The sequence below is a fragment of the Macaca mulatta genome, chromosome 19, assembly GCF_049350105.2.
Source record: "Macaca mulatta isolate MMU2019108-1 chromosome 19, T2T-MMU8v2.0, whole genome shotgun sequence".
In the NCBI taxonomy this organism is placed as follows: Eukaryota; Metazoa; Chordata; class Mammalia; order Primates; family Cercopithecidae; genus Macaca; species Macaca mulatta.
The window spans coordinates 49957199-50087436 of NC_133424.1; the positions used below are offsets into that span (position 1 = coordinate 49957199).

The following is a 130238-nucleotide window of genomic DNA, read 5'->3' on the forward strand; positions in this document are numbered from 1 at the left end:
TATTATCATTTTATATTTATATTATTTTATAAATTAATATAATTATTATATAATTATAAATTAATAAATATTTTAATATATATACATTATTATTGTTGTACATTATCTATCTATCTATATAGATATAGCTATCTCAAATGTCAGGTCAGGCATATGCCACTGTGCTCAACTTGAATTTTATATCATTTTATTGTATTTTATTCTATTTTTTGGAAACAGGGTCTTGCTCTGTCACCCAGGCTAGAGCGCAGTGGCATGAACACAGCTCATTGCAGCCTCAACTTCGACCTCTTAGGTTCAAGTGATCCTTCTGTCTCCACCTCTTGAGTAGTTGGGACCACAGGTGCTCACCACCATGCCTGGCCAATTTGACAGAGTGACGGAGTCTCACTCTGTCGCCCAGGCTGGAGTGCAGTGGCACTATCTCGGCTCACTGCAAGCTCCGCCTCCCGGGTTCACGCCATTCTCCTGCCTCAGCCTCATGAATAGCTGGAACTATAGGTGCCCGCCACCACACCCTGCTAATTTCTGTATTTTTAGTAAAGACGGGGTTTTACCGTGTTAGCCAGGATGGTCTTGATCTCCTGGCCTTGTGATCCGCCTGCCTCGGCCTCCCAAAGTGCTGGGATTATAGGCATGAGCCACCACCCCTGGCCCATCCAGCAAGTATTTATTGAACTGTGTACCAGGCACTGGTCTAGGCACTCAGGAAGATGCAGCTGTAAACAAAACAGAGATCCCCAACCTCCTGGAGCTGACATTCTAAGGCTGTGCCGTCCAAAATGGTAGCTAGAAACCTCATGTAGCTAGTGCGCACTTGAAATGTGACTAGTCCACACTGTCATGTGATTAAGTGCAAAATGCACAGTAAATTTCAAAGCTTTAGCACGCACACATACAAACATACAAAGGTTTAAATATCTCAGTAACTTTTTAATATGGATACATGTTGAAGTGATAATATTTGGGATACACTGTGTTAAATCAAATATATTATTATTAATGTTAACTTCATTTGTTTTTTTTTGTTTTTGTTTTTTTTTTTTTGAGACGGAGTCTCGCTCTGTCGCCCAGGCTGGAGTGCAGTGGCCGGATCTCAGCTCACTGCAACCTCCGCCCCCCGGGTTCAAACGATTCTCCTGCCTTAGCCTCCCAAGTAGCTGGGATTACAGGTGTGAGCCACCGCGCCCGGCTAAATTTGTATTTTTTTTTTTTTTTTTTTTGAGACAGAGTCTCGCTTAGTCGCCCAGGCTGGTGTGCAATGGCGCGATCTCGGCTCACTGCAAGCTCCGCCTCGCGGGTTCACGCCATTCTCCTGCCTCAGCCTCCCGAGTAGCTGGGACTACAGGCGCCCGCCGCCTTGCCCGGCTAATTTTTTGCATTTTTAGTAGAGATGGGGTTTCACCGTGTTAGCCAGGATGGTCTCGATCTCCTGACCTCGTGATCCGCCCGCCTCGGCCTCCCAAAGTGCTGGGATTACAGGCGTGAGCCACCGCGCCCGGCCTAAATTTGTATTTTTAGTAGAGACGGAGTTTTTCTGTGTTTGTCAGGCTGGTCTCGAACTCCCGACCTCAGGTGATCTGCCGCCTCGGCCTCCCAAAGTGCTGGGTTTATAGGCGTGAGCCACCATGCCCGGCCTCACTTGTTTGTTTTTACATTTTAAAATTGTAGTTACTATGAACAATGAAATAAATAAATACATGGTATGTTAGCGAGTGATACATTCTTTGGGAAAAACCATCAGGACTGGGCATGGTGGCTCGCACCAATAATCTCAGCACTTTGGGAGGCCGAGATGGGAGGATTGCTTGAGATTAGGAGTTTGAGACCAGCCTGGCAACAAAGAGAGACCCCATCTTTATAAAAAATTTTAAAACTTAGACAGGTATGGTGGTAGGTGCCTGTAGTCTCAGCTACTTGGTAGGCACAGGCAGGTGGATTGCTGGAGCCAGGAGGTTAAGGCTGCAGTGAGCTGAGATCATGCCACTGCACTCCAGCCTGGGTGACAGAGAGAGACCTTCTTTCAAAACAAAACAAAACCCCTGTTCCTCAAGCAAGATGCCAGATGTACCTGGGTCAGTCCAGACTCCTGACCCATGTGGTTTAGGAGCAGCAAGGAGGAGGGAGGGGTCCCAGGAAAAGGGAACAGCCTTCCTCTGGGCCTTTGCACTGGCTCATTCTGCTTCCAGAATGCTCTTCCTAATATCCATTCTGCTCCTCCCCTCCCCTCCTTCAGGCCTTTCTGCAGATGTCACCTCAGTGAGGCTTTCTCTGATACCCCTGTCTAAAACTGCAAAGCCTCCTGAGTAGCTGGTACCACAGGAGTACACCACCACGCCCTGCTAATTTTTGTTTATTCTTTTGGTAGAGTTGGGGGGTCCCACTATTTTGCCCAGGCTGGTCTCAAACTCCTGGGCTCAAGCGATCCTCCCACCTTGGCCTCCCAAAATGTTGGGATTACAGGCAGGAACGGAGGGATGTGCGGAGCGGTGTGAAACCCCTAATCGTCATTGGTCCCTGGCACAGTCTCTTCTGCCCATGGCTCCTTAAAGGGCAGGCTGGCCTGTGAGGAGAGGCGGGAGCTGGGTCAGAAAGGCGTCAGGTCTCACCCTCCCTTCTACTCGCAGCCAGATGGGCAGTCACCTGGGCTCTAGGATGATCCTTTCTGTGCAGAGTCCGCCTGCGGTGCCACTGGTGCAGGGAGGCGCGGGCCTCGGAGCTGAGCCCCCGGGGAGCACGGTCTGTTTCGGGCTGGTAGTGGGCAATGTGGTGCAGCGCCCCAAACCACGTGGTCAGGTAGTACCCAGCTGGAGACAGAAAGGGAGGTCAACTCGGCCCTCTAGGCTTCCCTGGTCGCCTCAAATACCCCTACAGTTTGCCTGCCGTTCCTCCTGCTGCGGGGGGAGGCTGTTTGGGATCCCGGAGGTACTGGATCGTTGGGTTCCAGCATTCTGGAGTTAGGGGCTCACCCTCTCCCCGCAGCTCATCTGGATCTAAGAGCTCCATAAGAAACTCCACATCCAGCTGTGTCTCCCCAATATCCGGGCTCCAGATGAGTTCCTCAGTCAGCGCCGGCAGGAAGGCGTCGGCCCCCAAGGGATCTGGGAAAGCCCGAGGAAAGATCCTGAGATGGATGCGGGTGCGCAGACACCTTCCATCTGATCCCCAGGACCGTGAGGGCTGGCTGCTCCTCCACCTTGTCGGGCATGACAACGCCTCCTACCAGAATCCCCAGGACCGCGTAGACGACTCCCACCAGTGCTGCCCCCTCCCTCGAAGTGCGCCTGCATACTCGCTTGCTGTCTGGTTCCCCCAACCCTCAAGGTGCTCCCCACCACGCTAGATGTTGACCCCTCCCTTACCTTGGTTCTCGCCCCGAGCCAGGCCCGTGTAGACATCTCTGCACACCTCCAACAGAAGCGCCACCTTGCGGCGCGGGGCGCAGGCAGCGTGCAGATGTGCAAGGCGCTCGTGGATGCGACTCCGCAAGGCGGGGGCGGGGCTCTGCCCCTCCGGCCCCGCCCCCTGTGCTCCCGGAGGCCCCGCCCCCGCCCGCAGGGCTGTTTGTCGCCGCCGCAGCAGTCGCAGCTCTGGTGCTCGGAGTGTGCGGAGTCGCGTCCACAGGGCCGGCTTCAGGGGCGCCAACACCGCCTGGCACACGGCCATCTCCAGCGCGGGGCCTGCGGGGGGTGGGGGACGGGTGAGCACAGGGCTGCCAAGTTGCCCCACGCCCACCTATGGAATCCACTCACCCTGGCACACCGCCACCCCTGCCTAGCTATGATCCCCCGTGAGTGCAGACATGGGTGTGAACACATGTGGAAGAGTGAGCCTGGGTGTGAACTTGCGCGCACATGTGGGCGATAGAAGGCGTGGGATGTGTAGGAAGGGCATGTGGGTGCAGAGGGAAACGTCTGTGCGCCGATGGAGAGGACGAAGTTGCACACTAGAACCCGTGGGGGCTCCCTTCCCGTCCTCCCATTACCTGGATCCTCGTCCTTCTTGGGGACCCCAGGACCCCTGCTCCCAAAGACAGCCCTGATGTAGGAGTCCTTTGCCAGGTGATCCTGGAGGTCAGTAAGGAGGTGCCGCACATCCTGAAGCAGCTCCGTGGCCGGGTCCCCAGACCCGTGGGGACCCCCAGAATCTGAGGCGATGCGCACCCGAAGGCTTCGGTACTGCCTGGCCACGTAGCTGCTCCGGGCCCTGACCAGAGACTGGATGTGAATGGTGAGCACTTCCTCCGGGCTTTCCTCTTCAGGGTCATCCTCCCTTCCTTCCTCCCTTCCTTCAGGGTCTTCTTCCTCCTCCTCCAGGAGGCTGTCGAGAGCCGGCCCAGGATGGTCCACTTCCGGGCTGAGCGGGCCTTTTACCCAGGAGACCCCGTGAGGTGCAGGGTTCCTGGGGGCTGGAAGTGAGGAGGGGGTTCGGTCCCCTAGAACAGGGCAGCAGCTCCCTCCTCCCTCAGAGGTCCAGGGCCCTGCCCAGCTAACCTGGATCATGTCTCTGCGCAGCCTCTGACTCTGTTTCTTGAGGGGTCTGCTCCCTCCCCCAGCCTCTGTGGGTCTCCAGGTAGAGCTGGTTCACAATGCAAAGCACCTTCCCTGGGGTGTCCTGTTGGACCCTGCCAATCTGCAGAGGATCTGAGGCCAGCAGAAGTGAGAAGGTGTCCTAGGTATTGAAGGGACCAACTCTGGTCCCTTCAAGGCACCAGGAGACTTACTTCCCAGCTTCACTGCTGGAGGTGCTGAGGCTTAGCTCATGGCCCCTCCTCAGTCACACCCAGGAGTCCAAGTCCCCAGTCGCCTTCTCACTTAGACCCAGGAATCCGGTCCCCCTAGTTCCTTCCACCTCCAATCCTCTCCTCTGTTAGGACCTAGGAATACAGGCCCCCATCCCCTCTTCCCTCTGGGACTACAAAGTCCAGACCCCGAGCTCTCTCTAGCCCCCAGTTCTATATTCCCCTCCAACCCAGTAGTCTGGGCCCCAAAGCCCCATTCATTCCCTTGGAGCAAGGAAATTGGCAGGTTGGCTGTGCCCTCTTTAGAGAACCATGCCTCACCTGTGTGTTCATCTCTGGGCCCTAGGGTGGGAGGGGGCAAGAGCAGGCTTCTGGGCAGAATGTCCCTGAGAATAGAGAGGTGGGAGCCCCAGTGTCAGTGGGGTGTCTTAGGGAAGGGTCCCCCTTAGTGCTTCAGATGGGTGACCTGTACCTGCTAGCTGATAGAAAGGCCAGGAGATGGGGTAGGTCTGGCATGCAGAGGTTGGAGGATTCCAGGGACACACCTGGGGTGGGGGAGGAAGAAGAAGAAAGTAAACTTGAGTGGTGGCTGTCTTCTGTCCCCTGGGATGCTCTTGCTCCCCCATTCCTTCAGAATCCCCCCAGGGACCTTCAGAACAGGGAAGCTCCCACTCCTTGGAGTCCCCATCTTTACTCTTGCATACCACTTATGCCACCAACAAGGATTCATTCATTAGACAAACACTTACTGAGCCCTTAGTCATTTCCAGGCACTGGAGATACAGTTATCAAAAGACAGACAAGTTCACTGCCTTCCTGTAGCTTACCTTCTAGTGGGGGGCGGAGGGGGAAAAGGCAGAATATAAATGAGTAAACAGTCGGGGCATGGTGGCTCACGCCTGTAATTCCAACACTTGGGGAAGCCGAGGTGGGCGGATCACCTGAGGTCAGGAGTTTGAGACCAGCCTGGCCAACATGGCGAAACCCCGTCTCTACTAAAAATACAAAAATTAGCCGGGCATGGTGGTGGGCGCCTGTAATCCCAGATACTTGGGAGCCTGAGGCAGGAGAATTGCTTGAACCCGGGAAGTGGAGGTTGAAGTGAGCTGAGATTGAGCCATTACACTCCAGTCTGGGCAACAAAAGTGAGACTCTTATCTCAATAAATAAATAAATAAACAAAATGTTAAAAAATGAGTAAACAAAGTGGATATTGTATTGAGTGCTATGAAGGAAATGGAGTGATTAAAAGTGACCAGGAGGCCAGGTGTGGTGACTCATGCCTGTAATCCCATCACTTTGGGAGGCTGAGGTGGGTGGATCACTTGAGGTCCAGAGTTCAAGACCAGCCTGGCCAACATGGCAAAACCCATCTCTATTAAAAATACAAAAAATCAGGGGGTGGCGGCCTAGGGGAGGGATAGCATTAGGAGAAATGCCTAATGTAGATGACGGGTTGATGGGTGCAGCAAACCACCATGGCACCTGCATACCTATGTAACAAACCTGCACGTTCTGCACATGTATCCCAGAACTTACAGTATGATAAAAAATAAATAAATAAAAATAAAAATAAACAAAAAAATTAGTCGTATGTGGTGGTGTGCACCTGTAATCCCAGCTACTTGGGAGGCTGAGGCATGAGAATTGCTTGAACCTGGGAGGTAGAGGTGGCAATGAGTGGAGATTGGGCCACTGCACTCCAGCCTGAGCGACAGAGTGAGACTCTGTCTAAAAAAAGAAAAAGAAAAAGTGACCAAGGGACCATCTTTTAACTATGATGGTCAAGAAAGGTTACATTTCTGCAGAGGCCTGGAGGATGGAGACTAAACCAGCCCCTTCAGGGAAAGCATCATACAGGAAGAACCCAAGCAGAGGTCCTGAAGCTGGAACACACTTAGCATGCTAAAGACACACAGAGGGCCAGGCGCAGTGGCTCACGCCTGTAATCTCAGCACTTTGGGAGGCTGAGGTGGGCAGATCACAAGGTCAGGAGATTGAGACCACGGTGAAACCATGTCTCTACTAAAAATACAGAAAAAAAAAAAAAAAATTAGCCGGGCGTGGTGGCGGGCGCCTGTAGTCCATGCTACTCAGAAGGCTGAGGCAGGAGAATAGCGTGAACCTGGGAGGTGGAGCTTGCAGTGAGCCGAGATCGCGCCACTGCACTCCAGCCTGGGGGACAGAGCAAGACTCTGTCTCAAAAAAGAAAAAGACACACAGAGGGGAACAGTGTGTCTCGGGTGGAGTGAATAAGGGGTAATAGATGGAGAGACAGGCAGGAACTACATCACACAGCACCTTATAGATCATGACAAGGAGTTTGCATTTGTATCTAAGGGTGTTGCATGTTCTTTGCGGGATTTGGGGCGGGGTGTATAACATCTAATTAATATTGAAAAATACCTTGGGCTCAGAATGGATTGCGGGAAGGAAAGGGAGATAGGATTAGAAATATTCATCAGATATTTTGGAAGCAAAGCTGACAGGTGTTTTTGTTTTGTTTTGTGTTTTGGCAGGGTTTCCCTCTGTTGCCAAGGCTGGAGGGCAGTGGTGTGATCTTGGCTCGTGGCAACCTCCGCCTCCTGGGTTCAAGCTATTCTCGTGCCTCAGCCTCCGAAGTAGCTGGGATTACAGTCGCGCGTCGCCAAGCCTGGCTAATTTTTGTATTTTTTGTAGAGATGGGGGTTTTGCTGTGTTGGCCAGGCTGGTCTCAACATCCTGGCCTCAGGTGATCCACCCGCTTTGACCTCCCAAAGTGTTGGGATTACAAGCGTGAGCCACCGCGCCGATCCAGCTGACAGTTCTTAGTGATCAATTGACTCTGGGCTGGAGACTCAGGGGAGGTGCCTTACCTCTGGCAATCTTCTGGATCTGGTAACTGTTGACTTCTCCTGGTAATAGTCCTGTCCTCAACACCAGGACCTGGCTGGGGTCATGTCCTATGACCAAGAAACTCTGGGGATAGAGATAAAGGCCGGCGTGACAAAGGTGCGCACAGATATCTGTTACTTTTGCCTGACTAGCATCCATTTCCCTTATTTTGGGTTCCACACCCCAAATTTCCTTTAGGGGAACACTTTCCCTACTGTCAGTCCATGTGGATGGGGCTGACTTCCCCCAAGCCCCAAGGGTGGGCCCATGACCTGATCTAGCCAATAGGAGGACGGTGCTCTCGGCCCACTGTTTGGTTCAGAGACGGTCATGTGACTCAAGTTCAGCCAGTGGACATCTTCCACAGGATTTTTTTTTTCTTTTTTCTTTCTGTTTTTGAAACGGAGTCTTGCTCTGTTGCCCAGGCTGGAGTGCAGTGGCACAGTCTCTGCCCACTGCAAACTCCCGCCTCCTGGATTCAAGCGATTCTTCTGCCTCAGCCTCCCAACTAGCCGGGATTACAGCACCTGCCACCATGCCCGGCTAATTTTTGTATTTTTAGCAGAGACAGGGTTTCACCACGTTGGCCAGGCTAGTCTTGAACTCCTGACCTCAAGTGATCCGCCCTCCTCGGCCTCTTATAGTGCTGGGATAATAGGCGTGAGCCACTGCATGCCGGAGCTCTTTTGGAAAGAGTTCATCTGTTACACTGGTATTGCTAAACTGGTGGGAGACAGCTCTGAGCTGGGAAGGGCAATACCCTCCTGAGGAGGAAGCTGTGGTAGCCCCTGTTTGCTGTCCCCTCAAATCTATTCCACATTCGCTGCAGAATTCCTTGTTCATGGCATTAATATACCCAGCCATGAGTATGACTGATATATGGATTATGATTGCTATAGGTGGTGGTTCTTAGCTCTGGCTGTGTACGTCCCAAGAGAGCTGTTAAAAAATATTGCTACAGCCAGGCACGGTGGTTCACGCCTGTAATCCCAGCACTTTGGGAGGCCGAGGCGGGTGGATCATCTGAGGTCGGGAGTTCGAGACCACCCCGGCCAACGTGGTGAATCCCGGTCTCTACTAAAAATACAAAAATTAGCCGGTGTTAATGGTGGGCACCTATAATCCCAGCTACTCGGGAGGCTGAGGCCAGAGAATCGCTTGAACCTGGGAGGCAGAAGTTGCAGTGAGCCAATATCGTGCTGCTGCACTCCAGCCTGGGTGACAGAGGGAGACTCCATCTCAAAAAATAAATAAATACATAAAACATAAATAAAAATTTTAAAAAATATTGCTACCTGGGCCCCATCCTTTTTTTTTTTTTTTTTTTTTTTTAAAATAGAGACAGGGCCTTGCTGTGTTGCCCAGGCTGGTCTTGAACTCCTAGGCTTAAGCGATCCTCCCACCTCAGCCTCCCAAAGTGATGGGATTACAGGCATGAGTCACCGCACCCGGCCAGCCATCTATATTTTCTGAATCAGTTGTGAAAACCTTTATTTTGGCCGGGCACGGTGGCTCACACCTGTAATCCCAGCACTTTGGGAGGCCAAGGTTGGTAGATCACCTGACATCCGGAGTTCAAGACCAGCCTGGCCAATATGGTGAAAACCCATCTCTATTAAAAATACAAAAAATTAGCTGGGCGTTGTGGCAGGTGCCTGTAATCCCAGCTACTCAGGAGGCTAAGGCAGGAGAATCGTTTGAACCCTGGAGGCGGAAGTTACAGTGAGCCGAGATCATGCCATTGCACTCTGGCCTGGGCAACGAGAGTGAAACTCTCAAAATTGAAAAAAAAAAAAAAAGAAAAAAAAAAAGAAAAAAAGAAAACCTTTATTTTTCCTGTAAAATAAACAGATGCAAGTGGTGCCTCCGTGCTTCCGGCCTGGAATGCACACAGGTGCTTGGGCCTGGGGCAGCCCCAGGGCAGGTGTGAGGGAAGTCCAAGAGAATTATAGTTATGCTGGCCTTGATGTCACTGAGCTGCTGATCTAAAGCCAGCAGCCGCCGTTTTGGTTATGTTAGGAAGATAAATTCCTATTTGTTTAAGCCACTGTAGGACAGGTGTTTGTTATTTTCTGTCCCAAATACCCAAAATTCCCCACAGTTGAAAGCAAAGCCAAGAAATGGGATGAAGAGAAATTTCTAAGTGTTCTGAAGTTCAGCATCCAGACCTTCTTGAAACTACATTTTTTTTTTTTTTTTTTAAACAGGGTCTTGCTCCATCACCCAGGCTGGAGTGCAGTGGCATGATCTCAGCTCACTGCAGCCTTGACCTCCTGAGCTCAAATGATCCTCCCACCTCAGCCTCCTGAGTAGGTAGGACTGCAGGCATGAGCCATTACACCTGGCAATGAATAGCCTTTTTGGTTTGCCCAATTTGTGTCGTGTTTGTTGCTAGTAACCAGCAGAGTCCTAATCTAGGGTGTCATGGGGGTCAGGACGGGCCCCCAGCTGTGAGTACTCACCCCCATTGGCCACAGCCCCACGAGGGCCTCCGCATCCTGGATATCCAGCTCTGGCACATGCCATACCCCCGATGTTCTCTGCAGGCGAAGAAGTGGCTCTAGGGTGCTGAGGACCCCTAGAGGGGTCCTGTCTGCTTTTTTCACCTGTGGTGGGACCAGCCTGGGATGGACAGTGTCCAGGGGGTCAGGGGTCAGAGGTGGGCAGTGGGACATTGAGGTGAGGTCAAAGGTATAGGAAGGGGCAGGCCCAGGACAGAGGTTCAGAGATGCGATTCAGGGTTCTGTAGTGAGGGAGGTGTTGGATGGAAAGGGTTTCTAGATGTAGCGGAAGGAGGGCATAGCCTCAGCCCCAGTAGCCCTCACCTCTCCCCCTCTGTGGGGACTTCAGGTGCCTTGTCCTCTGGCTGGGCCATCCTCAGGATGCAGGAAACCAGTGAGTCATGACCTGGCCTCTGGCAGGGAGAAAGGTAAGACTCAGGGAGAAGGCTGCTCCAGCCCCCGGGTCATGTTCAAGGTATTTACAATCAATATGGCAGAGACCCCGACCAGTCAGAATGGACCCCAGAGGCCGCTTGCTGTGGCAGGGGTTAATTCTTTATTTTTGAGACGGAGTCTCACTGTATTGCCCAGGCTGGAGTGCAGTGGCACAATCTCAGCTCACTGTAACCTCTGCCTCCTCGGTTCAAGCGATTCTCGTGCCTCAGCCTCCCGAGTAGTTGGGAATACAGGCGCGCACCACCACGCCTGGGTAATTTTTGTATTTTTTAGTAGAGACAAGGTTTCGCCATGTTACCCCAGCTGGTCTCAAACTCCTGACCTCAAATGATCGCCTCACCTCAGCCACCCAAAGTGCTGAGATTACAGGCGTGAGCCACCACGCCTGGCTGGCAGGGGTTAATTCTTTAGTACTGGATGGTGGGGAATCTGGGGGTCCCAGGAGACAGACCAGTGTGTCTTGTGGTGCGGGGAGACGACTCAAAACAATAGCTCTTTACTAGGTGGTAGGAAATATTTTTAAGATTTTAACAGCCATGGCAGCTGTGTGAATGTGGACCAGCCCTTGGCAAAACCCAGTCAGTGCCTGGAAAAGTTCTTGGCCCACAGTAGGCAGTCCATATATCCGGAAAGGTAGTAACATCCCCTCTTCCTCCCTTCCCACACCATGGAGGGGCCGCTGAATCTCTTCCCCAGTGTTTTATTATGAAAAATTTCAGACATAGAGAAAAGCTGAAAGAAGCATACGGGAAACATCCATATGTCCACTCCTGAGATTCTACCATGAATATTTTACTCATCTTGCTTTATCACACATCTGTTCCTCTATCTCTCCATCCACCCATCAGGCCCCAGCTCCTAACCAGGTACAGAGTCCTATGTAGGTTATCATTTTGGGGTGGCACTTGTCCCTGCAGCAGTCCCAGGAGCAGGAGGCCTGGGTCTGGGGAGGACCCTTCCTTTCTTCCTTCCTTCCTTCCTTCCTTCCTTCCTTCCTTCCTTCCTTCCTTCCTTCCTTCCTTCCTTCCATCCATCCATCCATCCATCCAATATTTATTGAATACAGGCTGGAATTAGGTGCCTGTGCCCTAGAGAGAGGGCGATGAACAGGACAGGCTCCTCCCCTCAGGGCCTGCCATTCTTGTTTGGGACAGGTATAGCGTATGAATAATAAGCAGCTAAACAAATACATTAGCCCATTGACCAGAAGCCCAGGGTGCTATTAGGAGGGAGGGAGGTGGGGGAGGGAGGCGCAGGTGCCCTGCCCAGGCAAGAGCAGGAAGGAGGGGAGGGGAGGGGAGAGGGAGGCAGATGCCTGCTTGGGTACCGTGGCAGGGGAGGAGGCTGTGGGCAGTGCATGGCAGGGGTGGTTCAGGGCAGCTGCCTCATACCAAAGGAAGGCAGCAGGGGCTGAAGATGCCAGATGCTCGGTCCCCGGGGGCCCTACCTGTTCTCGGAGGAGAGGCCTGCAGTAGCAGGAAGTGGAGAGAGGAAGCTGAGCAGGCAGGGGGAAGAGGCGGGGCTGGGGCATCTGAAGTCAACTTTCCTCCCTCTTTCTGGGGCCTCAGGCTTTCCTAGGGCTTAGAGGAAGGGACACTGGCAGGCTGGAAGTCCAGGGGTCAGAGCCATGAGGGGCCCCTGTGAGGACCCTCCTGTCACCCCTCACTCTGGATCCTGGAGACTTTCTGGTTCCTTAGTGGCCCAAGATCTAACCCCCTCCCTTCAGAGATTTCCCTGGGTGCCCACAGAAAGAAACAGGAGGCCAGACCGGATTGTTAGTTGTTTTTGTTTTTAATTTGTCTCCAATAAGCAATGTCTTCTGCTCAGTGTGGGAAGTGGGTCCTATGTGAAGGGGGCCCGCCAGCCACTTTGGGAGCTGAAGGCAGAGCCTCGGGAGCCCTTCCGGCTCAGACTCCCCCTATGCTGGGTGTGGGTTATATTCAGAGGCCCACACCCACACTGGGGTAGGTTAGGTTTGGTTTACTTAGCCACAGGCCCCTGGGGGCAGGAGACAGAGTGGGGGCACGAAGCTCCCTGTCCTGGAAGAGTTAGAAGTTCTGGGGTAGCCCTGGCCCCGGGGGGGGGGGCAGTTAGAGATGAGGGAGGTTACTCCTTAGCCCTGGTGCGGTTAGAGATAGTGGGGCTGGTAGAGATGCCTGTTCAAGCCTTGGTCTCTAGGAGGTGTTAGAGATTTGCTGGGGTTGGGGGGGCAGGGTTGCTGGAACCCCAGTTTTGGGGAGGGAGTGGTAAGATATTGGGGATGTTCTAAGCTCCCCAGATAAGAACTGCCGGTTAAGACGGGGCCAGGCCTGGCTGGGGCTCAGCTGTCCCTGAGGAGCTTGGTGTCGCGTCTGGGAGATGCAGCTGTCACTGTGGTTTCTCCCTCTCTGTTGTCCTGGCCTCGTCCTTGGCAGGTGGCGGGGACTTCCTGGGGGAAGCTGAAGTGCTGGGGTTAGGGGCCTCCGCCCCCGACTGGGCATCTATGCTGGCGTGCTCCCTCCGGACAAGGTCCTCCAGCTCCTTCTGCAGGAGAAAGGTCACAGAAGTCAAAGGTCACTGTGCATCATGGGGTCTGAGGATCCGTGGGGTGGGGAGAGGGTCCAGGGACAGGGCTCAGGACAGGCTGGGGTCGCCCGGCTCCTTACCTTCCATCCGAGGAGCTCAGCAAGGGCCAGGCAGCCCTGGTCGCAGTCACCCAGCCAGGCCACGTCCCTGCGGTGCGGCAGGAGATCAGAGTTCCCAGGCGGGCTCGCCCCTGCCTTCGTGCCCTCCCTCCCACCTCACCCTGTCCCTTCTAGGCTGCCCCCAGCCCCAGGCGGAGCCTCACCTGTAGGCCTTCTTGGAGTCAAAGTCCATGCCTCCTCCGAGGCCCAGGATCATCCCCAGGAAAGGGTCCGACTGCCAGGAAGGGGGTGGGGCAGGGAAGGGAGAGCTAGGAGCACAGACCCTGGAGCCAGGTGGCCTGGGTTTGTATCCTAGCGCTGTGACTTTGGGGATTTTTTTTTTTTTTCTTTGAGACAAAGTTTCGCTCTTGTTGGCCGGGCTGGAGTGCAATGACGCGATCTCGGCTCACTGCAACTTCCAACTCCTGGGTTCAAGTGATTCTCCTGCCTCAGCCTCCTAAGTAGCTTGGATTACAGGTGCCAGCCACCATGCCTGGCTAATTTTTGTATTATTAGTAGAGACGGGGTTTCACCATGTTGGCCAGGCTGGTCTCAAACTCCTGACCTCAGGTGATCCACCCTCCTTGGCCTCCCAAAGTGCTGGGATTACAGGCGTGAGCGATCGCGCCCGGCCAGCTCTGTGATTTTGGTCAAGTGACTTGTCCTCTCTGTGTCTTAGTTTCCTTATCTGTAGATTAGGGTGATCACAAAACCGCAACGGGGCTGTGGCATCAGTGGGTTCACACAGGCTAAGGCTTGGGACAGTGTCTGCCTACAGTGTGTGCTGCTTGCCTGGTGACCCTGCCTATTTCCCCTGAGGGGAACACCCAGGAGGGAGCACCTACCCTAGAGTGAGGCTGCCTGGGAAAAAGAGATCGGAGAGACCCGGAGTGTGGACCCACCCACCACCCCCTGCACTGCCTCCCCTGACCCCCCGCACCTCCTCCCACCTCCTCAGTCCCTGGAAGCCTGGCCTTCCTATCTGGCTTCAGCTGGTTTGAATTGAAATTCTATCACTTGCTCAAAAGGGCGGTGAATGTCTCAGAGGCCTGGAACCCCACCCCTCTGGATTCCAGAGCTCCAGGGTCTGAGCCCAGGAATCCAAAGTGCTGGGGTTCCACAGTGGGGGTTCCCTCTGAGGAAGCTGGTGGGAGGGAAGGGGGAGCCTGTGAGGAGGGAGGCGTGAGGAAGGGCTCTTACCTGGCCAGCTTTCTCCTTGTTGATGAGTAGGCGAGGGGTGGAGAGGGGTGCCCTGGGGGAGGGGGAGCTGAAGGGTCAGGGTCTGTTCTGGCCCTGGGTGCCCAGCCACCCTCCCAGCCACAGCCCCCAACCTACTTGCTGATAAGGGAGGCAAAGGGCTGCACCTGTAAGGAGGTGCCCATGACGAGGAGGAGGTCCACCTTCAGGAAGTCCTGTGGGGAGGGGCGTGAGCTTGGGAGCCTCTGCCCAGGCTTCGCCACCGCTCCCTCCCCCGCCCCCCAGCAGCAAATCTCCCTTCCGCCCCACACAGCTGGGGAGGTTTCCTAAGGCAGGCCCCAGGCTGCCCCATGGGGCCCAGCACAGGTGGAGGCGGTGGTTGGGGATGCGGGGAGGGCAGGGGGCCACTTACTGACTGCATACAGGAGAAGAAACGCGCTGGGAGGCTCTCACCAAAAAAGACGATATCTGAGGCGGAGACGGATGGACGGACAGAGACAGTGACATGGGGAGGCAGAGAGGACAGGTGGGAGCAAGGGCAGACCTGGAGGCTGCGGTGGGAGTTGGGAGCAGTGGGGACCGGCCAAGGGCACAAACCCAATTCTCCCCAGGATGGATCTGGGGCACCGTTCAGAGAGACAGAGGTGGCCAGATGTGTGGGGGTGTGGCCTTTCGGAAGGGGCTGGGGGAGGAGGGGACCCCCACCCAAATCCACCCGGGCAGGTCCCTGGCCCGAGGCTCACCAGGCTTCACCAGGCTCTGACAGTCCTCACACTTGGGCGTCACCTCAGAGAAGATCTTCTCTGGGTGTGGGGAAGGGGAAGAGAGAGAAGGTGGTAAGAGGATCTGGGCTGGAGTCTGGAGGTGCAGCACCCCCATCCCTGTTCCACTGTTAACATGAACACACCTCTGTCACTGTCACTTGGGGTGTGACGGGTGTCTCCTAGGGTGTCCACTCTGCTCAGAAAAGACCTCTCTTTTTTTGTTTTGTTTTTTCTGTTTTGAGACAAGGTCTCACTCTGTTGCCCAGGCTGGAGTGCAGTGGCACGATCATGGCTTACTGTAGACTCGACCTCCCAGCTTCAAGTGAGCCTCCTGCCTCAGCCTCCTGAGTAGCTGGGATTACAGGTGCATGCCAGCACGCCCGGCTAAATTTTGTAGTTGTTGTAGAGACAGGGTTTCGCCATGTTGCCCAGGCTGGTCTCAAACTCCTGGGCTCAAGCAAATCTGCCCACCTTGGCCTCTCAAAGTGCTGCTATTACAGGTGTGAGCCACTGCGCCCGGCCTTATTGGTTTGTTTTTTTGAGACAGGGTCTCGTTCTGTTGCCTAGGCTGGAGTGTGGTGGTGCAATCATGGCTTACTGCACCACCGACCTCCCAGGCCACGTGATCCTTCTGCCTTAGCCTCCCGAGTAGCTGGGCTCACAGGCATGCACCATCACACCTGGCTACATTCTATTTTTTGTAGAGATGGGATCTCCCTATGTTGCCCAGGCTGTTCTCAAACTCCTGGGCTCAAGTGATCCACCCACCTCGACCTCCCAAAGTGTTGGGATTACAGGCATGAGCCACTGTGCCTGGCCTTATTGCTTATTGATTTAGGAAGCTTGAAAGCATTTCTGGCCAGGCGTGGTGGTTCACACCTGTAATCCCAGCACTTTGGGAGGCTGAGGCAGGTGGATCATCTGAGGTCAGGAGTTTGAGACCAGCCTGGTCAACGTGGTGAAACCCTGTCTCTACTAAAAATACAAAAATTATGCAGGGGTTGTGGCACGTGCCTGTAATCCCAGCTATTCGGGAGGCTGAGGCAAGGAGAATTGCTTGAACCCGGGAGGCGGAGATTGCAGTGAGCCAAGGTTGCACCCCTGTGCTCCAGCCTGGGCGACAGAGCAAGACTCCGTCTCAAAAAAACAAAACAAAAACAAACAACAAAACAAAACAAAAAAAGAAAGCATTTCTGTCACTTGCAACCCACTGAATTCTAAGTCATTTGTTCAACTGTTCATTCATTCATTCAGTACCCATTTATAGAGCATTGTTTCAGTGTCAGTAGTTGGTAATTTTTAAAAAAATATTTCTGCATGGACAGCATGATACCGTGGGTGCTGTCTGTGACGCTGCTGTCAATGACACATAATGGGGGTAATGTGAATTGTACACTGCCCCCAGCTGCTTGCAGTTGGGCTATTCAGGAATCCTCAGCCTAGGGGCGCTCAGCTGGCATTTTATCAGAACGGCCACACTCCAGAGGCCCTTCTGCAAATGCTGCAGCTGTCCTTATCTCACAGGGACACCAGAGGCTTTGTTAAATCAGCATAAAGAATGTCAGAAATGGCTTTCCATGAGTGGAATAAGTGACTTCTTGTTTTTTTCTTTTGTCTGTTTGTTTGTTTGAGACAGAGTTTTGCTCTTGTTACCCAAGCTGGAGTGCAATGGTGCAATCTCAGCTCACTGCAACCTCCACCTCCCAGGTTCAAGGGATTCTCCTGCCTCAGCCTCCTGAGTAGCTGGGATTACAGGTGCACACCACCATGCCCGGCTAATTTTTTTGTTTGTTTTTATTTTGTATTTTTAGTAGAAACAGGGTTTTACCATGTTAGCCAGGCTGGTCTTGAACTCCTGACCTCAGGTGATCCGCCCGCCTTGGCCTCCCAAAGTGCTGGGATTACAGGCATGAGCCACCGCTCCTGGCCTACTATCCTCTATTAAAAACAGCTAAAGACAGGAGATCAGTCAGGCAGTTGGGGCTGCAGTGAGCCATGATCACCCCACTGAACTCCCTGCGTGGGGGACAGAGTGAGACTCTGTCTCAAAAACAAACAAACAAACAAACAAAAAACAAAGACTTGAGCGGGACAGAATGGGTGCCCACTGCATGGAGACACTGCTCCTGGTGCTGAGGGGAGGCCTGCCCTTGGGATGGCCTCCAGCCTCACCTTTCATCCAGCTTAGCGGGTATTCGTGCCGGCAGCTGGCACTGACGCAGTGCGACGTGTAGAAGGTGCCGTGGGCCTCCACCAAGTCCTCTTGTTCCAGCCCCGCTATTCGCTCCAGGGTATCTATATTCTAGAGGGAGAGATGAAGGGGAGAGGGGTGAGGAGTGAGCCACCCCTTGTAGGCCAGAAGGTACAGTAGGGAGTTGAGGCCATGAGAAGCAGTGAGGTGGTGGGGACAGGTGGAGAAGGGAGGGAGGAGAAACAAGTGGCAGGGTGTATCTGAAGACGTCTGTTCATCCCAGTGGTGCCACTCAAAGGGTGACAGTCAAGGCTGTTTAAAGGCAGGGGCCAGGCTGGGCGTGGTGGCTCACGGCTGTAATCCCAGCACTTTGGGAGGCTGAGGTGGGAGGATTACTTGAGGCCAGGAGTTCAAGACCTGCCTGAGCAACATAGCAAGACCCCGTCTCTAAACACACACACACACACACACACACACACACACAAAAGCAAAAAAAAAAAAAAAAAAAGGCCCAAACCTAAATATCTATGAGGCCAGGCCCACAGCCACTCCCAGCCCGTGTAGCTTTTATTCTGCAAATTCAGGCCATTTGCTTCAATTTTTCAAAAAAAAAAAAGTTGTTTTATTAGAGCCAGATGCTTTATTGCCATCTGTCATTAATTATTGAAATTAACATAAATTTACAATGTCTGTGTTGTAAATGGAGCCCCCCCTCAGATGTGGCATCCTTGTGCAGTGCGCACCCTGCACAGCTGCATGTGGCAGCTACGGGCAAGCATTAACATAAATGAATCAGGAGGGCTCACTTGTTTTTTTTTTTTTGGAGATGGAGTCTCGCTCTGTCACCCAGGCTGGAGTACAGTGGCACAATCTCGGGTCACTGCAACCTCCGACTCCCAGGTTCAAGAGATTTTCCTGTCTCAGCCTCCCAAGTAGCTGGGATTACAGGCATGTGCCAACATGATCGGCTAATTTTTGTTTTAGTAGAGATGGGGGGTTTCACCATGTTGGCTAGGCTGGTCTCGAACTCCTGACCTTGTGATCTGCCTGCCTCGGCCTCCCAAAGTGCTGGGATTATAGGCATTAGCTACCGCGCCGGCCATGTTTTTATAAAAAACATTATTTGAGACAAGGTCTCACTGTGTTGCCCAGGCTGTAGTGCAGTGATTCAATCATAGCTCCCTGCAGCCTCCAACTCCTGGGCTCAAGCGATCCTCCCGCTGCAGCCTCCACATCTGGCTGATTTTTAAAATTTTCTGTAGAGATGGGGTCTCACTATGTTGCCCAGCCTGGTCTAGGGCTCCTGGGCTCAAGCGAGCCTCCTGCCTCAGCTTCCTAAAGTGCTGGGATTACAGTGTGAGTCACCATGCCTGGCCCTTCCTTGACTTTAATCACTGTCTTCCTCTTTAGTAGCCAGGGTCCTTTCTTACTATGGCCTGTTTCATAGATGGCATATTCACCTGTATTCTTTTCTTTTTTTGGAGGCAGGGTCTTGCTCTGTCACTCGGGCTGGAGTGTAGTGGTCTGATCATGGCTCACTGTAGCCTTCTGTAACCTCCTGGGCTCAAGCTATCCTTCCACCTCAACCCACTGAGTAGTTGGGACTACAGGCAAATGCCACCATGCCCGGCTAATTTTTTATCTTTTTAATTTTTTTTGTAGAGATCGGGGGTGGGGTGGTCTATGTTGCCTGGGCCGGTCTTGAACTGCTGGGCTCAAGTGATCCTCCCACCTCAGCCTCCCAAGCGTCGGGATTATAGGCGCGAGACACTGTGCCCAGCCACCGTTTTCTTTTCTTTTTCTTTTTTATTTTTTCGGATGGAGTTTCACTATTGTTGCCCAGGCTGGAGTACAATGGCGCGATCTCAGCTCACTGCAACCTCTGCCTCCTGGGTTCAAGCAATTCTCCCTGTCTCAGCCTCTCAAGTAGCTGAGATTACAGGCACCCGCCACCATGCCTGGCTATTTTTTTTTTTTTTTTTTTTGAGACAGAGTGTTGCTCTGTTGCCCAGGCTGCAGTGCAGTGGCGTGATTTCGGCTCACTGCAACCTCCGCCTCCCGGGTTCAAGTGATTTTCCTGCCTCAGCCTCCTGAGTAGCTGGGAACACAGGCGCGCGCCACTATGCCCAGCTAATTTTTGTATTTTTAGTAGAGACGGGGTTTCACCATGTTGGCCAGGATGGTCTCGATCTCCTGACCTCATGATCCGCCCGCCTCAGCCTCCCAAAGTTCTAGGATTACAGGCGTGAGCCACCGTGCCCGGCCACTGTTTTCTTTTAAGACAGTGATACTTTCCATATTAAACAGGTGGGAATGTTCTTTTCTGCACAGACATTTGTGTGCCCTCATTTTTCTTAAAACAGCCAGCCCCTTTGGAGCAGCTTTTGTTTGCCTGCGAGGAACGCTGCTAAAGCTGGTGCTGACAGAGGACACCGGCAGAGGTTACGCACAGATGGCTCAAACTGACGGCGTTTCCCAGAGACTCCAGGAAGAACAACGGGAAGGGTTTGTTTCCCTTCAAGGGCAGAATGAATGCTCTGCCTTCTGGGCTCCCTACTAACAACCATCTTATCTCCAAAACCTACAGACAAGAGTCTTTGTCACTGTTCCTACACGCCCTGTAACTTTCCTCCCTTGCCCTCTATTCTAAATCTTGGTTTTGCCTTTGGTACTTGATTCAATCTACCCACTGACTCCCTCACATGTGAGTAAGGAATTTGCAAATAGCTGAACAGTAAGCAAATAACAGCATGGAAGAGAACCACCGAAGTACCTCTGCATTCTGTGTTATTCTTTGACAACACAGTTTTTTTTTTCTTTCTTCTTTTGACAGGATCTTGCTCTACTGTCCAGGCTGAAGTGCAGTAGCTTGATCATAGCTCACTGTAGCCTCGAAAACCTGGGCTCAAGCAATCCTCCCTCAGGCTCCCAAGTAGCTGGGACTACAGGTGTGCACCACCATGCCTATTTTTTTTTTTTTGAGATGGAGTCTCACTCTGTTGCCCAGGCTGGAGTGCAGTGGCACAATCTTGGCTCACTGCAACCTCTGCCTCCCAGAGGTTGATTCTCAAGTCATTCTCCTGCCTCAGCCTCCCAAGTAGCTGGGATTACAGGTGTCCACCACCATGCCTGGCTAATTTTTTTTGTATTTTTAGTAGACATGGAGTTTCACCATGTTGGCCAGGTTGGTTTCGAACTCCTGACCTCACGTGATCGGCCTGCCTCAGCCTCCCACAGTGCTGGGATTACAGGTGTGAGCCACCATGCCTGGCCCATGCCTGGCTGATTTTTAAATATTTTTTGTAGAGATGGGATCTCGCTGTGTTGCCCAGGCTTGATTTTTATTTACTTTTATTTTTAATTATTATTATTATTTTTTGAGACAGGGTCTCCTTCTGTCACCTAGGCTGGCATGCAGTGGTGCGATCTTGGCTCACTGCAACCTCCACCTAACAGGCTCAAGTGATTCTCCTGCCTTAGCCTCCCAAGTAGCTGAGATTATAGGTGCCCGCCACCATGCCCAGCTATTTTTGTATTTTTCGTAGAGATGGGGTTTCACCATGCTGGCCAGGCTGGTCTTGAACTCCTGACCTCAGGTGATCTGCCCGCCTTGGCCTCCCAAAGTGCTGGGATTACAGGTGTGAGCCACTGCACCCAGTCCAGGCTTGATTTTTAAACCTTAGCTTATTTTTTGTCTTGAAGCATTGTGCCGCCAACAGAAAAACCATCACTGGCAGGGTGGCCCCAGGCCTAATGGTGCATGGGTGCAGATGGAAGGTGGCACTTCCTCTGGGTGAATGTGGCCGCCCCATATCAAGGCACACAGCTCGGCTCATGGCCCTGGGCTGGCTGATGCCCTGGTGGGTCCAGCCTTCTACAGGACACCCAACCCACGAGCTGCCATTCACAACTTCCTGAGTACATTCTCTGTATAGTTATAAAAATAAGTATGTTCCTCTCAAACAATGCTTTCTTTTCTCTTTTTTTTTTTCTTCTAACTGAATTATCTTTTTTTTTTTTTTTTTTTTTTGAGACGGAGTCTCGGTCTGACACCCAGGCTGGAGTGCAGTGGTGCCATCTCGGCTCACTGCAACCTCCGCCTCCCAGATTCCAGTGATTCTCCTGCCTCAGCCTCCTCAGTAGCTGGGATTACAGGCGTGCACCACCACACCCGGCTAATTTTTGTATTTTTAGTAGAGACAGGGTTTCACCATGTTGGTCAGGCTGGTCTTGAACTCCTGACTTTGTGATTCGCCCACCTCAGCCTTCCAGAGTGCTGGGATTATAGGTGTGAGCCACTGCACCCGGCCTCACTGAACTATCTTTAAGCTGAGAAGAGTAAAGTGGTGGTGAGGCGGGCTGGGGTACCCTATCCAGCTGTGACATTTATATTTAAACCTGAAAACGAAAGTGAAGTCCCTACAATAGAATCAGACTAAGCTTTTAAAAAGTATGAAGAGGGCCAGGCGCAGTGGCTTACGCCTGTAATCCCAGTACTTTAGGAGGCTGAGGTGCATGGATCACCTGAGGTCAGGAGTTCGAGACCAGCCTGGCCAACATGGTGAAACCCTGTACTAAAATTAGCCAGGTGTGGTGGCGGGCACCTGTAACTACTTGAGAGGCTGAGGCAGGAGAATCGCCTGAATCTAGGAGGCAGAGGTTGCAGTGAGCGGAGATTGCACCATTGCGAGGCTCTATCTCAAAAAAAAAAAACCCAAAAACAAACAAAAAAAAAGCACGAAGCTGCGATATGGATGTGAGATGGAAAGTCTTCCAGATAAGGTTAAGTTTAAAAAAAAAAAAAAAAGCCAAATACAGAACCTCTTGTATAGTATAAATATCATGAATATAATTTATTTATTTATTTATTTATTGAGACAGGGTCTCACTCTGTCACCCAGGCTGGAGTGCAATGGCACAAACTCGGTTCACAGCAACCTCTGCATCCTGGGTTCAAGCGATTCTCATGTCTCAGCCTCCCACGTAGCTGGGACCACAGGTGCGCACCACCATGCCCAGCTAATATTTGTATTTTCTTGTAGAGACGGGGTTTCACCATGTTGGCCAGGTAGGTCTCGAATTCCTGACCTCAAGTGATCCGCCCACCTTGGCCTCCCAAAGTGCTGGGACCACAGGCGTGAGCCACTGCGCCTGGCCTAAATATCATGTATATAATTTAAAAGAACTATAAGCCTTTTTGCTGTGGACACTACAGCAACTTGAGTGACAAGACAACTATCCAAATGTTTGAATGGATACTTGTATCTTAAGAGAAAATAGCATCCTACATAGCTTCAAAAGTGCTGCATCCTCACAATTCAAAAAGGAGCAAAGACAGTGTGTTCCCCAAAACTGGGTCAGTAACAAAAAGTGGCTAAGGTTGAAGAACAGGGTGACAAGTTTGAATAAAATGCTTTCATGAGACATGAGAGTGCAACATTTTTTTCCACCTTTATATTGCATACAATATTCCTTTTTTTTTTCTTTTGAGACAGGGTCTCACTCTGTTGCCCAGGCTAGAGGGCAGTGGTGCGATCTCGGCTCACTGCAACCTCCGCCTCCTGGGTTCAAGCGATTCTCCTGCCTCAGCCTCCTGAGTAGCTGGGATTGCAGGCACGTGCCACCACGCCCAGCTAGTTTTTGTATTTTTAGTAGAGATGGGGTTTTGCCATGTTGGCCAAGTTGGTCTCGAACTCCTGACCTCACGCGATCCACCTGCCTTGGCGTCCCAAAGTGCTGGGATTACACATGTGTGCCACCACACCCGGCCCATTTTTTTTTTTAAACAGGATCACTCTGTGTCACACAGGCTGAAATGCAGTGGTGTGACCACAGTTCACTGCAGCCTCGAACTCCCAGACTTCAGCAATCATCCTACCTCAGCCTCCCAAGTAGCTGGAACTACAGGTGTTTTTCACCATGTCCAACTAACTTATATTTTTGGTAGAGACAGGATATCACCATGTTGCCCAGGATGGTCTCAAACTCTTGAGCTCAAAAGATCTGTGTGCCTTGACTTCCCAAAGTGCTGGGATTACAGACATGAGCCACCTTGCCCAGCCAGCAATATGCCATTTTCAATATGTATGTGTAGTTAAATCCATACATTAAATATCACAAGTAGCGGAGAGATGCCTGGGTACTTCACGTTGACCCCAGAACATAGCTATGTTGGTTTTGGTGTGACAATGGCTCACTGTTGAAGCACCATCACTGTTAAGGGCATGGGTTTTTCTTCTGACAGACTTGGACAGTGACCACGGTGAGCATCCTGCCAGAGTACTTCTTCCCAGGCCTAAGTTTCTCATCCTGTCTGGTGAGTTTAATCATCATCTCACAAATTAGCAACAAACTCACACAGGAACAGAGCTGGGATCTTTCTGCTCACCGAGTGGATGGTGACCCTGCATGAACGCACAACCTTTTTGTGCCCCAGTTTCATCCTCTGTCCAGACTCCTGAGTCCAGCTCTCTCCTTGGTCAACCAGGCCTCTCAGCCTCCACAAGACAATTCCTCATGCACCCCCAGCACCATTCCCTGCCCCATTCCCCCATCTCAGAACAAAGCAGCCGGCACCAGGCTGCGAGCTCTCAGGTGGTCCTGGGCTCTTTCTCTCACGGCCACGGCCCCTCTATCCGGAAGTCCTATTGTTCCATCTTCAAAACAGATTCATAACCTGACCACTTCTCCCCACGGTGATGGCCCCTGCCCTGGTCCAGCCTCCACCCTCTCCTGCTTGGACCGTCGTGGCTGCTTCTTGTCTGGTCTCTGTAGCTCCCTCCTCACTGCCCCCATAGTCTGTCCCCAACACGGCCAGAGGAGCCTGGGAATGCCTGAGTCAGGTCACATCCCTCCCGTGCTCAGAACCCACCCGTGGCCCCATCTCACTCAGCGTAAAGGCCAAGTCCCTCCCTGTGGCCTGCAAACGCCCTGTAGGATCCATCTTTGTCACCTCCCTGACCTTGGCTCCTCCAATCTCCCCTGCAGTCTCCTCATCGTTCACTCACATCCTGCTTCTTGGGATTCTCTGAACTAGCCAAATACAGGCTCAAAACTAGTGGAAAACAGGTTCGTAACTAGCGGAATACAGGCTCCCTTCAGCACCTGTGCACTGACCATCCCTTTCCCGGAACACACTCTTCCCCCGAGGTGCTCTCCCTCTCTTCCTACAGGTCTTTGCTTAAATGTCACCTTCTCAGAAAGGCCTCCCCTGACCAAGACACCTGTTTAAATGTCTGAATGGATACTTGTGTCTTGAGAGAAAATAGCATCCTACATAGCTTCAAAAGTGCTGCATCCTCACAATTCAAAAAGGAGCAAAGACATTGTGCTCCTGAAAACTGGATCAGTGACAAAAGTGGCTGAGGTTGAAGAACGGTGTGACATGTTTGAATAAAATGGTTTCATGAGGCCGGGGGCGGTGGCTCACGCCTGTAACCCCAGCACTTTGGGAGGCCAAAGTGGGCAGATCACGAGGTCAAGAGATCGAGACCATCCTGGCCAACATGGTGAAAGTCCGTCTCTACTAAAAATATAAAAAATTAGCCGGGCATGGTGGCGGGCGCCTGTAATCCCAGCTACTTGGGAGGCTGAGGCAGGAGAATTGCTTGAACCCAGGAGGCAGAGGTTGCAGTGAGCCAAGATCGCGCCATTGCACTCCAACCTGGTCAACAAGAGCGAAACTCTGTCTCAAAAAAAAAAAAGGTTTCATGAAATATGAGAGTGGAACATTTTTTTCCACCTTTATATAATATATTGGTTTTTGTTTTGTTTTGTTTTGTTTTGTTTGAGATGGAGCCTTGCTCTGCCACCCCAGATGGAGTACTGGAGTGCAGTGGTGCGACCTCGGCTCACTGCAGCCTCTGCCTCCCAGGTTCAAGTGAACGTTGTGCCTCAGCCTCCCGAGTAGCTGTGATTACAGGCGCGCCACCACACCCAGCTAATTTTTGTATTTTTAGTAGAGACGGGTTTCGTCATGTTGTCCGGGCTGATCTTGAACTCCTGACGTTGACTTCGACCTCCCAAAGTGCTGGGATTACAGACGTGAGCCACCGTGCCTGGCCTTTATATAATAGTTTGTATGCAATATGTCATTTGTGTTTCTTTTTTTGAGATGGAGCCTCTCTGTCACCCAGGCTGGAGTGCAGTGGTGCAATCTTGGCTCACTGCAACCTCCACCTCCCAGGTTCAAGCAGCTCTCATGCCTCAGCCTCCCGAGTAACTAGGAGTACAGGCACATGCCACCACGCCTGGCTAATTTTTGTATTTTTAGTAGAGAAGGGGTTTACATCAGCACCCCCTTTCCCAAACACATACACTGTTTCTGACTCCCCTTCCAGCCTAACTGTGTTCCAGGGTCCCACGGCCATCTTATATACTCGGTATGTGGCGTCTCCATCTCGTCCATCATCTCCCTCCCTGCAACAGGGAATCAACTCAGTGAACATTTACTTTGACACAAGCTGACAAACAAGGGCCAGCAGGGTCTTGGGGTGGGTGTCATGACATCAACCACAGAAAGCACTTGGCTTCGAGTGAGCTGTTATCATATCTGAGCCACGTCCTGGAATAATGGTGACTCTCTGGGAAGAAGGTTTATTCTGAGCCCGGAGTCTCCCTATGTTGCCCAGGCTGGTCCTGAACTCCTGGGCTCAAGCGATCTCCCACCTTGCCCTCCCCGAGTGCTGGGATCACAGGACTCCTCCTCTTGGAAGAAGGAGGCCTCCCCTGCCCTCTGCCTCCCAGCAGCCCCAGGCGGGAACACCTGGCCCACCTGAGAACTCTGAATCTAAAGCGAGTTGTTCCTCCCTCTGGTGGTAGCTTTCGGGGCTGCAGGTGCCGAACTGCCAGGTGCAGGGAGAAACACTAGAACACTTATTTATGTTCAATGTTACCCCTCTGGTTTTTTTTTGAGATGGAGTCTCGCTCTGTCACCCAGGCTGGAATGCAGTGGCACAATCTCGACTCACTACAACCTCCGCCTCCCGGGTTCAAGCGATTCTCCTGCTTCAGCCTCCCGAGTAGCTGGGGTTACAGGCGCCACCACGCCCGGCTAATTTTTGTATTTTTAATAGAGACGAGATTTCATGATGTTGGACAGGCTGGTCTCGAACTCCTGACCTCGTGATCTGCCCACCTCAGCGTCCCAAAGTGCTGGGATTACAGGTGTGAGCCACTGTGTCCAGCCACCTGTTTTGTAATTCAGGGTTCTGAGGTGTGATCTAGAGCTTGAATGAATACTGTTGTAGTGCATCATGTAATTTCTATACATATTCATAAAACAGGTAGAGGCAGCAACATTTTGTTGTTGTTTTGATTTGTTTTTTGTTTCTTTCAAACCAGGTCTCCCTGGCTACAGTACAGTGGCACCATCGCGGCTCACTGTAGTCTTGACTTCCTGAACTCAAGCAGTCCCTCCACCTTAGCCTCCTGAGTAGATGGCACTACAAACACACACTACCCTGCCCAGCTAATTTTGGTATTTCTTGTAGAGACAGGGTCTCCCTATGTTGCCCAGGCTGGTCCCGAACTCCTAGGCTCAAGTGATCTCTCGCTTTGGCCTCCCAAAGTGCTGGGATTACAGGTGTGAGCCACTGTGCCCAGCCCATCAAGATTTTTTTACTGTTAGGGTTTGTGAGACTCTCCAACAATGTGAGCCATCCTTGCTTGAATGCCCCAGGGAGAGGCCCTCGGCTAAGCACCTGACATGTCCGAGCCATGTTTATAATTGGGCAAAGCACAAAAAAAGTATAAAAAGGTGTCCCTTCCTTAAGGCAGACATCTACTTGTTGGACGCCTGTCATAGTGTATGGATTTTCTTAGATGAAGTCACTTTGGAAACACCCTCATAACCAGTGTGAAATCTGGGGTGCCTATAGTGCACACAGAGTCCCTTCAGCCATGGGCTCCTTTCACATCACACACGGGATGGCCCTGAGAGGAGGTCACTGCCACTTCACTGCAGACCTGAGAGGGCAAACCGTGTTTGACAGAAGGGGAAACTGAGGCAGAGAAGACCTGACTCACTGCAGGTCATGCAGCAAGGACGCAGTAGGCCAAGCCCTGGCCCTGCATTGCTGGAGTCCCTGCCTGAGCTCTTGGGCACGCAGCTCTGCTCCTCCGCTGAGGACACCATGCCTGTTCCACCCGCCCATCCTCTTCCCAGGATGCTCGCATCCGCCTACCTGCGTGTAGCAGCGCAGGAGCAGCCCCTTGTCCTTCAGCAGGCGCATAAAGTAGTGACAGATGGTCGGCTGCAGGGAAGAACGACAGCACTGCTGATCATTGCAGGGAACAGCCACAGGCCACTACCATGCGCCAGGAACTGTTCTAGGCACTGCGACTGTCTTACCCCCAGGGAATAAGCAAAGCAGCCGTGTTGGGGAGAGACCACCACTATCCCCAGATCACAGATGAGGAAACTGAAGGACAGGGAAGGGGACTGTGTCGCCAAAGTCACATGGTGGGTAAGCTGCAAAGCTGCGATTCGCACCCAGGCAGCCTGGCTGCAGGGTCCCGGGCTCTCCACCGCATCATGGGTGCAGCTAAGCCTCGCAGCAGCCCTCTTCAGACAGTACCATCAGCTTCGCTTCACAGGAGGCAAATCGGAGGCTCAAGGTCGTAAGATGAAGACATGAGGAACCAGGACACGAATGCAGGCAGTCTGGGCCCAGCACCCATGTACTTAATGGCTACATAATATTTGTCTGCAGGGCCCTGGGGGCGCTTCCCATGCGTGCCCTCCCCCAACCTTTCCTGTTTTGCCCCCTGCAAAAAAAAGATCTCACCTTGAACTGCCCAGGATAGAGCTCCTTGGCGAGGGCGAAGAAGGGTTCCGGATGTTTCTGTAGGAGAGACAGCCAGAGGGCCAGATGCCCCAGGTAGGACGAGGGTTGGAGCCAGGTGACCCCCATCCCACCCCTCACAGACGCCCCTTCCTGGGGGAACACAAACCTTGAAATAGCTGATCTCGAAGATGGCCTCTGGGTAGGGAAGATGGTACTTCTCTAGGTTGTCATAGAGGCCAGTGGATGGAGAGCGAAAGTCGGGAATGCCCGCAGCTGGGAGAGGGGGGTCAGGGAGCAGTTGGTCTATACCCTACTAACTCTCCCAGGACAGGCCTCAGACAGGGCTCCTCCCCAGCCCTTGGGAGGGACTCCCCAATTCCTGGGGGTGGTTGCTGGGGAGTAGGGTTACTTACATGTGGAGATTCCAGCACCCACCAAACAGATGACTCTGCGACCTGGAGGAGAGGAACTTATGCACCATATGACACTGTTTGCTCAGTCCCTATAATAGCACCACCCATCACGGCCCCTGACACCGTTTACTCCATGCCAGGCCCTGGGGCAAGCATCTCAGATGCATGATGGGCCTTCCAATCATCTAGAGAGGGATGGTGTTAACATCCCCATTCTATAAACGAGCAAACTGGGGCTCAGATAGGGGAAGAAGTCACACAATGGACTGCGGAAGAGCCAGCCAGAGGATAAAGAATCCAGTGTTTGGCTGGGTGCGGTGGTTCATGCCTGTAATCCCAGAACTTTGGGAGGCTGAGGTAGGCGGGTCACCTGAGGTCAGGAGTTTGAGAGCAGCCTGGCCAACATGGCGAAAACCCGTCTCTACTGAAAATACAAAATTAGCTGGGAGTGGTGGCACGTGCCTGTAATCCCAGCTACTTGGGAGGCTGAGGCAGGAGAATCACTTGAACCCAGGAGGTGGAGGTTGCAGTGAGCCAAGATCATGCCATTGCACTCCAGCCTGGGTGACAGAGCAAGACTCCATCTCAAAAAAAGGGGGGAAAAAAAAGAATCCACTGTTGGAAATTATACCAACTTAGACTTGAGAAAAGGCCACTTGAGGATAAGAGCCCAGGGCTAAACAGAAATAGCTGGTGGCTGGTGATTAGCCACCAGGCCATAGTACTCTGGCATCTGCCCATCAGCTGATAGACAGGCACAAGTGTGACATGCTGTGGGTCAGATGCCTCTGGGATACCCTGTCCAAGGGAGTACAGCAAAGGTGAACAGAGCACAAAGCCTGCCACAGCTTCAGCCCTGAGCTTTAACTCTGAGATGCCATCGGGCCAGGCCTGGTTGAATCCAGTGGTGGCTATATATGGTCTGGATTCAGGGGACCTGGGGTCAAATCCTGCCTCTGCCACTTGGCAGCTGTTTGACCCTGCACTGAGTCACTACCTTTTTGTGCCTCCGTTTCCTCCTGTGTCCAGATCACTTCCATAATGGTCTTATGGGTATAATGTGAAGATCAAATAATAGGACACTTGTAAAGTGCTGAGCCCAGTGCCTGGCAAATAGTGAAGGCTCAATTAAGTAGTTAAAAAGAAATTTTTAGGGCTGGGCCTGGTGGCTCACACCTGTAATCCCAGCACTTTGGGAGGCCGAAGGGGGTCAGATCACCTGAGGTCAGAAGTTCAAGACCAGCCTGGCCAATATGCTGAAACCCTGCCTCTACTAAAAGTACAAAAATTAGCTGGGCGTGGTGGCAGGCGCCTGTAGTCCCAGCTACTTGGGAGACTAAAGCAGGAGAATTGCTTGAACCTGGGAGGCGAAGGTTGCAGTGGGTCAAGATAGCGCCACTGCATTCCAGCCTGGGCAACAGAGTGAGACTCCGTCTCAAAAAAATAAATACATAAATAAATAAAGCTTTAGAGCGGTTAGGTGAGGGTTGGAGCCTCACCTTTATATTTTTGCAGAGAAGGGGTCTTGCTTGTTGCCCCAGCTGGTCTTGACCTCCTGGCCTCAAGCGATCTTCCTGCTTTCTACCTCCCCAAATGCTGGGATTATAGGCCTGAACCACCACGCCCAGCCTCAATTAATTGTTATTGTTCATTACTATCTCCTCATGGGCACCCTCATGAGCCAATTACCCCAGAATCCAGGAGCAGGAGGACACAAGGAACAAATGCTTTGTAGCCACTGCCTGTGTTGTCTTTGGGGCCTGCCCATGCTAAAAGATGGCTGCAGACAGCTGCTTGCCTGCCGCAGGAGAGGGAGGCTCAGGGCAGCAGGCCTGGCTGCCCGAGGAGAGAGATGGTGGCAGCTGGAGGACAGGGACACTGGAGAAGACGTCCTCAACAAAAGGCTGCTCAGGAACCACAAAGGGTCGATTGTTCTAGTTGAGGACTGCTGAGGGCCTGGTTTCTCAGACTTCGGTGACCTCAACTCATGGCAAGAAATATAAATTTCAGGCCAGGCGGGGTGGTTCACGCGTGTAATCCTAGCACTTTGGGAGGCTGAGGAGGGTGGATTGCCTGAGCTCAGGAGTTTGAGACCAGCCTGGGCAACATGGTGAAACCCCGTCTCTACTGAAATAAAAAAATTAGCCAGGCGTGGTGGTGTGCTTCTGTAATCCCAGCTACTTGGGAGGTTGAGGCAGGAGAATTGCTGGAACCCAGGAGGCGGAGGTTGCAGTGAGCTGAGATTGTGCCACTCCACTGCACTCCAGCCTGGGCAACAAAGCAAGACTCCATCTCAAAAAAAAAAAAAAAAAAAAAAAAAAAAAAAAAAAAAAAGAAATATAAATTTCATGGTGACTCAGTAAGTAGACACCTATCCACCATATCTGAAACAAGCCTCCTGTAGTAATAACCACGGCACACGCTGCCACAGCTCTCGCTATGTTCCAGACTCTGCTCTAAGCATTTGCATTTTTATTAATTTATTTTTAAAATTTTATTTATTTATTTATTTTTTAGAGTCAGGGTCTCACTGTGTTGCCCAGGCTGCAGTGCAGTGGTGCCATCATAGCTCACTGCAGCCTCCAACTCCTGGGCTCAAACAATCCTCCCTTCTCAGCCTCCTGAGTAGCTAAGACTACAGGCAACGCCCCCACATCTGGCTATTTTTTTTCTTGTAGAGATGGGGGGGTCTCACTATGTTGCCCAAGCTGGTCTTGAATGCCTGGTGTTGAGTGATTCTCCCGCGATGGCCTCCCAAAGTGCTGAGATTACATACATGAGCCACTGCACCTGGTCCTATATTAATTTATTTAGTCCCCCAATAACCTTATGAGTTAGATACCATAATCATTATCCCCATTTTATGAAACAGGCCTGGTCAGTCAGCGTACAGTAATTCACTCAGCAATGGAGAAGCGACCCAGGTCTGGCCAATCGGAGACTTGGGGGCAGGCACGTGACTCAACCTGGCTCAGTGGGAGCGAATCTCTGCTGTTTGGTTTGAACTACTGGGAAAAGGTGCTCTCTCGGTGGCAGCTCCTAGGTTGGTGGAACCTGCATTTGGAACTGCCAGGAGTTACCTTTACCCCGACACAAGAAAAGCAGCATCAGAGAGAGTTACGATTTTTAACAAAGTGGAAGCACCTAGGCCCAGCCGTGCTTCAAGCTGGATTAGAGCCAACACACTCCTCTTTGGCTTAAGCCGGTTCCAGTTGTGTTTCTTGCTACTTGTAAAGAAAAGGTTTCAATACATGGTTCAAGTGGCTGGGGATGGGAGGTCACTTGAGGCCAGGAGCTGGGCACAGTGGCCCAATCCTGACAGGGGACTCACAGCGTTCGCTCTGCATGTACCGGGCCACCCCTTCCAAGGTCAGTTCGTCCAGCAGACGCTCCTTCTGGCTGCCCAGGCTGAGCGTCTGGGAGAATAAGTTCCGCAGGAAGTCCACTGGCCAGAGAGAAGAGACACAGCGGCAGGACCGGGCATTCAGCCAGGGGGCATGGATGTCTCCAGCACCCTGGCCCCAGCCCTGGGGTCCCCGGCCTCCCCACATCTAAAGGCACGAGGCCTGGCCCAGCCAGGAGCCTCCAGGAGCCTGCTCTGGCACTGGTACCCGACCCACTGTTACATACTTTGAATGTCACTCCTGATGGAGTTGAGGAGGTATCACCCACACCCCTGCCCTGAAATCCCCCCGCCCCCCAGAACCCTGCTCCCCATCCTTCGAGGAAGATACTCACTGTCTGCTTCTCCACCAGCGGCTCCTCCCTCAGAGTCTGAATCTGAGTCCTGGAAGGGGTGAGGTGGGGTGGCCAGGCCCGAGAGGTGGGATTAGGGAGGGAGGGGAGGGGGTGATACCAGGTTTGGGGAAAAGGCTGTGGCAGGAAGGTGGCCTGAGGAAGTGTGGGGTGGTGGAGAGACTGCACTGGGGCTAGCTCGAGGGCTCTGGGACAGGCTGCCTGGGTTGGAGTCCTGGCCATGCCAGTCCCCAGGAGCACAACCTCATGGGAGTGGCTTCGCTTTTCTTTTCTTTCTTTCTTTCTTTCTTTTTTTTGAGACAGTGTCTCGCTCTGTCACCCAGGCTGGGGTGCACTGGCGCAGTCACAGCTCACTGCAGCCTCAACCTCCCAAGTTCAAGGGATCCTCCTACCTCAGCCTCCCAAGTAGCTGGGACCACAGGCGCATGCACTACGCCAGGCTAATCTTGTTTTGTTTGTGTTTTTGTAGAGACAAGGTCTCCCTGTGTTGCCCAGGGTGGCCTTGAACTCCTGGGCTCAAGCAAGTCTCCTGCCTCGGCCTCCTAAAGTGCTGAGATTACAGGCGTGTGCCACTGTGCCTGGCTGTGACTCTGATTTTCTAAGTCTGGGTGTCCCTCACCTTGGAAAGGGAGTGTGGGTGCTGGGTGCGGCACCAGGAGCGGGGAAGGTGCTCGGTAAGCGCTGGCTGTTGCTGTTAATATTATCACAGCCTGGGGTCTTCCCTTTGTCCCTGGGTGCCCTGGAGCATGGGCCTGCTGTCCCTTCCCAGCAGCTCTGGGGACCTCTGAATAATGTCCCAAGTCACTCTGGGAATGATTCCAATGCAAAGCCTCAGTGCTCACTGCAAGGACCTATGTGCCCCCTCCTGCTCCAGGCCCCAGACACTCTCTGCCAACCTCTCCAGCAACCTTTGAGTCCTTCCTCAAAGCCTGCCCTCAGCCCAGCTCTGGACTGGCAGGTCTCTGGGACTCTGTCCAGGGCCTCTCTGCTTTCTTTTTCCAGCTTCCTGGGGCTACCTGCCTCATCCATGCCAATGGCCTCTGCCTCGTCACTCATGACACCATCTTTCTGCCCCCAGATCTGGGGTTCCCTGGCTTCTTGGACACCTTGCCCTAGGTGCCCCCCAGCCTCTCACTCCTACCATGTCCCAAACGGATCCTGGCATCTCCCCCAAACCCATCTTCCTCCCAGGCCTCATCTCAACGTGATCGTCCTGTCCCCCAGTCAGCCAGATGTTTCCTGCCCCCGCCTCCCTCCTCACCCTCCGGCTGCAGTGCTTCAGGTCCAGAGCACGTACGCTTAGTCTCCTAAGGGGCTGTCCGCCAACTCCTTTTCCCTCCCCGGGGCTCCACCTGGTCCAGCCTGTCCTCTCCTCCAGGGGTCCTGCCCCAGCCTCCTCCCCCAGCCTCTCAGCCTCAATCTCCACCTCCCATTCACCCTGCTGCCCTGCATGTGAGGCTGTCTGGGTCAGCTCGCCCCGCTCCACTTGAAAGGCCCTTCTCTCTGGCTTCTCCAGTTTTCCCGGACATCTATGGAATTGCCAGGATGTCCACAAGGGCAGGGACTTTGCCTGGGTGCCCAGCACTGAGAACAGGGTCTGGCTCCTGGCAGGAGCTCCAGGAGCTCCTCCACCTCGGAATGAATGCCTGCTTCAGGCTGGACCACGGCTGGGCCCTGCAAGAGATTTCACCAAAATGCAGTTCTGACCAAGCCACCACCTCAGACAACCCCTTCCCCGGCCACTCACTGCTCTGCGTCCAAGCCTTTTTGAATAAGACCCTCCTTTCCAAACATATGACAATTTAAAAAATTGCTTTTTAAGACTGTGCAACTCCAGATGGGCGTGGTGGCTCATGCCTGTAATCCCAACACTTTGGGAGGCTGAGGCAGGAAGATTGCTTGAGGCCAGGAGTTCAAGACCAGCCTGAGCAACACAGTGAGACTTTGTCTCTATCTAAAAAGAGAGAGAGAGGCCGAGCGTGGTGGCTCAGGCCTGTAATCCCAGCACTTTGGGAGGCTGAGGCGGGTGGATCACGAGGTCAGGAGATCGAGACCATCCTGGCCAACACGGTGAAACCCCATCTCTACTAAAATACAAAAAATTAGCCAGGCGTGGTGGCAGGCGCCTGTAGTCCCAGTTACTCAGGAGGCTGAGGCAGGACAATTGCTTGAACCCGGGAGGCGGAGGTTGAAGTAAGCCAAGATGGCGCCACTGCACTCCAGCCTGGTGACAGAGTGAGACTCCGTCTCAAAAAAAGAGAGAGAGAAAAAAGAGAGTGAAAATGAGAGAGAGAGAGAGAGAGAGAGAGAGAGATTGGACAACCTCTGCAAAAACCTTGACCACACTCGCGCGTACTTCAACAACATATGACTTGGGGCACATGCCTTGTAATTACCCAAGCCCACCCTTATAAAGATAACCACTGTTAGCTAAGCTTAATGGTAATTACTCCAGTTTCCTCTGCATAAAACTAATTATTTCTACAGAAATAGGTCATAGTACAACATCTTGAGTTTTCTGCAGAACGATATGCTACAGACCTACCTAATTTTAAAGATAATTTTTAAAAAAGAGACGGCATTTTGCTATGTCGCCCAGGCTGGTCTCGAACTCCTGGGCTCAAGTGATCCTCCTGCCTCCCAAAGTGCTGGGATTACAGGTGTGAGCCACCGTGCCCAGCCTCACCTCATTTTTCAGAGCAGCTACATAGTATTGGATTGTATGGATGAACCATAGTTCATTTAACCCATCCACTAACAGCCATTTGGACTGTCTCCAGTTTTGCCCTGTGACGGACAATGCTGCATTTTACATCCTCGCATCTCTCTCTTTGGGACTGAGGATCCTTTTTAACATTCAACCTTTTTATCTGACGTTGGTCGTGCTTTGGGGGCCAGGCGAGTGAGTTGCCACAGCCTAACAGGAGGCTCTTATATCCTCAGCAAGGCTCCACTGTGCATTTGTGAGGTATTCTGATGCCCGCTTCTGCACCACCCCACGTCTGACAGGCAATCTTGGGGGTGTGGGTGGGCTGGCACTCTTGCAGGCTGTACAGAGTGAGGCTGTGTGGAAGGCCTGTGCCCAGCATGTATCGGCAGCTTGGCCTAAGGGAGAGCTGGAGGTGCTGATGGGGGGCCTTCAAACTCCTGTGAGACTGCCTGTCCACCTCTCCTGGCAGCCTCTGGCAGGCGGTGTGCCCAGTGCTGGGGGACTCAAACCTTTCCCTGCTCCTCTAGCCGAGGGACAGGGGACAAGTGACTTAACACCTCTGTTTCAAATTCTGCCTCTGTAAAATGGCCATGATAGGCATTTCTCTTCACAGGGATGCCAGGAAGATGAAGTGAGATGAGGCAAGTTTGGCACTAAACAGTGTGCACAGCTGGAGTAAGCCATCAGTAAATGTTAACCGTGACTATAACGAGCTGACCCCTACCAGCCACCCAGTTACGGAACACATCACACTCCTTCATGCCCCCAGGTCTTTGCACAAGCGATACCTGTCGTGTGGATCACCTTTTCTCACCTTGTCTAAGAAAATTCTAAGTCACTCTTCACTTATACTGTGTCTGTATCTTGGTCTGACAGCTAGACCAGCCTGTGGATTCCTCCAGGGAATGGCCTGGCTGGAATCTTCTTTGACCCAGAAAGTTTTTCTCTGTGCTCCCACAGTGCCCTGAGTTTCTTTACTTTTCTTCCTTTTTTTTTTTTTTTTTTTTTTTTTGAGACCGTGTCTTGCTCTGTCGCCCAGGCTGGAGAGCAGTGGCACAATCATGGCATGCTACGGCCTTAAACTCCTGGGCTTAAGCAATCCTTCCCCAACTCAGCCTCATGAGTAGCTGGCACTACAGGCATGTACCACTGCACATGGCTAACTTTTAGATTTTTTGGGGCCTCCCTACGTTGCCCAGACTGGTCTGGAACTTCTAGGCTCAAGCGATCCTCCTACCTCAGCCTCCCAAAGTACTGGTATTACAAGCATGAGCCACTGTGTCTGGCCTGAGTTACTTTCTTTCTTTTTTACTTTTTAGAGAAAGGGTCTTGCTGTTTTACCCTGGAGTGCAACGATGCAATCATAGCTCACTGCAGCCTCAAACTCCTGGGCTCAAGCGATCCTCACGCCTCAGCCTCCTGAGTTATTGGAATTACGGGCATAAGCCACTGCACCTGGCCCCCTGAGTTACTTTTATCATCACACTGTGAGATAATTTTTTCCCATCACTTGTCCACGAGATCTGTGCGTTCCAAGACCAAATGGGATACCTGTCTCTTCCAGGCCCAGGACAAATTTGGTTCAGAAGGGATGGCAGGCAGTGGCGAGGAAGGAGGAAAGTTTGGGAGGGCAGGCCTGGACTTGAGGCTGGAAACGCTTCTCTGACAATCCCCAGAATCCGCCTTTCCCCAGAAAGCTGCACTGGGTGGTGTGAGGGATTGGGGCAATGAGCCGAGGGCCGTGGGGTGACTGTCTCCCCTTTGCCACCTCCCCCCCTGCGGGCTGTGGAACAAGTCCATCTCTCTCCTCCCCTCCACCCTTTCGCCCATCTCACCTGAGCCTCCTGCACCTTCCCTGCCTGGGTCTCCAGAGGGTGAGAGGCTGAGGGAGGGGAGCAGAGGTGGTTACAGTGGGGAGAATGATTAAGTGGGGAATAAAGGGATTCAAATGGTCAGTGAGGGGCCAGAACACCCACCAACCGAGTTACACTGGGATGGGATGGTGGTAAAAATGGAGCACGGGGAGGGAGGGGGCGGAGAAAAAATCTTATCAGCATGCAAAGTGATGCCAGGAGAGGTGATTAGTGAGGGGCAGAGAGGCTGGAGAGGAAGATTTAGAAGGAGAGGGAGAAAGTAGGGGCTTTTGCCCAGGCTGATCTTGAACTCCTGGGCTCAAGCGATCCAACCACCTTGGCCTCTCAAAGTACTGGGGTTACAAGCATGAGCCATTGTGTCTGGCCCTGACTTACTTTCTTTCTTTTTTACTTTTTAGAGAAAGGGTCTCGCTCATGTCACCCAGGCTGGAGTGCAATGGTGCGATCATAGCTCACTGCAGCCTCAAACTCCTGGGCTCAAGCGATCCTCCTCCTCCTACCTAAGGGATTCAGGGCATGAAGGAACACTCAGGAGGAGTTAGGAAGGACACGACAGTGTGTCAGTGTGTGTGCGGGAAGGGTTAGATTTACAAGGCAGAGGGAAGTTTAGAAAGGAAGAGAGAAGGGAAGGGACGCTTTGGCTGGGAGGCAGGTTTAGGAGGGAGGTGCAGTGGTGCAGTGGAGGCGGTAGGTTTAGGAGAGGCGCGGAACAAGGGGAAGCCATAGAAGGGGACAGCAGGGGTCCCTCAGCATCCTCTGGTTGCCTCTAACAATCAGGTACCCTTAGCAGCCGGGACCGGGGCAACTTATGTTCTTTGCAGCGAGGGTCCTTAGCAACCAAGGTGTGAGAAACACGCGATCATTGGCAACTTGGCAAGTGGATGTGGTAAACGAACCCTGAACACCCTGCGACCCAGAAACCCACCAGCCTGGCGATATAGATCGCTTAGCAACAACCCTCAGAACCCCACTCCCCGAGGCGCTCCCTACTTCCCGCCCCACTGCGGCCGCCCTTGGGCCCCGGGGCCTGCAGCCTTCAATCAGGCCCCGGCGCGGCCCGACCCTCCCACCCGGATTCCCGACTCACGGTCCGGCTCTGCCATGGGCGCGGTGCTGAAGCCCTCGAGGCTGTCACCGACCGCTCTGTCCCGTCACCGACCACTGTGTCCCGTCACCGACGGCTCTGTCCTGTCACCGACTGCTCTGTCCCGTGACGGCACCAGAAATGGGAGTGGCCGGGATAGGGCACTGAACTACAACTCCCAGCAGACATTGCGGCCGCAGACGCGCTTTCCTACGACACCCGGAGCGCCCCAGTTAGGTAAGAAAGCGCGCGAGGACCGGACTACGAGTCCCAGAAGTCATGGCGTCAGCAGCCATGTTGGTAAAGGGCGCCCGGAAAATGTGGGAACGGCTAGAGAGTCGTAGTCCTCTCGAATACTCTGATTGGTCAGCATGCGGCACGGGGGCGGGGTGTGAGCGATTCAGCATATTATCATTGGATGAATCAGGGGGCGTGGTGGGGAATTTCCCGCAGGGCGGAAGCGCCAGAACTCCCGGCAAAGCCCAGCTACAGGCGGGCCACTGCGAGGGGCCCCTGAGGTGGCGGGGGCCATGGCTGGGGTCGCGTGCTTGGGAAAAGCTGCCGACGCAGATGAATGGTGCGACAGCGGCCTCGGCTCCCTGGGTCCGGACGCAGCGGCCCCCGGAGGACCGGGATTGGGCGCGGAGCTGGGCCCGGGGCTGTCGTGGGCTCCCCTCGTCTTCGGCTACGTCACTGAGGATGGGGACACGTGAGTGAACTTTAGGCTGCCAAACGGAGCCTTAGGACCCGGCATCTGATTCCCCATTAGTGTCTGATCCCTGAGGCTTCCTAACCTCACACTCCTAAATCTGACTTCCGATGCTGAACTTCCTGACCTCTAACCCCCGAGTCCTAACTTTTAACAAAACCAATCTTCTTTCCAGCTATGATCCTCACCCAATCATTTCTGACCTTTTCCTGAACTATGATTCTCAGCTCCTGGAATCCACGTTGTATCCACTGATACCCAAACCTGACTCCAGTCCTGAGACTTTTGTTAGAACTGTGGCTTCTCCTGACTTCTAACCTCCAAATATGATCTTTGATTCTTAGTTCCTGATTTGAGCCTTAAAGTTTGATTTCCAAAATTAATGCTTGGTCCCTTACTCTAAGATCCTGTCATCTGAGCAGTGTTCTTCAAATCTTAAATTCAAAGAGAGAGAATGTAAGCTCTTCTATGTTGAATTCCTAATTAAAGTAAAAAAAAAAAAAAAAGGAAAATAGAAAAAAAGAATGTAAGCTCCACGAGACCAAGGATCCATCTGTTAAACAAATATTCTTTACACAGTACAACATTCCAGGCTCCGTTTTAGGTGCTAGTGATAAAGGCAGTGGAGAAAACAGACAAAAACTTAAGCGCTTGTGGAGCATACATTTTAGTGGAACTAAATAAACAGATAAGACCGCAAGGAAGGAAAGAAACAGAAAGACAGGAAGAAACAAAGAAAGACACGCAGAAAGAAAGAAACATAGAAAGTAAGAGAAGGAAATAAAGTCAGAGGTAGTAAGTACTTTGGAGAAAAATAAAGCAGGAAAATGAGGCAATAGATAAACAGGATAAGAGCATTTCAGGGAGAAGGAACTGCAGTTGCAAAGCCCAGATGAGGGACTGTACTGGGTTTTTTGTCTGTTGTGTTTTCTGCTGTATGCCCAGTGATGCAAGCAGTGCCTGACCCAGGAGGCACTGAAGAAATATTTATCTTTTCAAAGAACCAGCTTTATAATCTTGTTAATTTTCATTACATTTCATTACTTAATTTTGGTTTCTTTTTTTTTTTTTTTTTTTTTTACTTTTTATATAATTAGTCTCTGTCCTGGCTTTTTTTTTGAGACAGAGTCTCGCTCTGTCGCCCAGGCTGGAGTGCAGTGGCCGGATCTCAGCTCACTGCAAGCTCCGCCTGCCGGGTTTAAGCCATTCTCCTGCCTCAGCCTCCCGAGTAGCTGGGACTACAGGTGCCCGCCACCTCGCCTGGCTAGTTTTTTTTTTTTTTAGTAGAGACAGGGTTTCACTGTGTTAGCCAGGATGGTTTCGATCTCCTGACCTCGTGATCCGCCATCTCGGCCTCCCAAAGTGCTGGGATTACAGGCTTGAGCCACCGCGCCCGGCCGGTTTTTTTGTTTTGTTTTGTTTTGTTTTTTGAAATGGAGTTTCACTCTGTCGCCCAGGCTGGAGTGCAGTGGCACCATGTTGACTCACTGCAACCTCCATCTCCTGGGTTCAAGCAATTCTCCTGCCTCAACCTCCCCAGTAGCTGGGATTACAGGTGCCCACCACCATGCCTGGCTAATTTTTGTGTTTTTAGTAGAGATGGGGTTTCACCATGTTGGCCAGGCTGGTCTCAAACTCCTGACCCCGTGATCTGCCTGCCTCAGCCTCCCAAAGTGCTGGGATTGCAGGCATGAGCCACCATGCCAGGCTGTTCTGACTTTTATTATGTTCATTCTTCTGCTTACTTTGGCTTTAATTTGTTCTTCTTTTTGTAGTTTCTTAAGGTGAAAGTTGAGATCATTGATTTGAGACCTTTCTTTTTTCCTCTTTTCCAGTATAGGTATTGAGTGCTATAAATTTGCTCCTGACTATTGTTTAGCAATATTGTTTTAGCAATATCTCTCAAATTCTGGTATGTTGTGTTTTTATTTTCATTTAATTCAGTATGCTTTATTATTTTTTTGAGTTGGAGTCCACTCTGTTCCCCAGGCTGGAGTGCAGTGGCACAGTTTCCGTTCACTGCAACCTTGTCCTCCTGGGTTCAAGTGATTCTCTTGCCTCAGCCTCCCGAGTAGTTGGGATTACAGGGGGGTGCCACCACCCCCGGATAAGTTTTGTAATTTTTTTGGTAGAGACAGGGTTTCACCATGTTGGCCAGGCTGGTCTCAAACTCCTTACCTCAAATGATCTGCCCACCTTGGCCTCCCAAAGTGCTGGGATTACAGGCATGAGCCACCACACCCGGCCTAATTCAGTATTTTTTTTCTTTTTCTTTTTTTTTTGAGACTGGAGTCTTGCTCTGTCACCAAAGCTGTAGTACAGTGGAATGATCTCAGCTTGCTGCAACCTCTGCCTCCCAGGTTCAAGCAATTCTCATGTTTCAGCCTTCCGCGTAGCAGGGATTACAGGCATGCACCACCACATCCGGCTAATTTTTGTGCTTTTAGCAGAGATGGGATTTCACCATGTTGGCCAGGCTGGTCTGGAACTCCTGACTTAAAGTGATCCACCCACCTCGGCCTCCCAACGTGGTGGGATTACAGGTGTGAGCCACCACACCCGGCCTAAAAATATTTGTATTTCTGTCTGTCTGTCTATCTATCTATCATCTGTCTCTCTCTCTCTCTCTCTCTCTATCTCTATCTATCTCTGTCTATCTCTGTCTATCTATCTACCTACCTACCTGCCTGCCTGCCTGCCTGCCTGCCTATTGACAGGGTCTTACCTAGGCTGGATACAGTGTCTCAATCATGGCTTACTGCAGTCTTGAACTCCTACCAAGCCATCCCCCTACCCCAGCCTCCCAAGTAGCTAGGACTACAGGTTTGCTCCACCATGTCTGGGTAATTTATTTATATCTAAAGGGTGTTTCTTGTAGACCATGTATAATTGGGTTTTGCTTTCTTTTTAATAGAGACAGGATCTTGCTATGTTGCCCAGGCTTATCTTGAATGCCTGGGCTCAAGCAATCCACCTGCCTCAGCCTCCTAAAGTGCTAGGATTATAGGCATGAGCCACCACCCCTGGCCTTTGCTTTTTTATTCAATCTAACAATCTCTACCCTTTTTTTTTTTTTGAGGCAAGGTCTTGCTCTGTCACCCAGGCTGGAGTGCAGTGGCATGATCATGGCCTACTGTAGCCATGACCTCCTGGCTCAAGTGATCCTTGCACCTCAGCCTCCTGAGTAGCTAGGACCACAGGCACATGCCACCATGCCTGGCAAACTTTTAAATTTTTTTGTAGAGACAGGGTCCCCCTGTGTTCTCAAACTCTTTTTTTTTTTTTTTTTTTTTTGAGACACGGTCTCATTCTGTCACCCAGGCTAGAGTGTAGTGGCACTGTCTCTGCTCGCTGAAACCTCTGCCTCCGGGGTTCAAGCAGTTCTACTGCCTCAGCCTCCTAAATTTGGGATTACAGGCGTGTGCCACCACACCTGGCTAATTTTTGTATTTTTAGTAGCAACAGCAGTTTCACCATGTTGGCCAGGCTGGTCTCGAACTTCTGACCTCAGGTGATCCACCCGCTGTGGCCTCTCAGAGTGCTGGGATTACAGGTGTGAGCCGCTGTGTGCAGCCGTGGTCTTAAACTCTTGAGCTCAAGCAATCTTCCCACCTTGGTCTCCCAAAGCGCTGGATACAAGGATGAACCACTGTGCCCAGCCAGTCTCTGCCTTTTAATTAGTGTTTAGACCATTTACATTTAATTTGATATTGATATGATTGTGTAAATTTATCCCATTTCTATTATATATATTCTATTTATCTATGTTTTCTTTTTCCTCCTTTTTGCCTTTTATTGGGTATAGTTTTTGTTACTTTTTTTCAATCCTGCTCCTTCTGAATAGTGTTTTTCATTTTTTTTTTTGTTTGCTTATTGGATATTCCTCTTTTTGTTATGTTAGTGGTTGCTTTAAGGTGGGGGTTGGCAAACTATGGCCTCCAGGCAAAATCTAGCCAGCCATCTGCTTTTGTATGGTTATGAGCTAAGAATGGTCTTTACATTTTTAAACAGTTTCTAAAAATCAAAAGAAGGATAATGTTATATGGCAAGTGAAAATATATAAAATTCATATTTCAAGCTCCATAAATAAAGTTCTTTTGGAATGCAAGCAAGCTCATTCATTTACATACTGACACAGCAGAGTCGAGTAGTCAAAATAAACCATATGACTGCTGGGCTTAGTGGCTGACGCCTGTAATCCCAGCACATTGGGAGGCCGAGGCGGGCAGATCACGAGGTCAGGAGATCGAGACCATCCTGGCTAACACGGTGAAACCCTGTCTCTACTAAAAATGCAAACAATTAGCCGGGCATGGTGGCAGGCGCCTGTAGTCCCAGCTAATTGGGAAGCAGGAGAATCGCTTGAACCCAGGAGGCGGAGGTTACAGTGAGCCAAGATCACGCCACTGCACTTCAGCCTGGGCAGCAGAGCGAGACTCCATCTCAAAAAAACAAAACAAAAACAGAAACAAACAAACAAACAAAAAACAGAAAGAGAAACTATTGACTTATAGACTAAAATAGTTATCTGGCTCCTTACAGAAAAAATTTGCTGATTCCTGCTGTAGGGTTGATAGTTTACAACTTTAAGTTATCATGGGCTACCTTAAAGTGAAATTATGCCATTCCACATAGAGTAAAAGAACTTTATTTTATTTTATTATTATTATTTGAGACGGAGTCTCACTCTGTCGCCCAGGCTGGAGTGCAGTAGCACGATCTCGGCTCACTGCAAGCTCCACCTCTCCGGTTCAAGTGATTGTCCTGCCTCAGCCTCCTGAGTAGCTGGGATTACAGGCACGTGCCACCATGCCTGGCTAATTTTTTGTGTGTTTTTTGTAGAGACAGGGTCTCATCGTGTTGGCCAGGTTGGTCTCAAACTCCTGACCTCAAGTGATCCATCTGTCTCAGCCTCCCAAAGTGCTGGGATTACAGGTGTGAGCCACCGTGCCCAGCATAATGAACTGTTTTAATATTCTTGTTTGCAAATTCTAACATTTGTGTCATTTCTGGGTCAGTTTCAATTGATTGATGGTTCCTATTATGGATCATATTTTCCTGCTTCTTTACATGCCTGATAATCTTTGGTTAGGTGCCAGACATGGTGAATTTTTTTTTTTTTTTTTTTTTGAGACAGAGTCTCGCTCTGTTGCCCAGGCTGGAGTGCAGTGGTGCGATCTCTGCTCACTGCAAGCTCCGCCTCCTGGGTTCACACCATTCTCCTGCCTCAGCCTCCCGAGTAGCTGGGACTACAGGCGCCCGCCACCACGCCCGGCTAATTTTTTGTATTTTTAGTAGAGACGGGGTTTCACCGTGGTAGCCAGGATGGTCTCGATCTCCTGACCTCACGATCCACCCACCTTGGCCTCCCAAAGTGCTGGGATTACAGGCGTGAGCCACCGCGCCCGGCCAACATTGTGAATTTTACCTTGTTAGTCTGGATAGTTGTGTATTCCTATAAATATTCTTGAATATTATTCTGGGGTGGAATTAAATTACTCAGAAGTAGTAGTTTGAGTCTTTCAAGTTATTGCTTTTATGGTTTGTTAGGTGGGTGTTGAGCAGTACCCCATCTACAGCTAATTAATTCCCCACTATTGAGGCAAGTATCCCACCCAATAGCCTGTGATTATGTTTTTCCAGCCTGGCTGGTGGGAACACTCACGATTCCTGGCCCCGTGTGAGTAACAAGCACTTTTCTGAAATCCTTTTGGATGGTTTTCCCATCCCCACAGACTCACGGGCATGGCTGGTCCGTATTCTCCCGAATACGCAAGAGAACCTCCCCCAGGAGTCTCTCCTTTGGCAACTGTCTTTGTTTTGTACCCTGTCCTGTGACTAGCCACCCTGGTCTCCACACACTCTTCCTCCATGTCCATCTCCTGACCTCACACAGCCTGATGGGCTCTGCTTGGATTCTCTGCACCATGGCTTTGACTCTCTCTCAAGACAATAAACTGTGGCAGTCAAGTGTGGGCCCCACCTTGTGTTTCCTGTCTTTCAGGGGTCACTGTGATTCACTGCACGATGTCCGGTGTCTTCAACACTGTTACTTCATATACTGTATTTCGTCTGATTCTTGTTTGCTTGTTTGTTTCACTTGGGAGGGGATTCTGGTCCATGTTACTTCATCTTGGGCAGAAGTGGAAATCCCAGTGAATAAACATTGATTCCACGAATTTGCTGATGAAACTCTGACCTCTGACCTCCCAGCTAGCTGACAGGGGATTCTGGGAACTGTGGTCACAAGGCCTAGCATACAGGAGGCGCCCCATGTTTGTCGAATGAAGGAATGCAAGAGGACTTGAACTTTGCCCTCTGACCCCGGTCTTTGTCCCCAGGGCACTGCACTTGGCCGTGATTCATCAGCATGAACCCTTCCTGGATTTTCTTCTAGGCTTCTCAGCTGGTACTGAGTACATGGACCTGCAGAATGACCTAGGCCAGGTGAGCCACGAGGGGATGGTGTAGGGCTTGGGGTCCAGGGTCCCCAGTGTGACTCCCTACCGCCTGTCCTCTGCTTCTGCAGACGGCCCTGCACCTGGCAGCCATCCTGGGGGAGGCATCCACGGTGGAGAAGCTGTATGCAGCAGGCGCCGGGCTGTGCGTGGCGGAGCGTAGGGGCCACACGGCGCTGCACCTGGCCTGCCGTGTGGGAGCACACGCCTGTGCCCGTGCCCTGCTTCAGCCCCGCCCCCGGCGCCCCAGGGAAGCCCCCGACACCTCCCTCGCTCAGGGCCCTGACCATACTCCCGACACCAACCACACCCCTGTCGCCTTGTACCCCGATTCCGACTTGGAGAAGGAAGAAGAGGAGAGTGAGGAGGACTGGAAGCTGCAGCTGGAGGCTGAAAACTACGAGGGTGAGGGTCGTGCATCATCAGGGAAGGACTCAGCTCCCGGGCTAGGCGAGAGCACCTGGCCCTGGGCTCAGCTTCCCTGATTCGAGACCGAGCTCCTTGGGAAATCATACCTAGGCTTCAGGAGCCCAGACATTGGGACCAGGGACCTCCACTCAGGGTCCAGATGATTGAGAATTGGATATGTAGGACCCAGGACCCCCACCTGGAGGCCCCAGGTCACTTGGGATGCAGACCTGTCACCCACAGACCCAGAGCTGCCAGGATCCAGTTGTTGGGCCCCCAGGCTCCCCACCTGCAGAATGCATTGCAGCTGGGATCCCTACCCCACCCAGGACCAGGGAATGCAGAGCTCAGGCCCTCTGTGAAACTCTGGCACCCCAGGTTCCCAGCGATGGGCAGCAGGGTTCAGAGACAGCCCTCCTTAGCCTCATGGGAAGAAGGGCTTATCTGCCCACAGCCCTAACATCCAAGTTTCTGTTTCCCTGCCTATAAGCCCAGCCACCTGAGACCAGACCCCTCCTCAGATGGACTGAGGTCATTCAGGACCCAGTGTTCAGGGCCTACCTCTCAGCCCCAGGTCACAGGCTTTTCAGCTACTTGGTACCTTTTTTTTTTTTTTTTTTTTTTTTTGAGATAGAGTCTCGCTCTGTTGCCCAGGTTGGAGTGCAGTGGCGCCATCTTGGCTCACTGCAACCTCCACCTCCCAGGTTCAGGTGATTCTCCTGCTTCAGCCTCCTGAGTTGCTGGGATTACAAGGATTACAGGCACATGCTACCATGCCCAGCTTATTTTTGTATTTTTAGTGGAGACGGGGTTTTACCATGTTGACCAGGCTGGTCTTCAACTCCTGGCCTCAGGTGATCTGCCCGCCACGGCCTCCCAAAGTGCTGGGATTATAAGTGTGAGCCACCGTGCCTGGGCAGCAACCTTAATTTAAGGTTTTTTTTTTTTTTGACATGGAGTCTCGCTCTGTCACCCAGGCTGGAGGGCAGTGGCGCTATCTTGGCTCACTGCAAGCTCCACCTCCCGGGTTCATGCCATTCTCCTGCCTCAGCCTCCCGAGTAGCTGGGACTACAGGTGCCCACTACCACACCCAGCTAATTTTTTGTATTTTTAGTAGAGACGGGGTTTCATCATGTTAGCCAGAATGGTCTGGATCTCCTCACCTCGTGATCTGCCCGCTTCAGCCTCCCAAAGTGCTGGGATTACAGGCGTGAGCCACTGTGCCCGGCCAATTTAAGTTTGTTTTAAAGATGATCTCACTGTCACCCAGGCTGGAGTGCAGTGACACCATCACAGTGTGCTGCACCCTTGATCTGCACTTAAATGATCCTCTGGTCTCAGACTTCCAAGTAGCTAGGACTACAGGTGTGCACCACCACACTTGGCTAATTTTTTATTTATTGTTTATTCTTTTTGTTTGTTTGTTTTTTTGAGATGGAGTCTTGCTCTATTGCCCAGGCTGGAGTGCAGTGGTGTGATCTTAGCTCACTGCAACCTCTGCCTCCCGGTTTCAAGCGATTCTTTTGCCTCAGCCTCCTGAGTAGCTGGGGCTACAGGCATGTGCCACCATGCCTGGTGCCACCACGCCTGGCTATTTTTTTGTTTTTTTGTTTTTTTTGAGACAGAGTCTCGCTCTGTTGCCCAGGCTGGAGTGCAGTGGCTGGATCTCAGCTCACTGCAAGCTCCGCCTCCCGAGTTTACGCCATTCTCCTGCCTCAGCCTCCCGAGTAGCTGGAACTACAGGCGCCCGCCACCATGCCCAGCTAGTTTTTTGTATTTTTTTAGTAGAGACAGGGTTTCACCGTGTTAGCCAGGATGGTCTCGATCTCCTGACCTCGTGATCCGCCCGTCTCGGCCTCCCAAAGTGCTGGGATTACAGGCTTGAGCCACTGCGCCCGGCCTATTTTTTTGTATTTTTAGTAGAGACGGGGTTTCACCATGTTAGGATGGCCTCAGTCTCCTGACCTCGTGATCCTCCCGCCTCAGCTTCCCAAAGTGCTGGGATTATAAGTGTGAGCCACCATGCCGGGCCTATTCTTTTTTCTTTGAGATGGAGTTTTGCTTGTCACCAAGGCTGGAGTGCAGTGGTGCTATCTCGGCTCACTGCAAGCTCTGCCTCCCGGGTTCACACCATTCTCCTGCCTCAGCCTCCTGAGTAGCTGGGATTACAGGCATGTGCCACCAGGCCCAGCTAATTTTTGTATTTTTAGTGGAGACAGGGTTTCACCATGTTGGCCAGGCTGGTCTGGAACTCCTGACCTCAAATGATCTGCCTGCCTCGGCCTCCCACAGTGCTGGGATTACAGGCGTGAGCCACCGTGCCCAGCCTTTATTTTTTATTTTTAGTAGAGACGAGGTCTTGCCATGTTGCCCAGGCTGCTTCTTGAACTCCTGGGCTCAAGTGATCCTCTTGCTTTGGCCTCTCAAAGTGCTGGGATTACAGGTGTGAGCCAGCATGCCAGCTCAGGTCCTTTGTGAAGTAAGAGCAGAGACTTGGGTCTACACCTGGCCCCAAAATCCAGACCCCCTGTCCACAGAACCCAGGCTCTTTACCCACGGGCCCCAGGCTTCGAACAACCCAGGCCTAGCACTTGCCAGCAAGCTCAGGCCATCCAAGACAGGACCCAGGTACCTCTTTGCCATACCCACGAATTCAGGAACCAGCCCCCAAACCTGATCACCCTCAGGCCACGTGACCCTCCCTCAGGATCAAAGCACAGGGGGGACCCCTCACCTCATCTGACACCAATCACTCTGTCCCCAGGCCACACCCCACTCCATGTGGCCGTTATCCACAAAGATGTGGAGATGGTTCGGCTGCTCCGAGATGCTGGAGCTGACCTTGACAAACCGGTGAGCCCCAACCTGGGGGAAGGTGCCGTCGGCGGGAGGGGGCTTATCCCGCCTTCGGGCCCTCTGACCTTTCTGCTGCTCCCCCACAGGAGCCCACGTGCGGCCGGAGCCCTCTGCACTTGGCAGTGGAGGCCCAGGCGGCCGATGTGCTGGAGCTTCTCCTGAGGGCAGGCGCAAACCCTGTTGCCCGCATGTACGGTGGCCGCACCCCACTGGGCAGTGCCATGCTCCGGCCCAGCCCCATCCTCGCCCGCCTCCTCCGTGCACACGGAGCCCCTGAGCCTGAGGGCGAGGACGACAAACCCGGCCCCTGCAGCAGCAGTAGCGACAGCGACAGCGGAGACGAGGGCGTGAGTCAGGAGAGACAGGGCAGCCCAGCTGGGGGTTCAGGATAGACCGGCAGGCAAGAAGCCGGAGAAGATAATTAGGCACCGACCTTGGGCTGCTGTTAGAGAACTCAGGCAGCAGCGGCCAGTGACACGGGGCACTAGTCAGGAGAGACCTGGACAGGGGTGGTGGGAAGAGCTTGGGCAGAAGTGACTGAAAAACTAAGACAGTGGCAAAGGTAGAACTCAGGCAGGGGTGGAGAAAAGACCTTGGTCGCAGTGATTGGTGAACACAGGCAGGGGTGGGTGGCAGCACCAGGGGTGATTTTAGGGAGCAGGAGTTGGAGATCTCAGGCTGTGAAAAGACAACGTTGCGTGGCAGTGATTTGAACACCAGCAGTGGTGGGGCAGGACCCACGCCAGCGGTGGGGAGAGAGAGAGTCAGAGAACCCAGCTATATGGATGCAACCTTGGGCAAGGCGCGGTGCTAAATGATGGGTGTGGAGGAATTTGGGTAAAGGCAGAGAGAAGGGGTGGAGGAGGGCCACCTCAGTTGCCGAAACACTGGAGTGACGGCTGAGCTAGAAATTGGTCTGTAGAAGTGACCTTGAAAATGGAGTGCTGGCTGGGTGTGGTGGCTCACGCCTGTAATCCCAGCACTTTGGGAGGCCGAGGCGGGCGGATGACAAGGTCAGGAGTTCGAGACCAGCCTGGCCAACGTGGCAGGACCCCGTCTCTACTAAAAATACAAAAATTAGCTGGGCGTGGTGGCGCATGCCTGCAATCCCAGCTACTTGGGAGGCTGAGGTAGGAGAATCGCTTGAACCTGGGAAGCAGAGGTTGCAGTGAACCTAGATCGCACCATTGCACTCCAGCCTGGGCTACAGAGCGAGACTCCATTTCAAAAAAAAAAAGAGAGAAGAAAAGAAAATGGAGTTCTGAGAGCTAGGAAACGGGGAGGTTTAGCCAGGAGCAGGGAAACTTGGGCTTTGAGGCAAGACCCAATTCTTAGGGTGCTCTATGAGGACATGGGTGGCAGGCAAAGTGACAGCCACCTGAGCCCCTCTGCCTGGTCCCCTTTGCCCCCAGGATGAATACGACGACATTGTGGTTCACAGCGGCCGCAGCCACACCCGGCTGCCTCCCACCCCAGCCTCAAAACCTCTTCCTGACGACCCCGGCCCCGTCTGATTCATTTCATTGTTAATATAACTTTCCATTTAATAAATAAAACCCCCGTTCTGACAACCAGAGGCCAGACTGATCTCGTCTTCCCATCCTCTGGGTCCTTCTGGGGCCCGTCCCTGTCACATCAAGTGCTGTTCACGGAGGCAGGCTGCGTTTCTTTGTGCTTTATTCACTCAGAAGGGTTGGGGTGGGAGTGCGCAGGTGTGGGGGTGCTTCCTCAGTTGGGGCTGAGCCCAGCTCAGACTCGCCTCCTTGGGTGTGTTTCCAAGGCACGCCCATCTCCTCCCCTGCTTGGGTAGGGGTGGCGTGAGGTGCCAGGTGAGGTGGAGGCTTTGGGGTCAACAGTCCTAAGCCACGGTGTGTCGGGAGGAAGGAGGGCCTGAGGCAGGGGTCAGCCCTCCCTCCTGAGCTGCTCCCCCAGCGTCTCTGTCACCTTCAGTTCGTCTCTCAAGTGCTCCAGCCGCTCCACCTCCTGTGCCTGGTGGGGTCAGAAATGGGGTGGTCAGCACCCACCTTCAAAGGCAGGCCACTGTGATTGTGGGCCATGTGGGTTCTCATAGTGGCATCCAGCAGCAGTCGTTCTGATCGTCGTGGACTGCGACGGTGACCATCCTGACTGCTGTAACCCCGGAAGAGGTGCTGGCTAATGTGACCACAGCCAACAGCAGTGGCTTGGGACTGGCAAAGGTGCCTGGGATGGGCACCTTGTGACGTGACGGCACTTTAGTTTTAAGACGGAGTCTCGCTCTGTCACCCAGGCTGGAGTGCAGTGGCACGATCTTGGCTCACTATAACCTCCACCTCCCGGGTTCAAGCAATTCTCCTGCCTTAGCCTCCCGAGTAGCTGGGATTACAGGCACACACCACCAACGCCTGGCTGATTTTTTGTATTTTTAGTAGAGATGAGGTTTCACCATGTTGGCCAGGCTGGTCTCAAACTGCTGACCTTAGGTGATCCACCCGCCTCAGCCTCCCAAAGTGCTGGGATTGCAGGCGTGAGCCACTAGGCCCAGCCTTATTTATTTTTAAAGATGGTTTTGCTCTGTTGCCCAGGCGGGAGTGCTATGGCACAATCATGGCTCAATGCAGCCTCAACCGCCTGGGTCCAAGCGATCGTACCACCTCAGCCTCCTGAGAGCTGGGACCAGGCGTGCGCCACCATGCCTGGCTAATTTCTTAAATTATTTGTAGGGCCGGGCGCGGTGGCTCAAGCCTGTAATCCCAGCACTTTGGGAGGCCGAGACGGGTGGATCACGAGGTCAGGAGATCGAGACCATTCTGGCTAACATGGTGAAACCCCGTCTCTACTAAAAATACAAAAAACTAGCCGGGCGTGGTGGCGGGCGCCTGTAGTCCCAGCTACTCGGAGGCTGAGGCGGGAGAATGGCGTGAACCCGGGAGGTGGAGCTTGCAGTGAGCCGAGATCGTGCCACTGCACTCCAGCCTGGGCGACAGAGCGAGACTCTGTCTCAAAAAAAAAAAAAAAAAAAAAAAAAAATTATTTGTAGAGTCAGGGTTTCACTATGTTGCCCAGGCTGGTCTTGAACTCCTGGCCTCAAGGGATTCTCCCACCTTGGCCTCTGAAAGGATTCCCCTCCCTAGGATTACAGGTGTGAGCCACCATGCCCAGCCTGTTATTGGTACCACCAATCATGGTGACACCTTGTTTACCATGACCCAGCAATGGTATCTATCTGTCACCTAGTGAAGCAGGCACAGCAGCCACTTTTCATGGTGGCCAACTTGCTAGTGACGGTGGCTTGCTTCTGTGCAATAATGGCACCATCTTGGTTGCTGTAGTCCATACGGTAGTATGGAAGTATGAGGCAGAGGCCTTGCACGGAAGTTGTTACCCAGTCCTGGTGTCGGTCTTGGCCACTGAGATCCACTAGTGATGGATCTGGTGGTGCAGGGCCAGCATGGGTGGCTGCTGAGTTGTAACTCCACTGACCATTGTCAGCCCTGCCTCTACACTGTTTTGGTGTTCCTCCTCCATCCCCCTACTCACCTCACTCTCCAAAGCCTCCTTCTCCTCCTGCCTGGGCTTAGCCCCTGGCTGGTGGTGGTGGTGGTGGTGGGGTGAGTCCTCGTGCCTCTCTCCTCCGCCTCTCTCGGCCCCCTGCCACAGGCTGCGGTCCCCACCCAGCACCCGCACCCCCTTCTCCTCTGCCTGGAACTGGGCCGTCTCTTCGTCGCTGGCCTTCTCTGCCACTTGCTTCTGGAGGTCCCCTCCATTCTCTAGATGCTGCTGCCACAGGTCCTCGAAGGTCTCCATGGGCCCCCTCTTCCTCTGCTCCTTCTCATCCTCCTCGTCCTCCTCCCGGTGGAGCTGGCGGTGCCCTTGCTCACGGATGGCTTGTTCCTGGACCTCGGACTTGTGGGTCCTCTCTGCCACCTCCTCCTTTTCCTCATCCCTCACCTCCTGGCTGGACCTCGTCTTCCCAGCCTCCTTCTTCTTGAAATCCCCAAGCAGCAGGCCTTTCTCCTCGGTGGATGCACAGCCATGGGGCTCTGTGCCGCACATCTCTGGCAGAAACGGAAAGGACGCTCTCCAAGCATCCAGTTGGGAAACTGAGGCCGGGCATGGAGGCTCACACCTGTCATCTCAGCACTTAGGGAGGCCGAGACGGCTGATCACCTCAGGTCAGGGGTTCGAATTGGGAAACTGAGGTCTTAAAGAGTTCTGGGGCCTGCCCGAAGTCTCACAGGGGCGCTGCCCAGACTGGAAGGGGAGGGTCCTATTTCATCCTACCTGGGAGGGGACGTTCCCTGCCCCGTCCGGTCCCTCTGCAGGGAGCCACAAGGGTGGAGCTGGTGGCCAGACTCTGTCAGGTGTGAATGCTGGGCAGTGCCCTGCTGGCCCAGGCAGCGGGCTCTGGGGATGAGGACCCCTTCCTCCAGGTAGCCCGGGCGGGAGAGCATGTGGGCACCCGGGCAGGACCCTGGGTGGGGTGAGGTCAGGTCCGATGGGGCTCCGGAGGGCAAGTGTGGCCCGGGTCCTCCTTACCCTTGTGGAGAAGAGCAGTGCAGGGTCCTCTCTGGACCTGGCCCACGGTCAGCACCTCTGTGACCACCTCTGCCAGACAGCGGGTCAGCTGGGGGGCAGGGGTGCCGGGTCAGAGGGGAAGTTGAGGGCAGGGGAGATGGGGAGGAGCATGGCTGGTTTGAGGGCAATGGGGATCATGGGGCAGGCTGTGCAGGGAGGGCGGGGCCCCAGCTAGGTGAGGCAGGGCAAGGGCTCCACACTCCTCACCTCCTCCTTGGAGGGTCTCAGTGCCAGGGGAGCAGCGGTGGCTGTGGAGAAAGGAGACTGGCACTGGGCTTGGCCGCCCTGGCTGCTGTCCCCGGTACCGACCCCAGCCCCACGGACGTGCCAGTCCCCACACATCCCCTCCTCATCCCATCTGGCAGGTGCAGCGTCCCCAGCTGGAGGCTCGGCCCCTGAAGCCTCTGCTGGCTGCACTGCCCACTCCCTCCCACCCAAGTCCCTGCTCCCCAGCCCCTGGCGGGTCCCACACTCACCTGTCCCCAGCAGCAGCAGCAGCAGCAGCAGCGCAGAGGCTGGCCCTCGGGGCGGCATGGTGGGCGTCCCACGGGTCCAAGGCACTGTGCGGGCCAGGGTTGCAGCGCCTTATAACCCATGCGGGGACTCCGCAGGGGAGGAAGTGATGTCACCGCCGCCCCCTCCCCACCCGCGGTGGGGTGACATCTGCAGGGCGGCCGCCTGCCTGAGACCCTCAATTATTCATGAGGCCTCTGTCCTGCACGCACTCCCCTCGAGGCTTCTGGCCAGGAGCGCAGCGCGGAGGGTGGGGGCCTCCCTTTTTTGTTTTTTTGAGACAAGGTCTGGCTCTGTCGCCCAGGCTGGAGGGCAGTGGCGCCATTACAGCTCACTGCAGGCTCCTGAACACAACTGATGCTCCCACCTCAGCCTCCCAAGTAGCTGGGACCACAGGCGTGCACACTGTATCTGGCTAATAATGTTTATTTTTTGTAGAGACAGGGTTTCATTTTGTTGGCCAGGCTGGTCTCAGACTCCTGGGCTCAAGTGATCCTCTCGTCTGGGCCTCCCAAAGTGCTGGGATTACAGGCCTGAGTTGCCATACCTGGCCTGGGGGGTCTCTTCCCAGAGCAGCATGGTCTGGTACGCTCGCCCTCCATGCTGGCAGGTGGACCTGGATGGGGACCCAGAGGCAACCACTCACAGACAGACCTCAGGCAACTCCTTCCCTTCCTGGGCCTGTTTTCTCATCCAGAGAGCAGGTCTTTCTCTTTAAGAGACAGGGTCTTGTTAGTTGCCCAGGCTGGAGTGCAGTGGCGCAATCAAAACTCACTGCAACCTCAAACTCTCAGACTCAAGGGGTCCTCCCACCTCAGCCTCCAGAGCAGTTGGGACTGCAGGCTTGCACTATCAGGCCAGGGTAATTTTTTTCATTTTTTGTGGAGAGGGGTTCTTGCTATGTTGCCCAGGCTGGTCTCAAACTCCTGACCTCAAATGATCCCCACACCTGGGCCTCCGAAGTGCTGGGATGACAGGCGTGAGTGAGCCACTATGCTTGGCTGAGTGGGTCTCATAAACCTGCCTCCTCAGAGGTTGCAGTTGGCTTCTGGCCTAAGCCCCAGCTCCACCACGTGCCGGCCGTGCAGCCCAGGATATCCGCTTAACTTCTCTAAGACCTGTTTCCTCACTGTAAATAGGGTGGGTGACAACCTACTCCACAGGTGGACAGTGAGGATTAAATAGTTGTGTGTATGGTATTTAGGGAAGTGCCTGGTACTGGGAACTGCGCACATCCAAGCACCTTCAGTCCAGTCATTTTTATTGAGCCTCTACTACATGCCAGGTCCTCTTTTAGAACTGAGGCTACAGCAGTGAGCCAGTTGGTGGATACCCCTGCCCTCCTGGAGCTGGTATCTGACACACATCAATACATATTAAGGAAGGCAGAAATTCATAAAAAATACAGTATCTCAGGCCGGGCATGGTAGCTCATGCCTATAATCCCAGCACTTTGGGAGGCCGAGGGCGGATTACCTGAGGTCAGGAGTTCAAGACCAGCCTGGCCAACATGGTGAAACTCTATCTCTACTAAAAATACAAAAAATTAGCCGGACGTGGTGGCACTTGCCTGTAATCCCAGCCACACGGGAGGCTGAGGCACAAGAATCTCTCAGAGGTTGTAGTGAGCCGAGATCGCACCATTGCACTCCAGCCTGGGGCAGTGAGACTCCATCTCAAAAAAAAAAAAGTATCTCAGATGTGGATAGAGTGCTGCGGGGGTTTCACTGTGGTCATGGAAGACTTCTTGGAAGAGGTGACATTTGAGCTAAGGCCTGAGTGATAAGATGGAGGCCAGCACACACCATCTAGGGGAGACACAGCCGGGGAGGGAGACTCACCCATGCAAATGCAGGAAGGAGTCTGGAGAGTTTCAACAGCAAGGCGGGTCGGGTGGATCAAACAAGACAGAGAGATGGGCCAAAGAGGAAGGCGGAGTGGCTCAGGCAGGGTCTTAGGGGCCTTGATGACCACTTTACCCTGAAGCCACAGACCTCTGAGGAGGGGTGGGTCACCAAACTGAGGCGCTCACAGGTCCCTCTGGCTGTGTGGCAAGGATGGAGAGCAGGGAGCCAGTGAGGAGGTTTCCAGGGTTAACCAAAGGGGAGGAATCGGGGAGCAGGGCCAAGGTGGGGTCAGGGAGGAGAGATCAGTGGGCAGAGTCTGGAAACCTTTTTTGAGACCGAGTGTCGCTGTGTCGCCCAGGCTGGAGTGCAGTGGCATGATCTCCGCTCACCGCAACCTCTGCCTCCCAGGTTCAAGCGATTCTCCTGCCTCAGCCTCCCGAGTAGCTGGAATTACAGGCATGCGCCACCATGCCCGACTAATTTCTGTGTATTTTTAGTAGAGACGAGGTTTCACCATGTTGGCCAGGCTGGTCTTGAACTCCTGACCTCAGGTGATCCGCCTGCCTTGGCCTCCCAAAGTGCTGAGATTACAGGCATGAGCCACTGCCCCTTGCCAGATTCTGGAAATATTCCTAAGGCGGTGTTGCCAGGGTTGCTAATGAAGTGGATATGGATGACAAAAAAGTCGAGGCTAACCTGAAGGGTTATGGCCTGGGCAGCCAGGAAAATGTCCTGGGATGGGCGTGCCTGAGGAGGAGCCGGTGCAGGCAAAGTGATCAGAGGACCAGGTGGCTTCTCTGAGTTTGCGATGCCCACTGGGCCCCTACCTGGAGCTGCAGAAGGGACAGCTGTGTGGGGAGCTGGGGACTGAGGGGTGAGGCTGGGGCTGGGGTCAGCTCGAAGGGACCCTCAGAGGGTGACTCTGTTCTGGGTTGTCCCGGAGGAAGGGGAGAGAATTTGGCATCCTCTCAGCTCCCTGGTGGCCCCCAGACCAGCCTCCATGTGCACTGGGGGGTGGCTGGGCACTTCCAGCCATGGTCTTTGCAGCCACAGACCCTTTGAGGACAGCGCCTCTGAGCAGCTGCCCAGCAGCTCCTGGAAAGCCGGGCATCTCCCTTGTGCACAGATCCACAGAGGCCTTTGTCCTGACCATTTATTGGGGACTTTTTGCTCAGCACTGTGGGAGGGAAGGAAGGAGGGATGGAGGCCTCTTCCTCTGCTTCTCCTGTCCCTAGAACCATCAAGTCCAGAGGTCCTGTTTCCCACTGGGACCCCTCAATGATAACAGGCTCAGTGACTGACTCTGAGGCAGCAAAGACAGAGGAGAGGTGGACCCCAGGGTCCAGGGGCCTGGGCGTGGAGCTGACGGGAGGAACGCAGATGTCAGGACAGGCTCAGGAACACAGGTCCCAGGTGTCCGGGGTCTCCTGAGCTCCAGGAAGCAGTGACGCCCTCTAGGGCTGCCGAGGGTGGGTTCTCAGCTTACAGCAGGCTGGCCAGGCAGCCCAGGCTTCCGGGGCTGGTTGGGGCCGATGTACTGGAGAGGCACGTGGGTGGGGGCTGTGATCCGATCGGTGCCGAGGTACGGCTGGAGGGCAGGGGGCACGAGCACTGAGCCGTCCTGGGGACAGAGCAGACCTCAGGACACTGCAGACGCCCCAGCCCTCCCCCGCACTGAGCTGCCTCTCTTAGTGGAACCCTCCACCCCTCACCTTTTGCTGGTTACTCTCCAGGAGCGCGATGAGGAGGCGGGGAACAGCACAGGCGGTGGCGTTCACCTGCGAGACAGCCATGCTCGGAACCAGGCGCCCACCCCAAGCCGGGCCCGGGGAGGAGCCAAGGTGGGTGGGTTTAGGGTGGCAGAGGCTGCGGGCGAGGGCACGCGGGCAGGAGGCTACGTGGGTCTCACTGTGTGGGCAAACTGCAGCTCCCCAGCCTCGGTCTGGAACATGATGTGGAGGCGGCGGCTCTGGAAATCTGTGCAGTTGGAAGCACTGGTGACCTGGCGTGGAGGAGCGGCAGGCTGAGTGGATCAGGGATCGGGGGCAGGCCTGTCCTCCTGCCCACCCCGTCCCCAGCGGCACAGGGCTCACCTCTCCAAAGCGGCCTCGGCCTGGCATCCAGGCCTCAATGTCAAACTTGCGGTAGGCAGGGAGGCCCAGTTCCTGGGTGGGCATGTCCAGGACCCTGCAGCCAAGGACAAAGGCGTGGGGAAAGTCAGCGGGTGAAAGGAGGCGCAGGAGGAAGAAATGGAAACAATGGAAGAGAAAGCAGCCAAAAATTAGGAAAAAGCCCCAGAGTTTGAGGCCAGCCTGGGCAACATAGGGAGACCTCATCTACCCAAAAAACAAACAAATAAAAAGGAGGAGATGATAGTGGCAAAGGAGAGAGTTGTGAGGCCAGGGGTGGTGATGGTGAAGGTCGTATATGGAGGAGGAGGCACAAAAGAGGTTGACGGGAGCGGAGGAAAGGCACGTGGCAGGGTTCACCGGCTGTTCACAGCGGCCATTCACACATGTGCACCTTCTAGGCACCCTCGGTTTTTTTCTTTTTCTTTTTTTTTGAGACAGAGTCTGGTTCTGCTGCCCAGACTGGAGTGTAGTGGCGTGATCTCAGCTCACTGCAACCTCCACCTCCCGGGTTCAAGTGATTCTCCTGTCTCAGCCTCCTGAGTAGATGGGATTACAGGTGTGTGCCTCCACGGCCCACTAATTTTTATATTTTTAGTATAGATGGGGTTTCACCATGTTGGCCAGGCTGGTCTCGAACTCCTGACTTCAGGTGATCCGCCTGCCTTGGTCTCCCAAAGTGCTGGGGTTATAGGTGTGAGCCACCATGCCCAGCCTTTATTTATTTTTTAGAGACAGGGTCTCACTCTGTTGCCCAGGCTAGAGTGCAATGGCATGACCACAGCTCACTGTAGCCTCCACCTCCTGGGTTCAAGCAATTCTCCTGCCTCAGTCTCCCAAGTAGCTGGGACCACAGGTGTGTGCCACCATACGTGGCTAATTCTAAAAAACGTTGTAGCCGGGTGCGGTGGCTCAAGCCTGTAATCCCAGCACTTTGGGAGGCCGAGACGGGTGGATCACAAGGTCAGGAGATCGAGACCATCCTGGCTAACATGGTGAAACCCCGTCTCTACTAAAAAATACAAAAAACTAGCCGGGCGAGGTGGCGGGCACCTGTAGTCCTACCTACTCGGGAAGCTGAGGCAGGAGAATGGCGTGAACCCAGGAGGCGGAGCTTGCAGTGAGCTGAGATCCGGCCACTGCACTCCAGCCTGGGCAACAGAGCGAGACTCCATCTCAAAAAAAAAAACAAAAAAAAAAACGTTGTAAAGACTAGCTCTCAGCCGGGCGCGGTGGCTCAAGCCTGTAATCTCAGCACTTTGGGAGGCCGAGACGGGCGGATCACGAGGTCAGGAGATCGAGACCATCCTGGCTAACACAGTGAAACCCCGTCTCTACTAAAAAATACAAAAAACGAGCCGGGCGATGTGGCAGGCGCCTGTAGTCCCAGCTACTCGGGAGGCTGAGGCAGGAGAATGATGTAAACCCGGGAGGCGGAGCTTGCAGTGAGCTGAGATCCAGCCACTGCATTCCAGCCTGGGCGACTGAGTGAGACTCCGTCTCAAAAAAAAAAAAAAAAAAAAGACTAGCTCTCGCTATGTTGCCCAGGCTGGTCTCTAACTCCTGGCCTCAAGCAATCCTCCTGCCATGGCCTCTCAAAGTGCTGGAATTACAGGTGTGAGACCCCACAGCCAGCCTATGCTCCCAGTTTTTTACAATGGGTCACCCAGAAAAGAAGTCCACATTTGTCAGCCTCTCTTGAGAGCTGCGTGTGACTGACAGGGTGAGAGGAAGTGGAGGTCACAACCTCTGGCTCCCCCTTTTCCCACCCCCACTTCCCACTGGGAGGTGAAAAAGCATCTCGGGCTACACAGAAGAGGCAGTGGCCCACAGAGAGGGGGAGCGCAGGAGGAAAGAAGCCTGGTCTCCACTCTGGCACACTGTGTGCTGTTCCTGCTTCTATTACAGTCCTGTGAGGGGCCACTGGCCCATGGCAGACAGACTGGGATCCTGTATATGCTCCTGTAATCCTTGTACAGGAAAATGGGGGCAACGAGGGGGCTGGAGAGGTGGTTCCAGATCGAGGAGCAGCTAGCCAGCCCCTCATCCCTCCCCTACCCGACCCCCACCATCCCTGGGACCCCAGCCCCTCTCCGCACCGGAAGTGCAAGCCCAGCTCCGTCAAGATCTCCATCTGAAGGGACAGGAACTCCTCCAGCAGCTGTGAGCTCTGCTCCAACCCGGGGCCTGTCACCCCAAACATCTCCACCTGGGACAGAGGGCACAGGAGTCAGGAGGCTCTGAGCTCTTGGGGTGACCCCCCACCCCAGCCCCGTTTAGTCCCAGCGACACCAGCCTTGGTGAAGTGGTGTACTCGGTACAGCCCCCGGGGTTCCTGTCCCGTGTTTGTCTCCGCCCGGTAGCAGGTGCTGGAACAAACCATCCTGGCAGAGAGCAGGGAAAGTCGGGTCAAGGAGGGAAGAGTGATTGTCACAAGTAGGGTCAGGGTCTAAGGAAACCAGGTGTCACCTGACTGGCAGGTCCCTGAAGGCCACGGCGTGGTCCATGAAGTAGCCTGGGAGGAGAGACCACAGGGTGAGCCAGGGCTGCCAGTGCCCAGAGGAAGCCTTTGGGAGGGTAAGAGGCACTCCCTCTGGTGGATGCAACCCCAGGTCAAGGCCCAGGGCTGGACTGTCACTGTACTGCTGTGCAGTTAACAACCTACACAACCGTACACGTTGGCCCTGGGGCTGCTGAGCTGCTCTGGGCAGGTGGTCACCCCCAGCGCTCCCTGGATGCTCCCAGTTGTCCTTCCACATCCGTCCTGCTCCTCCCCACCACCCACCCACCACCCAATCCTCACCTGCAAGCCCCACCTCCGCTGTTCCAGCCAGGTTGAGATCTTCGAAGCGAGCAGGGTCGATGTTGTAAATGTGGGATGGGTTGGCATTTGGTGTCATCCCACAGCCTTCCTGGGGGAGGCGGCCAGGCCACAGGGGTCAGGGGACAGGTAACCCTGGCCTCTCTCATTTTACAGTCACAACCCCAGCTCCTCCCCTGCACACATCTGGAGCCACCCTGGTCTCCCTGCTATGGCCCGGCCCCCTCAGCCTGGCCCCAGGGCGGTCTCCTCAGGTCTCCCTGCCTTGGGCACCCACGACAGGGCCTGACACCCAGGTGGGTGAGGGGAGCGGAGCAGAGGCCTCACTCACAAACACTGCTCCTCGGAGAAGGTCTGGCACCGTCATGGGGGTGAAGCCCTGTTCAGGGGAGAGGATGAGTGAGCAGAGCTGGGACCCCTACCAGACCCAGACCCCAAGTTCAGCCCCGAAGAAGGGGCGCTGCAGAGGGAGCCAGCAGCTTCCAAAGCCCCTTCCTCCTCAGACGAAACTGAGGCAGGGGCTGGCGCAGGGGCTCACACCTGTAATCCCAGCACTTTGGGAGGCTGAGGTGGGCAGATCACCTGAGGCCAGGAGTTTGAGATCAGCCTGGCCAACATGGCGAAACCCTGTCTCTACGAAAAAGATGAAAATTAGCCGGCATGGAGATCGTGCTACTGCACTCCAATCTGGGCGACAGAGCAAAACTCCGTCAAAAAAAAAAAAAAAAAAGTTAGCCAGCATAGTGGTATGTGCCTGTAATGCCAGCTACTCGGGAGGCTGAGGCGGGAGAACTGCTTGAACCCAGGAGGTGGAGGTTGCAGTGCAGTGAGCCAACACTGCGCCACTGTACTCCAGCCTGGGTGACACAGTGAGACTCCATCTCAAAAAAAAAAAAAAGAACAAAAACAAAAAGTACAGATCTGGCCATACCCTCCCCTGCTTAAAAGCCTCCCATGGCTCCCTAGTACCCTCTGGAAATGTTTGAGTCCCTCGCCATGACCAGTGCTCCATGTAACCAGTCCCTGCCATGTTTCAATGGATGCTGTGATTCCCAAATGCTCCCTTTATACCACAAGCAGGCAGTGAGGTGCAACGATTCTAAGCACAGGCTCCAGGCCCAGCTCCAGACTGGCTGTGGGACCTTGGGCCAGGTACCTCCCCTCTCTGGGCCTCAAGCCCTCTCTCTAAAGTGGGGATGATGCCACCACCCACTTCATAAAGTTGTCGTAAGGACTAAATGTGTCAATGATGCACACGAAGCTCTGAGAGTAGTGACTAGGGCAGAGAAGAGGTCATCCCCATCCCCGCTGGGCCCTCTGAGCTCAGCTTCGATGCCACCCCCTCCAGGCAGCCCTCCTATCTTGGCCCATACCCGGCGGAGAAGCTTGTTCAATGTGAAGTTGACCAGTCCGTGCTGCAGGAGGGCTCCAGCCCCGCGCAGGTAATAGGAGCGGTGGCCAGACACGTGGGACAGGCGCCTAGGAGACAAGCAGACAGGTGGATGCACATGGGCCAGGCTGGCAGGGAACGTGGGGACGCAAACACCCCGGGGAAGAGGCCCAGCTACTGGGTGGGGCTGGGGCATCAAAGATTCATGGCATTTCCACATCTCACGCTGAGGCCAACGAGGCAGGAGCCAGCTGTTGGGTGCGGGCAGCTGGGAGAGGGGCGCTGGGAGCCAGGGGAGGGCCTCACTTCTGACGGATGATGTCGAGTTTCTCGCCAATTTCCAGGTGGCCTCGGGGTTGGAAGGAGAAAGCTGGATGTGGGTGAAAAGCACCGGTGTAAGGCAGTGGGGGGAGAGGGACGGGGCCCAGAGAGAAGCTTCCAGAGACAGCAGGGAGGAGGGATGGTGAGAGAAAGTAAAGGAGGGGCAGGAGAGAAGGGAGAAGACATGGAAAGAGAGGGAAAGGGAGTGAGCAAAGGGAAGAAAGGAGAGACGGAGAGAGGGAGAGAAAAGCAGAGACAGGGAGAGGAAATGAGAGGAGGCAGAGACAGGAATAAGAGGAGGGGTGGGGAAGGCAGAGTTAGAAACAGGAGAGAGGCCGGAGGAGAAGGGAACACCCCGAGGAAGGGAGGAGGATCAGAGAGAAGGAGGCACAGAGTTGGGGAGAAAAAGCCCCGGAAACACGGACCAAAGCAGGGGGTCAGACAGAGACACACACACACACTCACCCACACTCACACACACAGATACAGACACACACAGAGACAGTCACATACACACACAGACACACACAGAGACACACACACACACACACACAGACACACACAGAGGCAGTCACATACACACACAGACACACACAGAGACACACACACACAGACACACACAGAGACAGTCACATACACACACAGACACACACAGAGACACACACACACACACACAGACACACACAGAGACAGTCACATACACACACAGACACACACAGAGACACACACACACACAGATACACACACAGACACACAGATACACACAAGTACAGACACAGATACACAGACACACAGATACACACACACAAAGACAGACACGCACACAGATCCACACAAAGACACACAGATACACACACACAGATACACACACACAAAGACACACAGATACACACAGATATAGACACACACACACACATGCAGACACAGAGACACACACACAGATACAGAGGCACACACACACAGATATACACACACAGATACAGACACACACACACAGATACAGACACACACACACAGATACAGACACACACAGATACACGACACACGTCACACAACACATAGCATACACAACACACACTCATACACATACGATACAATCACACAACACAGGGTGAGACTGCTCAGTGGTGAAGCGGGAGATAATGAAAACCCAAGGACCGCCTCTCAGAGACAGCTCGAGCCCGGCCAAGGCAGGAAGCTGGAGCCACCTCCTGTACCGCCAGGAGTTCTCCAGGCTCCAGACATGTTCCCAGACCCCAGGGGCCCCCACCCCGAGACCCCAGAACCCCCACACCACAGGGCTTGTCAGCTCCCAGGCCTGGGGTGTGGCCCACCTGGCTTGTCTCCGACCACGTGGAGTACTTGAGCCTGGCTCTCATCCCCGACGGGCTGCAGGGAGACAGCAGGAGTCACGGGAAGGCGGCACTAGGCGGGCCCCGGGCCTCCCTGCCACCCAGCACGGTGCTCACCACGTCTGGGTGGGTCTGGTTCGGCAGCTTCAGCGCCTGCAGATAGAACTGCTCCTCCAGCTGGGCCTCCCTGGGGTACAGGGGGAAAAGCTGCTTCCGCATCTCCCGGCCACGTGCCCGCAGACTCTGGTACCTGGGGTCCTGGGGGCAGCACAGGTGGGGTCAGCCCGGGAGAGGGTCAGGACTCCCTCAACCAGTGTGAGACCTTCATCCTGACTGGCAGAGCCCCTGTGGTGGACATTCATACCTCTTCTCCAGACCCAGCATCCTGAATGTCTCTGCAGGAACTTCCCTCACCATCACATGGCAGGTTCGTGGGGAAAAGAATCAGGCCTGGCCAACTAGAACGTTCTATTGCCTTGGCCACAATGACTGGCTCAGAGACAGGCACCTGATGCCAGCTGAACTCATGAGAATCAGCCCCAGGACTTTAACCGGAGCTATCAGGAAAGTGCTTGACTTTGCTTCCCACTTACACAAGGACAGAAAGCTGGCCTGGGAATGGGAGGAACACAGGACCAAACATGGAGCCAGCACCTGGATCCAGCCGTACCTGAAGCCAGTCTTAGTTCCATGCATCAATACAGCCTATTTTTTTTTTCCCCTTAGACCTGTTTGAGCTGTTTTCTGTTACAAAAGTGGAATAGTGACTGGCAGGGTATCCTCCCTGTGCACCCCCAACCCTGGATAGGACATCAACTCTCCACAGTACCTGCTGCACTTCACCACTGTCCTGGTTTGCCTGGTAGAAAAGAGACAGGGTGGGCGATTAGGTTGATGAAGTTGAGGGTGGGGAAGAGAAAAAAGAGTGAAAGGTCAAACAAGGCCAGAGGATCTTAGTCTCCTGCTCTGTCAGTGCCTAGCTGGGTCCCTCTGCAACTCTGCTTCCATTTCTCTATTGCTAACACTACAAGGAGGCAAGATAATTAACAGTAATCACAGCTGCAGCTCCGTGTAGGAAGTGCTGCCTCCATGCCAGGCTCTATGCACAGGGCTCTCCCATGCCATGATTTCTTCATAATCCACTTTAGGAGGTAGGCATTCATGGAAACCCTGTGATAACAGTTTGGCTGTGTCCCCACCCAAATCATATCTCAAATTGTAATTCCACCTGTTGAGGAAGGGACCTGGTGGGAGGTGATTGGGTCCTGGGGACGGTTTCCCCCATGCTGTTCTCGTGATAGTGAGTTCTCACGAGATCTGATGGTTGAAACGTGTTTGGCAGTTACCCCCTCTGGCTGTCTCCAGCCACCCTACGGAAGGGAAAAAGTGCCTTGCTTCCCCTTTTGCCAAGACTGTAAGTGTCCTGAGGCCTCCCAGCCACGTGGAACTGTGAGTCAATTAAACCGCTTTTCTTCATAGATTAGCCAGTCTCAGGTATTCTTTCTTTCTTTCTTTTTTTTTTGGGGGAGGGGGGACGGAGTCTCGCTCTGTCACCCAGAGGGGAGTGCAGAGGCGCAATCTCAGCTCACTGCAAGCTCCGTCTCCTGGGTTCACGCCATTCTCCTGCCTCAGCCTCCCGAGTAGCTGGGACTACTGGCGCCCACCAGCACACCCGGCTAATTTTTTGTATTTTTAGTAGAGACGGGGTTTCACCGTGTTAGCCAGGATGGTCTCGATCTCCTGACCTCGTGATCCGCCCGCCTCGGCCTCCCAAAGTGCTAGGATTACAGGTGTGAGCCACTGCGCCGGCCTCTTTATTTTTTTTTGAGACGGAGTCTTGCTCTGTGCCCCAGGCTGGAGTGCCGTGGCGCGATCTCCGCTCACTGCAAGCTCCGCCTCCCGGGTTCACGCCATTCTCCTGCCTCAGCCTCCCGAGAAGCTGGGACTACAGGCGCCCGCCACCTTGCCCGGCTAGTTTTTTTTTTTTGTATTTTTAGTAGAGACGGGGTTTCACCGTGTTAGTCAGGATGGTCTCGATCTCCTGACCTCATGATCCGCCCACCCTGGTCTCCCAAAGTGCTAGGATTACAGGCGTGAGCCACCGCGCCCAGCTCAGTCTCAGGTATTCTTTATAGCAGTGTGAAAATGGGGCCGGGCGTGGTGGCTCACGCCTGTAATCCCAGCACTTTGGGAGGTTGAGGTGGGCGGATCACCTGAGGCCAGCAGTTGGAGACCAGCCTGGCCAACATGGAGAAACCTCGTCTCTAAAACCTTATACTAAAAATACAAAAATTAGCCGGGTATGGTGGCACATGCCTGTAATCCCAGTTACTCGGGAGGCTGAGGCACGAGAATCCCTTGAACCTGCGAGGTGGAGGTTGCAGTGAGCCAACATCAGGCCACTGTACTCCCGTCTGGGTGACAGAGTGAGACTCTGTCTCAAAAAAAAAAAAAAAAAAAAGAAGAAGAAGAAAATGGACTAATATACCCTGTCTGTAGATTTGAAAATGGAGGCTCGGAGAGGTAAAGTCTGTCTGTGCATTCGAGGGCCTGCACCCAAGGCCCCCTTGACATTCCGAACCTTCCATGATCCTAAGCAGCTGAGGGAATCCAACAGCCTGGGTCTGAATGTTGGGCACCTACATGCTGTGAGCCCTTGGGCAAATCTCTGCCCCCTCTGAGCCTCAGTATCCCCATCTGTGAAGTGGGATGATAACAGGACCTCCCTGGGCAGGGCTGTTGTGCAGCTTCCCCGAGAAGATGAGTTAGCACTCAAAGAACATTAAATGATCCATTGTGTTGCTTCCATTGACTGTCCAGGACGTAGACAGCCCGAGGCTGGCCACTCAGCAGGTGCTGGGAGATGTGATTCAGGGTGGGAGAGGCCTCCAAACAGAGTGGTAAAAACCAACTGCCTGGGTGCGAACCTTGCCTCTCCCACTTCCTGGCTGTGAGACTTAGGTACTTTTTCTTGTTGGGTTTTTTTTTTTTTTTGAAACGGAGTCTCGCTTTGTCGCCCAGGTGGAGTGCAGCGGCGTGATCTCAGCTCACTGCAAGCTCCGCCTCCCGGGTTCACGCCATTCTCCTGCCTCAGCCTCCCGAGTAGCTGGGACTACAGGCGCCTTCCACCACGCCCGACTAAGTTTTTGTATTTTTAGTAGAGACGGGGGTTTCACCGTGTTAGCCAAGATGGTCTCGATCTCCTGACCTTGTGATCCGCCTGCCTCGGCCTCCCAAAGTGCTGGGATTACAGGCGTGAGCCACCGCGCCCTGCTCTGGTTGTTTTTTCTTTGAGACAGGGTCTCGCTCTGTCACCCAGGCTGGAGTGTGATGGTGCGATCATAGCTAACTGCAGCCTCAAACTCTCGGACTCAAGCGATCTTCCTGCCTCAGCCCCAGAGTAGCTGGGACCACAGGCGCATACCCCCCATACCCGGCCACTTAGGCCCGTTTTAAACTCTTAGGGCCTCACTTTCTCCCAGCTGTAAAACTGGGTTTGTATTGTTCCTATGTCACAAATAGTTGTGAGGATTAAGAGTACCGAAAGCACCTGGTGTGGTGCATAGCGATGTCTACATAAAGGTCTGCTGTTGTTTTTATGATTGTTTTTAAGCCCTCTGTGGCAGACACTGTTGGTTGTCTAACCCAAAATCCCTCCTTCCAGGCCGGGCGTGTGGCTCACACCTGTAATCCCAGCACTTTAGGAGGCCAAGGCAGGCGGATCACCTGAGGTCATGAGTTCGAGGTCATGAGGCCAACACGGTGAAACCCCATCTCTACTAAAAATACAAAATTAGCCAGGCGTGGTGGCACATGTCTGTAATCCCAGCTACATGGGAGGCTGAGGCAGGAGAATCACTTGAACCCAGGAGGCGGAGGGTGCAGTAAGCCGAGATCATGCCACTGCACTCCTGCCTGGGTAACAGAGGGAGACTCGGTCTCAAAAAAATAAAAATCAAATAAAGATCCCTTCTTCCTCCTTCCCCACAGAACTCTGACTCAGTTCACCCTTCAGGGGAAGTGGGCCCAGCTGGATGCTGGCCTCTGATCAGCCTGTGCTGGCTGCCAGAACTCCACTCCTCTGGCTGACAGCTGGAGTGGGTGGGGGTCTGGGCGCAGGGGACACGAGGGGACTCTGCTGGATGCTTCAGGAAAGGTGTACTTGCTCCTGAAAAAGGAACTCAAGCCAGAGAAATCTCTGTCTCCTTCCCCTGGCAGAGTCATATGAGGAGATGCTGGACTACAGCAGCCATCTGGAAACCCTGATGGGGAAACTGAGGAAAGATCAGTGCAGTGAAGTTGCCGGTGCAGAGAGAAGGAAAGGACCTGGGCCGGGGATGCTGGAAGAACCGCTAATTAATCAACCCTAGGGATGCCAGGGTCCTGCACGGCTCGCTATGTGAGGTAATGCATGTCCATGTTGTTCACGCTTGTTTGTTTGTTTATTTATTTATTCATGGATGGAGTCTCACTCTGTGGCCCAGGCTGGAGTGCAGTGGCGCCATCTCGGCTCACTGCAACCTCCGCCTCCGAGGTTCAAGCGATTCTCCTGCCTCAGCGTCCCAAGTACTTGGGATTACAGGTGCCCGCCACCATGCCGGCTAATTTTTGTATTTTCAGTAAAGATGGGGTTTCACCATGTTGCCCAGGCTGGTCTCAAACTCCTGACCTCAGTTGATCCACCAACCTAGGCCTCCCGAGTAGTTGAGATTACAGGCGTGAGCTACCGCGCCAGCCTGTGCAAGCTCTTTAAATTCAGTTTCCTGTTACCTGTGTCCAGAGACACCCTCGTGGCCATTTCCCACCTACTCAGGTCCCCATGCTCACCAGCAGGGCCCGCACTGCCTCAGTCACGGCCTCCTTCTCTTCTTCCAGTCTCCGGATCTCCTCCCGCAGCTGCCTCAGCTCCTGCCATGTCGAGATCTGGGGTGGATGTAAGAGGAAAGGAGGTGAAGCAGCCATCGCCCCAACCTTCTCTCTGGAGCCCACTGGCCATCCGGACCTGCGGCGGAGTGAGGCAGAGATCCCTACCTAGCCCTCAGTGGCCATCCTCCCCTCCTCCCCTTCAGTACTGGAATGCCTTGAGGTTCAGCTGGCCACACAGTGCCCAGAATTCAGACATATTGGCCGAGCACAGTGGCTCATGCCTATAATCCCAGAACTCTGGGAGGCTGAGGTGGGTGGATCACTTGAGATCAGGAGTTCAAGACTAGCCTGGTCGACATGGTGAAATCCCATCTCTACTAAAAATACAAAAATTACCCAGGCGTGATGGCAGGCACCTGTAATCTCAGCTACTCAGGAGGCTGAGGCAGGAGGATTACTTGAAACCAGGAAGCAGAGGTTGCACTGAGCCAAGATCATGCCACTACACACTCCAGCCTGGGCAGCAAGAGTGAAACTCTGTCTCAAAAAAGAAAAAAAAAAAAAAAAATCTCTCAACTAGCACTTTAAAAAATCATGGCTGGGTGCAGCACTTTGGGAGGCCTAGGTGGGAGGCTTGCTTGAGCGAGTGCAGGAGTTCCAGACCAGCCTGGGTAACATAGGGAGACCTGCTTCTACAAAATTTTTTTTTTTTTGAGACAGAGTCTCACTCTGTCACCCAGGCTGGAGTGTAGTGGCACGATCTTGGCTCACTACAACCTCTGCCTCCCAGGTTCAGGCGATTCTCCTGCCTTAGCCTCCTGAGTAGCTGGGACTACAGGTATGCGCCACTGCCACCTGGCTAATTTTTGTACTTTTTAATAGAGGCAGGGTTTCACCATATTGGCCAGGCTGGTCTGGAACTCCCGGCCTCAAGCAATCTGCCTGCCTTGGCCTCCCAAAGTGCTGGGATTACAGGTGTGAGCCATAGCACCCGTCCTCTACCAAAAAAATTCTAAAAAAAATTAGCTGGGTGACAGATTGACACCCTGTCTCAAAAACAAAAAAACGGTTAAAATATACATAATATGGGAGGCTGAGGCAGGTGGATCATTTGAACCCAGGAGTTCGAGACCAGCCTGGGCAACACGGAGAAACCCTGTCTCTACAAAAATTAGCTGGGCATGGTGGCACACGCTTCTAATCCCAGCTACTTGTGCACTGCTGTTGGGAGTGTATATAAAGTGGTACAGCTGCCATGAAACTTGGTACACCAGCCTGGCCAACATGGTGAAACCCCATCTCTACTAAAAATACAAAAATTAGGCAGCTGTGGTGGGACATGCCTGTAATCCCAGCTACTCAGGAGGCTGAGGTGGGAAGATTGCTTGTGCTTGAGCCTGGGAAGTCTCACGGAGCCTGAGAGGCTGCTGTGAGCCAAGATCATGCCACTGCACTCCAGCGTGGGTGACAGAGTGAGACTTTGTCTCCAAAAAAAAAAAAAAAAAAAAAAAAATTTTGTTTTTGAGGAACTGCCATACTTTTTTCCATGGCAGCTGTACCACTTTGTATATACATTCCCAACAGCAATGCACAACGATTCCGACGTTTCCACAACACAATTCTTGCCAACACTTGTCATTTTCTGCTTTGTTTTTAATAATAGCTACTTGAGGCCGGTTGCAGTGGTTCACACCTGTAATCCCAGCACTTTGGGAGGCTGAGGCGGGTGGATCACAAAGTCAGGAGTTCGAGACCAGCCTGGCCAAGATGGTGAAACCCTGTCTCTACTAAAAATACAAAAATTAGCTGGGGGTGGAGGCGGGCACCTGTAATCCCAGTTACTTGGGAGGCTGAGGCAGGAGAATTGCTTGAACCCAGGAGGCGGAGGTTGCAGTGAGCCAAGATTGCGCCACTGCACTCTAGCCTGGGCAACAGAGCAAGACTCCATCTCAAAAAAACAAACAAACAAAAAACAAGTAGCTACTCAAATGCATGTCTAAACTACCATTTTGAAAATGAAGAGAGTAGCCAGGCACGATGGCTCACGCCTGTAATCCCAGCATTTTGGGAGGCCATGGCAAGTGGATCATTTGAAGTTAGGAGTTCGAGACCAGCCTGGCCAACATGGCAAAACCTCTCTCTACTAAAAATACAAAAATTAGTCCAGTGTGTTGGTGCACGACTATAACCCCAGCTACTTGGAAGGCCGAGGCACGAGAATCGCTTGAACCCAGGAGGTGGAGGTTGCAGTGACCCGAGATTGCGCAACTGCACTCAGGCCTGGGCGACAGAGGAAGACTCAGTCTCAAAAGAACAAAAAAAAAAACCCCTCCCCCCAAAAAAAAAACAACTAGCACTTTACAAATGAAAGAGAATATAATTAAAGAACAAGAACGCATCACACATGGTAAGAGCAAGGATTGTTAATGAAACTAGTTTCAATTTTGGGTGTGTGTCTGCATCAGGATGTGAAATGTATTTCTTACTCTTGGCCACAAAGTTTGAAAAACCCTGCTAAAGGATGTGACGCTCTAAATTATCTACATGGCCATCAAATGGAATTTTCCATCCTACCTCCAGGCTTTTGTATATTCTGGTCCCCTACTTGGGATACTCTTCTCCCCTCTTCCCTGGCAATTTCTCAATCCACGGATCTTTGTTTAATGCCACCTCCTCTGAGAAGTCCTCCCAGGCTGTCCTCCACTTTGCCTTCACAGCATTTACCACAGATTATAATGAGTATATATCTGTCTCTATGAATTCGATTACTCTAGGTAGTCAAATTTACCAGAGATTGTAATTAGTATATATGTAGAGTTGTATGTATATATGTAGAGATTGTAATTAGTATATATGTAGAGTGGTATGTATGTTTTAGCAGGGCATGGTGGCTCACATCTGTACTCCTAGCATTTTGGGAGGCCAAGGCAGGTGGATCACTTGAGGTCAAGAGTTTGAGACCAGCCTGGCCAACATGGTGAAACCCCATCTCTACTAAAAATACAAAAAGTAGGCAGGTGTGGTGGCGCGTGCCTGTAATCCCAGCTACTCGGGAGGCTGAGGTGGGAGAATCACTTCAACCTGGGAAGCGGAAGTCACAGTGAGCCCAGATCGTACCACTGCACTCCAGCCTGGGAGACGAGAGCAAAACTCCATCTCAGAAAAAAAAAAAGTCTTTTGCTAGACTGTGAACTCAGATCATGACAGGGCACAGGGGGGTAGTTAAGATTGTGGGGTCTGGGTGTGGTGGCTCATGCCAGTGATCTCAGCATTTTGTGAGGCCAGAGTGGGAAAATCACTTGGGCGCAGGAGTTCAAGACCAGCCTGGGCAACATAGTAAGTCCCTGTCTCAACAAAAAATACAAAAGGTTAGCCGGGCGTGGTGGTATCTGCCTGTAGTCCCAGCTACACGGGAGGCTGAGTGGGAGGATTATTTGTGCCCAGAAGTTCAAGGTTGTAGTGAGCTTGAATTGTACCACTGTACTCCATCCTGGGCGACAGAACAAGACCCTATCTCTTAAAAAAACAACCAAAAAAAGTGGATTCTGGGCCAGAAAGCACAGGTTAAAATTCCCACTCTGCCACTTCCCAGTTGCATGACCTAGCGCAAGTGAATTAGCTTCTCGGAGCCTTAGTTCCTCTGATAAAATGGGAGAAATAATGGCACCGACTTCATAGAGTTGTTGTGAAAATTAAACGAGGTAAAAGTGAATAAAGCACTTCAAACAGGCTGGTAGGGGAGTCTAAGAGAGGAATGGGAAGAAGTGGGGACCCCACTATCCTTAGCACCTCAACAGAGATATCGTGAACCCGGTCCTAATTCCCTTTTATAAGTGGTAGCAATTTTATTATTATTCACCACATAATTCAACATAGCAGTTGCACCTTAAGTATCAGGTTAATAGAACCATCCACTAATGGATTCATTCATTCATTCATTAACTCTATTTAACTGCCTGCTATGTGTGGCGGAGATGCAGAACTCTCCCTATCTCACTCTCCAAAGGCAAGAGCTCCATCACACCCCAGCCCTGACCCCGTCCGATTCACACTTGGCTCCCCATTTTCCTTTGTGGTCTTAGGGAAAGGCTGCCATGAAGCTGGAGCACGGAGGGCAATGTCACATCGCAAGTTCCTAGAGGACAGTAGGTACCCAGTGAGCAGTAAGAAACAAGCGCATAATGCGTGTCTAGGACACAGTAGGCATTCTTGGCACACAGTAAAGCCTCAGCACTCACTGGACAACTGGCACATAAGTGGGTGCCATGCACAAGACGTTGGCTAACTTGGGAAGGAACTAAAATTCCTACAATAGGTTCGCCCCCTGCCGCAGGGCATCTTGCAGACCCAATTCTTCCGCAAAACAAACAGCCTGTTCCCGCCGGCCGGCGCAGGCACACTCACGATCGCGGGCAGGTCCGCCGAGCGCAGCTCCCCCTTGCGGAGCTCCAGGGCGCGTGCGGCTTCTTCTGGACATGCGCAGAACCACTCTATGTCCAGCTGAGGGAGTGCACTGTAGCCCTCGCGCGCATACTCGTACAGGAGGTTCCGGTTTCGTTTCTCTGTAGCGAAACTTCTCCTTGGACTGCCGTTGGAGATCCAGCCTCTATGGGGCCGGAGCCCCCGACGAGTCAGCAAAGGCCACAAGCGCCGCACCATGGACGCAGCCATTTTGGACCGGGGACAAGGCGGCACTTCGTCCCACCCACTCTGCGTTTAGACCAATTGCAAAGCAGCGATCCTGATCGCGACGAGCCAATCAGATCCTGAGGATGGTCGACCGAGATAGAGTCGGTCGTCACCCAATCGTCGTCTGTGTCCCGCCTCTTCAGTGACGCGTGGCAGAACCAGCCAATCCCTGCACGGATAGCGCCCGGAAGAGGCTGGAGGCAGGATTCATCGTGTCCGCGACCTCACCGGTAGGGCCCGTGAGGTCGGTGGAATCCCGGGGTCCTCCAAATCTACCAGGCCCTCTCCCCAGTTTCCCACTTCTTGCTGTGTGCGGGCGAGAGTGGTTGGGTTCTCGGGAGCCCACTCAGAGCGAGGCTAAATTTACGGAGGCACTTTCTATTAGCAGCATGAGGGCCTTTGGTTAGACCTATAGAGGTATTTCTTTTGATTTAACCCAGAAGGTCCTGAGAGCGGATCGGCCAGCATTTGCAGATCGGCCACTTTTCCCTCCTTTCTGAATCTTTTATCCCTACCACAGGGACGGCCCAGGCGGCAGGATGTCCTGGTCTGGCCTTCTCCGTGGCCTCAACACGTCCCTAACTTGTGGTAAGTGGGGGACTCGGGCTTCAGGGACGAGGCTAGAGGAGGAGGGTTATTCGCTCTGGGACTTGTGTGCTTCCGTCGGAGCCCCGAGGGAAACAGGGGTGGAAAAACACGGTGGGGTTTTGGCGGAGCTCGGGCTGCTAGAGCAAGAGGTGGGAAGCAGCTGCATGGAGGGCTACTGCGTGTCAAGCGGAGTTTCGGTCAGTTTTATTATTTATTTATTTAAGATCTCCCTCTGTCGCCCAGGCTAGAGTGCAGCGGTGTGATCACAGCTCACTGCAGTCTTGACCTCCTGGGCTCAAGTGGTCCTCTTGCCTCAGTCCCCCAAGTAGCTGGGACCACAGGCCTGCAGAACCACAACCAGCTAACTTTTTGATTTTTTGTAGAGACGGAGGTCTCCCTGTGTCGCCCAGTCTGGCCTTAACTCCTGAGCTCAAGTGATCCCTCTACAGCCTCCCAAAGTGCTAGGGTTACATGCATGAGCCTATTATTTTAAACAGCACTAAAAGTAATGCTTCCTGGTCGGGCGTGGTGGCTCACGCCTGTAATCCCACCACTTTGGGAGGCCGAGGTCAGGAGTTCGAGGCCAGCCTGACCAACATGGTGAAACCCCCGTCTCTACTAAAAATACAAAAACTAGCCGAGCGTGGTGGCAGGTGCCTATAGTCCCAGCTACTCGGGAAGCTGAGACAGGAGAATTGCTTGAACCCAGGAGGCAGAGGTTACCGTGAGCTGAGATTGAGTCACTGATCTCCAGCCTGGGCAACAGAGCGAGACTTCGTTTCAAAAAAACAAAAAGAAAGGAATGCTTCCTTGAATAATAAAGAAGAGTTTTGTCTGTAAATAACACTAGACGTGAACAAATGCATCCTTGTAAAGTGCTTGAAACAATGCCTAAGACACCAAAATTGAGTTGATACTACACTAAGATCTGTTCTCTGCCATAATAACCGCTTTCGGCCCTCTCCAGGCCCAGCTCTGGTTCCCCGGCTCTGGGCCACCTGCTCCATGGCTACCCTGAACCAGATGCACCGCCTGGGGCCTCCCAAGCGGCCGCCTCGGAAGCTGGGCCCCACGGAAGGCCGGCCGCAGCTAAAGGGTGTGGTCCTGTCCACGTTCACCCTCAAGCCCAAGAAGCCTAACTCGGCCAATCGCAAGTGTTGTCGAGTACGGCTCAGCACGGGCCGCGAGGCCGTCTGCTTCATCCCCGGGGAGGGTCACAATCTGCAGGAGCACCACGTTGTCCTTGTGGAGGGCGGCCGCACCCAGGACCTGCCGGGCGTCAAGCTCACCGTTGTGCGTGGCAAGTACGACTGTGGCCACGTGCAGAAGAAGAAGTGACAGCTGGGGCCATGGTGGGCTGGGCACCCCTGCAGAACATGAACCTTCCGCTCCCGGCTACCACAGGGTCCTCTGATGCTGGCCTTTGCGCCTCTAGAGGCAGCCACTCATGAATTCAAGTTCTGGCTCCGCCTCTTCCATCAGGACCACTGTTAAGCCATAGGAGTTGTGGGGGTACAAAGGGTGCCCCTCTGTCAACACCCTTGGCTCCTGTGTTTAGAGGGGTGGGATGAAGGACCTTTTCTGCTGGGACAAGACACTGTACTGCCCTCTGCTGGGAAGGGGTTTTAATAAACATCCTGGCCCTTGCGATGTGAACCCTTGTGGAGTATTTGCCCTCCTTGTGGCTGTGGCAACGGACATCTCTGAGCTTCAGTTTCCTCCTCCAGAATATAATAGCTCCATCCATTGGTGGTATCTCCTTTATTTGGCTTGTTGAAGATTAAATTCGATGCTCTATGTGCATAACACGCATGGGAGGGCTACTGTTATTTTATCTTATTTTTTTTAGACAAAGTCTTGCTCTGTTGCCCAGACTGGAGTGCAGTGGCACAGTCTCAGCTCACTGCAACCTCTGCCCTCTGGGTTCAAGTGATTCTCCTGCCTCAGCCTCCCGAGTAGCTGGGATTACAGGTGCCCGTCACCACGCCTGGCTAATTTTTGTATTTTTAGTAGAGACAGGGTTTCAACCATGTTGGCCAGGCTGGTCTCAAACTCCTGAGCTCAGGTGATCTGCCCACCTTGGTCTCCCAAAGTGCTGGGATTACAGGCGTGAGCTGCCACGCCCAGCAGAGGGCTACTCTATTTTAAGCTTAGGAGTCAGGTAGGTGGCACGGGGGGCCCAGGTCTCCTTCCTGTAGGTCATGGGTTCTGGGCACATAAACTCTGCCCTCAAGAATGGACATCTGGAAAATGGCAGTAATTGTAATGTTGATGTGGAAGGGGTGTAGAAAGGATTCAATGGGGTGTGCTGCTCCACACCTGGGAGCTGTTCTTTTATGTGTGTGTGTGTGTGTGTGTGTGTGTGTGTTATGTGTGTGTGTGTGTGTGTGTGTGTGTGTGTGTGTGTGTGTAGAGAGAGAGAGACAGACAGAGTCTCACTCTTGTCCAGGCTGGAGTATAGTGGTATGATCAAAGCTTACTTCAGCCTTGACCTCCTGGGCTCAATGATCCTCCCGCCTCAGCCTCCTGAGTAGCCGGGACCACAGGTGTGTGCCACCAGAGCTGGCTAATTTTTCCGTTTTTTTAGAGTGGGAATCTGGCTTTGTTGCCTGGCGAACATGGCGAAACCCTGTCTCTACTAAAAATATAAAAATTACCTAGGCATGGTGGCATGTGCCTGTAATCCCAGCTACTCAGGAGGCTGAGGCAGGAGACTCACTTGAACCTGGGAGGTGGAGGTTGCCGTGAGCCAAGATCAGCACCACTGCACTGCAGCCTGGGTGACAGAGTGAGACTCTGTCTCAACAAAAGAAAAAAAGATGTGGGAACTGTGTTCATACCATTGGGCTCTGGAGCCCAGCACTGCTCCAAGCCCTGCCTCCCCTGCTTACTGACTGGGTGACTTTGGGCAGGTCGTTTACACTTTGAGCCTGCACCAAATGGCGCTGATAAGGGTGCATGCCTGAGAGCTGTTAGGCGCATCATAGCTGTCTCATCATAGCTGTCTCCGAGTTCCTCATGGCGCTCAACACAGCCTCCTGAGGGTCTCCTGATTGTAAACATGAGGCCTCAAGGTCTTTTAGGATCAGAACTGGTGGCAGACAAGTGCACTGATTACAGATAAAAATTGCCCATCCCCTCATATTTAGCACCAGTTTTATTGAGCTAGTTTGTTGGCCATGCCTAGCTGAGAGATAAGAGAAGTGGAGGGAGATGGGGGGACAGGAGAGCTTTTCCTCATGGCACACCTTGCTCCAGGAGTCTGTATACAGGAGTGTGGACAAAAGGAAGTGTTACCTTGCAGGAAGTTGCCCCTAAAGCAAGGGCAGGAGGTGGGGGTGGGGAACTTGGCCTCTGATGGAATTCTGGAATTCTGATGAGAGGCACCAGCCTGACCCAAACAGGAGATGCTGACGGGCAGTGCTGGGCATGTTGCACAGAGATGGCTGGTTACACAGCCCCATGGTGGGATCCCACAGTGCTGAGACGAGCTGGGTCGTGGAGACCCTAACCCAGTGGCGCTAGAGGAATTAAAAACACACACAGAAATATAGGGTGTGGAGTGGGAAATCGGGGGGTCTCACAGCTTTCGGAGCTGAGAGCCTTGAACGGAGATTTACCTACATGTTTATTAACAGCAAGCCAGTGATAAGCATTGTTTCTATAGATTATAGATTAACTAAAAGCATTTCTTACAGGAAATAAAGGGATGGGCTCTGGCTAGTTATCTGCAGCAGGAGCATGTCCTTAAGGCACAGATCGCTCATGCTATTGTTTGTGGTTCAGGAACCCCTTTAAGCGGTTTTCCGCCCCGGGTGGGCCAGGTGTTCCTTGCCCTCATTCTGGTAAACCCACAACTTTCAGCGTTGGGGTCATGGCCATCATGAACCTGTCACAGTGCTGCAGAGATTCTGTTTATGACCAGATCTGGGAGACTGTTCCCAACACCAGAGATTCCCCAAGCAGCGGATGATCCTGTTGGTCTCAAGGACAGACTGCCTCAGCGGACCTCTGCTCCCTGCCAGTGACCATTACCCCCAAAACATGCCGGCAAGTCTCTGCTCCCTGCCTCGGCGGCCTTCCCCCTCGTACAAAGCCTGGGTTAGCCTTTGTTTTGTGACTGAGTCTACTGAGATCCTTGCAGAAGACAGTTTGCAGGCAAATGAACTAAATGTCTCTTTCCTGACACCCCCCTCCTGGGGGGCTGAGGAAGCTGTGAACAGCCTGGTTTGTCACACAGCATGTTGGCCGCCACGCTGAAGCAGCAGCAAGCGGGTTCGTGGAAGGTGTACTGAGAACCGGCCACATGGGACCCCCTACTGTGCCTGGGTATCCTCTGGCTTCTGGCTGCAAGGCTGGTGGTTTTTTTTTTTTTTTTCTTTGATATAGGGTCTTGCTTTTTCGCCCAGGTTGGAGTGCAGTGGTGAAATCACGGCTCACTGCAGCCTCAACCTCCTGGACTCAGGCAATCCTCCCACCCAAGCCTCCCGAGTAGCTGGGACTACAGGCGGCACCACCATGCTTGGCGAATTTTGTAAAAATTATTTGTGGAGACAGGGCCTCACTATGTTGCCCAGGCTGGTCTTGAACTCCTGAGCTCCAGTGATCCTCCCACCTTGGCCTCTTGAAGTGCTGGGATTCCACAGGTATGAGCCACCGCACCCGGCTTCAAGGCTGGTCTTGACTGACGACGTCAGGCGGTAGTCCAGTCGCTAGGACAGACGGATCCTGACCCTCACGCTGGAGTGGGTCACAAGGGCGCCGTAGTGCCCCACCCAGGAACTCACGTCTCTCCCATACTGCTCAAAAGATACGTAGCGGATGCCCTTGCCAAAGTTGGTGAAGACGTGGGAGACCTGCAGGGGGAAGGGGAGTGAGAGGGTGAGGGCCTGCGGGCCCCTTCTCTTCCTCCACCTTAACAGATAGGCCCCAAGGACTGAGGAGGTGCCAGTCCTGCACTAGGTGCTGGGGATGGAGCAGCGAAGAAAGCAGGAAAAGGACCCCGCGCTGGTGGAACTGCCATTCTAGCAGCGGGGCCTGGACACTGGAGCTAGGTGGGGGCGAGGGGCTGGGGCATCCTGCCAGGAAGGTGGCAGGAATGTGAGTAGAGTGAGTTAGCAAAGGCCCCACAGAGGTGACACCTGAAGGAGGGGAGGGAGCCAGGAGGGGCTCTGGAGGGAGGGTGTCCCAGGCAGCGGGAACAGCCTGTGCAAAGGTCCCGAGGTGGGAACATGCCTGGAGCTGAGTGAGGGGAGAAGAGAGGGGTCAGGGAGGTCATGGGCAGATCATGGTCTTGTGGGGCACAGGAGGACTTCGGTTATTTATTTATTTATTTTTTCAATTTAAAAGAGTCGAGATAAAATTTTCATAAAACAAACTTTTCATTTATTTATTTATTTTTGAGATGGAGTCTCACTCTGTCACCCAGGCTGGAGTACAGTGGCACGATTTTGGCTCAATGCAACCTCCGCCTCACAGGTTCAAGCGATTCTCCTGCCTCAGCCTCCCGAGTAGCTGGGATTACAGGCACGCACCACCACGCCCAGCTAATTTTTGTATTTTTAGTAGAGATGGGGGTTTCTCCATGTTGGTCAGGCTGGTCTTGAACTCCTGACCTCAGGTGATCCACCCGCCTTGGTCTCCCAAAGTGCTGGGATTACAGGTGTGAGTCACTGGGTCCAGCCAAAATTTACCATTTTATTTTAATTATTTATTTTGAGGCCAAGACTTGCTCCATCGCCCAGGCTGGAGTGCAGTGGCATGATCTCAGCTCACTGTAACCTCCACCTCCCCCAGTTCAAGAGATTCTCCTGCCTCAGTCTCCCTAGAAGCTGGGATTACAGGTGCTCACCACCATGCCTGGCTAATTTGTGTATTTCTAGTACAGACAGGGTTTCACCACGCGGGCCAGGCTGGTCTTGAACTCCTGGCCTCAAGTGATCCACCCGCCTTGGCCTCCCAAAGTGCTGGGATTACAGGCATGAGCCACCACACCTGGCCCAAAATTCACTTTTTATTTATTTATTTTTTTTTTTGAGACAGAGTCTTGCTCTGTCGCCCAGGCTGGGGTGCAGTGGCCGGATCTCAGCTCACTGCAAGCTCCGCCTCCCGGGTTTAGACCATTCTCCTGCCTCAGCCTCCCGAGTAGCTGGGACTACAGGCGCCCGCCACCTCGCCCGGCTAGTTTTTTTTTGTATTTTTTAGTAGAGACGGGGTTTCACCGTGTTAGCCAGGATGGTCTCGATCTCCTGACCTCGTGATCCACCCGTCTCGGCCTCCCAAAGTGCTGGGATTACAGGCTTGAGCCACCGCGCCCGGCCCAAAATTCACTTTTTAAAGTGTACAATTCAGTGGTTTTTAGTTGACTTGCGATGTTACGTGGCCATCACCACTACCTAATTCTAGAGCATTCCCGTCACCCCAGGAAGAAACTCTGCATCCGTGAACTGTCACTTCCAAGTCCTCCCTCCCCCAACCCCTGGCAGTCACCAGTCTTCTTAGTGTACATTTCATATATGTGGAATCATACAGTATTTGTCATTTCATGTCTGGCCTCTTTCAGCATCGTGTTTTCAAAGTTTATCCACGTGGCAGCGTGAATTGGTGCTTCATTTCTTTTCCGTGGCCGCATAACTTTGGCTTTTACTGTGAGATGTAGCCACAGGAGCATTACAAGCAGGGAGACTTGTGATCTGACCCATTTTTTTTTTTTTTTTGAGACGGAGTCTTGCTCTGTCACCCAGGCTGGAGTGCAGTGGCCGGATCTCAGCTCACTGCAAGCTCCTCCTCTCGGGTTCACGCCATTCTCCTGCCTCAGCCTCCCGAGTAGCTGGGACTACAGGCGCCCGCCACTTCGCCCGGCTAGTTTTTTGTATTTTTTAGTAGAGACGGGGTTTCACCGTGTTAGCCAGGATGGTCTCGATCTCCTGACCTCGTGATCCGCCCATCTCGGCCTCCCAAAGTGCTGGGATTACAGGCTTGAGCCACCGCGCCCGGCCGATCTGACTCATTATTATTATTATTATTATTATTTTTAGTTAGGGTCTCTGTCTGTTGTCCTGGCTGGAGTGCAGTGGCAAGATCATAGCTCACTGTAGCCTCGACCAACTGGGCTCCAACCATCCTCCCACCTCAGCTTCCTGAGTAGCTGAGACTACAAGCTCAAGTCACCATGCTGGTCTAATTTTTAATTTCTTTGTAGAGACGGGGGTCTCGCTATATGGCCCAGGCTGGCCTCAAACTCCTGCCCTCAAGCTGTCCTCCCATGTTGGCCTCCCAAAGTGGTGGGATTACAGGTATGAGCCACCGTGCCCAGCCGAAACATTTACTTTGGTAACTGAGGTGTGAGGATCAAGACAGCATAGTCTCGGGGCCAGACTGGGCTTGAGTCCGGCTCTGCACTGGGCCAGTCACATAACCTCCCTGTGCCTCTGTTTCCTAAACTCTAGAATGGAGATAGGATTTTGGTTCACCGCTGCATTTCCAGCACCTAGAGTGGTGCCCAGCACACAGTAGGTGCTCAATCAGTGTTTGTTGAACATTAAGCTATTGTGCTAGTGAAATGAATCAGTATGTAAGCCTCTTGACACAGGGCTTGGGATGTAAGAAGGGTTCAGTACTTCTTAGCTGTTATTATAGATATCCAGCGGTGACAGAAGAGAAACCACGCAGATGAGAGGCTGGGTGTGTGTGCCTCTAGGGGGTCGGGGGGAGCTGGAAGGTAGTCTGGACCCACCTGTCGGCAGCCCCTCTCAGTCCACTGAAGGACCGGGTCAGGTGAGGCTGAGAACTTGACCACTTCCTTTTCATACACGTCCAGAAGGCGGACCCGGAGCTGGTAGACGCAGCCGCAGTTCTCTCGAGCACCCCACCTGCCAGGCAGCAGTCAGCCTCTATGTCCCCGTCACCCAGCCAGCATTCTGGGTTTCAGGGTGGGAGGCTGAAGGCTGGGCCTTCCTGCATCTTGATGAGGGTTCTGCACATCTGGACCACATTTGGAGACATCCTGGCCTGGGAACCTCTAGGGGAGGAGCCTTGGTGGTTCTGGGGTAGAGCCAGAACCTGGGGGAAGAGCCTGGGTGATCCGAGGGTGGAGCCAGAGCCTGGGGGAGGGGTCTGGGTGGTCCTGGGGTGAAGCCAGAATCTAGAGGAGGAGCCTGAGCCTGGGGGAGGGGCCTGAGTGGTCCTAGATGGAGCCAGAGCAGGGGAGGAGCCTGGGTGGTCCTGGGGGAGGAGTCTGGGTGGTCCTGGGGTTGATTCTGGAGGCTTTTGGGTGGGTAGTTGGGGGACGAGAAAGGATGCTCTGGGGAAGAACCACAATGCAGGGCAGGTGCCTGATGACTTCAGGGAGGAGCCAGAGCCCCGGGGAAGAGACCAGATTTTCTATGGAGGAGCCACAGCCTGAAGGAGGAGCTGGAATGCTTTGGGCAGAACCTGGGTGTTTTGCGAAGAAGGCATTCATCCTAAGCCTGCAGGCTCTGAAGCCAGTCCTGTCCCAGCTATGCTCCCTGAGCCTCAGCTCACAGGGCACCGTGCTCCCACCCCTTCAGAGGCATCCACAAAGGGGTCGGGGGAGGTGTCTCGTTTCAGAGGGGTATCAAGCCAGTCAGTGGCCCCCTGTGGACCACCCCAGCCTGCTGAGATGAGGGTGAGCAGGAGTACAGAGCGGGGGCTCTGGCTTCTCCAAAGCTGTATCCTCCCCGGCTCCGCATCACTTCGCCTCTCAGTGTCATCACAAAGGGTGCACAGTGACAGCCGCTACCCATGGGGTGGACGGGGCGGGAAATGAGCCCCTGCTGCAGAACCGCTGCCAAGCCTGCTGCTGCTCCAGAGCAGGGTGCCGCTCCTCACTCACCAGTCAGCCACACAGATCTCAATCTGGGCGCTGTCCAGTAGCTCCTGCCACACACCTTCCATCACCAGGTCCACAAGCTGCCTCTTGGAGCACCATCTGGGAAGGAGAGATGGCAATGGGCAGGGCAAACAGTCCCGGCATTCAAGGCGCAGTCAGAAACCACCTCCTCCAAGAAGCCTCCCTTGATAACCCTCTCTAAAGCAGCCCTCAGGGTTTGCTCTAGCAAACCTGAAGATCTATGATGGGCTATACATCTCTTCTTGGCCTCTTGGATTCCCTTTGCCATTCTCCACCCTGCTGCGGGCTCCAGGCAGCTGACCTCTATGAAAGCCTGACCCTCATCTATGTGGGACAAGACATGAGTACAAATGAAGGCCACATACTAGACATTTGAGCGGGGAGCTCTGTGGTGGGCCTCCTAAAGTGCGAGGGCCCCGGGTCTAAAGCTGGATGGCCTGGTCTCTGTCACCTATTGCTTCCTGTTGGATCAGCCAATGGGATGCTCCAGCAGGGGATGGAAGTGAAGGAGGTGACTAAAATCAGGGTATATATCCTCTTGGGTCCTTCTCAAGGGACTGCCTTGTCTCCCAAGGAAAAAGCACAGCTCCACAGCATGCTCTTCTCATTTTTCAGTAACTGTTTCCTCCCCTCACCTCTAGTAATCTAGGGGTGGTAATGTTCCTTCTCTGTTACTAGCTCAGGGACTCCTGCCAACAACTTTGTAAACAGTCCTTCACCTCAAATTAGAATGTGCCATAATCACATACATTGTGCAGTATTGGTGGAAGGACAGGTAAGTTGACCAACGGAATAGAACAGAGTGCCAGGAACTGGCCGAGCGTGGTGGTTTAGGCCTGTAATCCCAGCACTTTTGAGAGTCCAAGGCAGGTGGATCACTGGAGGTCAGGAGTTCGAGACCAGCCTGGCCAATATGGTGAAACCTCTTCTCTACAAAAAATACAAAAATTAGGCTGGGTGCGGTGGCTCACGCCTGTAATCCCAGCACTTTGGGAGGCCGAGGCAGGTGGATCATGAGGTCAGGAGATTGAGACCATTCTGGCTAACACGGTGAAACCCCATCTCTACTAAAAATGCAAAAAATTAGCCGGGTGTGGTGGCGGGCGCCGGTAGTCCCAGCTACTTGGGAGGCTGAGGCAGGAGAATGGCGAGGCGAGCTTGCAATGAGCCGAGATTGCACCACTCCAGCCTGGGCAACTGAGCGAGACTCCGTCTCAAAAAAAAAAAAAAAAAAATTGGCCGGGCGCGGTGGCTCAAGCCTGTAATCCCAGCACTTTGGGAGGCCGAGACGGGTGGATCACGAGGTCAGGAGATCGAGACCATCCTGGCTAACACGGTGAAACCCCGTCTCTACTAAAAAATACAAAAAACTAGCCGGGCGAAGTGGCGGGCGCCTGTAGTCCCAGCTACTCGGGAGGCTGAGGCAGGAGAATGGTCTAAACCCAGGAGGCGGAGCTTGCAGTGAGCTGAGATCCAGCCACTGCACCCCAGCCTGGGCGACAGAGCAAGACTCTGTCTCAAAAAAAAAAAAAAAAAAAAAATTAGCCAGGCATGGTGGCGCACCCCTGTAGTCCCAGCTACTCAGGAGGCTGAGGAAGGAGAATCACTGAAACCCAGGAAGCAGAGGCTACAGTGAGTCGAGATTGCGCTAGTGCACTCTAGCCTGGGCAACAAAATGAGATTCTGTCTCAAAAAATGAAAACAAAGAAAATCAGAGTGCCAGGGATAGACCTAGGTATGCACAGAAACTTCATAAACCGTAGAGATGGCATCATCATTCCATGGGGAACAGATTATTTCTCTCTCTCTTTTTTTTTCTTTTGAGTCAAGGTCTTATTCTGTCACTAGGCTGGAGTGCAGTGCCGTGATCCTAGCTCACTGCAACCTCGAACTCCTGGGCTCAAGAGATCCTCCCACCTTGGCCTCCCAAAGTGCTGGGATTACAGGCATGAGCCACCATGCCTGACCTTCAGTTTCCTACTATAAAGTGGGGGCAATAATAGTATCTATGTCACAGGGTTGTTGCCAGAATTATATGTAAAGTGTCTAGTACAGAGTAACCCCTTGTGGAGGCAAGAGTGACTCCATCTTGGATGCTAATCTGCCATGTTCACTTTTTTTTTTTTTTTTTTTTTTGAGACAGAGTCTCACTCTGTCGCCCAGGCTGGAGTGCAGTGGCGTGATCTCGGCTCACCGCAACATTTGCCTCCTGGGTTCAAGCGATTCTCCCGCCTCAGCCTCCCCAGTAGCTGGGACTACAGGTTCGTGCCACCACGTCCAGCTAATTTTGTCTTTTTAGTAGAGACGGGGTTTCCTCCTGTTGGCCAGGCTGGTCTCGCACTCCTGACCTCAAGTGATCTGCCTACCTTGGCCTCCCAAAGTGCTGGGATTACAGGCGAGAGCCACCGTGCCTGGCCCAAAACCCTGTCTTTAGATCAAACTGGTCTTGCTGTTGTCTCACAAACTGCAGGCGATGATGCACAGAGCATTACTGCCTGTGGTTGCTAACCTTCCTGATTTTTCCTTGTATCTCTGGCATATAAAACAGTACCCTCAACAAGAATTTGTTGATTGATGGAACGAATCAATGAATAAGGCTGGGCGCGGTGGCTCAAGCCTGTAATCCCAGCACTTTGGGAGGCCGAGATGGGCGGATCACGAGGTCAGGAGATCGAGACCATCCGGGCTAACATGGCGAAACCCCGTCTCTACTGAAAAAAAATACAAAAAACTAGCCGGGCGAGGTGGCGGGCGCCTGTAGTCCCAGCTACTCGGGAGGCTGAGGCAGGAGAATGGTGTAAACCCGGGAGGCGGAGCTTGCAGTGAGCTGAGATCCGGCCACTGTACTCCAGCCTGGGTGACAGAGCGAGACTCCGTCTCAAAAAAAAAAAAAAAAAAAAGAAAAAAAATGAATAAATGGGGGAAGGAGAGGGTGAAGGTGGCAATGAGAACAGTGTGGGGGTAGGGTCCCTTTCTCTCTCTGGGGCCCCTGCCCCAGGGATCGGGGCCTCTCACTTGGGCCACTCACTCGAAAGAGGTCACGAAGCAGGTCTGTGAAGGCGCTCCGGGTACCGGTGTTAGGTTCTTTTCTATGGCCCAGCCGTTCCCGCCGTGCTCCACCTCCCAGCCTCTGAAGCCCTCTGTGGGAAAACAAGAGTTGAACATATGATTTACCTGCCAGCCTGCCCAGCAGAGACCCAGCAACCACCCAGCTTGTGCTGTCCACCAGCCTGTCCCTCTTGTGCTCCAATCCTCCCTGGTTTCTCCTACCGACTCCTCCTCCCATTATCCTGTATTCCTGGTCCTACCCCAGAACTGTGACTCTCAGCCTTGCCCATCCACTCAGCTTCTCTTCAGTCACCCTTACTTGCTCTTTCTCCTTCAGTTGTGCTCTTCACTGTGTGTGTGTGTGTGTTAGAGAGAGAGACAGGGTCTTACTCTATCGCCCAGGCTGGAGTGCAGTGGCTCCATCATGGCTCACTGCAGCCTCTAACTCCTGAGCTCAAGCGATCCTCCCATATCGGCCTCCAGAGTAGCTAGGACCACAGGTGCATGCCACCACACCTGGCTAGTTTAATTTTTTAATTTTTTTTTTGAGACGGAGTTCTGATCTTGCTGCCCAGACTGGAGTGCAATGGCATGATCTCAGCTCACTGTAACCTCTGCCTCCCAGGTTCAAGCGATTCTCCTGCCTCAGCCTCCCAGGTAGCTGGGATTACAGGTGTGCATCACCACACCTGGTTAATTTTGTATTTTAGTAGAGATGGGGTTTCGCCATGTTGGTCAGGCTGGTCTTGAACTCCTGACCTCAGGTGATCCGCTGGCCTTGGCCTCCCAAAGTGCTGGGATTACAGGCATGAGGCACTGCGCCTGGCCTAATTAAAAAAATTTTTTTAACCTTTTTTTTTTTTTTTTTTTTGAGACGAAGTCTCCCTCTTGTCCCCCAGGCTGGAGTGCAATGGCGGGATCTCAGCTCACTGCAACCTCTGCCTCCAGGGTTCAAGCGATTCTCCTGCCTCAGCCTCCTCAGTAGCTGGGATTACAGATGCCTGTCACCATGCCTGGCTAATTTTTCTATATTTAGTGCGGGCGGGGTTTCACCATGTTGGCCAGGCTGGTCTCGAACTCCTGACCTCAGGTGATCCACCCGCCTCAGCCTCCCAAAGTGCTGGGATTACAGGCATGAGCCACCGCGCCCGGCCTAATTTTCAAAATTTTTAGAGACAGTCTCACTTTGTTGTTCAGGCTGGTCTCGAGCTCCTGGCCTCAAGCGATCCTCCCACCATCGCCTCCCAAAATGCTGGGATTACAGGCGTGAGCTACTGCGCCCCACCCTTTTTTTTTTTTTTTTTTTTTTTTTTGAAGACAAGGTTTTTCTCTGTCACCCAGGCTGTAGTGCAATGGCACGATCATAGCTCACTGCAGCCTCGAACTCCTAGGCTTAAGCGATCCTCCTGCCTTGGCCTCCCAAAGCGTTGCCATTCGGCCTCTGCCCTGTTCTGCACCCCCTCTGCATATCAAACTGCTTGCTTTCTCCCCTGGCCCAGCCAGGGTCTTCCTCCCTTGCCCAGTCCACTCGTCCCGATTCCTGGGTCCAGCCCCGCCTACCGGACCTACAGCCCAGGCACTGCGTCCCTCAGCCCCGCCCCCTGGCTCCTCCAGGGGTCTCGCCCATTGGCTACATCTGTCTCAGACTCTGTCCCGGCCCCGCCCCTGTCTCGCTCACCCCGGCCCCCTCCCCCAGCCTCATGGGCACCACTCCCTGCACCCACGCTCTCCGCAGGAGTTGAAGATGAGGTTGCGGCGGAAGGGCGCGCGCAGACAGTAGCGCGCCAGGGCACACAGCGGAAACTCCTCCTTGTCTTCGTTGCTGGGCAGGCAGCGTTGGGCCACTGCATAGAGTGCGCGGCCCTCAGCGCTGCGGTCGCGGGCCAGCTGCAGCAGCCACACGGTGGGCCCGTCCACTATGTCGCGCCAGGCGCGGCACACTGGACGGCATCGCGTGACCAAGGCGCGTGGAGGCACGTGGCTCAGAACCTGCACCAGCAGCTCCGGGGGCAGCGCGTCCAGGGCCAGGGACGGGTCCGCCGGCAGCCGTCGCCGCGAGAGCCGGGCGCCCATCTCTAGCAGCCGGAGTCCTGCAGGTAGAGAGGGGTCGTAGGCGGGTCAGCGCAGCCAGGCCACTCCCTCCCTACTTTGCCTCCCAGGGCGCAAGGCCCCTGCAGCTCGAGAAACCCCATTAGGTCCATGGGCAACCAGGGACCCACTCCCCTCTGATTCTGGGCCTCTCCCCATCTTTCCACCTTGGGCAAAAGACTCTGACCCCCGTCAGGACCGCTGTTCACGGCTTCCGTCTGGCGTTCACTTGTGTCGGGCTAAGCGCTTCACGTATATCACAAGTGAAACGGCAAAATAACTAACATAACTAACCCCATTTTTGTTTAAGGGGACTTTACCCATTCCTGCACATAGGCTAGGATAATTTTAGAGCGCTGAGATAATATGCAAAAACAGCAATCATGTAGTTTTTAAAACTAACTCTGGGATTAAAGAAGTATGTAAACAACTATGTTTTGTCAAAGATTTATAGGAGCACTGTGACCCAACCAAGGACAAAGAAGTCACCAACCTCCTCGGACCCTAGCTGGCACCCAGATGTCTGCAGTGGTCACCTCCTTATTTTATTATTACTTTTTTATGGAGCTAGAAACCAGGACTACAGCCTGTACCTCCTGGGCTCGAGTGATCCTCCTGCCTCAGCCTCCCAAGTAGCTGGGCCTATAGGTGCACGCCACTATGCCCAGCTAGTTTTTTATTTTATATATATTTTTGTAGAAATGGGGTCTCACTGCATTGCCCTGGCTGGTCTTGAACTCCTGGGCTCAAGTGATCCTCCTGCCTCAGCCTCCCAAAGTACTGGGATTGGTATGAGCCACTGTGCCTGGCCTGTTGGTCACCTCTTAATCACAATGCTCTTCTCTTCCCTCTGCCCTTAAAAAAAAAAAAAAAATTGTCCTGATTTAAGATGGTACTTTAGGATGATAGTCCACTGTGTTCTCAGTTTGCTGGCTCTCCAAATAAACTTGCTTTTCCTCCCACCAGCTGTCGTCTCTCTTGAGTTTGGTTTTTTTTTTTTTTTTGAGACGGAGTCTTGCTCTGTAGCCCGGGCTGGAGTACAGTGGCCGGATCTCAGCTCACTGCAAGCTCCGCCTCCCGGGTTTATGCCATTCTCTTGCCTCAGCCTCCGGAGTAGCTGGGACTACAGGCGCCCGCCACCTCGCCCGGCTAGTTTTTTTGTATTTTTTTTAGTAGAGACGGGGTTTCACGGTGTTAGCCAGGATGGTCTCGATCTCCTGACCTCGTGATCCACCCGTCTCGGCCTCCCAAAGTGCTGGGATTACAGGCTTGAGCCACCGCGCCCGGCCTGTTTTTTTTTTTTTTTTGAGGCAGAGTCTCACTCTGTCACCCAGGCTGGAGTGCAGTGGCCCGTCTTGGCTCACTGCAACCTCTGTCTCCCAGGTTCAAGTGGTTCTCCTGCCTCAGCCTCCCGAGTAGCTGAGACTACAGGAATGCGCCACCACACCTGGCTAATTTTTGTATCTTTAGGAGAGACAGTTTCACCATGTTGGCCAGGCTGGTCTCGAACTCTGGACCTCAGGTGATCCACCCACCTCGGCCTTCCAAAGTGCTGGGATTGTAGGCATGAGCCACCGCGCCCGGCCTGAGCTTGGCTTTCTTTTCTTTTCTGTTTTTTTGAGACGGAGTCTTGCTCTGTCGCCCAGGCTGGAGTGCAGTGGCACGATCTGGGCTCACTGCAAGCTCTGCCTCCCGGGTTCACGCCATTCTCCTGCCTCAGCCTCCTGAGTAGCTGGGACTACAGGTGCCCACCACCGCGCCCAGCTAATTTTTTGTATTTTTAGCGGAGACAGGGTTTCACTGTGGTCTCGATCTCCTGACCTTGTGATTGCCTGCCTTGGCCTCCCAAAGTGCTGGGGTTAGAGGCGTGAGGCACCACGCCCGGCCGGCTTTCTTTTCTAAAACTGAGTCTTACTCTGTTGCCCAGGCTGGAGTGCAGTGGCACGATCTCAGCTCACTGTGACCTCCACCTCCCGGGTTCAAGCGATTCTCCTGCCTCAGCCTCCCAAGTAGCTGGAATTACAGGTGTGTGCCACCACACTGAGCCAGTAATTTCTGTATAGAGATGGGATTTCACCATGTTGGCCAGCTGGTCTCGAACCCCTGACCTCAAGTGATCCACCTGTCTCAGCCTCCCAAAATGCTGGGATTTCAGGCATGAGCCAGCATGCCTGGCCTGAGTTTGGCTTTCGAGTGTCAAGCCTCCAAACCTGGGTTGGGTTACAGACCCACAAGGAAACCCACTGTGGAAGAAACCATTTCCACCCCATACCCCAATGTGTTCCAACTACTGTAACCTTTGGAACCCATGACCCATCTTCAGCAAAATCTCTTCTTGCCTCAGTTACTTCTCTGAACATTCCTACTATCTTCTTGCTCTAACTGGAACCCAGCTCTCTTGTGGGCCTTCCAAGTGGGGAGGTCTTTGTGCTCCTGGGAGCTGCTTCCTGACCATTCTCCCTCCACCCTCCCCAAAACCCCCGGCGATGAATCTCATCACTACCCTGTCTCCTGCGTCATCTGCTGACCCAGATCATGACTCCTGTCTTCTCCCTAATTTTAGCTCTGGGCTCACGGTTGCTCCCGCTGCTCTTAGCATCATTCTTAGTGATTTCCATAACCAGATAGATAGTTCTTCCGCAGTCCCAACCTCTCTGTTCCCTGACCTCCCTCTAGTGGCTTTATCCTTCCCCAACCTCTCCCTCTCATGGTCACACCCAAGCCTTGTCCAATAACAGCAGCCTCTTCAGAACCTCAATTTCACACACTCACTCTCCACCCATCACTTTCTCTTTCCACCTCATTCCCTCCAGTGCCCAACTCGCATGATCCTTCCAACCCACTGTGATCTCTCATCCTTTGTCCTTTACATTTTTCACTCCCCCTCACCTCCCATGCCCTCATTTCTTCCTTAGCCAGCTTAAATTCCATGGTTAATCATTAAAAACATTCTTGATCTGGCATGCTGGCTCATGCCTGTAATCCCAGCACTTTGGGAAGGCAAGGTGGGAGGACTGCTTGAGGCCAGGAGTTTGAGATCAGCCTGGGCAACAGAGCGAGACTCCATCTGCACAAAAAATTAAAAAAATTAGCCAGGTGTGGTGGTGCACACCTGTAGTCCCAGCTACTCCAGAGGTTAAGGTGGGACAATCGCTTGAGCCCAGGAGTTGGAGGCTGCAGAGAGCTATGATTATACCGCTGTACTCCAGCCTGGGCAACAAAGTGAGACCCTGTCTCTAAATAAAATAAAATGAAAAGAATAGCAAAAAAAGTGGGGCTGTTGCTAGAAGGGGAGGTGAGGTCGAGAGAGGGTTTGGGCTGGGCGAGGTGGCTCATACCTGCAATCCCAGTACTTTGGGAGGCCAAGGTGGGCAGATCACTTGAGGTCAGGAGTTTGAGACCAGCCTGGCTAACATGGTGAAACCCCATCTCTACTAAAAATACAAACATTAGCTGGGTGTGGTGGCACATGCCTGTAATCCCAGCTACTCAGGAGGCTGAGGCAGGAGAACTGCTTGAACCCAGGAGGTAGAGGTTGCAGTGAGCTGAGATCGCGCCATTGCACTCCAGCCTGGGTAGCAGAGTGAGACTCTATCTCAAAACAAAACAAAACAAAAACAAAAACAAAAACAAACAAGCAAAAAAAAAAAAAAATGAGAGGGTTTGTTTTGAGATGGGAGACAGGATGCTGTGTGGGCTGACAGGAGATCCAGTGCATTGGGGGAAACTGAATGAGCAGCAGAGAGAGGTGAGAACCAGGGACCGTGGCTGGAAGTGGGTGGGAAGGTGGGAGCAGGTGATGGGACAGTCACAGCAGGAAAACGGGTGTGGGCATGGTGCAGGTAGGTGGTAGAGGCAGGGGCGGCTGTGGAAGTTCACTTTTCATCTCTTGCATTTTCTCTGCAAAATAAGAAGCCAAGGGAGAGTGAAGCGGGGGGAGGAGGTGTTGGAAAGGATTAGGGGAGGAGGTGTTGGAAAGTATTAGGGGAGAAGTGAAAAGGTATGAATTAGTTGTCTAGAAGAGAGGAGGAAGGAGGGGATCAGAGAAATGTCATATGGCTGCCAGGCAGCATTGGAGTCTGCCTGAGGGTCAAGTTCACAGACTTGAAGTTAGCCTGGCCAGGGGGCTGTGTTTTTTAGCCCACTTGAGCTGTGTGGGCGCAGGCACAGTGGAGAGGAAGGCTGGATTTAACCGGGGTCTCATGCAGGAAGAAGCCAAAGGGGGCAAGGGTGTGTGCAGAGAATGTGTTCTTTTTTATTTATTTACTTTTTTGAGACGGAGTCTCGCTCTGTCACCCAGGATGGAGTGCAGTGGCGCGATCTCAGCTCACTGCAACCTCTACCTCCTGGGTTCAAGAGATTCTCCTGCCTTAGCCTCCCAAGTAGCTGGGATTATAGGCGCCTGCCACCACGCCTGGCTAATTTTTGTATTTTTAGTAGAGACGGGGTTTCACCATGTTGGCCAGCCTGGTCTCGAATTCCTGAACTCAGGTAATCCACCCGCCTCAGCCTCCCAAAGTGCTAGGATTACAGGTGTGAGCCACTACGCCGGGCTGAGAATGTGTTTTTTTGTTTTGTTTTGTTTTGAGACAGAGTTTCACTCTTGTTGCCCAGGCTGGAGTGCAATGGCGTGATCTTGGCTCACTGCAACCTCCACCTTCTGGGTTTAAGCAATTCTCCTGCCTCAGCCTCCCGAGTTGCTGGGATTACAGGCACCCACCACCACATCTGGCTAATTTTTATATTTTTAGTAGAGACATCACCATGTTGGACAGGTGGTTCTCAAACTCCTGACCTCAGGTGATCCGCCCAACTCAGCCTCCCAAGGTGCTGGGATTACAAGCGTGAGCCACTGCGCCTGGCCTGAGAATGTGTTATTTTTAATTTTTTGAGACAGCACTTGCTTCTTCACTCAGGTGCGAGTGCAGTGGTGTGATCACGGCTCACTGCAGCCTTGACCTCCTAGGCTCAAGTGATCCTCCCACCTCAGCCTCCCAAACTGCTGGGATTAGAGGCATGAGTCACCGCATCCAGCGTCTTTGTTTCTCTTTGTGGTAAAACTTCTCAAAAAAGCAATCTACCCAGTATTTTCTGCTTCCATTCTTCCTAAAACCTTTTCTTTTTCTTTTTTTTTTTTTTTTGAGACGGAGTCTCGCTCTGTCGCCCAGGCTGGAGTGCAGTGGCGCGATCTCGGCTCACTGCAAGCTCCGCCTCCCGGGTTCACGCCATTCTCCTGCCTCAGCCTCCCGAGTAGCTGGGACTACAGGCGCCCACAACTGCGCCCGGCTAATTTTTTTTTTGTATTTTTAGTAGAGACGGGGTTTCACCGTGGTCTCGATCTCCTGACCTTGTGATCCGCCCGCCTCGGCCTCCCAAAGTGCTGGGATTACAGGCGTGAGCCACCGCGCCCGGCCTCTTTTTTTTTTCTTATTTTTTTGAGACAGAGTCTCCCTCTGTCACCCAGACTGGAGTGCAGTGGCACAGTCTCAGCTCACTACAACCTCCGGCTCCGAGGTTCAAGTGATTCTTGTGCCTCAGCCTCCCGATTAGCTGGGACTACAGGTGCATGCCACCAGGCCTTGCTAATTTTTGTGTTGTTAGTAGAGACAGGGTTTCACCATGTTGCTGAGGCTGGTTTTGAACTCTTGGGCTCCAAGGATCCTGCTGCCTTGGCCTCCCAAAGTGCTGGGATTATAGGTGTGAGCCACTGTGCCCGGCTCCAGCGCCACTTCTTGCTATAAATTATATAAGCAATGGCAAGTCACTTAATCTCTTTATACCTCAGTTTCCCTTTCTGAAAATGGGGCTAACAGTGCCTCCATCATAGGGCTGTAGTGAGGATGAAATGAGTATTTTAAAGCACTTAGGAAAAGCCCCTGCAGGCTCCTAAATAAGAGTGATATTAATTTAATATTAGTCCAGGCGTGGTGGCTCACACCTGTAATCCCAGCACTTTGGGAGGCTTAGGTTAGCGGATCAATTGAGGTCAGGAGCCCAGGCAACATGGCGAAACCCCATCTCTACAAAAAAGACAAAAATTAGCAGGGTATGGTGGGTGCTTATAATCCCAGCTACTCGGGAGGCTGATGCAGAAGAATCACTTAAACCCAGGAGGTGGAGGTTGCAGTGAGCTGAGATCGCGCCTCTGCACCCCAGCCTGGGTGACAGAGGGAGACTCTGTCTCAAAAAAATGATGTCAGGAATATTTGCTACATTCATGGACTACTTTCCTGACACAGGCTTATTTCTTTTTTTAAAATAAAACCTTAATTTGTTTAAAAATGACAACAGTTGACATGAATTGAGCACTTATTGGGCACATGCAGATAACAAGCATTAGATCATTAAAGCCTCTTAAAAAGGGCACGCTCAAAGGAGAGTTTTGCCCATTAAACAAGATGATGGAATTCACGAGCTGATCCAGCTTAAATGCTCAGCACAGTGGCTTAATAAGGGCCAATAAATGCCACTAAATCAAAATGTCACAGCTAAAATAGTTGTGTCAGCCAGGCGCGGTGGCTCATGCCTGTAATCCCAACATTTTGGGAGGCGGAGGTAGGTGGATCATTTGAGGTCAGGAGTTCAAAACCAGCCTGGCCAACAAGGCGAAACCTGTCTCTACTAAAAACACAAAAATTAGCCGGGCGTGGTGGTGGGAGCCTGTAATCCCAGCTACTCAGGAGGCTGAGGCAGCAGAATCACTTGAACCCGGGAGGCAGAGGTTGCAGTGAGCCAAGATTGTGCCACTGCACTCCAGCCTGGGCAACAAAGCGAGACTCTGCCTCAAAATGAATAAATAAATAAATACATAAATAAATAAAATAAAATAGTTGCTGTCTCTTTTTAAAAATGATGTGTCATAATCATGGCAACTAGCATAATTTAGTATTTCATATTAATTTTTTTTTTTTTTTTTTTAGACGGAGTCTCGCTCTGTCGCCCAGGCTGGAGTGCAGTGGCGTGATCTTGGCTCACTGCAAGCTCCGCCTCCCGGGTTCACCATTCTCCTGCCTCAGCCTCCCGAGTAGCTGGGACTACAGGCGCCCACAACCGCGCCCGGCTAATTTTCTGTATTTTTAGTAGAGATGGGGTTTCACCGTGGTCTCGATCTCCTGACCTTGTGATCCGCCCGCCTCGGCCTCCCAAAGTGCTGGGATTACAGGCGTGAGCCACCGCGCCCGGCCTCATATTAATTTTTAAAATATTAATATTAATTTTCACAGGTGTGAGCCACCATGCCCAGCCCCGACATCATCTTTATTCCTACTGCAGAAAGAATGAAGTTGTGGAGACAGACTTGACAAAGACCAAGCTGTGCTTTTCTCCAGGTAGTTCTGAGTTGCATTAATAGTTCACTGAGGCCCGGTGCTTGAACCCAGGAGGCAGAGGTTGCAGCGAGCTGAGATCACACCACTCACTGCACTTCAGCCTGGGTGACAGAGCGACTCTGTCTCAAAAATAAATAAATAATTCCCTGAGGTTTATAAACAAGTCTACCAGCCTGCCTGGCATGGATGTGATGCTCACCAGAGTTTAGTTCCCTGGAGTTCTTCTTAGGAGGAGTTCTTGGTTCCCACTCTTCTTAGGAGTGTGTTCCCACTGGCAAAAGGAGGATCTCTGGGGCTGGGGGTGGACCCCTCGCCCAACAAAGACAGCCAGACTTCACCAAGGAGCAGAGATGTTCAAGAAACATACTGAATGAGCCCTCATCTATACCACACGAACCATATTAAATGCTTGTGTGGGGCCCTGGTGTGGTGGCTCACACCTGTAATCCCAGCACTTTGGGAGGCTGAGGCAGGAGGATCGCTTGAGCCTAGGAGTCCAAGACCAGCCTGGGCAACCTGGCGAAACCCCATCTCTACAAAAAAAAATACAAAAAAGTTAGTCAGGCATAGTGTCATGTACCTGTAGTCCCAGCTACTTGGGAGCTGAGGGGGAAGGATCACTGAGCCTGGGAGGTTGAGGCTGTGGTGAGTCGTGAAGGGGCCACTATATTCCAGCCCAGGTGATAGAATGAGACCCTGTCTCAAAAAAAAAAAAAAAAAAAAAAAGTTTGTGGCTGGGCAGGATGGCTTATGCCTACAATCTCAGAACTTTGGGAGACCAAGGCGGTCGGATCACCTGAGGTCAAGAGTTCGAGACCAGCCTGGCCATCATGGTGAAGCCCCATCTCTACTAAAAATACAAAATTAGTCAGGTGTGGTGGTATGCTCCTATAGTCCCAGCTACTTGGGAGGCTGGTGAGAGAATTGCCTGAACCCAGCAGGTAGAAGTTGTGGTAAGCCACTGCACTCTAGGTTGGGCAACAGTGAAACTGTCTCAAAAAAAAAAAAAAAAAAAAAGGAAAGAGGAAAGAAACACAAAAAGTGGCTCAACAGTCAAAGACAGGTTTATTTTGGAGAATAAGCCTGAGAGGGGCTTCTGGAGGATTTTTGTTTTGTTTTGTTTTGTTTTGTTTTTTGGGAAAGGTTGAAAAGTACCCACTGCAAGGTTGAATGCCAACTACTGGCTGGGTCATAATAGGACAAGTAGGGCCTGGTACTGCCTGCTTCCAGGGTTTTTGGGAGAGTGTGTATTTGAAGGAAAGTTACTGGCTGTCAGAGTGACCAGGGAATGCTACTGGTATTCAGCTACCCAAAGAGACCCAGGATGCTATGGCAGACTGTATTTTTCAAAAGTGGCTATGATAACATTTCCTATCTGACATGCTCTTTAAGTTCACCACTGCTCATGAAGCTGTGGGGTCCACATTGCTCCCCTGGGCATGTGCGGGCCTTTGCAACTGCCTCAACTTTCAGAGCACTGCAGAAGTGGATTTCATTCTCTCTCTGTCTCTCTCTTTAAGAGACAAAGTCTCACTCTGTCGCCTGATTGGAGTGTAGTGGTGTGATTATGGCTCACTGAAGCCTCGAACTCCTGGGCTCAAGCGATCCTCCTAACTCAGCCTCCTGAGTAGATGGGACTGCAGACACATGCCACCATGCCCAGCTAAGTGTGTTTTATATATATATATGTATATATTTTTTTTTCTAGAAATGAGGGGTCTCCCTATGTTGCTCAGGCTGGTCTCCTCCTGGGCTCAAGTGATCCTGTCGCCTTGGCCTCCCAAAGTGCTGGGATTACAGGTATGAGCCACTGTGCCAGGCCTGCTAGGGATTTCTGAGGCTGGATCATAAAAGAGTATGCAGCCTCTGCTTGACTGTCTTTCTTTCTTTCTTTTCTGAGATGGAGTCTTCCTCTGTTGCCCAGGCTGGAGTGCAGTGGCCCAATCTCGGCCCACTGCAATCTCTGCCTCCTGGGTTCAAGCAATTGTCCTGCCTCAGCCTCCTGAGTAGCTGGGATTACAGGCGCATGCCACCATGCCTGGCTAAGTTTTGTATTATTATTATTATTTTTTCAGTAGAGACGGGATTTCACCATGTTGGCCAGGCTGGTCTTGAACTCCTGACCTTGTGATTCGCCCCCCTCGGCCTCCCAAAGTGCTGGGATTCATTAGGCTGTGCAATTTGTGCACTTTCTTTTTTCTTTTTTTTTTTTTTTTGAGACGGAGTCTAGCTCTGTTGCTCAGGCTGGAGTGCAGTGGCCAGATCTCAGCTCACTGCAAGCTCCGCCTCCCGGGTTTATGCCATTCTCCTGGCTCAGCCTCCCGAGTAGCTGGGACTACAGGCGCCTGCCACCTCGCCCGGCTAGTTTTTTGTATTTTTTAGTAGAGACGGAGTTTCACCGTGTTAACCAGGATGGTCTCGATCTCCTGACCTTGTGATCCGCCCATCTCGGCCTCCCAAAGTGCTGGGATTACAGGCTTGAGCCACCGCGCCCGGCCAATTTGTGCACTTTCTATAAAAGGTTTGCTAAAAATGGGCTGGGTACCATGGCTCACGTGTGTCATCCCAGCACTTTGGGAGGCTGAGGTGGGAGGATGGCTTGAACCCAGGGGTTCGAGACCAGCGTGGGCAACATAGTGAAACCCCATCTCTACAAAAAATAAACATTAAAAAATTAGCTGGACCTGGTGGTGTGCACTTGTAGTCCCAGATACTAGGGAGGCTGAGGTGAGAGGATTACTTGTGGCCAGGAGTTCGAGGGTACAGTGAGCTATGATTGCACTACTGCATTCCAGCCTGGGTGACAGAGTGAGACTGTCTCCAAAAACAAAAACAAAACACCACCACCATCACCAAAACAGAACACATACCCAAAACCCTCAACTTTTGCAAAAAATGATGAAAACAAGAAAAACAGATATGGTAGTCCATGGAAAGGAACAAAAAGATGTCCAAAAACTTTGCTCAAAGTCATCAAACGAAAGATGTGACTAGTTTAAAATAGAAGAATCTGTGAAAATGATTAAGCGTTAGCTTATAAGTATTTCCTCAGCAGATTCTCAAATTGTATAGTTTTTTTGAGGCCGAGACCTTTTTATACTGACTGGAAAATTCTGCACAAAAAATACCTCTGTGAATCATGATACCAGTTTGTTTTTGGTTTGTCCAGAGTATACTTTTGCCAGAGTATATTTATAATAATCCATTCTTCTTCTTTTTTTTTATGGCTCTGGGGACTGGGATCAGCTATGTGGTCCTCACTTAGGGAACTTGTGCCTTTGCCATCAGATGGATGGGGCTGGGTCATCTGAGGTTTCTTCCATCCTAGTCTGGCAGCTGAAGTGAGGAGACCTGCATAGCTGGCGCTCCTTAGACATTGCTTTCTATTTTCACCTGGCCTGTCCAGCTACTTTCAGAAAGAAACCAAATAATATCTTTTTTTTTTTTTTTTTTGAGACAGAGTCTTGCTCTGTCACCTAGGCTGCAGTGCAGTGGCACGATCTCAGCTCACTGTAACCTCTGCCTCCCAGGTTCAAGGGATTCTCCTGCATCAGCCTCCTGAGTAGCTGGGATTACAGGTGTGCATCACCACGCCTGGTTAAGCTTTGTATCTTTAGTAGAGACAGGGTTTCACCACGTTGGCCAGGCTGGTCTCGAACTCCTGACCTCAGGTGATCCACCCAACTCGGTTTCCCAAAATGCTGGGATTACAGGTGTGAGCCACCGCCCCCAGCCGATATGGAACATTTCTATTGCCCCAAAAGGTTTATCCCTTCCCAGCCAACCTCCCCACTCCCACCCAACGGCAACTACTATTCTGTTTTTATTTATTTATTTTTTCGTTTTTGTTTTTGGTTTTTTAGAGTATTGCTCTGTCGTCCAGGCTGGAGTGCAGTGGTGCGATTTTGGCTCACTGCAACCTCCGCCTCCCAGGTTCAAGAGATTTTTCTACTTCAGCCTCCGGAGTAGCTGGGATTACAGGCACGCACTACCACGCCCGGCTAATTTCTGTATTTTTAGTAGAGACAGGGTTTCACCGTGTTGGCCAGGCTGGTCTTGAACTCCTGAGCTCAATTGATCCGCCTGCCTCGGCCTCCCAAACCTGCTGGGATTACAGGTGTGAGGCACCTCGCCTGGCTGCTTTCTGTTACTATAAATTAAATTTTTCTTTTCTATAATTTCACGTAAATGGAATCATATAGTGTGTCGGCTATCAATCTATGACCTCATTGTTCTAAGCTGCGAAACTGGAGTTTGGTTCTAACCCACCCAGGGACGCTGTTAAAAAGAAAAAAAAAAGCGCCGGGAACGGTGGCTCACGCCTGCACTCCAGCCTGGATAAGAGCGGAACTCCGTCTCAAAAAAAAAATGAAAAAAAAAAAATACAATAAAATAAAAAATAAATAAAAAAAATTGGAGTTTGGCCCTTTAAATCTTCTTCCTTTGCTGACTGACATGATGCTACATTTTTTTCAGTAGAGGGCGCTGGAGAGACGTAGGAGGAAAGGGTTTGGCTTCCAGTTTCCAGACTTGGCTCTTGCAGCGCAGTTACTCCCTCAGCGAGCACGCTTCTCCAGCCTCTGACTCCTACATGCGTGCGGTTTCTGTAGTGTCAGGAAGTTTCTCTGGCACATGACTCCTGAAATATGGCAGTCAGCAGCACCCACCTCAGCTGAGACACTTCCCTGTCAGCTGCTTTCCCCACCATCTTACTGGATGGATTTCTGCCGTATTCTACTGGTGCCGCACCACAGGGATCCTTTGTCCTTCGGTGAGCCATGGCAAACCTACTCACTCCAGCAAGGTCGGGGTCACAGCCTGGGGCTCTCTTAGACTTAGGAGGAGTGGCTGCTCCTTGTATCTGCTATTTCTTTTTTCTTTTTTTTTTTTTTTTTTGAGATGGAGTCTCTCTCTGTCACCCAGGCTAGACTGCAGTGGCACGATCTCGGCTCACCACAACCTCTGCCTCCTGGGTTCAAGCGATTCTCCTGCCTCAGCCTCCTGAGTAGCTGGAACTACAGGCGCCCACCGCCACGCCCAGCCAATGTTTTTGTATTTTCAGTAGAGATGGGGTTTCACCATGTTGGCCGGGATGGTCTCGATCTCTTGACCTCGTGATCCACCCACCTCAGCCTCCCAAAGTGCTGGGATTACAGGTGTGAGCCACTGTGCCCGGCCTATTTCTACATTTGTTAGTATTCTCTTTATTTCTTAGTAACCAGTTCCTCTTACTCTAATCCCCTATTATAGTTAACAATTCTGTATATTAAACAATCGCTGTTCAAATTACTGTGTGGTTTGTCTCCTGGTTGGATTCTGATACACACAATATGTGTCTCCTTGTGAAGAAGGCATCTGGGCCAGGCGCAGTGGCTCATGCCTGTAACATTCTTTGAGTTGTAGGCATGGCTTAGGGTTATTTGTCCTCTCCTTTAACATAATGCAACATAACATAATGTGATTCATTCGTACATATATGTATTTTTTTGAGGCAGGGTCTCACTCTGTTGCCCAGGCTACAGGGCAGTGGCGCCATCATAGCTCACTGCCGCCATGACCTCCCAGGCTCAAGCAATCCTCCCATCTCAGCCTCCAGAGTAGCTGGGACCACAGGTGCACCCCACCATGCCTGGCTAATTTTTAATTTATTTTGAGACAGGGTCTTGCTATGTTGCCCAGGCTAGCCTTGAACTCCTGGGCTCAGCAATCTTCGCAGCTTGGTTTCCCAAATTGCTGGGATTACAGGCATGAGCCACTGCACCTGGCCCATCCACTTGTTGTGTATCAACCAGTAGTCTATTCCTTTTTGTTGCTGAGTAATGGTCCACTGAATGCATAATCCACAACCTGTTTATCCACTCAGTATGATGGACATTTGGGTTGTTTCCAGCTTAGGGGTATTATGAATAAAGCTGCTATGAATATTCATGTACAAGTGTTTGAAGTGTTTGTGTGGACATATGTTTTCATTGCTTTTTTTTTTTTTTTTTTTTGGAGACAGAGTCGTGCAGTGGTGCAATCTCGGCTCACTGCAACATCCGCCTCCTGAGTTCAAGCCAGTTCTCCTGCCTCAGCCTCCCAAGTAGCTGGGATTACAGGCACATGCTGCCATGCATGGCCAATTTTTTGTATTTTAGTAGAGATGGGGTTTCACTGTGTTGCCCAGGCTGGTCTCAAACTCCTGAGCTCAGGCAATCCGCCCACCTCAGCCTCCCAAAGTTCTAGGATTACAAGCGTGAGGCACCACACCTAGCCTTATTTATTTATTTTTTTGAGACAGACTCTCACTCTGTTGCCCAGGCGAGGCTGGAGTGCAGTCTCGCGATCTTGGCTCACTGCAACCTCTGCCTCCCGGGTTCAAGCGATTCTCCTGCCTCAGCCTCCCAAGTAGCTGGGATTACAGGTGTGCGCCATCACGCCTGGCTAGTTTTTGTATTTTTAGTAGGAGACGGGGTTTCACCATGTTGGCCAGGCTGGTCTTGAACACCTGACCTTAAGTGATCTGCCTGCCGTGGCCTCCCAAAGTGCTGGGATTACAGGCATGAGTCATCGCGCCCAGCCGTTTTCATTGCTCTTGAGTAGATACTTAGGAGTAGAATTTTTGGATCACATGGCAGGTGTATATTTAACGTTACAAGAAAATGCCCGCAGTTCCAGCATGACTGTACCATCTGCATTCCCAAAAATTCTGTATGCATTGCAGTTGCCAGCACCTGGTATTGGTACTATCAATCTTTTAAAAAGTTTACACAGAATGGTTTCCTTTTCATTCCTTCAGTATGCTTTCCTCTACCCAATTCCCTTATTAATTTTTTTGTTTGTTTGTTTGAGACGGAGTCTCACTCTGTCACTCAGGCTGAAGTGCAGCGGCATGATCTCGGCTCACTGCAACCTCCGCCTCCCAGGTTCAAGCAATTCTTCTGCCTCAGCCTCCTGTCCCTTATTAATTTTTAACTCTTTTGGCCAGGGACGGTGGCTCATGCCTGTAATCCCAACATTTTGGGAGAATGAGGCAGGGGGATTGCTTGAGGCCAGGAGTTCCAGACCAGCCTGGGCAACACAGCAAGACCTCCATCTCTACAAAATATAAAATTAACCAGACATGGTTGCAAGCACCTGTAGTCCCAGCTACTTGGGAAGCTGAGGTGGGAGGATCGCTTGAACTCTGGAGGTAGAGGCTGTAGTGAACTGTGATCACACCACTGTGCTCCAGCCTGGGTGACAGAGTGAGAACCCATTTCAAAGAAAAAAAGAAAAGAAAAAAAAATTGCATGCAGCCCCTGGGAAGCTGCTGGTGTTACTGAGTAAAGCCCTCCCCATCTGGCATCTGGGAGTGAGCTCTGAGCACAAAGACTGTTTTCCTCCCTGCTAACATGAACAAGTGCTGCCTACAGAACACAGAGTTCACAGTCATCCATTCAACTTGACCAAGAGGCCAGTGGGAAACGAGTGTATTTATAACAGCCCCAAATCTCATACCACTGACTTAAAAACAAGCAAACAAAAAACCACAATCAGTCATCCAGCCTCTTGTTTGAAAAAGTGACGGGATAGCAAGGACCATCAGATGTTTAAAAGAACTAGCAGCCTTTGGGAGGCCGAGACGGGCGGATCACGAGGTCAGGAGATCGAGACCATCCTGGCTAACATAGTGAAACCCCGTCTCTACTAAAAAATACAAAAAACTAGCCGGGCGAGGTGGCGGGCGCCTGTAGTCCCTGCTACTCGGGAGGCTGAGGCAGGAGAATGGCGGGAACCCGGGAGGCGGAGCTTGCAGTGAGCCAAGATCGCGCCACTGCACTCCAACCTGGGTGACGGAGCGAGACTCCATCTCAAAAAAAAATAAAATAAAATAAAATAAAAAAGAACTAGCAGCCTGAAAGAGAAACATTAAAGTAAACAAGCAGAAGGAAAGTGAACTGACCCCAGAGGAAACAGAGACAATTCACAAGACCAAAAGAACATGGAGGAAGCCAGCCAGGGCTGGCTTCATGGGCATGCAACCTGTGCGTTCACATGTGGCCCACCCTCTTTTCAGTGCTCCACTGTGGCCATCTCGACATTCTTTTTCTTTTTTTGTTTTTTGAGATGGAGTCTTGCTCTGTCTCCCAGGCTGAAGTGCAGTGGCACAATCTCAGCTCACTGCAACCTCCGCCTCCCGTGTTCAAGTGATTCTCCTGCCTCAGCCTCCTGAGTAACTGGGACTACAGGTGCCCACCACCACACCTGGCTAATTTTTGTGTTTTCATTTTTATTTATTTTTATTTTTTTTTGAGATGGAGTTTCGCTCTTGTTGCCCAGGCTGGAGTGCAATGGCGTGATCTCGGCTCACTGCAACCTCCACCTCCTGGGTTCAAGTGATTCTCCAGTCTCAGCCTCCTGAGTAGCTGGGATTATAGGCATGAACCACCAAGCCAGGCTAGTTTTTGCATTTTTAGTAGAGATAAGGTTTTGCCATGTTGACCAGGCTGGTCTCAAACTCCTGACCTCAGGTGATCCACCCGCCTTGGCCTCCCAAAGCGCTTGGATTACAGGTATGAGCCACCATTCCTGGCCAATTTTTGTATTTTTAGTAGAGACGGGATTTCACTATGTTGGCCAGGCTGGTCTTGAACTCCTGACTTCAGGCAATCTGCCTGCCTCAGCCTCTCAAAGTGCTGGAATTACAGGCATGAACTGTGGCTCCCAGCCTCAACATTCTTTTTATTTTTATTTATTTATTTATTTATTTATTTATTTATTTATTTATTTATTTTTTGAGATGGAGTCTTACTCTGTCACCCAGGTAGGAGTGCAGTGGCATGATCTTGGCTCACTGTAACCTCCACTTCTGGGTTCAAGCGATTCTCCTGTCTCAGCCTTCCGAGTAGCTGGGACTACCGGAGCGCGCTACCAGGCCTGGCTAATTTTTGTATTTTTAGTTGAGACGGGGTTTCACCATGTTGGTCAGGCTGGTCTCGAACTCCTGACCCCAGGTGATCCACCCACCTCAGCTTCCCAAAGTGCTGGGATTACAGGTGTGAGCCACCACACCTGGCCAACATTCTTTTAAATTAAAATTTTGTGGCCGGGCGCGGTGGCTCAAGCCTGTAATCCCAGCACTTTGGGAGGCAGACGGGCGGATCACGAGGTCAGGAGATCGAGACCATCCTGGCTAACACCGTGAAACCCCATCTCTACTAAAAAATACAAAAAACTAGCCGGGCGAGGTGGCGGGCGCCTGTGGTCCCAGCTACTCGGGAGGCTGAGGCAGGAGAATGGCGTAAACCCGGGAGGCAGAGCTTGCAGTGAGCTGAGATCTGGCCACTGCACTCCAGCCTGGGCGACAGAGCCAGACTCAGTCTCAAAAAAAAAAAAAAAAAAAAAAAAAAAATTTTGTGTGTATGTGTGTGTGGAGACGGGGTCTCACTATGTTGCCCAGGTTGGTCTCCAACTCCTGGCCTCAAATGATTCTCCCGTCTCAGCCTCCCAAAGTGCTAGGATTACAGGCCTCAGCCACTGAGCCTGGCCTCAACATTCTTAATTATTTCTGAACAAGTGGCCTTGCCTTTTCATTTTGCAATCGGCCGTGCAAATTATGTAGCTAGTCCTGGGAACACTTAGATTTGCAAAGATGTTCTAAACAGAGTAAGAACAGGATACTATAAAAGGAAGAATGTCTACAAGAAGAAAAAGAAATTCAAAGAAAAGGATTGGATGAGTTACTAACAGAAAAACACTTCTTTCAAAAGGGAAAAATTAAAGCTATGAGAAACTCTAGGAAAAACATAAAACTGTATCCGTGTTACAGCTATTTGATAAAGTTCACAAAAAAGGAATCCTTTTGACCTGGAGGCTAGGGGCATTCTCTTTACATTGGATTTACCTATGGGTTTTCTTGGGAAAAGGACTCTTTTCAACAAAATGGTGCTGGAACAACTGGAAATCTATACGCAAAAAGATGAATTTAGACCATTACCTCATACCAGAATCAACTCAAAATTAATCATACATCTAAATTTAAGAGTTAAAACTATAAAACTTTGAGAAGAAAACAGGAGAACATCTCATGATCTTGCGTTAAGCAGAGATTTTTTAGATCCAACACCAAAAACTATGATTCATAAAAGAAAAAATGGATAAATTAGACATTATCATAAGTTAAAACTTTTGTACTTGCACATTATAGATCTGATAAAGCGCTTGTGTACAGAATATATAAAGCACTCATAAAATTCAATGAGATAAACCAGTTAAAAAATGGACAAAAGGCTGCGCACAGTGGCTTACGCCTGTAATCCCAGCACTTTGAGAGGCTGAGGCAAGTGGATCACCTGAGGTCAGGAGTTCAAGACCAGCCTGGCCAACATGGTAAAATCCTGTCTCTACTAAAAACACAAAAATTAGCCGGGCATGGTGGTGGGCGCCTGTAATCCCAGATACTCGGGAGGCTGAGGCAGGAGAATCACTTTAACTTGGGAGGTGGAGGTTGCAGTGAGCCAAGACTGCACCGCTGCACTCTAACCTGGGCAACAGAGCAAGACTCTGTCTCCAAAAAAAAAAGAAAAAGTTGAACACGGCTGGGTGCAGTGGCTCATGTCTGTAATCTCAGCACTTTGGGAGGTCAAGGTAGGAGGATCGCCTGAGTCCAGGAGTTCTGGGCTACAGTGAGCTACGAATGCGCCACCACACTTCGGCTTGGGAGACAGAATAAGACCCTGTCTCTAAAAAATAAATAAATAAATAAATAAAAAAAAATTAAAAAAAAGTTAAACATAAACTTACATGAGACCAGACCCAGCAATTCTACAACTAGATTACCCAAGAGAAATGAAAACATACCTCCTACCTCCATGCAAACTCTTGTATGCTAATGTTCATAGCAGCATTATACATTTGGAAATACTTCAAATGTCTATCAGCTGATGAATGGATAAATGTGCCATATCCACAAAATAGAATATTGTTAAGCAATATAAAAGAATAAACACGCTATAGCATGAATAAACCCCAAAGCAATATGCTACATGAAAGAGGCCAGACGCAAAAGGCCACATATTATATAATGTGCTTCTATGAAATGACCAGAAAAGACAAATCTATTTGATCATAAAGTAGATTAGTAGTTGCCCTGGGCTAGGCTGGGAACAGAGTGACTACAAATAGGCACAAGGGATATTTTGGGGCTGATGAAAATGCTTTGTCACAGTGGTGATGGTTGCACAACTCTGTAACAAAGTCACTAAAAACCACGAAGTTGTCCACTTTAACAGGGCTGAAGTTTTCGGTGTGTAAATTACACCTCAAAAAAGCTGATTTAAAAAAACACGGCAAACTTTGCAGTTAAAGCATGTAGGGCTTAAATATGGAAACAGAACAGAATGTAGATGTTTCCCCCTTAACAATGTAAAAGCAAATGTACAGCTGGGTGTGATGGCTCACGCCTGTAATCCCAGCACTTTGGGATTTAGTGCTGAGGCGGGATGATCCTTTGAGTCTGTGAGTTCAAGACCAGCCTGGACAACATAGCGAGACCCCCATCTCTACAAAAAAATTAGCAGGGCATGGCGCATGTGTGTGTAGTCCCAGTTATTTGAGAGGCTGAGGTGGGAGGATTGCTTGAGCCCAGAAGTCAAGGCTACAGTGAGCCGAGATCCCGCCACTGCATTCCAGCCTGGGTGACAGAGTGAGATACCGTCTCCAAAAAAAAAAAAGAAAGAAAAGAAAAGAAAAGAAAATGAGCAAACGAAACAGTGCAATGTTACTGCAATTCACTAAAAATACTATCAAAGAGAACTCCCATACATTCCTGGTGGAATCCATTTGGAATCACCTTGGAAACCGCTGTACTTTTTTTTTTTTTTTTTTTTTTTTTTTTTTGAGGCGGAGTCTCGCTCTGTCTCCCAGGCTGGAGTGCAGTGGCGCGATCTCGGCTCACTGCAAGCTCCGCCTCCCGGGTTCCCGCCATTCTCCTGCCTCAGCCTCCCAAGTAGCTGGGACTACAGGCGCCGCCACCACGCCCGGCTAATTTTTTTTTTTTTGTATTTTTAGTGGAGACGGGGTTTCATTGTGTTAGCCAGGATGGTCTCGATCTCCTGACCTCGTGATCCGCCCGTCTCGGCCTCCCAAAGTGCTGGGATTACAGGCTTGAGCCACCGCGCCCGGCCACTTTTTTTTTTTTTTTGAGACTGAGTCTCACTCTATCGCCCAGGCTGGAGTGCAGTGGCACGATCTCAACTCACTGCAACCTCTGCCTTCTGGGTTCAAGTGATTCTTGTGCCTCAGACTCCCAAGTAGCTGGGATTACAGGCGCCTGCCACCACGCCCGGCTAATTTTTGTATTTTTAGTAGAGACAGGGTTTCACCATATTGGCCAGGCTGCTCTCAAACTCCTGAGCTCAAGTGATCCGCCTACCTTGGCCTCCCGAAGTGCTGGGATTACAGGCATGAGCCACTGTGCCTGGCCCATTGGACATCTGAAGTAAAAATGAAAATGTGCCTGCCCCACGGCCCAGCAACTCCACCCCAGAGCCAGAAAACACATACAAGAATATTCATGGCGGTCTTGTTCCTAACAGCTTCAGACTGAAAAAGTCCCAGATGCCCGTCCACTGTAGCACATACAAATAAGTCATTAATAAGATAAGATGGACTACTATATAGCACAATAATACAAATAGCACAAATACAAGTATTATAAATAATACAAATACAAAATAAGGACTAAGCCACAAGTACCCAGAACATGAATGGTTATCAAAAGTAAAAAAAAAAAAAAAATTTTTTTGAGATAGGGTCTCACTGTGTTGCCCAGGCTGGAGTACATGGGTGCAATCATAGCTCGCTGCAGCCTCCAACTCCTGGACTAAATCGATCCTCCTGCCTCAGCCTCCTCTGGAGCTGGGACCACAGGCACACACCACCACGCCTGGCTAATTTTTGTATTTTTAGTAGAGATGGGGTTTCACCATGTTGGCCAGGCTGGTCTTGAACTCCTGACCTCAAATGATCTGCCCACCTCAGCCTCCCAAAGTGCTGGGATTATAGGCATGAGCCGCCACGCCTGGTCCTTTCTTTGTGTGTGAGAATGTCCCCTCTGCAAGATGGGAAATATGCAGGTCCACATCTGTCATCCACAATCTACATGTTTAAAAGCTCAGAAAGGCCGGGCGCGGTGGCTCAAGCCTGTAATCCCAGCACTTTGGGAGGCCGAGGCGGGCGGATCACGAGGTCAGGAGATCGAGACCATCCTGGCGAACACGGTGAAACCCCGTCTCTACTAAAAATACAAAAAGAAATTAGCCGGGCGTGGTGGCGGGCGCCTGTAGTCCCAGCTACTCCGGAGGCTGAGGCAGGAGAATGGCGTGAACCCGGGAGGCGGAGCTTGCAGTGAGCCGAGATCGCGCCACTGCACTCCAGTCTGGGCGACAGAGCGAGACTCCGTCTCAAAAAAAATAAAAAATAAAAAAAAAAATAAAAGCTCAGAAAACCAAAAGTTTTTCCCCGACCCATTTGGTGGCAGGAGCTGACTCAAGCTGTCATGAGGTTTTGTATAGTCTTTAGTTACTCCCCTGAGAATGAACGTGCATTTCACTGAAGGCCTATTAGTGTTTGATTACACAAATGCTCCTCAGCCCTACTAGGGGACTTACGTAACATACCAAATAGGCTCTGTACGACTTGCTTACTATTCAAAGTCTAGGCTGGGCATGGTGGCTCACGCTTATAATCCCAGCACTTTGGGAGGCTGAGGCAGGCAGATCACTTGGTCAGGAGTTCGAGACCAGCCTGGTCAACATAGTGAAACCCCGTCTCTACTAAAATATGAAAATTAGCTGGGCGTGGTGGTGTGTACCTATAATCACAGCTACTTGGGAGGCTGAGGCAGGAGAATGGCTTGAATCCAGGAGGTGGAGGTGGCAGTCAGCCAAGATTGTACTACTTCACTCCAGCCTGGGTGACAAAGGAGAGTCTGTCTTCAAAAAAAAAATTTAAAAAAAAATCAAAGTCTAGATTCCCAAATGCATGTGGCCCAAGAGTTTTGGATCAGAGATGATGGACCTCTAATAATCCCTGCCCCTCACAGTTATAGGGAAATTTCATGAGATCAGGGCCTGGCCCTCGACAAATGTTTGCTGCCACTGTGAAGAGTTACTATGATTAGCAGCAAATGCCCAGCTATGGGATTGGAGGAGTTCACGTGGGCACCTCCATATGCTCCCATCAGAGACTAGAAGAATGTGGGATAAGGACAGACGTGCTTAGGAAAAAACAAGGCGAAACACAGTAGGACAAAAACTGAACCTCTGGCACGATTGTTCGATGAATTTGCAAAAGGAAAAACAAAATACAAAGTTCCAAATCTATCCCTAGAAAAATGAGTGGTGACTGGGTGCGGTGGCTCATGCCTGTAATCCCAGCACTTTGGGAGGCCAAGGCAGGAGGATGGTTTGAGCCCAAGAGTTTGAGACCAGCCTGGGTAACATAGTGAGACTCCTGTCTCTACAAACAAAATTTAACAATTAGCCAGGCATGGTGGTGTGCGCTTGTGGTCCCAGCTACTCGGGAGGCTGAGGTGGGAGGATCACTTGAGCCCAGGAAGTTGAGGTTGCAGTGAGCCAAGGCTGTGCCACTGCACTCCAGTCTGGGTGAGAATGAAACCCTGTCTCAATTAAAAAACAAAAAGAAGAAAAGAGAAAGAAAGGGCTCAGCTGCAGCAGTTAACAGTGTCAGTCATAGGTGAACAGGCTATAATAGTTAAGGAAATACCTTCACAAAATACTAACAGCTACTGTTAACTGAGCACTTATTTTGCTCTAGGCATGTGGGAATTGCTTTACAAAACCTCACAGAAGCCTCAAACCACCCCATGAAGTAGGCACATGGGGAAACTGAGGCTTGGAGGATGAAAGCAACATGCCCAAGGTCACCCAGCAAAGAAGCAACAGAGCCACGTCAAAAGACAAAATTACAACAAATTTAGTTATAGATCTAATGGGTTTTTATTCAAGATTCCTGAATGGGGCAGCCTCCATTCTACAAAACAGACTGAGACCCCCACTGGGTAGTAAGAGAATGGTGGGTTTTGTAAGGTGGGACCAAGGGAAAAGAATAATAGAAAAAAAGAAAAAAAAACAAAAAACAAAAAAACTGAGCCAGGCACAGTGGCTCACTCACTCTTGTTATCCCCAGCACTTTGGGAGGCCAAGGCAGGTGGATCACCTGAGGTCAGGAGTTCGAGACCAGCCTGGCCAACATAGTGAAACCCCATCTCCACTAAAAATACAAAAATTTGCCAGGTGTGGTGGTGCACACCTGTAATCCCAGTTACTCAGGAGGCTGAGGCAGGAGAATTGCTTGAACCCAGGAGGTCAAGGCTGCAGTGAACTGTGATTGTGCCACTGCACTGCAGCCTGGGCGACAGAGTGAGACCCCATTTCAAAGAAAAAAAAAAACCTGCTGGGGGGTATACAGGACTCCATAGTCTGTGCTACTGTATACATGTCTTCTGTCTCTTTCTTTGTTTCAAAATCATCTTACTTTATTTTCTCTCAATTTTTACTATGAAATTTCATTATAGCCAGGCGCGGTGGCTCAAGCCTGTAATCTCAGCACTTTGGGAGGCCGAGACGGGCAGATCATGAGGTCAGGAGATCAAGACCATCCTGGCTAACACGGTGAAACCCTGTCTCTACCAAAAATATACAAAAAAAACTAGCCGGGCATGGTGGCGGGCGCCTATAGTCCCAGCTACTCGGGAGGCTGAGGCAGGAGAACGGCGTAAACCTGGGAGGCGGAGCTTGCAGTGAGCTGAGATCCGGCCACTGCACTCCAGCCTGGGCGACAGAGCAAGACTCCGTCTCAAAAAAAAAAACAAAAAAAAAGAAATTTCATTATACAGACAAGTTGAAAGAGTAATCAAATGAACATTGCTATACGCTCCACATTTTGCCTCTCTTTTTTTTTGGACAGTGTTTCACTCTTGTCACCCAGGCTGGTGTGTAATGGTGTGATCTTGGCTCACTGCAACCTCCACCTCCCGGGTTCAAGCGATTCTCCCGCCTTAGCCTCCGGAGTAGCTGGGATTACAGGTACCTGCCATCATGCCCTGCTAAATTTTTATTTTTGTAGAGGCAGGGTTTCACTCTGTTGGCCAGGCTGGTCTCGAACTCCTCGGCCTCCCAAAGTGCTGGGATTACAGGCGTAAGTCACCGCACCTGGCGGCCTTGATGAACTACTCTTCAGTACTTCCTAATGAATCTCTTAAGATTAAGGGCAACCTGGCCAGGTGTGGTGGCTCACGCTTGTAATTCCAGCACTTTGGGAGGCCAAGGCTGGTGGATCATGAGGTCAGGAGTTCGAGACCAGGCTGACCAATATGGTGAAACCCCATCTCTACTAAAATTACAAAAAAAATTAGCTGGGCGTGGTGGCACATGCCTGTAATCCCAGCTACTCAGGAGGCTGAGGCAGGAGAATCGCTTGCACCCAGGAGGTGGAGGTTGCAGTGAGCCGAGATTGTGCCACTGCACTCTAGCCTGGGTGACAGAATGAGATTCCGTCTCAAAAATCCATTCTGAGGCCAGGCGCGGTGGCTCACGCCTGTAATCCCAGCACTTTTGGAGGCCGAGATGGGCAGATCACAAGGTCAGGAGATCGAGACCATCCTGGCTAACACGGTGAAACCCCGTCTCTACTAAAAAATACAAAAAATTAGCCAGGTGCAGTGGTGGGCGCCTGTAGTCCCAGCTACATGGGAGGCTGAGGCAGGAGAATGGCATGAACCCGGGAGACGGAGCTTGCAGTAAGCCGAGATTGCGCCACTGCACTCCAGCCTGGGCGACAGAGCAAGACTCCGCCTCAAAAAAAAAAAAAAAAAAAAAAATCCATTCTGCCGTCAACACCCACTCCGTGAACAATTTCCCCTACTGTCTCTAGCAGGTCTTCTGTGGCTGCTTCCTCCTAACAAGATCCCCATGGGGGCTCAAACACCATTGGGGGTGGCAGGTTTCATCTCTTTTAATCTAAAACACTTCGTTTTCCATTTTTCTAAAAGAGATTCCATTACTTTTATTATAGAAAAAAATTAAGGCAAGCTTTTCTATCTGATTTGTAAGCCATATGTAGAACTTGATTGGAATTGAAGAAATTAATATTTACATAAATACAAAAATGTTATTTTAAAAATTTATCTTTTTGTCTGGGTGCCGGTGGCTCACACGTGTAATCCCAGGACTTTTGATGGCCAAGATGAGTGGATGGCTTGAGCCCAGGAGTTCGAGACCAGCCTGGGTAACATGGCAAAACCGTATCCACAAAAAATACACAAAGTAGTGGGGTTTGGGGGCATGTACCTGTAGCCCCAGTTACTCAGGAGGCTGAGGTGGGAGGATCTCTTGAGCCCAGGAGGTCGAGGCTGCAGTGAGCCATGATTAAGACACGGGACTCCAGCCTGGGCAACACAGTTTGGATTTGATTTGATTTGATTTGACTGAGATGGGGTCTCAAATACATATATGTGTGTGTGTGTGTGTGTGTGTGTGTGTGTGTATATATATTTTTTGAGACAGTCTCGCTCTTATCACCCAGGCTGGAGTGCAAATGGCGCAATCTTGGCTCACTGCAACCTCCACCTCCAGGGTTCAAGCGATTCTCCTTCCTCAGCCTCCTGAGTAGCTGGGATTACAGGCACCCACCACCATGCCAGGCTAATTTTTGAACTTTTAGTAGAGATGGGGTTTCATCTTGGCCAGGCTAGTCTTTAACTAGTCTTTAACTCCTGACCTCAGGTGATGTCCCGGCCTCGGCCTCCCAAAGTGCTGGGATTACAGGCGTGAGCCACCGCGCCGGCACCCGGCCTAAAAATGTATTTTTTAGAAAGAAGTTCCTTAGCCAAGACTTACAAAAAGAGAGTCATGGCCGGGCGCGGTGGCTCAAGCCTGTAATCCCAGCACTTTGGGAGGCCGAGACGGGTGGATCACGAGGTCAGGAGATCGAGACCATCCTGGCTAACACGGTGAAACCCCGTCTCTACTAAAAAATACAAAAAACTAGCCGGGCGCGCTGGCGGCGCCTGTAGTCCCAGCTACTCGGGAGGCTGAGGCAGGAGAATGGCGTAAACCCGGAAGGCGGAGCTTGCAGTGAGCTGAGATCCGGCCACTGCACTCCAGCCCGGGGACAGAGCGAGACTCCGTCTCAAAAAAAAAAAAAAAAAAAAAAAAAAGAGAGAGTCAACGGATACTAGGTATATTTAATGGAACAATAAATTCAAGTTAAAAAAATATTTTATGTTAGAAAAGTAGCCAATAGAGAAGCCAAAAGTAATGTCCTGACTATACAGGGAGGTGATTATATAGGGAGGAGGAAAACCATGGAGATGATTAAAGTTGTCTGCTATTTTTAGCAAGGGATCCATGGACGCGTCGTCTAAAAGTTGATGAAATAAGAAATGACAATCCAAACATCTGCTTTAAAGATTTGGAAATAGATACCAAAGGAATAAAAGGTGGAAAACGTTAAAAACAAGGCACCAGCGATCACGAGTTACTTTTTGCCATTTTTGAAAAGCAATGTAGTTACAAAAAAATGTATCTGGCCGACAGGGGTTGGGGGCAGTGGTGAGGGAGAGGCTGTTGTTTAAAGGCGGGTTGTTTTCCATGCAAAGCTCTGTCCTGTCCTACGTGTCTGAGTGTCGTGTATTACTGGAACATTTTTAAAGAAGTATTATTTATTTTACAACTAGACTCCCGTAATATTTGTCTTTCAAAATATGGAGTAAATAGACGCTGTCTAAAGTCGAAGAGACAGTATACAGAGCTTTAGAACATACCGCTGAACATTGCAAAAGTAACTTGGCAGAACAAAATTTAAATTGAGAGTTGGGGCCATAGCGAAACACATAATGTGCCCAAGTAGCTAAATCAAGAAACCGCCCTCCGAGGCTTCTGATTCACAGATTCTGCGAAGGGACTGACGGCCAGAAGACAGAAAATCAAGCAACGGTAAAAAGCGGCCAGGCCTTCCCCGGGCTGTTGCGCCCACGTGTTGGTTTGCAGCGTTTGGCAGGGGTTTTAGATGGTAGCCTCCGCGGACGCGCGCCAGGGGTGGAGAGGCCTGGGCGTTCGAACACCCACGTTCAAAGCAAAGCCCTTCCAGATTTGGGACTTTCTAACGTGCATCTGTATAACTTTGGGTTTAAAGGAGCCTCGGGCCGAGGGAGGGCCCGGGGAAGGGACGCTGCGGGTTATGGGACTCTCAGGGACCCGCCCCTCCGGGTAGGCCCTGGCGCGGGAATCCTTCCCGGGGCGCCCAAGCTGTGGGCGAGAATGGGACTGACGTTTGGGTCCCGACCCGGGTCCCCTACCTGTCCCGGCGCTCACCGGCGGGCTGCTCGGAGGCTGCAGCGGAGGGCTAAGCTCCTTTCCTCCCTTTGCTCTGGGAGGCAGTCGGGAGCCTCCCGTGATCGGCGTGGCCTAGGGAGCCCCGGGACCCGCGGTCTAGGCAGTCGGTCCTCTCCCGGGGCGTGGCGGCTGCAGCCCGGCGCCGGGGGCGGTGACTCTGAGATCCCGCGGGCGGGTGCGGGAGGCCGCCCCTCCTCCGGCGGCTGGGCCGGGCGGGAGCGAGGGCGGGCCGGGGAGCTGGGAGGGCTGCGTGCGGCAAGCGGGAGGCCCAGTTGCCGCGGAGGGACTGGTCCTAGCTCCCCACCCCCATTCAAATTCCGTTTCCTTCTGGTTCTGGCCTCCTGCTTGCGGCCGTCTCCACCCCTCACATGTATGGGATCCTGCCCAGGTCCACGGTTGGTAAACCGCTTAGCTGTGATCCCGACCCAGGGCCTGATTCGAAACACTTGGATCAAAGTCCCTGGTCACAGGGATTTTCTTGTATTTACGTTGCTTCCCAGGGCTAGATTCTCACAGCCCGGGCCTGATCTTAAATTAAATCCCTTCAGCACACACACTTTCTGCACCCTCCCACCTTAGGACTCCCCCTTCCTCCCCATCCCCACCAGCTATAGACAACTGAATTAATCCGGCTGGGGCCACCACCCATTTTCTCCCTTTACCTCTGCCCTTGGGCCTTTGCAGTCCCTTCTGATGGCCCTAGATTGCAGCAGGGACCTCAAGGTGACTGATCTCAGACACCCCAGAGCTAGTTTTCTGGAAGCCAGGCCTTGCCCACGCTGGTAAATCATTCTGCAGACCCACTGGCTCGTATCTGCCACTGTGCTACATGCTTTACATGCATGACCTCCTCATGGACGCCTCTCCTGAGAAACTGAAGTCCAGAGATATCTGGTCTATTGCACGTAGTCCAAGTCGCTAGCTTGGAGGGGTCACACAGCCAGAGAGTCTGGATTCCCCAAGGACCCTTCCCCTGGAAACCTCAGCCAGGCCCCACAGCGCCATCGTGAGGACGGCGTGAGAGTCTGCGTGTGCAGCGCGGAGCACAGTGCTGGGCTCAGAGCCAACGCTAATTTGACTACTATTGTTATTATTTGTACCAACCGCCTTTGAAAGCATTTTCTGCCATGAGTTGTAAAATTACTGTATTATTGGTAGAGTTTTTAGCACAGATCCACACGCAGTTCCTTATGTGAAAGGCGTAGGCCTAGTTCGTTTTGCATTCCGGATGTTGGGGGTTTTATTTATTTTATTTTATTTTTTTGAGACGGAGTCTCGCTCTTTTGCCCACGCTGGAGTGCAGTGGCTCGATCTCGGCTCACTGCAATCTTCGCCTCTCGGGTTCAAGCAATTCTCCTGCCTCAGCCTCCCAAGTAGCTGTGATTACAGGTGCCCACCACCACGCCCAGCTAATTTTTGTATTTTTTAGAAGAGATGGGGTTTCGCCATATTGGCCAGGCTGGTCTCGAACTCCTGACCTCAGGTGATCCACCCGCCTCGACCTCCCAAATTGCTGGGATTACAGGCGTGAACCACCACGCCCGGTCTTATTTTATTTATTTTTTATTTATCTAGTTTTTTTGAGACAGGGTCTCGCTCAGTCACCCAGGCTGGAGTGCAGTGGCTCGAACGTAGCTCACTGCAACTCTGAATTCCTAGGTTCAAGGGATCGTCCTGCCTCAGACTCCCGAGTAGCTGGGATTCCAGGCATGAGCCAGGCCTGGATTTTAAAATACAGTTCAGATATCCATACAGAGTTCTGCAATATCCCCCTGGGTTGGGGGCAGTACTCCAAAGTGCATGATATTTCTGCTTCAAAGTCTGTGTGGAGGTCGGGAGCAGTGGCTCACACCTGTAATCCCAGCACTTTGGGAGGCCGAGGTTGGTGAGTCACTCGAGGTCAGGAGTTCGAGACCAGCCTGGCCAACATGGTGAAACGCTGTCTCTACTAAAAATGCAAAAATTAGCCGGGTATGTGGTGCGCGCCTGTGGTCCCGGCCACTCAGGAGGCTGAGGCAGAATTGCTTGAACCTGGGAGTCAGAGGTTGTGGTGAGCTGAGATCTTGTGTCACTGCATCCAGCCTGGGTGACAGAGCAAGACTCTGTCTCAAAAATAAATAAATAAATCAATAAATAAAAAATAAAAGCTGTGTGGAGAGAAATACGCACTCAGTGGAAGAGACGGTATAAATAGCCTAATGTGGGTGCAGGCAGGTCTCACTATTTGAAGAGTTGGGGGCCTAATTTATGAAGAAACCGTAGGTTTGCAGATAAGAGATTTTAGCCCTGGCGCTGGGATGATTTTTAAAATCAATACTGTTATTAAGCGACTGCTGTGATGCAGCCTACATACTTTTACAGGCACGAAACAATTTACTTCTACAGATAGTATCTGTTTATTACAGATAAATTAGAAGAAGCACAGGGGGTCTGAAGTTAAATAATTTGGATAATCAAGGGATGCAAAAGGATTGGTAAGAGATTGTTGGGGAGTAGTCCAAAACTATCACCCAATAGACGCCTTATTCATTACAAAGGGGAAAAAAATGTACCTATTCAGTGGGGTGGGGGAACTCTGGAAAGCAACTTCTTCTTTTTTTTTTTTTTGAGACGGAGTCTTGCTCTGTCACCTAGGCTGGAGTGCAGTGGCACAATCTTGGCTCACTGCAAGCTCCGCCTCCCGGGTTCAAGCGATTCTCCTGCCTCAGTTTCCCGAGTAGCTGGGACTACAGGCACCCGCCACCACGCCTGGCTAATTTTTTGTATTTTTGTGGAGACAGCGTTTCACCGTGTTAGCCAGGATGGTCTCGATCTCCTGACCTTGTGATCTGCCCACCTTGGCCTCCCAAAGTGCTGGGATTACAGGCGTGAGCCACCTTGCCTGTGCCCAGCTGAAAGCAACTTCTTAACCGAGTGATAGAACAGTATCCCAATAATGGAACATTGTGATGTCAATGTCTTGTGATGTGACACAAAATTGCCTATATAAATTTTTTTTTTTTTTTTTTTTTTTTGAGACAGAGTATCTCTCTGACACCCAGGCTAGAGTGCAGTACTGTAATCACAGCTCACTGCATCCTGGACCTCCCAGGCTCAAGTGATCCTCCCATTTCAGCCTCCCTAGTAGCTGGAACTATAGGTGTGCACCACCCCATCTGGCAAGTTTTTTTACTTTTTGGAGAGATGGGGTTTCACCAAGCTGCCCAGGTTCTATATGCAATTCTTATTTTAAAAAAGTGTTAGGCCTAATTTTTTTTTTGAGATGGAGTCCTGCTATATAGCCTAGGCTGGAGTGCAGTGGCATGATCTTGGCTCACTGCAACCTCTGCCTCCCAGGTTCAAAGGATTCTCCTGCCTCAGCCTCTTAAGTAGCTGAGATTACAGGTGCCCACCACCACGCCTGGCTAATTTTTTGTATTTTTAATAGAGATGGGGTTTAGCCATGTTGGTTTGGCTGGTCTCAAACTCCTGACCTTGGGTGATCCCCCTGCCTTGGCCTCCCAAAGTGCTGGGATTACAGGTGTGAGACACCTCGCCTGGCCTGACCTAAACTTTGAACCTAAATTTAATAATGAGGAAATAGGCCGGACCTGGTGACTCATGCTTGTAATCCCAGCACTTTTGGAGGTTGAAGCGGGAGGATCATTTGATCCCAGGAGCTTGAGACCAGCCTGGGTCACATAGCGAGTCCCTATTTCTAAAAAAAAAAAAAAAAAAAAAAACTAGCCACGTGTGGTGGTACACACCTATAGTCCCAGCTATTAATACTTGTGAGGCTGACATGGGAGAATTGCTCGAGCCCAGGAGGTCGAGGTTACACTGAGCTATGATTGCACCACTGCACTCCAGCCTGGGCAACAGAGCAAGACCCTGTTTCAAAAACAAAAACAAACAAACGAACAAAAAGGCAAATCATCATGCATTGAGAATGGGGGCTATCCCCAAGATAACTGGCCAGGACTTTTCAAAAGTCAGTGTATGAATAATCACAAAAGAGACCAAAGAGATCTTCACAACCAAGTACAGTAGTTGCACCTTGATTGGGTCTTGAATTAGCTGTTGACTTTGGGTTCCATTGCTGGGTGCTGATTTTTCTCTTCCTATTTGGTCAGACTTGCTTGTCTCTTGACTTTCCCAAACAAGGGATAAGCTGGTGTTTGTAGGTGATAGGGGTGCACTTCCTATTCTAAATATCAGACAATTTTCCCGCCATCTTGGGCCTGCATTAGAGCATGAATGGAGCTTTGTGTCTCGGGCTGGGGGGCTTGCTGACAGGCTGGTCTCACTTGTGGGCAGAGAAGTGTCCAAGAACCCCACTTCCAGCTTCCCCTCCCCTCTGCCCCAAGTGCCAGGGTAGGACTGGCTGCTTTTTTTTTGTTTTTTTTTTTCCATCTCAGATGCCAGCATCTACCGTAGTTACCACCTCAAGCTGTCAGAGTTGGATCTCTTTAGGGAACCACCCTTCAGTTCTTGTTTTTCCTACACATGAATGTTGGGTGGCCTGTTCATTGGGGAGGAGGGTGAGAAGAGGGCACAGGAGGCTCAGACAGACAGACTCTCATCTGAGCCCATCCTCTCTGCCTTTTTTCTTTTTTTTTTTTGAGACAGGGTCTCGCTCTGCCACCCAGGCTGGAGTGCAGTGGTGTGATCTCAGCTCACTGCAGCCTTGACCTCCCCAGTTCCAGCAATTTTCCTGCCTCAGCCACCTGAGTAGCTGGGACCATAGCACTGTATTTTTTGTTGGGATGGGGTTTTGCCGTGTTGCCCAGGCTGGTCTTGAATTTCTGGGCCCAAGAGATCCTTCTGCTTCAACCTCCCAAAGTGCTGGGATTACAGGTGTGTGCCATCACACCTGGCCATTTAATACATTTTGATGCTCTTTCCATATCACTACATAGGGAGCTTCCTTATTTTATTTTAATTAATTAATTTTATTGTTTCTTTTTTATTTTTGAGACAGAGTCTTGCTCTGTTGTCCAGGCTATAGTGCAGTGACTGGATCTTGGCTCGGTGAAATCTCTGCCTCCCGGGCTCAAGCGATTCTTGTGCCTCAGCCTCCTGAGTAGCTGGGACTACAGGAACGTGCCACCATGCCCGGCTAATTTTTGTATGTTTAGTAGACAGGGGATTTGGCCATGTTGGCCAGGCTGGTCTTGAACTCCTGACCTCAGGTGATCCTCCTGTCTTGGCCTCCCAAAGTGCTGAGATTACAGGTGTGAGCCACCACGCCCGGCCATAAGTAGCCATTTCTTCATGCTGTTCAATCATCTAACATCCAGGGGCTTGCGTATGTAAGGACAAGAGTACTAACTAATCTTTGTTCTTTGATAAAATCATTAAACAGTTGTTCCTCTAAATCTTCCTCCAAACCAGACTTCCCTAATTATTTCAACGTTCCTTCCAAAGGCCATCGCTTAAAGCGTTCACAAATCTAATGTCAGATGTTTGCGATTGTTGTAAATACCTTAACAAATAGACAAAGCAATTGTGTGTTATTATAATGATTACAAAGCTAATGCATACTTGTGCTGACACGTGTCACCAGTGTGCTGATACCCATGGATTTGAGCTTGTTTCTTTATTATTGTTATTATTACAAAAAGTGGAATTGTTTATTTTTCATTTATTTATTTATTTTTGAGATAGGGTCTGGCTCTGTTACCCAGGCTGGAGTGCAGTGGCACGATCACAGCTCACTGCAGCCTTGATCTCCTGGGCTCAAGTGATCCTCCCACCTCAGTCCCTCAAGCAGCTGGGACTGCAGGGGGCACGCCACCACGCCTGGCTAATTTTTGTATTTTTTGCAGAGATGGGATTTTGCCATGCTGCCCAGGCTGGTCTTGAACTCATGAGTTCAAGCAATCCACCTGCCTCAGCCTCCTAAAATGCTGGGATTACAGGCATGAGCCACTGCACCTGGCCTTGTTTCTTTATTATTGCTATTCTAGCTTTTAGGCTCCTTTCCTGCAGGGAGTGTGATTTGACTCACCCAACGTAAGGAGCCCCGGTTACTGCCTCGGACTTGCTGAGGTTTCGGCTGTAGGTCGGAGCCAGTGTCAGGAAGGCTGATGATTCAGGGCCGGTGGCGAGGCCTGGGGAGCCTCTAGCAGGGCAGCCCACTGAATGTGGTTGTCACTCGAGCCTGTCCACATGCTTGGATCTGAACAGGAAGGGAGGTTTTATTTATGGTCTCGGTCGTGCTTTCCCTCGGAGTCACATTTGTTCCTGGTATCTCCTCACGTGGTGCAGGCTGATGTGCTTACTCTGCAGCTCTTTCTGCTAAGCAAGGCCTGTTTCTACCCAGTTAAATCTAAAGCCTTCCATCACAATAAAACCCCAACTGTCATTCCCGTCAACCATGAAGAACTGAACTAGGAGGCCCTGACACTTGCCAATCTGATGTGTTATCAGATGTTTACATTGGCCAGGCACAGCGGCTCATGCCTGTAATCCTAGTGCTTTGGGAGGCAGCAGGATCACTTGAGACCAGGAGTTCAAGACCAGCCTGTGCAACATAGTGAGACCCCCCATCTCTACAAAACATTTAAAGATTAGCTGGTTATGATGGTGCGTGACTGTGGTTCTAGCTAGTCGGGAGACTGAGGCAGGAGGATCGCCTGAGCCTGGGAGGTAAGGCTGCAGTGAACTGTAATCGTGCCACTGAACTCCAGGCCTGAGTGACAGAGCAAGACTCTGTCTCGAAACAAACAGGCCGGGTCAGTGGCTCACGCCTATAATCCCAACACTTTAGGAGGCCAAGGCAGGCAGATTACCTGAGGTCAGGAGTTTCAGACCAGCCTGGCCAACATGGCGAAGCCCTGTCTCTACTAAAAACACAAAAATTAGCCAGATGTGGTGGCGTGTGCCTGCAATCCCAGCTACTAGGAGGGCTGAAGCAGGAGGATCGCTTGAACCCGGAAGGCGGAGGTTGCACTGAGCCAAGATTGTGCTACTGCTAGTCTGGGCAACAGAGCAAGACTCCGTCTCAAAACAAACAAGCAAACAAGCAAACAAAAACAAACAAAGTTTACATCTTTGCCTATCTAAGAAGTGAAAAGAAAACAAAAAGAGGTATTGTCCTGGTATCTTCCTTCGCATGTCTCCTAAGGTGAGGACATTGGTCATCTTTTCATGTGTTTAAGAGCTATTTGCGGCCAGGCGCGGTGGCTCAAGCCTGTAATCCCAGCACTTTGGGAGGCCGAGACGGACGGATCACGAGGTCAGGAGATCGAGACCATCCTGGCTAACACGGTGAAACCCCGTCTCTACTAAAAAATACAAAAAACTAGCCGGGCGAGGTGGCGGGCGCCTGTAGTCCCAGCTACTCGAGAGGCTGAGGCAGGAGAATGGTCTAAACCCGGGAGGCGGAGCTTGCAGTGAGCTGAGATCCGGCCACTGCACCCCAGCCTGGGCGACAGAGCAAGACTCTGTCTCAAAAAAAAAAAAAAAAAAAAAAAAAGAGCTATTTGCATTGATTTCTCCATAATTTATCTGTTAGTCACCTTTGCCCATTTTTCTGTACTTACTGGTCAGGTGCTGTGTTTTAAACATGGTGCAATGGGCCAGGCACAGTGGGTCATCCCTGTAATCCCAGCACTTTGGGAGGTAGAGGCAGGTGGATCACTTGAACTTACGAGTTTGAGACCAGCCTGGCCAACATGGTGAAACCCCATCTCTACTATAAAAATAAAAATTAGGCCAGGCACGGTGGCTCACGACTGTAATCACAGCACTTTAGGAGGCCAAGGCGGGCAGATCACGAGGTCAGGAATTTGAGACCAGCCTGGCCAACATAGTGAAATCCCGTCTCTACTAAAAATACAAAAATTAGCTGGGTGTGGTGGCGGGCGCCTGTAGTCCCAGCTACTCGGGAGGCTGAGGCAGGAGAATGGCGGGAACCCGGGAGGCGGAGCTTGCAGTGAGCTGAGATCCGGCCACTGCACTCCAGCCTGGGTGACAGAGCGAGACTCCGTCTCAAAAAAAAAAAAAAAAAAGAAAAGAAAAAACCACAGTGAAGTCTGGTCTGACCCCGGAGCCCTTAATCACCACCCCAGGATACCCCATTTACAAGCACAAGAACCACAGTTGGCCGGGCGCGGTGGCTCAAGCCTGTAATCCCAGCACTTTGGGAGGCCGAGACGGGCGGATCACGAGGTCAGGAGATCCAGACCATCCTGGCTAACACGGTGAAACCCCGTCTCTACTAAAAAAAATACAAAAAACTAGCCAGGCGAGGTAGCGGGCGCCCTGTAGTCCCAGCTACTCGGGAGGCTGAGGCAGGAGAATGGCGTAAACCCGGGAGGCGGAGCTTGCAGTGAGCTGAGATCCGGCCACTGCACTCCAGCCTGGGCGACAGAGCGAGACTCCGTCTCAAAAAAAAAAAAAAAGAACCACAGTTACACTTAGATGCCCCCTTCTCTGGGCAGAGGTTTCCTAAGACTTTGTATATATTAAGTCTTGCTGGGATTACAGATGTGAGCCACCATGCCTGGCTTCCTTCCTTCCTTCCTTCCTTCCTTCCTTCCTTCCTTCCTTCCTTCCTTCCTTCCTTTCCTCCCTCCCTCCCTCCCTCCCTCCCTCCCTCCCTCCCTTCCTTCCTTCCTTCCTTCCTTCCTTTCCTCCCTTCCTTCCTTCCTTCCTTCCTTCCTTCCTTCCTTCCTTCCTTCCTTCCTTCCTTCCTTCCTTCTTTCCTTCCTTCCTTCCTTCCTTCCCTTCCCTTCCTTCGGTTTTTTTTTCTTTTTGAGATGATGTCTTATTATGTTGCTCATCTATCTCAAACTCTTAGGCTCAAGGGATCCTTCCATCTTAGCCTCTTGAGTTGCTGAGATTACAGACGCATGCCACCTTGCCCAGCTCGTTTTTGCCATTTTCTGTTTGCTAGAAGTGAATCCCTAGGTTCCACTCACACTCGAGGGAAGGGGATTACACAGAACTGTGAACACCAGGAGGCAAGGCCCATCGGAGGCCATCCCAGAGGCTGCCTCCCACAACTCAGGACAAAGAGGAGATGGAGGCTGGGGACAATTCACTGTGTCTAGCGCTGCATCTCTAAGGGGAAGGGCAGTTAAACTTATACTGGTGAGGGGATGGCTTCTAGACACCAATGGAGGACAGAGTGTCTCTGTGAACTTTCTGGGGGCACTGGGGAAGGTATTTGTGCACAGAAAAGACTAATGAGGCTGGGCACGGTGGCTCACGCCTGTAATCCCAGCACTTTGGGAGGCTGAGGCAGGTGGATCACCCGTAGTCAGGAGTTCGAGACCAGCCTGGCCAACATGGTGAAACCCTGTCTCTACTAAAAATAGAAAAATGAGGTGGGTGTGATGGCGCATGCCTATAATCCCAGCTACTTGGGAGGCTGAGGCATGAGAATCACTTGTAACCAGGAGGCAGAGGTTGCAGTGAGCAGAGATCTCGCCACTGTACTCCTGTCTGGGTGACAGAGTGAGACTCTATATATATATTAAAAAAAAGACCAATGACTTCCTGGTGTTTGTTGTTGTTGTTGTTGTTGTTGTTTTGTTTTGTGTTTTGAGACAGAGTCTTGCTCTGTCGCCCAGGCTGGAGTGCAGTGATGCGATCTCGGCTCACTGCAACCTCTGCTTCCCGGGTTCAAGCGATTCTCCTGCCTCAGACCCTGGCTAAGTTTTGTATTTTAATAGAGACAGGGTTTTACCATATTTGCCAGGCTGGTCTCAAACTCCTGACCTCAGGTCATCCGCCTGCCTCAGCCTCCCAAAGTGCTAGAATTACAGGCGTGAGCCACCGCACCTGGCTCACTTTTGTATTTTGTATGACTTCCTGTTTTAAGTTAATTTTCTTTTTTTTTTTTTTTTTTTTTTTTTGAGACGGAGTCTCGCTCTGTCGCCCAGGCTGGAGTGCAGTGGCGCGATCTCGGCTCACTGCAAGCTCCGCCTCCCAGGTTCCCGCCATTCTCCTGCCTCAGCCTCCTGAGTAGCTGGGACTACAGGCGCCCGCCACCGCGCCCGGCTAATTTTTTTGTATTTTTAGTAGAGACGGGGTTTCACTGTGGTCTCGATCTCCTGACCTTGGGATCCGCCCGCCTCGGCCTCCCAAAGTGCTGGGATTACAGGCTTGAGCCACCGCGCCCGGCCAATTTTCTTTCATTTTTATTTTTATGTTTTAGAGACAGGGTCTCTCCATGTTGCCCAGGCTGATCTTGAACTCCTGGCCTCAGGCAATCCACCGGTCTTGGCCTCCCAAAGTGCTGGGATTATAGGCATGAGCCACTGCGCCCAGCCCTTAAATTAATTTTCAATGTATTAAAGCTACCAATGTAAACATTGTTTTCCTTAAGCTTCAAAGTTCTACTTACAGATACTATTCTATTTATAAACCTAATACATTTTAGCAGTCACTTTTAGGGAGGCCTTTGATTAATGTCCAACCAATTCCAGTTGCAGCAGCTTCACATTCCATTTAGAATCTTAATTACATTCTGTTCAGTGCTCTGCTTTCACAAATTTAGACGGTTCGATTTTTTTGGGAAGCTCAACAGACGCTTCTAAGAAGCAAAACCTTTCCAAGTACTTAACTTTTTTTTTTTTTTCCCGAAACGGTGTCTTGCTCTGTTGCCCAGGTTGGAGTCCACTGGCACAATCTCGGCTCACCGCAAGCTCTGCCTCCTGGGTTCACGCCATTCTCCTGCCTCAGCCTCCCGAGTAGCTGGGACTACAGCCACATACTGGCTAATTTTTTGTATTTTTAGTAGAGATGGAGTTTCACTGTGTTAGCCAGGATGGTCTCAATCTCCTGACCGTGTGATCCATCCACCTTGGCCTCCCAAAGTGCTGGGATTACAGGCATGAGCCACCGCGCCTGGCCAGTACTTAACTCTTATAATAAATTAAACATATCGAAATCTTTAAAACATCCCAGTAGCATTTACTTACCTAGAGTAAAATTCTTTTACTCACGCTTCGGTGAAAAATTACAAGTCCACAGCAGTGAATTTACACAATTACATTTTACCTTGGAAGACTTAAATTTACAGGATAAACGTGTCACATTTCCTAATATGCCAAACTCTTTTTTTTTCCCCAGATGGAGTTTAGCTCTGTCGCCCAGGCTGGAGTGCGGTGGCGCTATCTTGGCTCACTGCAACCTCTGCCTTCCGGGTTCAAGCGATTCTCCTGCCTCAGCCTCCTGAGTAGCTGGGATTACAGGTGCCCGCCCGCCACCATGGCCAGCTAATTTTTGTATATTTAATAGTGATGAAGTTGTTGGCCAGGCTGGTCTCCAACTCCTAACCTCGTGATCTGCCTGCCTTGGCCTCCCAAAGTGCTGGGATTACAAGTGTGAGCCACTACGCCTGGCCTCCAAACTCTTTTATTTTTAAATTTATTTTTATTTTTGAGACAGAGTCTCACTCTGTCACCCAGGCTGGAGTGCAGTTGTGTGATCCTGGCTCACCGCAACCTCGGCCTCCCAGATTAAAGCGATTCTCCTGCCTCAGTCTCCTGACTAGCTGGGATTACAGGTGCGTGCCACCATGCCAGGCTAATTTTTGTATTTTTAGTAGAGACAGGGTTTCACCATGTTGGCCAGGCTGGTCTCGAACTCCTGACCTCATGATCAGCCTACCTCGGTCTCCCGAAGTGCTGGGATTACAGGCATGAACTACTGTGCCTGACCCAAACTCTTTTTTTTTTTTTTTTTTTTTTGAGACGGAGTCTCGCTCTGTAGCCCAGGCTGGAGTGCAGTGGCCGGATCTCAGCTCACTGCAAGCTCCGCCTCCCGGGTTCACGCCATTCTCCGGCCTCAGCCTCCCAAGTAGCTGGGACTACAGGCGCTGCCACCTCACCCGGCTATTTTTTGTATTTCTTAGTAGAGACGGGGTTTCACCGTGTTAGCCAGGATGGTCTGGATCTCCTGACCTCGTGATCCGCCCATCTCGGCCTCCCAAAGTGCTGGGATTACAGGCTTGAGCCACCGCGCCCGGCCCCAAACTCTTTTAAACATTACAAATACTTAAAATACCAAATAGCCCAGATGATTTTTTTTTTTTTTTTTTTTTTTGAGATGGAGTCTTGCTCTGTCGCCCAGGCTGAAGTGCAGTAGTGTGATCTTGGCTCACTGCAACCTCCACCGCCCGGGTTCAAATGATTCTTCTGCCTCAGCCCCCCAACTAGTTGGGATTACAGGTGCACACCACCACTCCTGGCTAGCTTTTATATTTTTAGTAGAGACGGGGTTTCTCCATGTTAGCCAGGCTGGTCTTGAACCCCTGACCTCAGGTGATCCACTCGCCTCAGTCTCCCAAAGTGCTGGGATTACAGGTGTGAGCCAACGTGCCCAGCCTGAGGATTCTTAAATATAACATAAAAGTCTTAATTCTGGGGCTTTGATTTCCTTCATCTCTCTATTCGATTTTAAGCCTTCCTGGCTGAACATGAAAAGACACACATAAGAAAACAATTTTACTGGCCAGGCACAGTGGCTCACGCTTGTAATCCCCGTACTTTGGGAGGCCAAAGTAGGAGAATCACTGGAAGCCAGGAGTTTGAAATCAGCTTGGGCAACAAAGGGAGACCCTGTCTCTGTTCTTATTTATTATTATTATTATTTTATTTAATTAATTTATTTTTTGAGACGGAGTCTTGCTCTGTTGCCCAGGCTAGAGTGTGGAGTGCAGTGGTGTGATGTCAACTCACTGCAACCCTCCGCCTCGCGGATTCAAGTGATTCTCCTGCCTCAGCCTCCAGAGTAGCTGGGATTACAGGCACCTGCCACGACGCCCAGCTAATTTTTTTGTGTAGTTTTAGTAGAGATGGGATTTCACCATGTGGGCCAGGCTGGTCTTGAATTCCTGACCTCAAATGATCCATCCACCTTGGCCTCCCAGAGTCCTGGAATCACAGGTGTGAGCCACCGCACCTGGCCTCTTATTTATTATTGTTTTTTTTGTGGTGGGGACAGGGTCTTACTCTGCAGCCCAGGCTGAAGTGCAGTGGTGTAATCATGGCTCAGTGCAACCTCAACTTCCTGAGCTCAAGCCATCTTCCCGCTTTTGCCTTCCGAACAGCTGGGACTACAGGTGCGTGCCACCATACCCAGCCAATTTTTCTATTTTTTGTAGAGACAGGGTTTTGCCATGTTGCCCAGGCTGGTCTAGAACTCCTGACCGCAAGTGGTCCACCCACCTCGGCCTCCCAAAGTGCTGAGATTATAGGCGTGAGCCACTGTACCTGGCCTACTGCCTCTATTCTTAAAAAAAAAAGAGAAAAGATAACAATTTTGCTAGCGAGGTGAGATTAATTCTTGGCCAGATAATTTATTATTGGAAAGGGAGTTTTGACTTTCTAGTTATGGAAAAAAACCTTAGCCTGGCATGGTGGCTCACACCTGTAAGCCCAGCACTTTGGGAGGCTGAGGCAGGAGGATCACTGGAGCCCAGGAGTTCGAGACCAGCCTGGGTGACCTAGGGAGACCCCCATCTCTACAAAAAATTTAAAAAATTAGATGGGTGTGGTGGCACGCATCCATGGTCCCAGCTATGTGGGAGGCTGAGGTGGGAGGGTCGCTTGAGCCCAGGAGGTCAAGGCTGCAGTGAGCTGTGTTCGCACCACTGCACTCTAGCCTGGGCAACAGAACAAGACGCTGTCACAAAACAAAACAAAAAAAAACAACCTTTTCAAAAACCCTGCTGAGCCCTTTTAAAATTGTTACCATAACAAATGGACTTCGTGGGCTACAAAGGTTTGGTCCTCTGGCCTTCGATCTGGGTTCATGGTGTACCATCAGCTCACTTTCCTAACCAGTGACATTAGAGGGATGTCTGTAGCTACCCAGGTGGCTTGAGGCTGGACTGGCGTCAGCCGGTCTCTCTGTCGCCCAGCTCTATTCTACATTCCTTCTGCATTCCATCTGACCGTCTGGCCTGGCCACGGCCCCTGAGAGTAGTTACATGATGCCTGGCGTGCAGATGATACTCCCTGTCACCCCTTTGGCCGGCTTTCCTCCTGGCCAGGCTGATGTTGGGGTTGTGACCCAGAGATGAACAGGCAGGTCTCAGAGGGCCCCTTGGGGACGCTGTAGATTGTTCCTGGGAGGGATCGGCTCTCACAATGTCGACAGAGTGCAAGGGGGATGCAACTCATCTGTCATCTACCAGCCTAGGGGCGGCACCGTGTGCAGCTGCCAGGCTCAGATTACAAACCTCAGAGGCTGGAGGCTTGGGCGAGGAGCCCATGTTGGGTCAGGTCAGATAACAGGCTTTGGGCAGGCTGGAGGAGGATGGAAGGAGGAGGCTGGCCAAGCAGCCTCCAAGCCCAGCCCTGACACCAGTCAATCCAGAGATGAGCGCCTACTGCATGCAGCACCTTTTTGTTTTGTTTTGTTTCTTTCTTTGAGACAGGGTCTCACTCTGTTGCCCAGGCTGGAGTACAGTGGTGCCATCATAGCTCACTGTAGCCTCTAACTCCTGGACTCAAGCATTCCTACTGCCTCAGTCTCCTAAGTAACTGGGATTACAGGTGTGCACCACCATACTCAGCTAATTTTTTGAATTTTTTTTTTTTTTTTTTTTTTTTTGAGACGGAGTCTTGCTCTGTCCCCCAGGCTGGAGTGCAGTGGCGCGATCTCGGCTCACCGCAAGCTCTGCCTCCTGGGTTCACGCCATTCTCCTGCCTCAGCCTCCCAAGTAGCTGGGACTACAGGTGCCCGCCACCACACCCAGCTAATTTTTATGTATTTTTAGTAGAGACAGGGTTTCACCGTGTTAGCCAGGATGGTCTCGATCTCCTGACCTCGTGATCCACCCGCCTCAGCCTCCCAAAGTGCTGGGATTACAGGCTTGAGCCACCGCGCCCGGCCTTTTTTTTTTTTTTTAATTAAATTGAAACAGTTTCGCTATGTTGCCCAGGCTGGTCTTGAACTCCCGGGCTTAAGTGATCCTCCTGCCTCAGCCTCCCAAAGTGCTGGGATTACAGGTGTGAGCCACCACGCCCAGCCTAACACCTGCTATGTGCAGGGCGCTCTCTCAGGGTTCTGCTGTCTCCAAGGTGGAGGAGTGATAACCCAGCTGTGCGGTGATCCTGTCTGAGGGGTGATGGCAGAAGTCAGGCGTGTTCTGAATGTCCTTTGAAGGAAAGACAAAAGGATTTGCTGCTGGACTGGATTTAGTGTGAGAAATGGGGAGAGAGAGGAGTCCAGGACAAGCCAGGCTCTTGGGTCTGGCAGCTGGTGAAATCAGAGTGCCGCTCCCTGAAGATGGCGTGCGGAATCGGAATAGGTTCAGAAGGTTGCAAAATCAGTTCTTTCTGGGCACGTGCTACGAACTTCCAGGCCAATGTTTCTCTAAATTTTGTAACCATAACCTGAGTAAGAAATGCATTCTGGCCGGGTACGGTGGCTCACACCTGTAATCCCAGCACTTTGGGAGGCCGAGGCGGTGTGGATCACATGAGGTCAGGAGTTCGAGACCAGTCTGGCCAACATGGTGATACCCCGTCTCTACAAAAATACAAAGATTAGCCAGGTGTGTTGGTGGGCACCTGTAATCTCAGCTACTCGGGAGGCTGAGGCAGGAGAATCACTTGAACCTGGGAGGCAGAGATTGCAGTGAGCCGAGATCGTGCCATTGCACTCCAGCCTGGGTGACAGAGCAACATTCCATCTCAAAACAACAACAACAACAACAAAAACAGAAATGTATTTTACACAACAATCAATACACCTAAAAGTAGAATTTCTGCAGCAATATTTACCCCTTGCTGTGTGCGGTGCAATCTGATATTTCCTGTTGAATTTCATTTTTAAAAAATTGTGCTGGTTGTGACTTTTATCCATGGGTCATGACCTAAAAATTGAAAGTTATCATTCTCAGTTCTACCTCTCTAAAAAAACAAATCAGGCCAGGTGCAGTGGCTCACACCTATAATTCCAGCACTTTGGGAGACCGAGGTGGCCATATCACTTGAGGCCAGGAGTTCGAGACCAGCCTGGCCAACATGGTGAGACCCCCATCTCTACTAAAAATACAAAAA

At 51.7% G+C, this 130238-nt stretch overlaps 7 protein-coding genes and 2 long non-coding RNA genes across 35 annotated transcripts; 4 read left to right on the plus strand and 5 right to left on the minus strand.

Annotated features, from left to right (window-relative positions):
• Positions 1-2337: 2337 nt before the first annotated feature.
• Positions 2338-13037, minus strand: RINL (Ras and Rab interactor like). Of its 4 annotated transcripts, XM_077982689.1 has the most exons (13): positions 12020-12034; positions 10441-10529; positions 10078-10237; positions 7597-8005; positions 5214-5286; positions 5063-5127; positions 4494-4643; positions 3986-4408; positions 3562-3680; positions 3363-3504; positions 2970-3101; positions 2644-2807; positions 2338-2563 (listed from the first exon to the last, which is right to left on the minus strand). In XM_077982689.1, the coding sequence occupies exons 4-13, from the start codon at positions 7772-7774 to the stop codon at positions 2501-2503; spliced, it is 1509 nt and encodes a 502-aa protein (XP_077838815.1). In that variant the 5' UTR covers positions 7775-8005; positions 10078-10237; positions 10441-10529; positions 12020-12034; the 3' UTR covers positions 2338-2500. The 4 variants fall into 4 exon arrangements, with proteins under 4 accessions (XP_077838815.1, XP_014979356.3, XP_014979354.3 ...); XM_015123870.3 differs by having other exon boundaries at positions 3363-3680; positions 7597-7699; positions 10078-10155; positions 12020-13037; XM_015123868.3 differs by having other exon boundaries at positions 3363-3680; positions 7597-7699; positions 12020-12240.
• SIRT2 (sirtuin 2) lies at positions 12345-38169 on the minus strand. 8 transcript variants are annotated; one of them, XM_077982706.1, is made up of 17 exons: positions 38015-38169; positions 37303-37427; positions 36889-36935; positions 32326-32374; positions 31919-32032; positions 28588-28629; positions 28341-28447; positions 28175-28231; positions 27572-27640; positions 17369-17498; positions 15176-15235; positions 14845-14900; positions 14571-14647; positions 14436-14487; positions 13400-13470; positions 13218-13284; positions 12345-13095 (listed from the first exon to the last, which is right to left on the minus strand). In XM_077982706.1, coding segments are annotated over exons 4-17 (1059 nt in total). In that variant the 5' UTR covers positions 32327-32374; positions 36889-36935; positions 37303-37427; positions 38015-38169; the 3' UTR covers positions 12345-12939. The 8 variants fall into 8 exon arrangements, with proteins under 8 accessions (XP_077838832.1, XP_077838835.1, XP_014979357.1 ...); XM_077982709.1 differs by lacking the exons at positions 36889-36935; positions 37303-37427 and adding an exon at positions 29585-29693; XM_015123871.3 differs by lacking the exon at positions 37303-37427.
• A 5-nt stretch (positions 38170-38174) lies between these two features.
• On the plus strand, positions 38175-50017 carry NFKBIB (NFKB inhibitor beta). Of its 4 annotated transcripts, none has more exons than XM_015123803.3 (6): positions 38175-38248; positions 45062-45167; positions 45250-45583; positions 48352-48440; positions 48530-48790; positions 49856-50017. In XM_015123803.3, exons 2-6 carry the CDS (start codon positions 45141-45143, stop codon positions 49955-49957), a joined length of 813 nt encoding a protein of 270 aa, XP_014979289.1. In that variant the 5' UTR covers positions 38175-38248; positions 45062-45140; the 3' UTR covers positions 49958-50017. The 4 variants fall into 4 exon arrangements, with proteins under 4 accessions (XP_014979289.1, XP_077832115.1, XP_077832113.1 ...); XM_077975989.1 differs by lacking the exon at positions 38175-38248 and adding an exon at positions 38479-38720 and having other exon boundaries at positions 45526-45583; XM_077975987.1 differs by lacking the exon at positions 38175-38248 and adding an exon at positions 38479-38720 and having other exon boundaries at positions 45118-45167.
• An 86-nt stretch (positions 50018-50103) lies between these two features.
• Positions 50104-55488, minus strand: CCER2 (coiled-coil glutamate rich protein 2). Of its 4 annotated transcripts, XM_077982765.1 has the most exons (8): positions 55355-55484; positions 55084-55188; positions 54061-54129; positions 53477-53560; positions 53208-53248; positions 52962-53049; positions 51963-52480; positions 50104-50432 (listed from the first exon to the last, which is right to left on the minus strand). In XM_077982765.1, the coding sequence occupies exons 1-8, from the start codon at positions 55356-55358 to the stop codon at positions 50346-50348; spliced, it is 996 nt and encodes a 331-aa protein (XP_077838891.1). In that variant the 5' UTR covers positions 55359-55484; the 3' UTR covers positions 50104-50345. The 4 variants fall into 4 exon arrangements, with proteins under 4 accessions (XP_077838891.1, XP_028694777.2, XP_077838892.1 ...); XM_028838944.2 differs by lacking the exon at positions 55084-55188; XM_077982766.1 differs by lacking the exon at positions 55355-55484 and having other exon boundaries at positions 55084-55203.
• SARS2 (seryl-tRNA synthetase 2, mitochondrial) lies at positions 55355-72937 on the minus strand. Of its 3 annotated transcripts, none has more exons than XM_077982690.1 (17): positions 72644-72918; positions 68201-68296; positions 64203-64232; positions 63491-63631; positions 63356-63410; positions 62007-62070; positions 61684-61789; positions 60642-60689; positions 60293-60401; positions 59959-60004; positions 59786-59873; positions 59589-59698; positions 57454-57547; positions 57270-57362; positions 57073-57138; positions 56847-56981; positions 55355-55843 (listed from the first exon to the last, which is right to left on the minus strand). In XM_077982690.1, the coding sequence occupies exons 1-17, from the start codon at positions 72908-72910 to the stop codon at positions 55811-55813; spliced, it is 1581 nt and encodes a 526-aa protein (XP_077838816.1). In that variant the 5' UTR covers positions 72911-72918; the 3' UTR covers positions 55355-55810. The 3 variants fall into 3 exon arrangements, with proteins under 3 accessions (XP_077838816.1, XP_014979366.2, XP_014979365.2); XM_015123880.3 differs by lacking the exon at positions 55355-55843 and adding an exon at positions 63967-64043 and having other exon boundaries at positions 56500-56981; positions 63491-63560; positions 72644-72937; XM_015123879.3 differs by lacking the exon at positions 55355-55843 and having other exon boundaries at positions 56500-56981; positions 72644-72937.
• A 193-nt stretch (positions 72938-73130) lies between these two features.
• On the plus strand, positions 73131-75172 carry MRPS12 (mitochondrial ribosomal protein S12). Of its 3 annotated transcripts, none has more exons than XM_001086380.5 (3): positions 73131-73345; positions 73449-73516; positions 74484-75172. In XM_001086380.5, exons 2-3 carry the CDS (start codon positions 73468-73470, stop codon positions 74852-74854), a joined length of 420 nt encoding a protein of 139 aa, XP_001086380.1. In that variant the 5' UTR covers positions 73131-73345; positions 73449-73467; the 3' UTR covers positions 74855-75172. The 3 variants fall into 3 exon arrangements, with proteins under 3 accessions (XP_001086380.1, XP_014979368.1, XP_001086153.1); XM_015123882.3 differs by having other exon boundaries at positions 73131-73172; XM_001086153.5 differs by having other exon boundaries at positions 73131-73158.
• A 1483-nt stretch (positions 75173-76655) lies between these two features.
• Positions 76656-120391, minus strand: LOC721961 (F-box protein 17). Of its 7 annotated transcripts, none has more exons than XM_028838945.2 (7): positions 114894-115257; positions 114195-114477; positions 87161-87526; positions 85417-85528; positions 82371-82466; positions 81252-81387; positions 76656-78372 (listed from the first exon to the last, which is right to left on the minus strand). In XM_028838945.2, the coding sequence occupies exons 3-7, from the start codon at positions 87507-87509 to the stop codon at positions 78229-78231; spliced, it is 837 nt and encodes a 278-aa protein (XP_028694778.1). In that variant the 5' UTR covers positions 87510-87526; positions 114195-114477; positions 114894-115257; the 3' UTR covers positions 76656-78228. The 7 variants fall into 7 exon arrangements, with proteins under 7 accessions (XP_028694778.1, XP_028694779.1, XP_077838895.1 ...); XM_028838946.2 differs by having other exon boundaries at positions 77068-78372; positions 114211-114477; positions 114894-115228; XM_077982769.1 differs by lacking the exon at positions 114894-115257 and adding an exon at positions 95433-95548 and having other exon boundaries at positions 77068-78372; positions 114195-114364.
• On the plus strand, positions 88196-115169 carry LOC144337488 (uncharacterized). Its single transcript, XR_013410673.1, has 2 exons — positions 88196-88536; positions 113458-115169. It is a non-coding gene; the product is annotated as an uncharacterized LOC144337488 (long non-coding RNA).
• On the plus strand, positions 97035-98353 carry LOC144337485 (uncharacterized). The gene is made up of 2 exons (XR_013410670.1): positions 97035-97476; positions 97648-98353. It is a non-coding gene; the product is annotated as an uncharacterized LOC144337485 (long non-coding RNA).
• Positions 120392-130238: the final 9847 nt, after the last annotated feature.

Coding starts and splice junctions, on each gene's coding strand:
- RINL (XM_015123868.3), bottom strand. CDS start 12,103: ATGCCCCAGCCCCGCCTCTTCCCCCTGCCTGCTCAGCTTCCTCTCTCC. Junction 10,530..12,019: donor GGCCTCTCCTCCGAGAACAG/GTAGGGCCCCCG, acceptor TCTCCCTGCCAG/AGGCCAGGTCATGACTCACT. Junction 3,102..3,362: donor GGCTCGGGGCGAGAACCAAG/GTAAGGGAGGGG, acceptor GGGCTTTCCCAG/ATCCCTTGGGGGCCGACGCC.
- SIRT2 (XM_015123871.3), bottom strand. Junction 15,236..17,368: donor CCCGCTAAGCTGGATGAAAG/GTGAGGCTGGAG, acceptor CCCCACACCCAG/AGAAGATCTTCTCTGAGGTG. Junction 13,096..13,217: donor CTGAGCTCCTCGGATGGAAG/GTAAGGAGCCGG, acceptor TTTCTCCTGCAG/AAGGAGCTGGAGGACCTTGT.
- NFKBIB (NM_001258157.1), top strand. CDS start 38,542: ATGGCTGGGGTCGCGTGCTTGGGAAAAGCTGCCGACGCAGATGAATGG. Junction 45,168..45,249: donor TGCAGAATGACCTAGGCCAG/GTGAGCCACGAG, acceptor CTGCTTCTGCAG/ACGGCCCTGCACCTGGCAGC. Junction 48,441..48,529: donor GAGCTGACCTTGACAAACCG/GTGAGCCCCAAC, acceptor GCTCCCCCACAG/GAGCCCACGTGCGGCCGGAG.
- CCER2 (XM_077982765.1), bottom strand. Junction 53,561..54,060: donor GAAGAGACCCCCCAGGCCAG/GTATGGCAACTC, acceptor TGGCCCGCACAG/TGCCTTGGACCCGTGGGACG. Junction 52,481..52,961: donor CACTGCTCTTCTCCACAAGG/GTAAGGAGGACC, acceptor CGTTTCTGCCAG/AGATGTGCGGCACAGAGCCC.
- SARS2 (XM_077982690.1), bottom strand. CDS start 72,910: ATGGCTGCGTCCATGGTGCGGCGCTTGTGGCCTTTGCTGACTCGTCGG. Junction 63,632..64,202: donor ACAGTGGTGAAGTGCAGCAG/GTACTGTGGAGA, acceptor TGCTGCCCCCAG/GACCCCAGGTACCAGAGTCT. Junction 60,690..61,683: donor TGAACAAGCTTCTCCGCCGG/GTATGGGCCAAG, acceptor TCCCCTGAACAG/GGCTTCACCCCCATGACGGT.
- MRPS12 (XM_001086380.5), top strand. CDS start 73,468: ATGTCCTGGTCTGGCCTTCTCCGTGGCCTCAACACGTCCCTAACTTGT. Junction 73,517..74,483: donor CAACACGTCCCTAACTTGTG/GTAAGTGGGGGA, acceptor GGCCCTCTCCAG/GCCCAGCTCTGGTTCCCCGG.
- LOC721961 (XM_028838945.2), bottom strand. CDS start 87,509: ATGGGCGCCCGGCTCTCGCGGCGACGGCTGCCGGCGGACCCGTCCCTG. Junction 85,529..87,160: donor CTTCAACTCCTGCGGAGAGC/GTGGGTGCAGGG, acceptor GTTTTCCCACAG/AGGGCTTCAGAGGCTGGGAG. Junction 78,373..81,251: donor CTGAGAGGGGCTGCCGACAG/GTGGGTCCAGAC, acceptor TTCCCCCTGCAG/GTCTCCCACGTCTTCACCAA.